Source organism: Tetrao urogallus, assembly GCF_951394365.1.
Source record: "Tetrao urogallus genome assembly, chromosome: 5".
NCBI classification, from domain to species: domain Eukaryota; kingdom Metazoa; phylum Chordata; class Aves; order Galliformes; family Phasianidae; genus Tetrao; species Tetrao urogallus.
In genome coordinates, this window is record NC_136818.1 from 57,154,910 (window position 1) to 57,273,262 (window position 118,353).

Here is a 118,353-nt window from a genome sequence, read left to right on the forward strand (position 1 = left end):
GCACCAAAAACAGGTTAATATCACCATGAACCTTAGAAGAGAATGGAATCAGCATTTTGATCTCTTGGCAATGTTGTTAACAGAAGTTTTTTTCTAAATAGTAGCAGAAGATTAACATACTCCACACAAGATTAAAAAAACCCACAAGTCTCTGAAATCATATACACAGCACCTTTCAGAGTAAGGTTGCCTATTCCTGATCACTTGGGTTAGTCAGACTTACAGTCCTTTCCTTAAAGAAGAATAACAAATATAACTTAAGTGCTATTGCTGTAAGTATTAAAAAGATATCAATATCTTTCTTCCTGAGCCCAGTGAACATAGATTAGAATCTCCTGTGCAAAGCCATGATTACTTCTCTCCATGAGGTCTCTGCAGCCACACTCCCACCCTGTGCAGGTCACTTCAGGGCAGAGATTATTTCCCAGCTGTGCATGAGCAAAAATAGTTTCTGCTCTATGAGAGAACTGCATGGCCAGTGTTGCTCTGCTTACTCATCAAATGAATTATTCCTGGCTTATTATTAGTGAAGGGTAAGGTAAGATGGAGCAGCTTTGACAGCTGGAAGGCAGTGCTGGTGGACAGGTCTGTGCTAAGCAGGAACAAAAGCAAGGTGACATGGTAGCAGCCTTGGTAAGATTCTGCAATGTCCCAATTTGCGCACAAAGCATCTTGACTCTACCCAAGAATTTGGCCCTTCGCTTACAAAGCATGACAATAACAATGGCACCTTAGACACAGAGCAAATCATCAGATCATTAATACCTTTCACACCACGGGTGAAAAAGCCAAACAGAGCTTGGGGCAAAGTTCAGTCTGGCAATAGCTGTGGGAACACTGGCCAGGAACGTCCACAGAGCTTAAACCCAAACTCCAGTGAATTCTGTTTATCTGTGTTATTACCCAAAATGGTCAGAGATAGAAAACAGCAGTAAGGCAGCACTGTGGGTTAGATCTCCCTCTATTGACTTCCTACTGCATTTGAATAAATAAACCACAGAGGACAAGTGTCCCACAAACGCAAATGGGCACTGCTCTAGGCATGCCAGGGGAGCCTCCTCCTTTTGGACAAGTATTTGGCACCATGAGGGCATGTGTGTGCATTGCAAAATGCAAACAGTAGCAACATTTAGCTCCTCATGTTCTGTTCCCTGCAAACACCATGGTAACCCTCCTGTGATGCCGCAGTCCTGCGTCCTCAAAGTACACTACAAGATGCTATAAACAGCTACAAAGAGCAAACATATAATAGATAAGTAGCTAATAGTTATAAATAGCTGACATTTTTCCTCAGCAAGGCAAGGAGACAGTTTTATGGAATTTTACTATCTGTCAAGTCACAAGCATCTGCTAACAGCGGCTAAATACTTTCCCCCACTCAAATATACAAATTAATAAAATTCTTATAAGTGCTGTGATGTTTCTGTGAAAAAGTGAATCAGGTTCTTTTAGTTAACTTATCTAAGACACTGCTTTTAAATTCAGATCACTACAAAATTGCTAAAACAAATACAGGACACTGAGAGTTGAATCCCACCCAAGAAAACTGAAGGCATCTTGAATTCCTAGGAGAGGTGCACTAGCTACTGAAGATCTACAGCCACAGCTCCATCAGCAGGGCTCTTGGCTTCTGCTGCTACTGAGCCACAGATAGCAACGTGGGCAGCCAGTGCCAGCTGGGGAGGGGTGGCTTAAGCAAACTGTCCTGGCAGGCAATGCACAGGAGGAACTCCTTATGGTGGACTCAGCAGAGTGTCAGGAGGTCTGCCAGAAACATAAATGTTTGGGGAATTCGTCTCCGTTTTGCTTAACTGTCCATGAATAACAAACCACAATAGATGGTGAAAGCTGAAATTTTTTACGTTGGCAATTCCAGCCAGAACATTCAATTTCCAGTTGGAAATGGCTCTTCGTTCCACTTTATTGGAGAAGATAGATGTTAGAACACCGTGCAATGCTCAAATCAGAAATAAAATGTTTTCTTTGCATTGAGTTCCAGAAACTTGTGGAATAGGGAGCTGAATAGATTTTTTTTTTTTTAAATAAACAAAACTATCAATCATTCAAAAGCTTTGCTTCCTGGCTCTGTCTGTGACTACTGGTGGGATTTAGGGTCTCTCAGTGCATTTACTAAGCTGTTGTGTTGCCAGCTTCACTTGGATCTGCAGCTATCCCTGTTTGCGTTCTAGAAGTGTTTCTGACCTCAGCTGGGCTCTGCTCCAGCAACTACTGCAATCCTCCTGGTAGCTGCAACACCATGCAAGAAGTTATCCTTTCCTCTTTCTATGTCACGCACCACAGATCCCCTTCTCACATTTTGTCCTTCCAAGGTCTCCAAGCTTTGTCAGCTTCCTGGCCTCCCAAAAACCATAGACAAGCCGCAGATTCGGGCTTACTTGTCCTCAGACACCACACACCTTTTACCTCATCCTTTCCTCAATTCATTGCTGCTTCTTACACAAGGCTAAACCACTCTTGGGATGATATTCCCTGCACTGATGGCTCAAGCGCTACCTCAGAGCATCGCAATTACAAGTGAGCCAGCCCTGACAGATAGCACAGAGCTGCCCCCATCCACATCTCACGATAACCAGTGCAAGATGAGCCAAGACAGATTGGTCTCAGTGACAGACTAACTTCTGCTATTCTCCAGTGCCAGCAATTACTTTAGCCAGAGTATGACCATATTCACACACAAGATTAGCCTTTTCCATGAATACCAGTACAGTTTCCCCTGTAATCCTCTCATTTCTTTCTCCATGAGAGTCCTAAGAAAACTCCTGCTGGCAGAAATTATCCTGACTCTACAGAAACCAGCAGAGTTCTGACCGTTTTTACTCCAAGTCAGGTTCTCCTTTCACTTGGCAAGGAGGCCCATTGGGCATTAGAGTAACCTGATAGGGGAACTCAGTTCCTTGTCCCTGCTATTGAGCCTGCTTTACTAAGAGGGAAAGTAAAATTAAGGGAGGGAGAGTGAAAGGGCAGTGTGTTGTTTAACAGAAATGAACGCCATCTTAATATCATCATCTGCAGTTATGGTAGATCTATCTTAACGGCAGTGAGCTTGGAGTCAGGGCTGCATTGACTCAGTTTTCATGACCTCAAGAAAATTTTCATTCAATGTCTGCTTGTTTTGAGTAAAAACAGTCAGGAAGCAAATAGAATACCACTTTATTTCATTGAGTGTTTGAGAAGTGATTGATGGCTTAGATGGATGGTGTTATTGTCTGTGCTCTCACAGAGAATCTCTGTGCATGATAGAAAAATGCTTTGCACTGCACAGAGCCTTGGCAGAGTAATAGTAAAGAGTGGCATTGAATTATTTTAAGAGCAAAATCAAGATCAGTACTGATAAAGGATAGAAATTCTTGGAAGTTATTTTCTTGATATTTGAGTATTAATCTGCCTTTTCCAGAAGCATCTGCACACATAAGAAACACTTCATTTCCCTGCAACAGTATCCAAAAGCTCATTACTGAGTATTCTTTCCTGATCACATACAAATGGGGTTTGTACGTATGCTAAAATCGTAATACCTACACTGGAACAGGAGTGCAAACAGGAAAACAAAAGGCCTGAAAGCCTTCAGCTAGCCTGTCCCTACCCTGGGCTTCTCCAATCTGCTCTAATACAACTTTGCTGAAGCTTTATTTACTGGGGACATTTAAATTCCATTAGGCATCTCTACTAGCTTTGAGTCAGGCCACAATTGTTTCTATTCCTTGATATTAATGCAGGCTACTAAAACAAGAAACAAACTCTCAACTGACAGCCCTTAAGTTTGGGAAGAGCTGGACAGCCCTTGGTTCAGCCACAGGGCTTAAGCAAAAGCAACAGATGAAACCACTAATTCTGTGCCTCTCAGGAAGTGCAGATGTCATTTATACATGTGAGTATCTGTTTATCACATCATGCTTGCTATGAATGCCTTCATTTTTCCTCTTCATCTACAGGACTCTATGATACACATACACAGGAGGGAAGCACTTGGTGTAAATCACCCCAGCCTGACTTCTAAGGAAAGAGAGCTGAACAAGATGCGCCAAAGGGTTTAACAGCTGTACCATTCCTACAGGGCATTGTTTCGTCCTTCGTATTTAGTAGGGAGACACCCAAAAGTGTTTTCCACTTTCACTGTGAAAGCAGAAAATTTTTAATTGAAATCTTTTAAATTTTTAAATTAAAAGCCTAACCTACTTTGTTTTCTCTTCATGCAGAAGAGACATCAGTTGCAGAGAGGGAGGATCCACAAGTCTTGGCACGCAAACATTCTCACCAGGCTGAGGGACAGAGCTGGACAGATTTGTGAGGATGATATCCAAGTGCCTGGGGTAGGGGAACAAATTAGGTCACGCACCAGCAAGGTAGGAAATTGGGAAGTCTCAACACTGGTAACTACACTAAGCCAGATTCTGCTGTCATTTATAGATAACGCCAGAGAATGTGGATAGCAAGAGATCTGGCCCACCTGTCTGCAGTCTTTCTCCCTGAAGAGCCAAAGCACCTTGAGGTTATGAGAGTAAGTGAGAGCAGCCCTGGGACTGGCTACTGATTTCGCGCTCCAGGATCCTCCCTGAGCCCAGCACCTGAGGCTTACTTTAAAGATTTAGATTTAAAAAAATTAGCACTGTCACTGATTTATAACCCCCAGTGGATCAGGCCGGAGAAAGGAAATTCCAGCTAATGTACCAGCCAGATACTGTGTGGCACTTCTCATTTGTTAAGGGAGGAAAGGCTTTTCAGTCCCTTTGATTAGCCAACTAGTAACATAAGTCTTCATGTTATGTTCTGGTAATGTAGAAAACTCCCCCACTACCATGATCTGCCTGGAAGGAAGTTCAGATTCTTTTCTCAGGGAAAAATTCAGCTTCCAGTTACATGTTTAAACACCTTAACATCACCAAGGGTGGTATGTTCAAGTGCTATTTTGCTATGGCACTGCAAATACTGAGAGAAGCACTAGTTCTATTAAGAGAAAAACTGCGAGAGAGGAAATTTCCAGGCAGTTAGCATAAGTAAAATCCCTGTAGTCGCCCTGGGAAACTTTGTAAGATCAAGGTAGTCTCTAAAGTATTTTAAATAATTTTTTCCATGAAATTTTTCGCCAACTCAAATGTTTTTGAAACTGAGGTACTCTTCAAATAAATCATTGTTGAGGTTCAAATATCTCTGTGGGCTCTTCTTGCAGAAGATGAGTAACCAAAGCCAATTAGAAGCAAATTAATATTTGCCATTTTCATAAGTTTCCCAGCCAGGTATTGACTTCCCAGTGAAATCTTGTGGTCAGCTTGTAAAAGCTGTAAGTGCTACCTAAAAGCCATTGGGACTGTCATATTTATTAACAGTTGTTTCTATCATTTAGATGAGGTCTTCAGCACTCAGAGGGAGAGCAGCCAGAAAATATAGCACTAGCTATGATCCCATTATCAGAAGACATATTTGTCCATTGGAATGTGATCTCTGGCTCAGACAGCACAGTAAGGTAGGCCAAAATTGCCTCCTCAGCTACAGATGGAGAAACTGAGGTTGACAGAGAAACAAATTACCCAGAAAACAGGATTCCCTCGTCCATAAAACTGTAGCATCTTGCAGCAAGAGGACAGCTGAGACAAGATAAATTGCCTAAACACACAGTCATGCTTACGCATCCAAAGTGAAAGCAGGATGGGTGGATTAGCCCTATATATCAGTGCAATGACATTAGAAACAGAAGCTGGCATAAGCTCTGGAAATAACTCAGATCAGAACAAAGATGTAAGGTACTGGGGCTCATGGAGCTGAACTACAGCAATGTTGTTTCCTCAGCTTTAGAGGCTATAAAATGGCAAGCAACAAAGCACAGATCTGTTGTCATGACAATGAGTATGTTAAAAAGAGAGGGGTTTTGCTCTTTATGGTTAATGCTTTGAGAGAAAGGTAACCAGGAAAGCAATAAACACTTGATAGATTTCACTGTGCTGGAGAGCAAAGCAGCATGGTGTTCAAAACCTAATTACAGCAGAAACAAGTTATTTGTTATCAATAAAATGATTCAGATTTTCCTATTCGTACTGATGGACACTAGTGTTCTAGTGGGCACAAGATAGAAGAACCAAGTCACAGAAAAGGCTCTGTGTGGGCAGTTTCCATGGCCCAGCTTAGTCCTCACAGACTAATCTAAAGTCCTCCTAAATTAGTAGGGTCTACCAAAAGAGAAAACCCATTCTACAGGCTCAACTATAGCCCACAGAATGTAGTATGAAGGTTATTGTGTCACCACACATAGCCCCACCCACAGATTGGATTACTGAGCTTCAGAAGAAGCTCTTGGATCAAAGTGGTGAATTGAAGTATCATCCACCTAGGCTTCAATATCAAGCAGTTATGTGTTTTCCCAGTGCTAAGAGAAGCCAGACCCAATACCTGCAAACTGACTCTTCTACAAGGCTATGGGAAGGAAAGGTACAAGAAGTCTATACATCAGTCCATACAATTCTAACATGTTAAGACTGGAAAAGAGGTGGAGAACTGAGAGAAGAGAAGAACTCAGAAACAGTGCTGAGAAACATGAGCGTGTTTCACACATTGTGAGGCTCTACACAGTAAGCCTAACGTCTCATGTAAGCCCACTGCATCATCACTGCTGAACCAGGTTTTCTTTGTAACCTCTTCTTTCTCCCTTCTGGCTGGGCAGGTTGAAATTGAAGGCAAAATGCTCAAGTCCAACCACCCCAACATTATAAGCTTAGATGCCAGCTACTGCAAGATAGCAGCGCCTACAAAAAATTCTGCACTGATTCCCCTTTTGAACTGTTTTCCCGGTTAATCAGAGAAAGGAAACACCAACAACACACCAAGCTGTCTCCAAATGGACAGTTCCCCAGATGGAGGATTCTTTTTTACAACTTTTCTTCTCTGCCCATGAACTATTTACCTCTGAACCTAAGGAAGCAGGTGATGGCTCATTTTGATCAAAGCAAAGTTGATAGCAACGGACCTCTTAGGTCAGAGGAGGGTTTTCTTTGTTTTCAAGTCAAAATCTACTTGGCTCAGCTGTCTTGAATTTCTGGATGTGGTTCTTGAGCAAGGTTTTAAAACTACATCCAGCATTGTGTAATTGATGAAGATCATGTTTTTGAGCAGTACAGGGAAGACAAACAATCAAGATTATGGAGGCCAGCTACTATATTTAATAAACTGAGTGGATCAACCTTTCCATAGGGTTTTTTTTTTTTTTTGAAAAACCAGAAAAAAAAAATCTTAGCTAACCTCCTGTGATTTCAGGGCTTTCTCTGAAAAGTAGAAAACTTGTGCTATGTTGAATTTCACAAAATAAGAATAGCCCATATCTTTTTGTCTGAGTTCTGTTCTGCTTCATAATTATAGGGATTTCTGCTGCTTCTTTGAAACTATTCCACAGCCAACTAGATAACACTAGCAGGATTTTCTGCTTGAAGAAATCCTCCTTCTTTATCTGGCCAAGATATGCTAAGGTGTCTTACTCAAATCCATTCTTCAGGATATGTCCCTTTGTGTTACCAACCACACTACACTTCAGACAACTATCAACGATCACAGTGTTTACTTGAAGAAATCAGAAGGCACTGTGTCATTTTGAAGAAGGACCTAGGAAACAAGGCTGGCTTCTGGAGGGAGAAAGCAAAGCTCATGTGTTATAAGCACCTCCCATAAATTGACCATCTCAGTTTCACTCACCACAATGTCAAAATTAGGTAACTGAGCTAGAAAACTATTGATTTATTCACGTTTCCTCTAGCAAAAAGAGATGGTGTATATCTTTGTCATTAAACTATATTGTGTCTTACTTGCTCTTACCACCAGTTTCCTGGTATTAAGGGGAAAGAACAACAAAAACAAAAGAATAAACAACCCCACAATCTTGAACTTAAAACATCCCATTTATTAGCACTGCAAAGAAAAACTACTATTTCTCCCTTCTCTAACACGCAAGTAAGGAAATCTCTGGGAAGGTCTTTTTTCATCTCTTTTAAGATGAGATGTTTCCCATTTGTCTGGTGTGTACAGAATTTTAGCAGCTCACTATTTCCAGACAGCAGGCCATGGCTCTCACATGCAACTTCACTGGTCAGAGAAGTCACACAAGGTTTAAGTGATTTGGCCAAGGCTGAGAGCATATAACCAAGCGGGAGTTGTAACTGAGGGACAACCAGGCTCCCTTCCTGTGCAGTCACACTGCTGTCTGGGCTGCAATGATTTCATTCACCAAAACACAGTCATGGACAAACAACGGGCTCTGCAAAAACAGCTCCTTATCTGCTCCCTGCCTGCCTCTCGTCCAAGTCATGTGTGATTAGTTTACTGTCACAAACACCTCTCCAGAGCCAAAGCAGCTGCAGGAAAAGGCTATGCTCTGATACAGCTCATACCTTTGCAGCAGTGTAGCAGCAGTAGCAGCTGAGTCCAGGAGCTTTGGTGTTTATAGAGTTGGCAGAAAAAAAAGAAGCGGCTCAATTATAAGGTAACAAGTAGACCTGACAGAGCTGGCAATTAAACAAAAAGTAAACCTTGATTTGTAAAGATAATTGCTGTACGAGATAAAGATCAGGGAACAAATGCTTCACTCTAATAGACCTTGAAAATCATCATCTTTAAGATCTCTTGTCCTCTATCAACTTCGGTTAAAATTTGCCAACAGGTAGAAAGACAAATATCTGCATCACAGACAGCTGAATTAATAAGTCATGCCTCCCAGGCTAACGACGTCAGCCTGCTTTGCCTTCATCCTTGTAGCATTTATTCCTGCCATTAGGAAGGACCATGGAAATGCCCTTCCTGTTGTTGGCTGCAGCATACAGCCACCCGCATCAAAGCCTCTTGTTATACCACTGACAAGTCCCACCACCCAGACAGAAGCTGGAGCAGCTTTTTCAATTCAATTTTTCTGCATTATTTTAGATTTCAAGTGCTTATTTTTTTGAAGTCTCAGATCCAGCGATGTCATATCATGCCCTCATCTTCTACTTCTTTGTGGGCATACAGCATAAGAAACAAAGCAAGCACGCCCCAAAGGCTCCAAGAAAACACCACCACCACCACAAACAACAGAGCACATTTAAAACAGACCTCAGATTTACTATATATACACACGGTTACAGGAGCTTCAGGCCAGTATGGCTCTTTTAGAAGGAAGATCTTTGCTCTGCTGCAAAACAGTGCTGTTAACTAGCATAAGACAGTTCCCCAAAATTGCCTTAGCGCAGCGATAGGGCAACAGACAAACATCCTTTTAAAATGCCACAACTCCTGATTTGGTAAGGCCATCAGACTATTAGGATACTACCATGGTGTATTTTTTTTTTTCCCCCAGACTTGCTCATGTGCAGCAATTATCCTTAAAAACTGACTAAATATATCCTTAAAAATAGACTAAAATCTATTTTCCATTTATGTGATATTTTAACACACTAGAATACGATCCATCATGTAAAACGTTATTCCTTATCAATTGTTTTAAAACAAATTATTTAGATGATGCAGCCTTCCAAATCAAATTTGTATATATAAAGACAATTCATGAAACAGTTTGATGCAGTAAACAAACCATTAACCTTCTTGAACAACAGGAAGTGTGTGTTATGCTAAGGCTGTTCAAACTTCCGTAAAGCAAAGACTCACTGCTGAACACAGCAAGTAAACTGAAAAGCAATGATGAAAGCAAGAAACTGGAGACCATGACACAGGACTCCTGGGTGTAACGATATGTAATAGAGGCCCAGATCCACCCACCTAACTTTGGCCACTGACATGAATTGACTAAAGCAGGAAAATGGGCTCCCTTACTAATCAAAGCAATGGAAAGCATTACCAGAATTGCCAACATCCTTTACTACATGTAATAGAAGCCTTGACTCTAACATTCAATAATGTTCCCGAACTGGAGAGCTTGTTTAAGTACTCAAATTTACTCCCAGGCAATCCAGTATGGAATCCAGCAGCGACTGTTGCAACCAAGATCTCTCTTCCTGCAACATATTTCCATTCCTTCTTTTCCAGCATCCAGTAGGGAACAGTTTATTCTTCTCTTCAAGAAGATTTTATGTGTCATCAATGGCCTCTTTGCAATCTCTTTGTAGTAAGTAAACCCACTTCTTTCTGTCTTTCTACTTGGGCCAGTGTCAGCACCCTGGCCATTCTCAGTATTTTCTTTTGGGATCATTCTGCTATGCTCACATTTTTAGATGTTGGCATCCAAGTCCGGACACAAACATTGCCAGCACAGTAACATCCTACATTTATTTTACAACCTGTTTGTGTTTCTGTGGTTACCACTCCTCACTGACCTTAAAGCATACAAGGCTGATTGGACTTTTTTTACCTGGAGAAAAGCAAAGTCATCACTCTCTAAGCTCTACTCCCACAGGAAAGCCTTTTCACGGTATAGTAAACAGTACCAAGAGCAACAAGCACTATAAGCAAATATAAAGAGGAAAACTTTTTTGGAATCAGCAGGCAGTACTCAACACATTAAGCTAAATAACCCTTAAGGGCCTTTCCAAGTCAAGCATATGGCAAAAAGGAGGCAATGACAGTTCCTTCTAATGAGGTACAACCATTACAGAGCAATTGCAGTAATAAAGAAGAAAAAGTAGCTCACCCTTCCAACAACCAGCAGCAGCTCAAGAGAAGTACAGCCTCTACCTAAAGAAATACTGCTTCCTCAGCTGCTAACCCTTAAAGAAGGGTGAGGAGGGGTGGATCCTGGCTTCTGGTTACTCAAGTGCATTGCTTGCACCTGAGCTCTCTGGGTTAGCTATGCTGTCTCACCTGGTGCTTAACCACTGGTTCAGGCTATGACCTGGTAATTCCAATGCATTCAGGCACAGCTGAAGCTGTGCGTCTAGTCCTACCATATAGTACCTTCTGGGTGCTAATGGGAAAGCTATTTAAGCTACCCATCCCTTTGGTTTTTCTCTAAGCTACCTAACTTGGTTTAGTCTGTAGGAGGGTGCTTGTTTTACTCCTCTCTCACTTGAACTGCTGACTTCCACTGCAATATAACCTACACTAGCAACTGAAATAAAATTGAGCAAGCAATGTCATCTGTTCTCCAAATATAGAGTCATAGAATCACCAAAGTTGGAAAAGGCCTCCAAGATCTTCCAGTACAACTGTCTACCTTCTATCAGTATTTCCTCACTAAGCCATGTTCCTTAGTACAGCATCTAAACATTTATTGAATGCTACATGATAATGAATCTGTGATTTCAGAACCAGGTGAATGAGAGCTGCAGAGACCTGGGAAATAGGAAGGTACCCAGGTGTTCATGTCAGAAGTCTTCCTGCGCCTTCCAAAAATGCCTCCCCTGGGTCTGAGTCCCATCAGCCAGAGAACAAAGCAATTCCATCTGATAGAGTTTGCAGAGACCCTTGAGTTCTGTAGGCAGTGTGTAAAGAGCAGCAAATACACAAAACAATTAGAAAGGTAACAAAATTACAGAGTGCCTGTGGCCTGAGAGATGTATGCATAAACAAACTCCATGAATCATTATGAATTATTGATGCGCAAAAAGGAACCAAAAACTCATTTCTGGATAGACATCAGAATAAAAAGTAGAATAAATCATAAGGAACAAGGTGTTTACTGAGTGAGAACACCCAAGCTAACTGTGAACTTAGCAGTTTCAGATTCTGAGGCTGTGATGAGCAGCGTGTGGTTACTCTCAAGAACAGCTAGAACAGAGGATTTTCAATACCGGTGCTGCTATGTAAAGTAGTAATATTGTTCAGTCTATAGAAGCCCATTCAGATGAGGATTACAAAGTGGTTCACAGCTACTCAGCTTCACAAAAGCCCTGTGAGGACAGAGAGGATATTAATTAGATGCAATTATGGCATTGTTACAAACACCTTACAATATTATTGGCAGATGTAAGTTTCTGCTGCTCAGATGTGAGGGAGTTATATGCATTAAGCATAATAGCTAACAAATCTTACAAAAAAAAGAGATTAATCTTCCTTATTGCCAAAAGGCACTGTATACAAACAGCAGGTGCACCAAGAATTACTTGTGGGTGTCACTTATGTCACTTGATCATAAATGAATGTAGCTTTAAGCCACAGTGAGGAATCTGAAGATTATTAAATCTCTTAGTGATTTAAGAAGAAGAAATGGGAGGTCTAGTTCATCTGACTTTAAAATTAGATCCTTACAATGAAAATGGAGATAGAATTCAGAAATGACTCCAGAATGTTTCATCAGGCTGAACAAAACTAGACTGGTTAAGGAGGCAACTGCAGCTCTCTGCTGTCAAAGAGAATGCCATCTCTAGAGAAATGCATTTTGTGCTACTCGGGATGTCTCTGTGAAGAGGCGTTGTGTTGAGGAGGTTACTAACAATAACGCTGGATGTTGTTTCTTCCTCTTTCATAACTCAACTTAAACTAATTTCAGCTGGAGGAATTTGACAAGAAGGCTTTGTAATTTTCAGGGTGGTTGTTCATTAATAGTTTAATCATGCCAGAGGCTATAGACACTTCACTACCTGCCAATTTGGGATGAGAACCTCTCCTCCGCCATCCCTCCAGTTTCAAGACCTTAAAATCACTTTGTTGGGGCTGTGGCTGGATGTAGGTACTGCTGAGGAAGAGCAGGTCTGGGAGGGGTGTGGAGAAGCCTTGAAGTCCTTGGTGATGACATCACTTTGTCAGGAAAGGTGGAATGGTGTAGGAATGGAAAGGAGCTGCCAGCACAGGGCTGACATCAGGGTCATGCTCTGCTGCTCAGGATTTTATGCAGCCCATCACAAGGAGAGAAAATCAGATCCAATCTCATAGCAGCCATATTTCAATGGCAACACAATGCAGAATTTTAAACACCTCACTGTAATTTGGCTCAAAAGAGACTTTGGGACAAGTTATGATGAAAAGAGAAACACTGAGTCCAAAGCCAGACCTAGGAGAGCTTTAGCTCTATTTCTATCTATAGCTGTGCCTTAAGATCACTATCACTTTACCAACATGATTAGTTTTATAGCTTTAAATTTTGGCCAAATATTCAGAAGGTGCACATATTTATCCACTTTATCTCCAGGAAACAGAAATGCCGAGGACTTCAATATACCAGGCCAAGTATGTGCTGCTGGATGCAGACTGAAGAGATGCTTCCCAATGGGTATCACCCAAACAGAAGATTTGCCATCAGAAGCATGCTATTACCTGCAGAGCCTAATCATCATAATATAATTTGCTATTACAAATAAACAATCAAACTAGTGAACAGTGAAATAATTTTCACTATCTCAGCATGCTTCTATGACTCTAGAAGAAAAATGTTCACGTGACAAACAATATAAGCCAAACCAACAGAATAAGGCCACCTAGAAATGGTCAGCAGAGGTGTCTCAAGCCAATGAGAAGAGAGGTTAGAAGAGGCAGGAGCATTATTTTCATCATTGGCTCTGACCCTTTTCTCAGAGCAGCATCAACAATGTGCTTTTGGAAATATTCTGTCTATTTTTATGGCCATTTCAAAAGAACATTCTGACAAACTGATTTGTCAGTGATGCTCTAACAGCTAATTTTTGACTCTGTATCCCCGTGAACAAAGACTTCATTAGGCTCTTATTAGTTGATTGAGGTGAAACTCTGAGACATCTCATCCTTCAGCTTTGGGCCAACACGTGGATAATGGAATTTTAGTGCTTTCTGAAAATCTGGTGGTTTACCTGGTCACTGCTATGGGCAGGGAGGCTGAAGACACATAGAGGGCCCTGTCACAGCTCTCATGAAAAACATGACCAGTCCTGGGGCTCTAGCAAAGAGTCCAACCCTTGCTTCAATGAGTAGAACTTAGCTGAACAGACTTGGCAGCGTGAGGCTTTAATTTTTCACTTAATCCCTGAAGGAACTAATGCCAGACCTCTTCACAAAAGTAAACATCACTCCAAGTTTACATGAGTCTGCATGGGCCAGACAGAGACAAAGTGCCTGTATTACAGCTGCGTTTTAATGACTATAAAATGATGCTGAACTATGCAAGTCCTTCTCCTCACTTCACATTCATTTCATTATCACTTGTGTATCTTGTCTGGTTGGATACGAAGTTGGCAGCTGCCATTTTAATTTTATGGCTTTTTAAACAAAGATAAGGGAAATAACAGCACAAGTCTTCTCCTGTGCATGTTTGGTAGCAACACAATAAACTAATTTGTGGAAACTGGTGAGCAACAAGCAAAACATGGGAATGGAGGGAATGGAGGGAATGGCACTGGTTCACATGCCTTAAAACACAGCACCTATATTTGACTCTCAGGGATGCTGCACAATGAAATCCAACCTGGAGAAGCCTGCATCCCATGACTGCTCTGCATCCCTCAGAAACTGAATTTCAGAAGTTTCATTTACACCTAACATCTGCCTGCTGCTGTCCTTAGGGCAGCCCCTACACACAACAATCAAAAGTGGGTGTGCCAGGATGCCAACAATTCTCTCCCACCTGCTGGAGGACTCCAGCAGTCCACAAGGCACCAGGGCCCTGCATCACTTGGGCACAGGGTACCCTGCCCACATCTGAGGTAGGAACCAGCCAGCAGTTTATTCTGTGACAAGTGGCCTGCAGGAGTTTTCATTCTATGCCGTGCATTGACTATATCTAAGATTAATATTAATGATGTCTAAACTTACATAGAAGTTTCCAGAACTGGGTATCTAACACATTTATCAGTGGTCCAAAGCAACGAGTTAGGAAAAAAAACAACACAGAATAAGATTAAAGTTGTTCCATAGGTTTCCATACATTGATTTTTCAGCTTTTGGGTTGCCCGATGTAACATAACATCAACTTTACATAGCTCCGCACGCCGGCCCTCTCACATCGATGCATCCTACTGTTTCTTTCTCTTTCAGCTAATCCTGTGATTACCTGCACCAAATAAAAGCAGTTGGAGTCCCCACGCTTTTTGGAGGGGTACATCCCTCATTGCTTTAAAACAGCTTTGATCTGTGCAAAGAGAAGTAAAGATAGCATCCACTTGAGCATGTGACAGGGCAAGTCGATATGTTCTTGAGGGCTTGCTGAGAGGATGCACAGAACTACAAATGGATGCTAACAGGGAGCAATTACTGTTTGAAAAATAAAATCTGCAACTCAGCATCCCCCAGAAGCTTCAAAATGCACTCTTAATGTCACTAAAAGGGAATAACCGTTTTTCAAATGTTATAACATAGTCTCAGCTATTCAGAGCTCTTTCCCAGGACACTGCCTTAAGTTAGCATGAACTGCAATTGACTTTTTTTGCTGAAAAAAATATTCCAGAGTATATTTTCTCCCAGTGGGAGCCCTAATCCATTTCCCTACAGGATCTGAAGCGTTGGTCCTACTTCTAGAGACATTCATCAGCAACATGGGGCTGTCCAACTTCAAAGTCACTCTGAGCCGTGCTGCTAAGTTCAGTCTTCTGCTATCTGGAACACATACAGATTTTCCAAACATCTGAAAACTCTGGTTCCACCTCACACCATCTTTTTGCATGTCCCAGCCACTAGTTTGCATGCTGGAGTCCTCCATGACTAGAAAAGGAAGGAATAGTTTTCTTGGTGCACACGTTTCACCAACACTGAACACTGTGCACTGAAATCATGATCATGCCTTTCCATTCCACCTCACATCCACACCTCAACAGGTGCTTAAAAGGATTCACTTCATGTTCCAATGACAATGTGAGATGATATTTCCTAAAGCATCTATCTTTCATTCCACAAGTGGGTAAGCTTTGATATGTGGAAGTAAATTATCTCCTTACAGAATTATAGAATGTTGGAAAAGACCTCAAAGATCATCTAGTTCAACCCCAGTCCATCCCCACCATGTCCATTAGCCATGTGTCTCAGTGCCACATCTCCACAGTTCTGGAACATTTCCAGGGACAGTGACTCCCCCACCTCCCTGGGCAGCCTGTGCCAATGCCTCACCACTCTTTCTGAGAAGAAAATTTTCCTAATATCCAACCTGGATATATATAGCCAGCATGTGTTGAAGCAGGAATAGACTGGATGGAAATCTCAGAGGACTCCCAGACATCACTCCTCCACTCTGATCTCTCAACCACATTCTCCACCTATGAACAAAGTCTCTGGCCATCACCAGTTTTCTGAACTGCTGTAAAATGTTTCACTATCACTCCCAAAGGAACTGCTGATGCTTAAAAAGGACGCACCTTTAGCCAGGCTGTTCTCACAGTGCCACTGTCTCAATGTTGGAGTCTGTGCATCAGAAGAATATACATAAATACAGAGAGAGACTTGGAAAATGAAGCAATTAAAGACAACTCTTAGTTATACTCTGGGTTAAGGACTACAATTGCTCCCAATTAATGCCAGTCTAGGTTGTAAATAAGAGAAGAATTAACTTTATGAAAATTTTATCAGTAGCAAAACTAAAATTCCTTCCATAAACACCAATTCTGGCTTGTTCTTGTACCAGAACTGGTACACCAATGAAGGGCTCAGTCAACAACAGCAGGAATCATGGAAATGCCAAAGTGTCACTGCGATAGGTGAAAAAAGAACTTCTCCAGAGTGAGATACTAACAGGCTGAGCTAAGGACCTCTAAGGACCTGCGGAGGGGGGCTGGAGGAGGGAAAGGCAGAAACTATCAGCCAGATAGGCAAGGAGCCTGCTCTTCAGCATCCTAAATTGGTACGACTCCCTTTCAATTAGGCTTATTTATGACAAATACATACAGTCCAGCATGAGCCTCAAGTTTTACTCCCAGTCCAAACATCTTTTGCTTTTACAAATCTAAATCTACCCTGTAAAAGAGGCGTAACTCCAAAGTAGTAACAGCCCCTGCCTTCATGCACCTAATGAGACATTAGTTCAGAACTCTACATTTCTTTTAAGTTGTGGATAGGATTACAAAAAAGGTCACAACCCTTCTTAAATACAAGAAAAATAGAAACCTGTCCTCAATCCTACCAAAAAAAATAGTATTCACAATTTGCATCTATGGGGAGCACTGGGAAAAAGGGTCCTGGGTCCATTCTGTGAGGACTGAGCAGAGCTGACCTCAGCAGGCAAACAGCCTTTTCAGGCAGTCTGATCAGTGAGCAGAAGAACTGCACAGATTTCAGGAGATAAGGCCATCATCTTGGCTGTTCCTCTGCAACTTTTTGCTCAGAGTATGTATGGGAGAAAGACAGAGAATCGCAGACCATTTTTAATCACCTGGAGATAATTAATGACTCAGCATTCTTGTAAGTGCTCGGCAAGGCTGGATTACTGCAGTGGGCTCTCACCATATCTGCGTGTGTTCAGACTAGTTCAGATCTCTTCAAAACACTGGTAAGCTCAGTGCTGTACACGCTGACCAACATGGGCCCACCAAGGATCAACAGGATCCCCCAGGGCATCCCAGTGTGCTCTCACTAACCCAATTCTCCCTACCACACATGTACCTCATGTCCCCATGGTGTCACAGCAATGGAATGGGGCTGGAAAGTACGTCCTATACTGGTATTAAATCCATTTGGATTACATTTTTATGTCATTGTTCAACTAAAAGCAGTTCTATACTGTGCTTAGAGCACTGTCACATGTAATCAAGAGATAATGTCAATGGAATTGCATGTTGTCACAGGAAAACAGTCTCCTGCTGCCACAGAAATGCCAAATTAAAGCTGAGGCATTTATGGAAAATAAACGTCAAGTCAAAGCCAAGATGTTTATTTTAAAAACAAGAGACATGGATCTCATGGCAATGTTCCATCGTGTCTCTGTTCCTCCAATAACAAATGTCCAATGTGAATGCAGCCAAATGACAGCTTCTTCCTGGGATGGAGCAGCGCGGGCGAAGCCTGATTGCTTCATGTGACGGCTTGTGCGGCTGTGTCTCTATTGCCTGTCTTCAGCTCAGGTTTTAGGGGAACTGTCTGGATAACCAATACAGAACGGTTTCTCTGATGTATGTTAAGTTTACAAAGGGATTTAGGAGGATAGAGAGAAGAAAAACGGGACAGCAAATGCATTCTTCCTTTGCCTTTACATGGTTCACCACAGAGGGAGGAAGGACAGTAACGTGCAACTCACTGAGATCGATGGGAGTCCTTCCAGGCATTTCTGTGGGCTTTGCTTAACGCCTTAAAAAGAACAAACAGCTGATACTTAAGCTGATATCATGTTATTAATGATGGTGCTATAATTCAATTGCAGCGAGGGTGTGACCGGACCAAGGTAGGACAAGGAAGATGCTGTCTGATCCAAAACTGAGATTTTGAGCTTTATCAAATCTAACCATAAGGGCCTAAGTGGTAAGAGTGGTAAAACTCCAGGCAACCTAATGGAGCTGACATCCTTTCAGTCATTTTTATCATTTTTGCCCTTTCATCATATTACCACTCATTAAACCTCCTTCTATTCATCCGTTCCTCTCCTTCCCTAACAATTTTCTCTTCCTCCAGCTACATTAAGAGATTGTGTGTGTCTTCAACAAGCTGAAATGGTCTCTTCACTCTCCTCCTTTGCCAACTCCATCATCCTCTAGCTCTCCCCAGCCCTCAGCCAGCTCCTCCCTCACCCACCAACCACACAGGCCACACTCTTTGCAACAGCAAACTGAGCTGTCCTAATTACTACCAATGCTTTGAGTGCTTTTTTTTTAAACGACTTCCAAGGGAAAGATAAATTAGGTGTTCATTAAAAACCGTGATCTGGAGAGCAAGTAGAAACAATTCATTTCAGTTTTTTGAAGTCCCTCCCCTGCACTGACATCCTTAAGTAACACGCAAACAAAGGTCTGTGTTAAAATCATGCTAAGGAGCAGTGTGAAATTCAAAAAAGCGAGGAAAATTTGACTTCAGGGAGATTTGCAAAAGTAATGCTCTGATAAGGGGTTAAGTCTACAGTCAGTATTTGGCTGCAGACTGGCAGTAAGGGCCAGAGGGATGTTCTGTACAGAAATCATAAATTTGCTTATTTTTCCCTTTGGAGTTGCATTGTTTCCCAAAGACATTCTGGCTCCTGCTCCAATCTGGCGTTCCACATTGACACTCGTTGAACCAACAGAGATGCTGGGAAGCAAGGCTACATTAGGCTGCTTCTGCTTCGTGGCATCCTCACTGGCAATTCGCTTTACTCCTCCAGCCCTGAAGCTTATCTGCCTGTAGGATGGGATGGGATCTCCAGGTGGCTATCTGATAAGACGGTGTGATAGCAGAGAGCAGGCACTTGTTGTGTTGTGGTGTTTAACTATATAAGGATACTGCAGCAATAAGGGATCTGAGCAGATGACGGATGATGCTCCAGGATTAACACTCGGAACAGCTGCATGGTTCTCTCACACTGCTTCCCACTGCCTGTGCGAGCTTGGGAATAGAGTGCAAGACCTTAACAGTTTACAATCTGTCTGATTTTGTGCTAAAACACAGTATTCACATTCACGAAATCCACCCAAGCTTCTCAGCACTGGGGTGCAGAAACACTGCAGAGCTCATCGTTGCTTTAGAAATTCCAGCTAGACGGAGAGGGAAAAAAAAGTGTTCCGTCCTAAATCTTCACTGTCCTAAACTGCTTTCAGATGCACTTTTTTACATCGGTGTTACAGCTGCCGGTCCTGGGCAAATACCCCCAGCCGCGGTGCTCCAGCACAAGGTCTCCCGTTGTTCTGAGGAGCGCTGCGCTCTGCCCACCGAGGAGGGCTGCGCTTCGGTCCACGGGACGCCGAGCAAAGGAGCCCCGCGCACGGCGGGCCAACGCTACGCGCGACCCGACCGGCACGGGGAGCGGCGGGCAGCGGGCGGGAAGCCGCGCCCCTCGGCGCCGATTGGCTGCGGGGCGGGGCGGGGCGGGGCGGGCCGGCGGCGCGGCGCGGGGCCATGCGGATCCCGGGGCGGCGGCGGCAGCGGCGGCGGCGCCGCCTTCCTGCCTGCCCGCGGCGCGGCGCGGCCGGAGCGCCCCGCAGCCATGGGCGATGGGTGGCTGCCGCCAGACTGCGGCCCCCACAACCGCTCCGGAGGCGGCGCGGAGACGGCGGCGCCGACCGGGAGCCGTCAGGTGTCCGCCGAGCTGCTGTCGCAGCAGTGGGAGGCGGGCATGAGCCTGCTGATGGCCCTGGTGGTGCTGCTCATCGTGGCCGGCAACGTGCTGGTGATCGCGGCCATCGGGCGCACGCAGCGGCTGCAGACGCTCACCAACCTCTTCATCACTTCGCTGGCCTGCGCCGACCTGGTGATGGGGCTGCTGGTGGTGCCTTTCGGGGCCACGCTGGTGGTGCGGGGCACCTGGCTGTGGGGCTCCTTCCTCTGCGAGTGCTGGACATCGCTGGACGTGCTCTGCGTGACGGCCAGCATCGAGACCTTGTGCGTCATCGCCATCGACCGCTACCTGGCCATCACCTCGCCTTTCCGCTACCAGAGCCTGATGACCAGGGCTCGGGCCAAGGGCATCATCTGCACCGTCTGGGCCATCTCCGCCCTGGTGTCTTTCCTGCCCATCATGATGCACTGGTGGCGGGACGAGGACCCTCAGGCGCTCAAGTGCTACCAGGACCCGGGCTGCTGCGACTTCGTCACCAATCGGGCTTACGCCATCGCCTCATCCATCATCTCCTTCTACATCCCCCTCCTCATCATGATCTTCGTGTACCTGCGGGTGTACCGGGAGGCCAAGGAGCAGATCAGGAAGATCGACCGCTGCGAGGGCCGGTTCTATGGCAGCCAGGAGCAGCCGCAGCCACCCCCGCTCCCCCACCACCAGCCCATCCTCGGCAACGGCCGCGCCAGCAAGAGGAAGACGTCCCGTGTCATGGCCATGAGGGAACACAAAGCTCTGAAGACACTGGGTATCATCATGGGGGTGTTCACCCTCTGCTGGCTCCCTTTCTTCTTGGTGAACATTGTCAACGTCTTCAACAGAGACCTGGTGCCGGACTGGCTCTTTGTTTTCTTCAACTGGTTGGGCTACGCCAACTCCGCTTTCAACCCCATCATCTACTGCCGCAGCCCGGACTTCCGTAAGGCCTTCAAGAGGCTGCTCTGCTTCCCTCGCAAAGCCGACAGGCGGCTGCACGCCGGCGGCCAACCCGCTTCGCTGCCCGGGGGCTTCATCAGCACCCTGGGCTCCCCTGAGCACAGCCCAGGGGGGACGTGGTCCGACTGCAACGGGGGCACGCGGGGCGGCAGTGAGTCCAGCCTGGAGGAGAGACATAGCAAAACATCCCGCTCGGAGTCCAAGGTATAGGGGGGTGGGTTTGTGGGGCCGGCCACGGCTGGGGACACAGGCAAGGGACGAGCGGGGAGAGAGCCCATGTTTACTGATGAATAAAAGCAGGTGAATTGTATCCGACATACCTCATCTGAACCTAAAGCAAACAGGAAGCCCACTGAGCGGAGAACGGAGCAAATAAACAGCCTGTCCCAAAGCTAACCAGGTTATATTTGGGTCGGAAGGAGGCTTAGCTGTGTCCCATCGCATGGGTGAGTTTTCCCTGGACGCTGCCAATAGCTGCTGGAGCAGCAGGAGCAGTCCTGTGATGCTATGATTCCATGAGGCTGGGCAGTGGCTGGGGCTGCACCCCGAGGGCAGCAGCAGCCCGAGTCGTGACCCCGAGGGCTCTGGCAGTGGTCCTGCACGCACACGGCAAAGCAGCTGACCTCCAACTGAGGTTGGAGCTGCAGGTGCTCTGCGCTTCAGCTGCCGAAATGCGAGAGCTGTCCGAAACCCGTGGTCGCTGTGCTCCCCTCTTCTGCTGAGCAGAAGTGATGACAAAGTTAAGAATGAGGAACACAGATCTGTTTTTAAAGGGAAAAAAACCAAACCCCGAACAACCCAAACTCTTCTGCTTTTTGTTTTGTTTTGTTGTTTTTCTTCCCCTCTGCATCAGCAACCAGTGAGTTGTTGTGCTTATCTCTTTGGCCAGACAATAGCGGTCAGGCTGGGAAACTTCTACCTCAAACTGTGCATATTGTACAGGGGAATAAATGGGCCGTGTTTATATTAAACAGCATATTTGCCTACAGTTAGGAGTATTTTAGGGGAAAGGGAGAGGGGGGAGTTAATGAGCCTTCTGCAGCTTGTTCGTTGTAATTACAGATGGAGAGGGAAAAAAACATCCTGGCAACAACAAGATTTTACTGCACATTTTTGGGAAACGGCGACAAAGCTGTTTTTTGCACAGTATTAAGGATTGTAAAGTTATTTGAAGATGCTACTTGCACATGTCCACACACAAACAAATTAAAAATGAAATGGAGGTTTAAACAACACCAAGCCTGAAAGTGATCTCTGTTTTTGTCTGATCTGTTATGGGTTTATTGAGAGAGTGACTTTTTATATTATTTTATGAAGGTACTGTAAATACATCCGTATTATAAATTAAAATATCTGAAGGGACTTCTGTTATTTTTATTTCCAAGTGCCCGCGTGAATCTGCTGTTATTTTAGCACTTGTGTGTCGTTTCCATTCTCCTCTGTGTGTGTTTTATAACCTATTTATACTCTGGTGCAATTTACTACTGTGTAAGTAATTAGTCGATGTGCAATAAATGCCATTGCAGCACAAGCAAGCGTGTCTCTATAGGTTTCGAAACAATACCTGCCTATAAAGGGAAGAGCAGTGTTGTTTTTCCCTAGAGATGGCTCAGATTACCAACAGAACTTATCTAATGGCTTTGCCTGACGCGGGATTGTAAAACCGCGTTTGAAACCCAACTGGCTTGCGTTCCTGTTGCACCAAAGTCTGCCGACTTCCCTTAGAACCAGTGCTAACAACAAGGTGTTTCCAGCCTGATAATGAGGACGCTCGCTTTCTGTAACCGTGCCGTTTGGGGTTGTATTCATGCTTTGTTAGAGGCAGAGAGTCAGGGGACTGCAACACTCAGGGCTCTGTCAGCAAGGGGGGTGTGTGTCTGGGTTGTTGGTGCAGAAGGTTGCCCGCTCTCAGTGCTCTGTGAAGGTACGCTGTATCAATGTTTCATTACTGCAATGAATGCAGAGTGCACTACTGCAGGCAGAGCAACAAAAAGGCAGCGTAGGACAGCTCACGTCAGTGCGGAATGAAAGTGAAGCCGTTTTTAGCTTTATTAGACTCTGAAGGAGAGTTAAGTTAGAAATCAGCTTCTAGGAAGAGTGCTTCCCAAGGTGAGATCTGTAGGAGAGCAGCCAACAGTTTGTTTTGGAAATCATTTGTTGCATTTTTTTAAGTTAAAGAATTTGTCTTTAGCAATTTCTAGTGATGTATTTTGAAGAGTAAAAAAAAGAGAAGTTGTATATTTAGCGCAAGAACAAAATAGCAGCACTAGGGAGAAATAATCCTTTTGAGTTGATTTAGCTGGAGTCTGACTGTGAGCTGCAGTTAGTGGTTTCTCCCTTGATAACAGTGGGGAAGGGTCTTTAAGACACTGCAGTGGCAGGTCAGGTGCTGGGCAAGTTCTGCTCTGCTACCACAAGGTACGTTGGTTTTTCACCCTGCAGACCTGGTTCTGTCTGTGATTCCAGCAAAATCAGCAGGGTGCTGCAGGTGCAGGGGACAGTGGCATAGAAAAATGGTGGCTGCTTGCATTGGAGATGGAATAGGATGGGGCAGGATGGGATGGGAGGGCATGGCAGCACTGCCTGATGCCAGCAGCACTAACCCTTTAACCCCATCACTGGGTTTGACAGGGCAGGATCTGGCCCCAGCACGTATGTACTCAGACTTCAGCAAGCAATGAGTGTTTTGGGTCAGAGGGGTCTGTAGGTGGGAAATTTAGGGCCAGAACTTACTCAGCTCATCCTGCTGAATAGCTGTGTTGGGTCATCCCTTGGGAGAGAATCACAGCAGTAAGGAGGATAAAGGCAAGGTGAGTGCTGCCCATTGACCACAATAGGACCAACTGCATGAGCACAGTGGTCAGGAGGTGTTCCCAATGAGGTCTGGCCAGTCAAGGACCTGCTGGGAAAGCCTGGAGCCTGCAAGCTGGAGTGGTAATAGGCAGTGAAGAGGACTCAACTGGTAGCAGATGGGGATCTGTCATGAGGGGGTACCAAAGGGGTGGCACGGTGACCCTGTAAGCACAGAGGGACGCTTGGCTGGCCACGTGCATGAGCATGGGAAGCTTTTGTTGACCCCAGGACATGGACTGTGCTTGGGACAGGCTGTGCTTCATGGCTGGAGAAGGAGCAAGCCCACAAAGACTAACAGGATTCCTGAAATGATCTGGAGAAAATGAGTCAAAAGCTCAATGTGTTGGGTTTTTTGAAGAAAGCCAGACGTGGATTAACAATTGGAGCTGTGTGTCGGAAAGTACAGGTGGCAGCACATGGCTGCACGTGTATGTGTGCAGAGAAGTCACCACCAAGAGCACGGGCCTCATGGAATGGAGAAAGGCAAAACAAATCCCTGCTGGGAAGGCAGCGGGTGTCTACCAGGGCCCAAATCATTTGTTGTGAGCGCCTGAGACGTGTGCATGTCAGGGCTGGATCTTCAAAGGTGCCGGTGGCTTTCTGGCAGCATTTGCGCAGCAGGATGGAGCAGCAGTCTGCAGCCCTCCAGGTGCCTGGGTGGGAATGTCAGGTAGGAAACCCGGTTTTACTTCTGGCTGTCTGCAGGGAATTGAGGAAAAGTGGAGATGGATGTTTCCAAAGTCTGAATGTACTGAAGTGCTGCTTGAAAACTCACTGCACTTCAAAACTGTGACTCCATTCGTCAACTGATTGTAGATTCACACCAAGCAATAACTGACGAACCAATGAAACAGTGCCCAAAAAATGTGGCTTAAAATTATGATCTGAGCAGCACCCACAGTACATACAGGATTTGACAGCATCAGCCGTTGGCTGGTGATGCAGCACGCTCTGCTGCTTCTGTGAGCAGCTGCTTTCCCTTCTGAGTAAGCATGTGTTTTCAAGTAAAGGGACAACTTTTTCAGCAGCTTGTTATTTTTTTCTTTGCTAAACCCTATCTGAAGTTGACTTTTATTAATAACTTTTAAATGGCTATTTTGCAAACCTTCCTTGTGCCACACGCTTTCCTCATTTATTGTAATTTCCTGTCTAGAGGAGTGCACTTAACTTCCTTTATGTAATATATCAATTGCAGGGCTGGAAATTGTGCAGCTATGAACTAAAGGAGCAGGCTTTCTTGAGGCCAAATGCGGTCAGGCATCACTGCCACTGGCAGCAGAATTTGACCTGATAATCTAATCTTTTTGGAGAGACTATCTCCACAAAAGTATTGTTTCCAGCAGTAAATGACCTCTGTTAATGAAGCTGGAGCAATTAGTCCCATTCAAAGCTGTCAAGAAAATGTTAACCGCTAACCAACAGTTAACGCTGGATAGCTGAATAATAAGTGTTTTGTTTGTCGGTGTGTGTTAGGTGATGTGTTGGGAAATAATTATCCTTTGACTAGCAGCCAGCTTTGTGCTAATCAGAAAGGAGAAGTCATGTTCTGTTTGAAGGATTATACCTAAAAATAGTTCTGCTACAGCCCCATCAACGAGGGAAGTGAAGCAAATTCACCGAGACGCACACACCTTCCTAATATTTCAGCCTGAGTCCTCAAAACCCTTTGTTCAGCTGGAACTTTCTGTTTGATCGTGTCAGGAGCGCTAATGCGATCTCCTGGGATCGCGCTCAGCACGCTCTCCCCAAGGAGCATTCCCCTATGCACCACTGACTCGCTTTCACAGCCTGCCAAATTCCTCAACGCCTGGGGAGGAAGCAAGGAGTCCTCCTCTCCGGGTAAACAGCCGCACGTAATGTAAGATCAACACTATTTGTAATCATGGGCTCACGGAAGGAATCAATATGCTTTTTGTTTGCCTGCCCACTTGGTAGGAACGGCCGCAGCAGGCGGTTCGCTCTCGCCAGGGGCTGGCAGACTGGGCTGGGAAAAGCCACAGGATGGGAAAAGGATGAGAGAGGTGGTGATGGCAAGCAAACCTGTTTGCAAAACTGGGGGCTTTGGAACCATACTGGAGGTGCTGCCTTCCTCTGGGAAAGTCTTACAACTTCTGATAGGGGGACATCAGGCTGACACGCTGCAGAAACATGATCTAAGAGGTGCCACCTGCTGCCTGGCAGCTGACACGTGCCCCAGGCACTCCTAAACATTTTTGACACTTTTTGAGCAGCCCCCAGCAGACATGCCTGTCAAACCAGTGGAGGCTGCATCTCCCCCAGCAGCTGCCCTCCTGCCGAGGCCATCGCCGCACGCCGAGCTTTGTGACCCAGAGTCCTCCCCGGCCTGGCCTCATGCCTCATCTGTGGTCCTAACAAGGGACAGTAAACAAGAGAGTTCGGATTCATTAACGGTAAACAGGCCTCAGCTTGCAGCAGGCATGCGTTCCCTCCCCTGCCCACCGCCATCTTGTCTTGCTGGCAGCTGGCTGCACGCTCCTTCATGTTGCTGGCTGCTCGCTTTGCCTTGGCGCCCAGCAGGGCTCTGCCCAGACAGGAGCTATGCCCCGTCCTGATGGGCACCGTGCTCAATGCTGTTAGTGCCAGCTGCAAACACACCAAACAAATAGAAAATACCCTGACCTCGAGGTCAGTAACCTGAAAGGGAAAGCAGAAGTGTACCCTGGATTCTGCCGCTGCTGCAGGCAGTGGTGTGTTGTGGGCACTTTGGTGTGCCTTTCCTCTCTGATCCTGTGTAACGCGCCAAATCCTGTTACCCTTAATGAGATTAAATGGGGATTTTCTCCTGGTTCTGTGCTCCAGCCATCAGCCACTCTTCTTCACCTCCAGGCAATGATGTACCTTGCCTCATGTCTCTCTCAAAGCCATGCTATTCAGACTTCTCACCAAAATGATTTTGATAATTGGTCCTAAACTCATTGGCACAGAGCTGTGAAAGGTATATTTAAGGGAATACAGCAAAGAGGCACTATGGGGCTCAAAATCTCAGCAGCTGCTGGTTGGATAAATATTGCAGGCAGAAAAAATCCATTTTTAAAGGCCCCTTAAGGGGCTGGCAGTTGTTTCCTTCAGGCGGGATTTCAGAATACCCTCTGGTTTCAATAAAATATTTCTGGCGTAACAGAGCAGCTCTTGACAAACAATTTGCAATGTGGTAAAAACTTTTAAGTACTTTGTGGTCAAAATTTCCGGACTTCTTAAGAGCAAGAGATTCAGAGAAGCCCCCGGCACACTTTCTTAGCAGGGAGTAGAGAACAACTTTCTGCCTGGAAGTTCCTCAGTGCCTCTCCAATGCCATGCTGCTCCATGCTGGTCTCCTCCATGCAGCCTGAGGGCTTGAGGCTGCTGTTCCCTCCAGGTTCCCCTCATTGCTACATTCAGTGGGGTGCTCTACCCATGGTGGAGGTGGGAACTTGGACGCTTCTTCCCCAACCCCGCTCCAGGAAGGCGAGCGCGGTGACACAAAGACCTGTGCCAACCTACGCCCCTGCTCAGGATTACCAAACCAACCATTGTGCTGGGGAGGGAGGGGTGCTTCCTCTTGGACAGGAGCAGGTAAATTGGGAGACGTCCACAAAGCTACCATTGTTTAGTGTCCCGGTTGCTCTCTGAGCCCAGCTTTCAAGGAGGGATGTGATGTTTGTCTGCTCTTCCCCTAACTACTCGCTTGGGAGCCTTCAAATAAAGCCTCAATTAGCTCGCTTACGCCACTGAAAGTAACATAGGATGAGTTCCCTGGCAGGCAGTGCCCTCACAACTGGGTAGCAGGGAGACCTGATTACAGCCCAAGCTAGAACATCATGGGCAGCCAGAAACGCTGACACAGGGCACTGACCAGCCTTACAGCGGGTGTTGGACAGGACAGGCAGCCCAACTGGCTCCAGGATGGTGGCTGCAGCACATGGAGCTAAGATGGCCACACCAAGGTCCACTTGCAGCCAATCCTCACTCTTTTCCATGGTCACCACAAACAGGAGGATTGATAGCAGCACTCTGTAGCTTACAAGAGGTAGGATAATTAAGTGCATTAAAGTGTTCTCAGCACCAACAGAGACCAATAGGATTGCATAAAATATTCAGGCTTTTTGGAACTTTAACATAATATTCAGAGTAAGACAGCTGCAGATGCAGTAATTGCCAATAACAACAGGTATTGTAACAGTGCTTCATATCATCCCAAGAGCATCCACACGAGAGCTTTTGTTTCTTTTTTGCTGCTGGTTGGTTGCCAGCAAGCTGGGAGCTGGGTGAGCACATCTGCAGTTTTCAGTGCCAATCCAACCCTATGGCATGTCCCTGCTGGCAGAGCCTCTGGAGACACACAAGCATCAGGCTCACTGGGGGGAGAACAAGGCCTTCCAGGAAAGGCTTATTTCAGCTGGTCTGCATGGATTGCAAGAACACGGATAATGGCCTGAGGGAAATGGGAAGGTGCAGAGTGACAAGGCTGAGACAATCTGTTTTGGTTGCCCTGATTTCGATCTATTGGATGAGATCACAAGCTTTGTGTCTGGTGATGCTGCAGAAGCTGAGATCCATACAAGTACCCTTTGAACTGTTATTTTGCCTTCTCAGGGTATAGTTACATCCAAGGGAAGATCATGAGACTGACTCGTCAGCCCTTGGCAGAGCCTTGGACCAAGGGGGTTGGAAGTGCAGCTCAGGTAGCTGGTGGCAGCAGTAGTTGAGAACTAAGCTTGTCCTCAGTTGCGAGGGGGTGGCATGGCACCAAGCCACAGCCAGCAGATAAATAATTCTCCAGGAGCAGCAGCTCTGTTTGCACAGTGTTCTGACACTGATGGGCCCTGTTAGTGACTTTGAGCAATTCACATTATGCGTGTCTTCTGGTGGAAGAAACGTCACTGCTTTTATTTCTGTGCACTCCACTCATGCAGGAGCGAGGAATGCAATGATAAAAAAAAAGCCTGGAATAATGTCACGGCTGGATTGTTTCCATTAATATATCTCATTATATAATGCTTTCATCACTCTAGAACATCTCAGGTGCCTTTTAGGAACATCTGTGTATCACCATAACAAAGAAGGTAACATTGCAGAGCATGCTGGGCATTGATGAGATACTTTTTAATTGCACTGAATGTGCTCACGCTTTTGCATGGTATGGATTTCTTTGCTTTTATGTTATGAGACACTTGATAAATTAAACTGTTGAGGTTGTCAAATGCATGCCATTAACACCAGGAGCAGATAATGCGGGGTCTGTCACTGTGCCTGTCTCCAGATAAAGTCCCTGGAAGGAGAACAGTGGCGCTCTGAATTCCTTCTGACCTCCACTCTTTGGTGCTGCATCTCAGAAGAGAAAAATTATCATTATTGGCGTGGCTCAACCTCCCTTTGAAATGCAGTTATTTTTTACTCATGCATTCCAAGTATTTTTTGTATGATATCAGTGAGGAACTTGAAACCCCCTTTGAGGAGCAAAAGATTTCCTGCAGCACTACTATTAAAGAAAATGGATAGATCAAGTAGTAAAGTTCAATGACTTACTTAGCATTAAATAAGAAAGAGAATAATGAATAGGATTTTGTGTGCATGTTTTTCCTCTGCAGGGAGCAGTCAGGATAATGGGTTTGTATTGCCTTCTGCTGCTGTTCACCCATTTAGGTGAGTTCAAAACACTGTTGCCTTTTAATTTTTCTCTCATTTCCCTGCAAACCTGATACAACTTTTAGTACACAGAGCCTTGCACACAAATGGGTTTGCTACCATCCATTCCAACTAGTGAGGAAGACACCTCTACATCCCATGAGGTCTCATGGCTTGCTGCATGACATCTGTATTTTACACTAGGTAGTTGTAAGTAGGCAATTCGTCGCTTAGGGTGGACACTTATTTCCTACTATTATGAGCTCAGTCTTTAGTGTCCCTCAGGAGAGACGTTATTTCCTACTGGGTTCACCAGAAAGTGTTTGGGTTTTCAGCCCCCCACCTTTATTCATGGGCCTTGCCAAGCATGCCGTTTTGATTTTATTGGGGAAGGAAGGGAGGGGGGTGTAGGAGGAAACTATCACAAAACTATATAACATAAACAACTTTCTAATGTAAACTGCAAGCACTGCTTAGCAAGGAAGAAGTTAACACTTGGGGGAGGATGGAGGACTCATTAGGGCAAAGATATAAATAGCAACCCAGGAAGCTTGGGGAGGAACACAGGGAAGCTATGAGCCCTGAACACAGATGGGTGAAGGTCTCCCTGAAAGCACTCTGCTGCATTACCCTTGAGGCTGGGATCTGGTCCTCCTTGCAGCATCCCAAGACTAGGCATGCTCCAACAGGATCCCCACATAACTGACTGGTTGGTTAACGGTGAAGTCAAAATGCATTTAGGTCACCCAAAAACTTCCTATGGAGACACAAGCCTCACTGCTCCTACCTACCCCTACCTACCCCAAACCTTCCTGGGTCCCAAGCTGGGAGCTGCTCCGTGCCTGCTCCAATGCTAAGAGCAGGATTTCCATTTTCCCACCCGCCTTGATGCCTCAGGCCTTCTGGTTTGTTTTTCATCTGAATGGGAAATGTGTAATGAGAAACTGTTTAAACAACTTATGGTACAAGGAAACTCGCGGGGGTAGAGCATATTATAATTAATTTCCAAGGAAATGATGCACTCTCCAAAAGCGTTCCTCTCAAGCACTGCAATTTGAAGTTTCAGGATACCTACTGGTCCCTTCAGAGCTTCCTGCAGCCCTGGACCACAATGACAAAGCACAGAGTGCCCAAGCACACTGTGCTCTGACCTGCAGTTACTTGCATGGGTGGGTCCGAGCATGCTGGTGCTGGTGAAGGAAAGCCCTTGAACGATGAAGTGCCAGAGGAAATATCTTGTGCTATTTCCAGCCCTGCATTTTTACATACAAAGAGTTTCTAATCAGATGCATTTCTGAAGCTTATCTGTGTGAATATTTGACTGCTTACCCAAGAAGAACAAAAGCCTTCAAACCTTCTGAGGTCCATCCATCATGAGCCTTATCTCCCCATGTCACCACATGGCTCCCGGCCACTGAGAGCCTCCTGCTACCAATGTCCTCCCACCATCTCTTCTCTCTGAGTGGATTCACAGCATTATTCATGATCTCCTGCTTGGCTCCCTGCTACTCCAGCGATAGCTCTGTGTGCAGCCAGCCAGCATCCCATCTAGATGCATCCATGATCCACTGCTGCCCACTGCTTCCATCCCCAGCATATATCCTGATGGAGCCAGCAGGTGGGATGCTTAAGATCTTCACACCCCAAAACATCCTGGTACCACTCAGTAGCTGAGCTCAGTGCCTGAGCCTCCAGGATGCACAATGAGGGCTGAGCAAGTACTTGGGGATGATGTTGGTGCTGGTGGCCCCATTGGTGTTCCTGGCCATATAAGACAGCAGAGTGGATGGTGTTAGGCTGAATTTACACACTGCATTACTCAGGCTTGTCAGAGGAACCTGCACAGTGTGTTGTATTGCACTCACAGAGCATTTCTTACTTTGAAGTTGAGCTGGCACAAGAATTTTCCTGCAGTCTGCATTCCAGTCAAAGCCATGGCCAAGAACAACAGAGTGAAGACATTGAAAAGAGCCACCCATCCACAGTGCATCCCAGCAGGCTGGCTCAGGGCAGGGATCAGCATCTGAGCAGACTGTAGCTTCAAAGCTGGTGCACAGTGGCAGGGATCAGAAGCTTTGGTGCTGGCTTGCTTCTACACAACCTTCAGCATCAGGGTGGCCCGTTCTGGTGGGCACTGCTTTCTCGTGCCCCTTTTCACAACACGGTCTGTCCTGTGGGCTGCTGTTGCTCTCCTCTCCATAGTTTTAATTTTTTTTTCTCTGTTTTGTTGGCAAGGAAGGTAAAACTAATTTCCCCTCATATATGACAATGGCAAGAATATTGTTGACTCAATATTGACTCAATAGTATGAGGCTAAATGTATTTTTATACTGTGTATGTTAAGCTATTTATAAATATTATATCACTTCTGGGTCATCTTCGGGGTTTAAAATAAAGTCCTAATTTAAACATAATTTTCCAGTGTTGACAGATGTGATAAATACATTTTTGTTCCAGTAAAACCTAATTTCAACAATGTTTTGCAAAATTCACTGCAAGCTAAGGATTATTCCCCGATTTTTTTGTTTTGTTTGTCTTCATCTCCGGTGTTTAGTTTAATGCTACGTTCCATTATAGAAAAATAATTTGTGACTGCAGTAATTTGTTCACCAAATCTCTGCTTAAGCAATGGGAGAATGCTCATGAGAAGAACTCGAGAGAGGAGTTAGCTCATGTCATGGAAATTTTGGGGCAGTTACAGCATTTTTCTGCACCGCAGAAGACTAAAAGACAGTTGCCACCCCTCCTTGAAGGGGCCCAGGGCACTTGGCCTTCTGCTAACGCAACTGGAACACATGTGCTCGGTCACAGCCTAAGGCATGGCAGAACTTCATTAACACTGCTACAGGAAATTGCACATCTGTGCAGTGGCTGAAGACAGAAAACCTGTCCCTAGAGCCCCAGTGGCACATGTGACTTATACGCTCAAACCTCCCCTCTTAAATCATGCTCCTCAGTACTAAGATGACGGCCACCTCCCTCACTCCAGAGCATCCTTCTTCTTACAAACGTTGCTTCTGAAGCTTTGCAGCTAGTCACAGAACCAGCCCTCATGGCATTGCTACAACACTCGGAGGCAAATTTTTGGCCATTGAACTAAGCTTGATATTCAAGGTGATGCCAAAAGAAAGACAGAAAGAATGGGAAGAGTGGGAGAGATTTCACGTCCAGAAAGTGAGGTCAAACAGAAGATCTCCATCTATGAGAGGGTTGCATTTCTGTTGCTGAGCTTTCCATGAAAGTTCTAAGTCTCTCCAGAATTTCTCTGGACCCTCTCTACTTTTCCTGCTTTCCTGTGTAAACAGCTATGAGGAAGATCTCTTTTTCTGGAAAGAAGCATTTTCATTCTCCAGTAAAATATCATCCTCTTGCATCAGTTACTATTGATCGTGGATGTAATTGCAGCAAAACAGAGCCTTTATATGTTGTGAGGTGAGGCAGATCCTATACTTACACAGGAAAAGTACAAGGAACAATGAGCAGGAAAAACAATTTGTTTTGAAGTGTTTTGGAGCTGTTGTCTATCTTCTGAGCTCCGCATCATCCAACCCATACTGCCCACTCCTCCTCCCCCTTGGACAATCAAGAGACAATGCTATTTGGAGAGCAGCCATGTGTGCTGGAGATGTGCAAGTACTGACACTTGTGTCCGTGTGTACTGCCCTCCATCTGCTCAGAGCCTCCAGGTGCTGAGCTGAAATTACCTGGGAAAGGGGCAGGCAGAAAGGGAGAGATGTCTTCTGGTGGGTTGCTAAGGAGGTGGCTGAGGATGCTTTGATGGAGACACGAAAAGGACATCATCCAGTGTCACCTGCTGTGATAATCTTTTCAGTGGGAGCAGGTGCTGGAGGGTAATCTTTCTGTTTTTTTCTTGGCTGTGGTTCACTTTAGTCACTAAGACTGAGCAAAGAGGATTATTAGAGCAGCGGCTTGGGAGGTGAGCTTACTGGAGCTGTGTCCATAGTTTTGCAGGCTTCAGTTGGTTCTGAAGGAAGACACCAGCCTTGCTGAGCAGCCAGCCCCAACCAAGGCAGTGGCTGAACTGCCTGCACCAGAGGGTTTCAATGGTCAACTCCTTCCTCACATCCCCTGGGGACGAAGTCTGGATCAAAGATGCAAAGCCCTGCTCACATGGAGAAATGCCTCCGACAGCCCCTGCCCTTCCTATGTGGGAATAGAGTGATAGGCAGGGCAGGTTTATAGTGAACCAGTCCTTCCTGGCTCGGTGAAAATGCAGTGTCTGTCCTTGTGTGCACAGAGGCTCATGCCTAGAGCAGACGGCAGCATATCATTGGGTTTGGTTTTAAATCCCCAGTGTGTTGCACTAGTTGACTCCCCGCCAGTCCTCCTCCGCTGCCCTCAGTGACCAGCACGCACTCTGGTGACACTCCTTGCCACACAAAACCAAGAGCCTGAGGAACTGAGGTTCCTGTTTTGCCCTCTTGCTTCTACTGATACCCCCCGGCCCCTAGCCACTCCTTTTCCACCAGTGAAAGAGGAAGCATAAGGTTTGCGGCACCACTTTTTGTGCCATCCCTGGGTGCTCCTTTGCTTCAGGACCCATTTGACACCTAATTTCAGAAATAGCAAAACTACTGAGCTTGGCTTTCTACTTTGTGGCAATCTTAGCTAGAAGCTATGTTAAATAACGTACTGCAAAATAAAACGTGTACAGAGCTGTAGGAATAGGAACAAGCAACACACAGCTCAGCAAGGCTTGGAGCCGTGCTGATAAGACAATTTCCAAGAAAATGCCCAACCCTTAAATTCTATAAACTCTCTCTTCCCAGGTCAATAACCTTTTATGGGCTGAATTTTGCTGTCATCCTATGTAAAAACACGGTCAAGGCAGAACTTTCTGCGAGTGATAGCAGAAGGAGGAGAAACTGTGTTATTACAAAGGGCTCAAAAAACTTTCTGGCATAGAAAACCCAAACACACAAGGAAGGGGAGGTTTGGTAAGAGCTCCACTGCTCTTCGGTCAGGTCTCTCTTTGCTGGGGTCACATGGCTGGGCTCAGAGCCCCTCCAGGAGTTCACCCCACAGCACCCCAAATTCAGAGAAAGCCTGGTCTCCTTGCAGAGGTTTTGCATAACAACCTGCAGTTCTGATAGGAAAAATGTTGTGTGGCTCTAGTCAAAGCACCAAGAGGGGGCTAGTTAGACTCACTCGATTGCTTGGCTCCCTTGTTTCGTAGGGATTTTTTAACATATATGCAGGTGTGAGAGTTGACACAACACAGCATGCAGCACTTTGGAGTCCATCCAGCTTGTGTATAAACACTTTTGATCCCTTCTTAAAACTCTTTGGAGATGTTTCATAAACATTAAACGCGTCTGATTTCTAAGTCATGAGCTGTTGGCCTGGCAGTCATCCTGCAATTGGACAATCCTGTTGTTCACCAGAGCCTGGAGACTGAGGGACTTTAGCATCTGCTCCAGGTGGGTCAATTAGGGGATCTTGCAGGGCTGAAGCCAATTGCTGCAGCTTGCCCAGGGGAGGCTGGTGATGCTGTAAGTGTAATTTCCCAATCCAGGAATTGTTGGTGGACCCTGAGCTGCCTTGAGCCTTGCAGGTCTTGCTAGCTCTGCGCATCAGGCCTCAGCTGCCCCGTGAGCCAGGTCTCAGGGAGGTCACTGGAAGGACTCCAGTTGGCCTGAAATAGGAGTTGACTCATGCCCCGAGAGCTCAAAATAAAGTGTCTCTGCATATTAAAAAATATTATGGAAACTGTATCATTCATGCACAAAAGCCACACTACAAACTTTATCATATAAAGTGCATAATATTATAAATGGAAAGGAAAATTGCAAAAGGCCTGGTGCGCATTAACATTGTTGGCCTGTGAAAACGTCCTTTCCCATAAACACAGCTGTGACCTTGGGTCTAGCACATGTAGGTATCTGAGGCTAGAAAATTGAGCCCCTGTCTGCATTCCCTCAAGGTGCCCATTTTCCTGTTGCAGTAGCTCATTCCGAGGCTCATCCCTTGCATTGCTGGGAACAACCTTGAGCTGATGCATTTGACAGAGCTGTAACCATAGGCTGTGCTGTATGGCCTCTCAAACAGCGCAGCAGTGCCAGCTGCCACAAGGACAGGGCTCAGAGCATCAGCCTGCAGGATGTAGCACTTGGTTTGGTCTTTGTGTGACCTTTGAGTCTGAGGTCAAATCCAGCCCCACAGATGGCGGCCAGGATTTGGCTGTGGTGCTCAGCAGTGCATCAGGAGCTGACTGGGGGCAATGCAGAAGCATGGGTCTGTCACCTCACAGCACTGCTCAGCAGGCTGAACCCAAGGCCCTTTCCATTTGTCCCTCTGCTTTGCCTCAACACTAGCCCAGGACACTACTGCGGCAGAGGTGTCCCAGTGCACATCCACCAGCCAAAAAAAAACCGAGTGCAAACACATTTCAGCTTCCAGCCAAGCAGAAACAGATTAAAAAGCTGCGATTGCTATAAGATTGTCTAATTTTTCTCCCAAAATGTTCAGTTCATTGGTCTAAACAAGGCTCAGGCCTGTTGATGATGCTGTGCAGGCTCTACACAAACACAGAACATGGTAGTTGTATCTGTGACAGGACCCTCCTGCCCCAGTGTTACGGCTTAGGATGTGGGTCAGCTAACTGGGCTATACTGGTTCCTCGTGGAGCGTGTTCTCCCAGCTGGCACCATGAGACACCATCTGCAATGACTGAACTCTTCTTGTATTTTGGAAATTTAACAAATAAATACTTGTTCAAAATAAACTGGTGTTTTTTGGTGGGAGAAACAAGAGTGAACCATCAGCCTTGGTGATTTTGTGTATGGGGCAGAGCTCCACAAGCACTAGGCAATGCCCCAGCATCTTGCCTGCCCTGTCCAGCTCGCTTCTCCTCCTGCAATGGGCTTGGATTGAATGCAGGGGTCTGACTGCAGAGAGTAATAGGGTGCGAACACTCACTTTCATTTTTCACTCTACTTTTTTGGAAGGTGGAACATTTTACAGTTGACAGCGCCATGCTAAACCCGTATGAGGCAAGCAACTATTTTTAACCAGACAGAGACTATCTGAGAGTCTATTGCTGAATCATTTTAAACAAGAAAGAAATCATGGGATCCAAAAGCAGAGTGGGTAGGAGGGAGTAGGAAAGCTATCATCCGCTTGTTCCAGCAACCACTGAGCTACTTCAAGATCGTGATGACGACAGTCTTGAAGATACAGTGCCTGCAGGGTCATCTCCAGTAGCGGCTGCTTTTTATGAAAAGCCTGTGCTTCCAGAGGGAGATGGGTGTTCAAGTTATTGCAGCATGAGCTCATTAAACCCTTTTGCAGCCAGGTACACCTTCAGATCTGGGGAAAGATGGGATCTGTGAAGTAAATCTTAGGCAAGGTTTGGGTTATGCCAGGGTACAGCAGCAGCCAGAACCCTGTGGATATCTGGCAGCCTGCGATCTCTCTCCAGACTCTGCTTTGCTTTGATCTCACCCAAAGACAACTAACAGCACCATCAATTTGTTAATTACGGGGCTTTGCAAGGGGACATTCCTGTTGCTATTCACCTTCCTTGAAGGACAGGAGACCTTGTGCAGGGTTTGGTGCTCCAGCAAGAGCTGACCTTTTTGCTGGAGGAAGGGCATGCTTGCAGGCCACACATGGCTCGATCTGTCCCCAGTTCAGTTGCCCTGAGTAACGGGGCCTGACACACGTGTTTTTCCAGAACGCAACCTCTTCAGATCAAATTAATACTGTGATTTCCATCTGCTTCCTCCTCAACACAAACGATGAAGACTTCCTGCAGGTAACAGCCAAACTTGCTCAAAGCTAGGACATTAAAATCAGTCTTTTGTTCTTGAGCACCTTCTGTAGTCTGATTACTGTATCAGTTCTCCCTTCTGACCTACAGATCTGTAGGTCCCAAAGCAGCAGAAAGGGGCAGAACAGGGCAGGCAGGGATGGAGTGGTTCCTCTGTGGGTCTGGAGGCTCATGTAGGGAGGTTCTTACCTCTGGGTCTCCCATTGCTTGTGGGATGAAGACACTTAAGAGGCCTCAGATCGTGATCCTGGGCCTGGTGTCATCACACACCAATCTCAGCCCTGCATCCCTGCTTTGTGGTCTCCCAGGCATCTCTGAAGTGGCAGCTGAGGTCTGTGGTTACACCACCAGATTAACTGCCTCCCCATTTGAGGCGTGCATAAGAATAGTTGAGCTCTAGTCATTCTGTGCCCATAGGTCCTCTTGGTGCTAAGAGGAACCGAGACTTCAGTGGGAACATCTTGCATCATGCATGCTCTTCCCTTCTCCTGCTTATCAGGGGGGTTACACCCGGTTGATTACATTAAAGCCTAAGTTACACATGAAGCTGTGAAGCACGAGTAAAAAACGCTGCTCATGAGAGCAGCTTCATCCTATCATGCTTCACCCCTGAAGAACAGCCTGTTAATAAAGGATGAACAGAATGCCTTTTACTCAACATCGAGACATTTTTGTTCCCTGCTTTTTAGCAAAGTATAAGGTTGAGACTGAGCCAGGATGTTCCTATCTTTGTGCAGTTCCACATTTGCACTTTGTCACATCTAGCTCTATCACCTGAGTGCATTGCAAGCATAAGCAGTGCTGGCACATCTAAATGGGCACAGCCTTCAGAAGGCAGGGAACAAACATCTGGAGAACATAAATCACACCTCTTTCCCGAATGTGTTGCAATTGCCAGTACTTACCTTACAAGTGGGACCTCGCCTGGTCAGAGATCTCAAAGCCCACACAAAGCGTATTCCTTCTTTTCTCAAAAGGACAAAGTGCTAAGCACATCCTTACAGAATATCTTGGTTGCTCAAGATGCAGTGTGCTGAACTGCAGCTTTCTTAGCTTACTCTGATCACCAGGTGTCTGTTCTAGTGGGAGCTTCAGGTGTGGTGGATTTAAATCAGTGAAAAATTCACAGACCTGAGCATGCAGCCCCCATGCTTAGGTCTGCATCACCACTAGAGAAAAGGCTGGCTGATGCCTTCAGCAGGGTTCAAGTCCCTCATCCAGGGGAAGTGCTGCTGTGGCTTGAGTCTGCTCCTGTGTCTACAGCTCTGCAGGTTCCCCCTTTGCCTGTGGGTTGTGAGGTCTATATCCCTGTTGCACTAACTGATGCTGTTGGTGTTTTCCTTCTTGTTTGTTCAGCATGTAATTACAACTCTACTAGCAGCAGTAGGGCTATGTCATTGTATCTTTCTAACTATGTTTTTCTTGGCTGCAGTTTTGATTTTCTTGGCACTGCAAATAGGGCATCTTTGCAGATGTGCACACTTGCTAGCTGCATACTCCATTTCCCCTTCTGTGCACCTTGTGTTTGCCTCTAAATATTCAAACTTTGCAAAGCACTTATTTTGCAATTCTTCCCTTGCTTGTGCACAAAGGCTAATGCAATTTCTGTTCCTCTGTAATTTTCACACGTCATTACTTATCTTGGATTAAAGTTGTCCTTAATTACATGCGTGAGATCTTTAAACTTTCTTTTTTGATAGCAGTTCTGAGCTGATCCAGGCAAGGATCAGGAACAATTTGTGCTGGTTCTGCACAAGCACACGCAGCCCTCCCAGCCCCCAAGTGCCGCTGATCTAACCTTCACACAGGACAACAGATGGATACGGGCAGGAAAACAGGAGCACCAGGAAACGATGATGCAGCATTACCCAGCATGATAGGTGTACGTGCTTGGCATGCAAACCATCTTCAGACCTTTGTCAGTGGCAGTGCAAATGGATTTCAGAACTGCAAAGGGTAAATAAGTACTTTTGAGGCGATCTTTCTGTTGCTTTCTTTCTTTACTGCATCCACAGACAGCGTCATGATTTGTTCTTCCTGCCCTGGCTGTGCGCCTTCCTAACAGAGGCAGTTTGGGGTTGCGTTGTTCCCTCAGCAATTCAGCAAAGTCCGGTCCTTGCTTGTGGCAGTTCTGCCTCCAGCCTCCCACAGCACCACCATGGGCTCTCGCGGGATTCACATCCAAATCCTCCAGCATTCCATCCCCAGTGCTCCTGGAACGTAACCCAGCCTTTCTGGTAAGAGCTGACAGTCAACTTGGACACGTATAGTTTGGCAGTATGGAGTTGTCCATTTTCCTCTATTATCAATTACATTTCTTAACAGTGCCTTTTGCAACGCTAAAACAAAACCGAAACATGCACACACCCCAGTGCTTTTTCCTGCTTTAAACTCATCACAAACCCTGTGCCACACTGCCAAAAGCAGCCAGACCCTTCTGTTTCTTTTTCATATATATATATCCACTTAGTCGTGGATGTTTGGGATGCCCGGGGTTCAGTGGCTCAGATGGTGCTGCCGGCCATATGCCAGGCGTGGGCAGGCAAGGCCCCTGCCGTTGTGCTGGGACTGCCTTTGTGAAAAATAGGCCAAGAGATGGGGAAAAACAGGGCTTTCTCCAGCAAGCCTCACCCCAGCCCCTCTGCACTGTGCTTTGCTGTTAAGCCTTTCTGTGCTTATCCAAGACGAGCAGCTTCTCCTCACCCAGCACAGATACAAAGCCCGGTTTGGGGGCAGCTCGCACAATTTCTGGCCAGTGCTCCTGCACATCTGACCAGCCAGTTTTGCAGAAGCCACAAGCTTGCTGTCCCCTGGAACATTTTCAGAGCACAAAACTAAGCCGAAGGGAGGAATTTTGTTTGTAACTATGAGGCGTTCAGAAGCAGTCTTTGTTGAGGCCAAGCTTCCATATGTCGCAGCCGGGCCCGACTCCTCTCACAGGCAGCCCCACAGACAGAGGCCCTGCCCCATCACCTCAGTGCAAGATGGGATTTTGCACTTCCCAAGGAAACCCACAAGGCCAGATCTTTGTGACCTGGGCATGGCTTTGCACTGGAGCCCTTCTGAAGCCCCATAGCTGGAAGCCTGTGGCTCAGGTGACTCAGAGCCGGTGGAAGCACCTCACTTCCTCGCCCGCCAGCCCCAGCCTCCCCTTCCAGAAACTTCCCCTGGTGCTCAGCTGGCTGCTTCCCGGTGTGAGGGTTGTTTGGTGGGTTTTTTCCAGTGTGTGCTATGTACACAATTAAACAAAACTCCCTCCTTTTTTTTTTTTTTTATTGTCCTCTGGAGAAACTGTGCTGGCATGCATGCCTCAACCTTTGGGGATGGTTCTATTGTTTTAGCTGCTATCAAAGTCAAGGAAAAATTAATCACACTTTCCTTCGGTGCAGTGGAAGTGAGCTTGCTTGCCAACATGCCTCAGTAGAGTTTGCAGTTGCCCAAAGTTTCTCTTTAGTGAGATACACTTGGTTTGGCGTTACAAGGTGACCGCTGCCAGCACAGTATTGGCTCTGCCACCAATCTGAGTAAGGTCAAATCAGTCTGAAGTAGTTGAACAGTCTTTCACTGTCAACAAGTAGCCTTGGAAGACTGCAAGGAAAGTCCAGAGGAGGGAAGTTTTTTGACGTAATTCAAGTAACAAAAAGTAAACTGGCAGCCTCATGCTACAGGATTATCGCCAAATCCATCATCTCGTTTCCAAGGACTACACCTGCCCTAGAAGCATGTCAGGTTGTGGTGCAGAGGTGTACCTGCTTTTCTGAAGTGCCAGCACAGTAGCCATTCACAACCAGCAGCTTGCCTCAATGCATTTGGTGTCAGGATTGCAAGGTCTGAGCTGCATGATTTCAGGAAGACCACAGGGGAGTCAGAGCATCCCCAGGGCTGTGGACATTCAGAGCAGTTGCTATTTATTTCACCAGCTTGGTCTACGAAGCTGAAGCTTCCCTCTGCCTGTCCTTGATGGAGAACACCTGTTGAGCTCCAGCTGAGTCTGTTTGAGCACCCAGTAATGCCTGAATAAAGCCAGGGGAAAAGTGGGGCTGCAGGGTGGGTGTTGCTTGCAGCCATGCAGTGGATTTGCTGCCAGCTGTCCCACCTTGCTCAATGCACTCCTGTCCCTGCAGTGTGAGGACCAGGGCTGCGTGACTGACCAAACACGCTGCATGTAGCACAGGGATGTTCACTTCTCAATTTACCACCAAACACTGAGCAGTGACCTGCAGCAGGTAGGAGACACTTCAACAGGTAGAGAGCTGCAGGTAATATCCTCGTTGCCTTCTGCATGAGCCCTGGGCCTATCCTGTCTCTGTCCCCAAAGCAGTGGAGTCCTGTCCTCTTGTAAGTATTTTCCAGAGTCCATCTAATCAACATTTCTCTGATAATCCAACGACTACAGCATTGGTAGGCTACAACTCAGAGCAAAAACTCAGTGCTTTCACCTCTGACTTGTTGAAGTTTCCAGGGGATTTGCAGACCCACAGAGCAGGTTTGGGCTGGACAGTACTAGGCTTGCTCTTCTTCACCCAAAGCTTTGCCATACGCTGCTTCCACACACAGTGTTGATGTGAGAGATTTTCACTGTCTCCTTCTCCTGTGTGCCAGGCACTGACTGGAGTTAAAGCAACTTCAGTTTTAATAATTTTCTTTGAGAGTAATTTTAACCAGCTGCTTTTACAGTTCACAAACACTGCTGCCGCTGCGTAGGCTGCTCCTTCCAGCAGTGATGTGAGAACCATCAAGCAGCCAGGCATGAAGCCACTCTGAAATCAGATCAGCTGCCTCTTACAGATCGCAGCTTGAAAAACATTGCCCTAAATTCACACCTTGCTTCAAGCCATCTCCATCTTCAAAGGCAGCTCCTGTTCTTGAACGCCTGCTGTTAGACAGCCCAGGGCGGTACTGAAGGAAGTACCAGCGAACCCAAAGGGAAAGGCTGTGCCTTCAAGGCTGTGCTCACCTTTCTTGTGTCAAAACACCAGCATTTTGTTAGAAGTCACACACTTTTCAGGGCTTTCACGTGCTGCTTTTCCTCATTCCACACCCAGAGGATTATTTTTTAAATAGAAACTTCTTAGGTAGCCCACAGGCATTCAGACCAGTATTAGTTCAGCCTGTCAGCCAGAGCAGTGCTTCACTTAGGCATTACGGCAGCCCTGAGATCAGTGGGTAACACCTGAAGGCCAGAGTTCTCCTGCTCACAGAGCATTCACCAGAGCAGAACAGCCATAAACAAATCCAATGGCAAATTTATACGCAGCAGTTGAGAACTTGTTCATCGGTGCTCACTCTGATGGGGGTTACTTCACACATGCAAAAATCTTGCAAAATCTGGCACAGATCCACTGTGGTTTAATGCAAAATAGCCTAAAAAAAATATCCACAACAAAACCCCAATCATGCCTATTAAAAAAAAAAAGCCCTTAAAATAAGGCAGGGAGAAAAAAAAGAGAAGCATTGATTTCCTCTTTCACAGTTGGCTAGAGAAGCAGACTGCCAGCATTGGGTTGTGGATTTATCACCCAATAGCTCCAGTATCAGACTGTCATCCTTGAGGGCTTCAGTACCTAAGGCGGCTGTGCCATGGGAAACCTTCTTGTGCAAATACAGTTGTGCTGGTCTGAAATAGAAGTGAGAAGACACTTTGCTAACAAACTTACAAATACTTACAAATACCACCAAGCCCAAGACTTGTATAGGAGGAGGTTTTGCTTCAGGCTGTTTCCAAATAGCACTGTTAAGTATTTGGGAGTACAAATAAATCCTGAGTTTTGGTCCCATCTGTCAGCTAGAACTGCTCCCAATGAAAGAAGGTAGAAAATGAGACAGAAAATCACAAAATAATTCTAGCAAAGGGCAATACAAATAACAGCAACCAGAAATTATAAGGGAACCCTTAGCCTACTCCTGAGAAGTCAGTGGTAATTTGCCATTAAATTTTAACTGAAAAGACCTCGTCTCACTTAATGTTCCACATGAAGTATTAGAATAAACTCTGTAAACTATCCCCTTCTTGGTCTTCCTTTTTCTCAGTCTTCATGCAACCAGTTTGCAAAGGCAGGACAGACTATACAAATCTGATTCTTGGGCTTATATTTTAATATAAGCATGGCCACAATGAACAGCCCCTAGTCTCAAAGCATTGTTTTAAAAACAGCAATGACTAAAATACATGTTCCATCTGTGTAACTGAATAATACAGAGCAGCAAACATGGTACTTCAGATGTAGAGCTGTTACAGAGGGAATTGTCCTTTGATGCTAAGACTATAGTGCCACAGTCTTAGCCATAGTACCATGTTTGCTGCTCTGTATTATTCAGGGAGGTGGTGGAGTCTCCTTCTCTGGAGATGTTCAAGACCTGCCTGGATGCCTACCTGTGTGACCTGCTGTAGGGAACCTGCTTTGGCAGGGGGTTGGACTCGATGATCTCTGGAGGTCCCTTCCAACCCCTACAATTCTGTGATTCTGTTGTTCTGTGAATTTGCATTACACAAGGAAAAAAGAAGATCCAGCACTACGATCAGTTACTGGAATTGATAACTCAAGCAGTATAGCTACAGCACGCCTTTCACCTGCCTTCAGGATGGAAAAGTCCCAGTTCAGCTTCCTAGAGATGAAGCACGATGTGTGAGAGGTGTGCAGCTCTACTCCTGGCCTCACTGTTAGCCTGGCTGGCAGTACCTGAGACATAGAGCAACGAGGCACTGCCACCTCTTGTTCAGGCAGTGCAATAGAGAAGTCCAGCAGGAACCTGCACAGCCCAGAGGTGGGCAGCAGCACGTAGGCAATGGCACAAACCACAGATTCAAAGTCAACTTTCACGCGTGTGTATGTTTATTATTTCAAAGTACAGTATATACAGAATATATAGTGATATTTTCAAAAACTTTATACAGAAGCAAGTATCTACAAAATTTAATCAATAGACACTCTGTATGCTCAGACAACATACGTATACATATTGGAAGATTTAACATAGTTTGTTAGAACATGAAAATGGGAAAGAAACGCCATCCATCTTAGAACAGCTTTCAATGCCACCCAACTCCCTCCTCTGCAGCTCAGCTGCCTGCCCTCTGACAGGTTCCAGGTGGCTGTGGAGACGCGGTAAATCTGATTTCTAGTGCCACCTACCGTTGGCATTTCCCATCACAGTTGCTCAGCCAGAAGGACCCAAGTCCGTACATTCCTATAGGATGTGTCAGGCTTTGAGCTCTGAACCGTTCCCTGCAGCATACGGGCTCACCTTACACTCAGTTCGGTGGAAGCCAGAAATCTGCTACTGCTTAATTTGCAGCTAAGAACTAAAATCTTGTAATGAAAACTATTTCAGAAGTGTACATTTTTGTTTCAGTAGCTGGAGTTAGCAATGGTGTTGCCAGCAAAAAGTGAAGATTTTTTAAGTGAAGAGCTTATCTGAGGAAGAAATTGATCTCCATTGCATTCTGGAGACTGAAATGATTTCTACAGCACAAAATGGTGTTGTCCAGTATATAGGATGTAGCTTTAGACAACAGTGCGGGATTTTAGAGGGTAGAAAGCATCAGCAGCTCTCCTGTAGGGCCTCTAAGAACATCTGGATGTGTGATGTTTCAATTAAAGGAGCACCCTGAGTATTTAGGAAAAGCTGTTTCAACCAGTAGGATACAAAAAGCCACCAGCTTGGAACTTTCAGATGAAGCCTGTGGCAATCACACATCTAATGGACGCTGAATTTCAGTGACAGATATGTAAGCTAACTGCTCCAGGCTGTCTTCAAAATTGGCTCATTGGTTCATCAGCAAAATTTATTTAAGCTGAGGACAGTTTTCTATGTCTGGCTCATGATATAAATAGCATCCCAAAAAGTACAAGTGAAACGTAATGAAACAAGCCTTGCACCCACTGCTGTTCACCTGTGTGAACCACAGAAACACACCCTTTCAGACATGTTCTTGTGATGTGTGTTGAGCAATATTACACTGCTGGTAATTTACCCCACCAAAATAAAAGGCCTGACAACATCCACGTGGATTAACACACCACTGGCTCTCAGGAATGAGCAACATCATTTAGCAAAGTTGCTGGCTGACTCCATCATGTATTCATCATATTCTGGACTTACTGTATATAGAATCACTTGCCAATGTGTGAAGTTGATGAAATTTCTATCTCTAACAGGTATGTTTAAAATAAAGCTTCTAGAAGATGCCTTTGGTCCATGTGAATACCGTACTCAACACAGTACATGGAGTGAAATTTAGGCTGCTCTGTGTCTCCACGACAAAGGGAAAAAAACTCTGGAAAGTTACTAGTGCTACAGAAAGAAAGCAGCATTTAGAAGGACAACTAGCTAGGCTTCTCAAATAACTTAAAAGGAGAAACAACCATGCCGAAAAGAAATAAAAATTTCCACAATGTCATTGCACTTGTTCCATCTGCACCACACCTCTCCTTCATTCACATTTTACACCTGAAGAACACACATTAAATGATTACAGTATTAACACGGTATCTAAAATACTGGAGTCATTCAGCTGAAGACCTGAAAATATCCAGAGATCTGGTACATTAGAGCACAAAAATGCAAATATATGAGAGCTAAGCTATGTCTTGACATGCAGGTTAATCTTTCAAGATCCTTTCCTTCAGCAGAAGGTCTAGTTCAGCTGAGACCAACTGCATAATGTTTGCTCAGGATTAGATGTCAGCTTCCCAGAAGTTGGTGACAAGCCTCTCCCAGCAGAGCCAGGAATTTTCCTCTCCACATCACTTAAGCAACGGTAAAGCAGAGGTAGTCCCATGACTGTGCTGGTAAAAATTCCCTAGCACTTTGCACAACCATTGCTCTCAGGAGTTTAAAAAAATATATATGTATGCATAAAAACCCACCCAGATTAACGGGTCACAGTTTTTCCAAAGCTCATGAGAATCTAAATCATTGGTTTCCACTCCCTCATTTCTAAATGAAATCCACTGACAGTGAAAGGACCAGCTATCCAAAGACCCTTGAAGCTCTCTGGACCACAAAGTGGGTCTTGAACCTGCAAGCACTTTCAGAAATGCCTATCTTTGAAATGAACAGGAAGCCTCACTATCCTGTACCATCTACTCACACTAAACATGACCCTTCTGCTCAATTTGGCTCATTACAACAACACTCAAGTGACTCAGTGGCACATGAGATGCTTTCATAAGCTCCCCTCCCTGTACGCTGCAGGATTCAAGCCCTTGTTTTGTATATGATGTAAACTGTACATAGAGTAAGACAGATTTCCCCCCCTCCAAAGTGCCCTAATTCAAATAGCTAGAGCATTTGAATGCTGTAGCATGTAAGTGTACACAACCTTTTTTCCATAATAGGAAGTTCAAGTAATTAAGAAAAAAAAAAACAAAATATGTATTTACAGCGTGAACTGGTCAATATGTTTTGGTCAAAAGGCAGTAAGTGCACCAATAGTGCATCCACTGCTGGAATAGACACTTCAGATTCTGTAGATTACTTACCCTGGAATTAAAATGTGAATATGTTGTTGTGAAACTAGAACCTTGTCACCTTGTTCCTCTTCTACTATCACCATCTCAAACACCAACAATTAAACCATTCTCAGTTCATGCCACACTGACCACCTAATTCTTCACAACAGTAAAATTAAGGAGTCACATCATTTCTATGCCATTTTTACAGTTCAATCAACAGACAAAAATCCCACAAGTTCTAGGTTCCACTTCTTACCATCACTTTCACTGGCTGGTCTATCCATATGTAATGAGAAAACTCAGTAAGCTTCTATTTGAAAAAAAGCTTTTTTTCTTGGTCTGAAAACAGATGCAATCACAATGTAACAGTGGGCAGCTGAACTCTTTTAAAATGCTGTTAAATACACAGAATGCTGGAGAACTTTTGACAATTATCTGAGAACTTCTTTAGATCTATATATCTAAAGATCAGGGGTTACAGGATTTATTGAATTGATGTTTACGTTACACACACTCAACAACTGCATCAAGAAGTCTTTCGAACCCTTAATTTTACTGTTGTTTCACTTCCTTTCAATAAAGAAATCTATTAGCTGAATGTTAATCCAATACAGAAAATAAACAATATCATGATCATCACTCAAAAAAACAATTTGTGACAAAGCATTTTTCCATGCATTTGTCAAAAGCTCTTCATCAACCTAAACATCAGAATTAATATGCAAGAAATAACGTCTGAAAGCCCTTAAAGCTCAGTAACATTGGATATGTTCGACAGCATTTAAAACATAATTGGTTTATTTTTTCAAGCTCCATCATTAAGAGACTGATTAATTACACAGCAGAAATGAAAGTCTCACTGCAACTCACTCAAAACACAGTATGCACTGCAAAGCGTCTGTATGTCATTCCAAATGGAAGTTTTAGATCAACATAGTGTCAGTAAAACTCAGCAACACCTCAGGCTGGTACTGAGTAGACAGAACTACACAGATGCCTGCAGATCTCTCAAAGTAAGGACAGCCTGCATGACTAAAGGCTGTGTACACAAAATACTGCTTGTGCTGGCAGGCAATCAAATTTCAGGAAAAACGTTAAAAAATAGTGGTCTGTAGCACCTGCCTTTTCTGCATCTTCACGCCAGTTATTCCACAGAAGCTTTAGTTATGTCTGTTTGATTTTCTGTTCCAGTTCATGCTTGTGTTTAATAAGCCGTTCTATTTCTGTTCCTAGGGTTTGAAGGTTTTCCTTAGGGGAAAAAAAAGAGTAGGTTAACTTACAGAGAGAAAACAAGTAATATCAGCACATACACTAACAAGTTAAAATAATTATGTCAGCAGATTGACACTTGAATCACACAGAACTGTAGGGGTTGGAAGGGACCTCCTGAGATCATCGAGTCCAACCCCCAACACTTACAAGTACTCAGAACAAATGCAAATGATTAGAAAGGTAGAGAAAACCAAACGCATTTCAATTAAAGATGCAAACCTCTGAGCAAGCCTTTGTTATGGTTACTAAGATTCTACAGGCTGCCTCTAAAATGTACAGTGTTCAAGAATGACAATTACTGAAAGAGATCTCCAGCTTCTACAGAACACTGCAGTTCACCTGGCAGCCTACACAACTCTTTTCAGCCTCCCATCCCTTCACAGCAGACGTGCTGCCCCAGCTCAGTGTGGTACCCAGTGCCTGGCACACAGCCTGGCAGGTGGAGCCCACGCCACAAGCTCTGCACAGCTGGGGAGAACATGCACAACCCCTTCTCCACAGAACGCACACGCAGCCAACATTTACTGCTGAGAACCAGCTCACCAGTGCAGCATGACAGGAGTCACAGGGAGGTAGCAGTACTTCAAGTTACAGCGCTCTTAGATTAACCCAGTGCTATCAGTGTCACAATTCACACCGATCTGACATCCAAAAAGCCTCCTCCTTCAATAGCACGCATCTCTTCAAAGAGATTACTTCAGAACCACAAGAACTCGCAAAACAAAAGAGACAGATACTCACTTTTAGTGTAATATTCTTCAGTAATGTATCTTCTAACACAGCTTGCAGCTTTCTGTTTATCTCTAAGGAAAGTTCTAACGTGAGACCACTATCTGCAGGATGAGATGTATACAGAGATGCCATAATTCCTCCCCGCCTACTCAAGTGTACTTTGTTGAAGTCAGATGCCTCTGAGGACAGTGCGCCAGCTTCTTCCCGCAAAATGTAACTCTGAATAATTCTGAGCAAAAAATAAAGAAGACATCATGGCATTAGAAGGTAGAGAAAAGGCAGACACCAAACTAACTTCAGAATCCTGACATACAATAATTTTCAATCAGAACTGTATTACTGAAAAGGCAATCAAGTCCTGCAACTCCTATGGCAGCAGAAAATCTATCACCTGTGGTATATAGTCATGTCACTACAGTGTGCAAGTTATACGTACTTAGAAGTACTTTGAGAAAATAATATACTACTGCAGCCAAAAATAAAAGGACTAAAAGATGCCCCATCTACTTTTCTTTGATTCTGAAAGATAGAATGACCTGTTAGAAAACACCACTTATCCTGAAAGATGAGCAACTGAACTTGTCTCATGAAACATGACAACAGTCTTCAATTTTAAGATGATTTCATGATCCCACAGAAACCATCTCCCTCAGCTCACAGGAAAGATATATTTCATTAGTGTAGCAACACATGCTGAAACTCAAATAAGTAAGCCTTGAGAGCTAGAGGAAGGACAGTAGAACATTAATGACCTGTACACAAAACTGCTCAGAGATCTCATACATGAAAGAGTTGTTTAAACCAACTTTTCTAGCAACAACTCCAACCACATACTTTATTTCTGCCTGACTCAAGTTTCTGGAGAACGATTTGCAGCACTACTGTCAGTTCTCAGTTGCTACTGAGAGCTACATGACATTAATCCATAAGAGAACAAAGTACAAGACAGCCTGGGGAGCAACCTTTTCTTCTTTTCATTTTTCAGCCAGCACCCACAGTTGGACTCATTTGTTGGAACAGCCATTGAAGCATCACTGTTCGTTCAAGTCATGACTTCCCACATCATTTCAACAAAAGCTGACAATACCAAAACTACACTAAGAACTCTTAAAGAAAAAAAGAGTCTCACATACACAACAGTTTATGCATACTCAATACTGAAAACTTTATAAACCAAACTCAGAACATACTTGGTTTTTTTCCTGATTTCCTCCACTAGGTGTTTAATGTGATCCTCCATAAACTCCATCTTCTCATTTTTTCGAGCATGTGCTTTCTGTAGCCTCAGAATTCTTTCGACCAAGACAGACTTGTCCACCTCTGGGAAGCTATCCACAGCCACTGAAGATCCAGTATTCTCCGGAGACCGATCCTCATTGCCGCTGCGTGCATTAAGGGACCCTGCCAACACATCCCAATTTTAGAAGCTCTTTTTATTTCTAACCTAGGTAAAACAGAACTTCACCAGTGCAATGCATTCATTACGTTTCAATAGCCTGTTTTCTTCAGAATGCTGGTTTCCCTTCCATGTGAGCAGGTTTTTATGTAAGTAGTATTTATACCATTTAAATGCAAGCTGAAACAGCAGCGTAGTCCCCTAATATAGGCACAGTCCCATCAGTGTAACTGAGTTTATTTTGGTAACACTTTTGTAGAAGTACCTTCATATTCATTAATACTGCTTTACACAAGATTGAACTGATGTTAAACAGATTTCCTCTAGAGCCCACTAAACTTACAACCATGAGAACTGTCTACAGAACGACCAGAGACGTACATTACAAATAGTCTGCAGCACTGATCACTTAGAGACTGAAATATTTTTTGCTTTCTGTTCAACTCTCTAAGTATCTCTCTCTTATACAGCAAGATCACACAATAATTCGGCAGACATAACTCAACTTAAAACCCTCATCTATTGAGGAAGAAAACAGATGTTGTTTTCAGCACTAAAGATAACTGTTTCACTGCTAACTGGATAGAAAGTCATGAATTTTACACAAATACGCTGACGCTTCTAAACATGCTAATTGATTTTATCATTTACACAGTTACAACTGTCAACAGGGCAGTTAAACACTGCTGAAAGCTGCTGCAAATTTTTGTTTTGTCCCTGGCTGCACTTAATAGGGTCCTCTACAAACTGGAGAGCTCTGAGCTTCCTCCAAACATAAAAGCAAAGTCAGGTGCTTAAGAAGATCCAAAACATATAAACATCAAGCTTCATGAAATAAGAACCCTTAACTGCATTCAGCCACGTGCATTTTGGTGTTTGAAGGCTATTTTGTCAGCTCTAGTGGGAGATTGCCCACACATCACATATGCACAAACCACAGAAAGAACAAAAGCTCATGGCAGCACACCATGGCAACCTTATTAAGATGAAAGGATTGCTGTGGCAGCCCCGTTATTTGTCGTATTACCTGATGAACTGGAACGGCTCCCCATGCTGCTGACTTCTTTGTCATAATTACCATTTTCAATCTGATCCAATTTCCTCCGTGCTAAAAGTATAATGAAATTATGGTTACCAACAGGAGATTAAAAATCAAGAACCACAGTATGATACAACAAACACTCTAATCCTTTGTAACCTGCAATAATTTCACTTGGCTTGACCACTTAAAGGTAGCAACTAAAAGCTACGTGGGGGCATGGGAGAACCACCACCTGCAAAACAACTGCCCTCCTTCTCTCCCTTCCCCTAGGCATGAAGTACCTGAATGCAACATCCACTAAGATCCCCAATACACCACAGCAGTTTGTAGACACAGGGGAATGTCACAGAAAATTAATTCAGACCAAGATGACTTAGATTTGATTTTACCTCTTTCATAATTGCTGAATGACAGAATGGCAGCTCTGTTTTAGGATCTCATGACTATCACTACTGGGAGCTGAAAGTAGTGCTTGTGCCAGAAGCACCACTCATTCAATAGGGATGAAAAGGGAAAGTGCACAGCTGTTCATATTCATACAAAAAAAGAGACAAATAACTTCTCTTGCAAAACGCCAGTAGGAGGTTTTTCCCTTTCAAACAGATTTGAATGTATTCAAAGCTATCTGCATTCAGAGCTTACCAACTATCAAGTAATTATTTCCGTTTATTGGAAAAAAAAAAACAACAACTGGGCTTTCTACATCCTTCTTTATCAACTGAAGTGCTCTGTTTAATACACTACACATTACCCCTCGGCAGTAATTCCTGATACAGCCAGGAGAAGACTTCTAGCAATTTCTGAATATGCTCATCCAATGATGAGGATCCTTATGCACCCCACAGTGACATTCAGCTAGTGACACACAGGGTAACAAAGAGCAAACTCTCTTGAGATAAAATTTTCATTTTATGAATAAGCCCATTATGAATAAGCCGAAGTTATTAGTTTTAACTAATAAGACTGACAACTGACACTAAGTGCTGTTCACTCCAAATGCACTTTCCCCCAAATCTAACTTGCTCACTCATTCTCATCCTCTTTAGAGACAGGAAGATCTTAAAGGAGTGCACTCAATACAAATACTGACATGACTCTAATCTCCACAAGACCCTGCAAAGGGGCTTACAGACTAGGCTGGCTCATTGTATCTGAAAATAATTTTAACCTAGCTGAAGCTGTTTTGTGAGATCTTTCAGATTTGCTGCATGCTTGCGCTTCTGTGTAGTCAATTCATCTTTCAGTTCATCCACATGGGTCTTCAGTGCTGTGAGTTCTTTCTGCTCTGAAGCTAGCTGAGCCTGTAGCATCTCAACTTCTAGCTTTCGTTGATCCTCCTCCTTCTGCAACTTGGTGGTCTGAAATTATAGGTCACAAGCAAAAAAAAAAAAAAAAAAAAAAGCACTTTTTACCTCATAATCTCTTGCATTTAAAATTTACTAAACACTAACTCTGCAAATGAATACACAACAGTGCAATGCTGCAGTAAGAGAATCCTGAACTCTAAAACATGTATACAATGCAGCACAGAACTATGTAGAGCTGTACAGTGCAGTTACATTAATTTCTTTTTGAAAACGTTCATTATAAGTGATGTTCACCTCACATTTTTCAAAGATGACCTAAAAAACAGTTTGCAGTAATAAATTTCACACGTGAATTACAAGCTTTTGATTGTTCCAATGACAGCTGCACAGAGATCTCTGCCCTCCAAGACAAATTGAGCAACACAGAAACACCCTCACCTCATTTAAGCCCAGTGTACTTTGGCATTTCTTTCCTCTCCAGATTGGCAAACTCAAGAACTTGAGTTTGGGAAAGGAAAGGTGGAATTCATGTCCTCCAGACATCTCAGTAGGGCAGAAAACAAGCTGCATGCTATACTCACCAAATCATCTTTAGCCTGCTGAACACATTCCAGCTGATTCTGCAGCTCTCTTTCGCTGTAAGAAAGCTTATCCAATTGGCTCTGTAAGGAATTGTTTTCAGACTGAAGCTGTGCATTCTTACTGGTTAATTTTTCAGTGAATATCAATAGCTCAGATTCTCTTTTCCGACTACCTTCAATGTCCTTCTGGAGATCAGCAATAAGAGAATTGAGACCATCTACTTCTTCCTTTAAAGCACTGATATCTTGTTCATCTCTGTCAAAACAATTGCATTTTATTAGGGAAAACTGAGCTTGAAGTCATCAGATATGAAACCTTACTGAAATAAAAGCATTTGAGACCAAGTAAGGGAAAAAAACAATGAATGACCCTGGCATATCACTGGGTGCTTTTAAATACCAAAAGAGTTCACGGATTCCACATTTCATGATGTGATGCAATGATGAAGTAACACAGAAAACTGTATCTCATGTTAAGGCTGTAGCCAGTGGCATCCTCAAGGAAGGCAACCTCTCTGCTCACTGTGCCCTGTACAGCATGTCTAAACAAAATCCTCAGAAGCAGTACTGCAGGTAAGAGAAAGGCCTGCAAATCCAATATGCTCATGCTTTGCTTTTCAAAATACATTCTTTCATTATGATGAGAGGCATTTCTACACCTACCAGTCAGGGTTGAAATAAAAAATTAAATGTTTACATATCTCAGGATGGTCTAAGGGACTCCTAAAATAATCTTTCCTGCAAAACTCCAAATATTTTAATACTTCCTGCAATGCACAAAAAATAGCTGAACATCCACTTTATGCTATCTTTTTACACAAGTCTCCTTTCAGTTTTCTCTAAAAGAAGGAAACCTGCTCTGACAATCCTTTTCTCATTAGAAAAAAAGAGATGAGAGTTTACATGAATTAAGACAAAGCTCCTTCCAGACGATGACAGGTAGTTATTTATTCTAAGCAACAGTAAGAAAAACTAAGCTCCAGATTCCAGGATTTCCGTTTCAGAAATAACAGGCATTTACTGACTGAAGTTTTCAATCTCTTGTTGAGATTCCACAACTTTATTAAACATTCTAGAGAATAACGAAAACATGTTTAGCTCATTTTAAGAGAGAAATAAAAGATTGGATAAAAATTATATAGCAGCAATGAGCACTGCAGACATTGGATCAAAAGTTTGCTTTTAAATATCCTAACTTAACAGAAAAAGAGTCATTTACAAGGACATCTGAATTACTGAGAAAAGATAACTGGAAAAAAACGTTTGCAGTTTTCTCACTGATCACCAAGCTTATTTTGATTCTTTCTGCACTTCTGATTGAAGTGTAAGGTTCAGCTGTCTCTAATGGAATGCATTCTACCTTAGAAAGGAAGGCTGATGAGCGTGCTAGCACAGCTGACCAGCACAGAGCAAATGGAAAATGCTTCATTCTCTAAACCTGAGGAGAACATATATTGCTGAAGGACTTTTCAATGACAAGTAAGAACTCCTTAGAAGTACTGGAGGGACATGTGAGTGGTTCTGTTTATCCAACAGCTATTTTACTTACTGAGAATCAATGAAGCAGAAAGCATTTCCGCATTCTAGTTAACACGACTCATACAGAAACACACATGCACACAGAAACTCCCCAACTGTCCATGAACTCTTTGTTTCTTATACTTTTAAGTGAGCAAACTTCTACACAGCACAACTAATACTAACCCACCATAAACACAAATGCTCCTTACTGTCTGCAAAGTATCTGCCAGGCATGAAGCTGTTAAATACTTTAATTCACCCAGCACATTTTTGAAGCAATGGATCTTTCCAGTTTAGTTCTTACTTTCCCTAGTCTTCCAAAAAAGCAAGCACTAAGCATGCTCCTACATGACAGAACTTCCTAGACAGCATACTGAAACAAAAGCTTCCAAGGGATGAGTCTAAACTCACCTGTCTTCTAAAGAGACTACAGATGTTCTATTACTAGCAATATTGATTACATTAAACAAACATTTAAGATGATATTCCACATCATGGATGCTTCAAAACGCATCATCATTTCAATAAGTAACTTCCCATTTCCCAAAAAATCAGTCCCATCATTCCTAGAAGTTCATATCTGTACCTCTGATGCTGATCCTGCAGACGATCTACAGTTTTAACTCTGTCCAGTAAACTCTGAATTTCAGTTTTCTGTCTATTAATGATTTCTTTATACTTGGATAATTCATCTTCTGTTCTTAAACGCTCATCCTCTAGACACTTCACCTAAACAGAAAAAAACAAAATTTTCCCAAGCTTTGAAGCTGAATTATTTTGATCAGATGTCTGGGTTTTTGTACAAAACTCCCACATTACTTTTCATGATTCCAGGCAGATCAGAACAACAATACCTTTTTTTTTTTAAATACAAAATACAGATAGAAAAATACACAAAATTTGATGCAAACAACATCAAATTAAACAAGTGAGACTAACATTAGTCTTATTCAGAAGCTCAAACTTACAAGACTAGTGCATTCAAAGACAGCATTCCCCAATTACAAATCCAAACCCCCTCTTTCTAAGGCCCCTCTGATCTCTAGTTTGAGGGACCAGCAAGACAACTCACAGACCACCTTCAGGAGATCTCAATTAAATGTTTCTTGTACCTTCTCAGTCTAATGAGGTGCATACCATGAAACAAAACTTACTGTGGGCCAGCAGCCACCAATAAAGGCCACACAGCCACAGTTATGTACTTCTGGTTTCATGCCAGTCAGTACCTAATCACATCTATTCAAAGAACTAAAAATACAATTAACAAATCGAACACAGTCTTGTTTCAAAAGCCAGCATTTTCCCTCTTGCTCCCCTATGATCCCACACACTACCTTTGTTCTCAGAGTTCGAAGCTCATCCATGCCTTCTTTAAACGTTCTCTTCAAGTCTTCCAGTTCTTTTATTTTTGCATGAGGCACCTTTTAAAAAAAAAAAAGAGTGAGATGTTGCCTAAGAAATCGAAACTGACAATGACATTTCCTGGGATGTCAAAGAAAATCTAGCTCAATGCAGGTCAACACAACAGCTCAGATGGTTTAAGAAAGAACAAGTACTCTAAAGGTTTCCTGATTCTTAGGAAGAACTGAGAACAAAAATAGGATTCCACATTTTGGTTTCAGCTGTACAAGATTAACAGCTCAACAACTCCTGGCAAATGTTGACAGCAAAGAGACAGTTGTTTAACTGAATGTGACATACGCACATGTGATCAGGTATTAAATCATTAGAGAATTTAGCTTCTGGGACAGCAAGCTGCCACAGAGAAAAGAAGCTACTCTTAGCAAAACACTCAGAGAAAGACAATCCTGCCTGCGAATTTGTGCTCCAAATTATAGCAAAATTCATGTTTATAAATGAAAAAGCACTTATTTTGTTCTCATTATACCATACTTTTTCTATAGCTTTGTCTTTAGAAAGTTCATCTGGGACAACATCTAAAAAACATCCTCCAGAAATGGGGGCTGGAGACAGACACCTGGAATAGAGTACTAGGCCAAGAAGGGGATGCCTGGCATCCCTTAGATGCAAGAATCTTAGAAACTCGCAGCTTTCTTAACTACCAAGTTAGCAATTGTGCTATGTCCACATTTGTCTCCACAAATCACATATTTACCTCCAAGTGGTCAGATTTCTCCTGCACTTGTTTCTCTAGTTCTCCTTTAGTTACTCTGAATTTTGCATCCAATTCATTCGATCTAATTTCTTCTGATTCCTAAAAGGATAGAAGATACAAGGACAGTTTTATGGTTTTACATTCCCCTTTCCTGCTTTATGAGCAGAGACAGCTTCTCACATCACTGAACATGCTTCTGTAGGTAGGTATCTAAACAGTTCTGAACATGTGAAGGAAGGCCTTCACGTAGACTGGATGCCAAGCATGACAAACTTTTTCCCTTTGCTTTACTTGGAAAGTTGATAAATAAATCAGTGATTGGTCATCTCAGCATTGCAGCTCCCATGGAGCTCCCATTCTTTCTTGCTACAACTTAAGGCAGAGATGGAAGAAAAAAACAAAACAGATCCTAAACAGTAATTTCACCTCCTAAGGAAAGATACCTACTTGATAAGTTTTTATCATTTCTTGACAATTTTTCCTTATCTGATCTGCTTCTTCTTTTGCTTGAGTCAACTTTGTTGTTGCATCTTTGAGGCGCTCTTTGGATTCCTATGCAAACAGGAATGAAAAAGGTTAAGCTTACTTATCTGTTCTTAATTTAGAAAAAGCATTTCTCATAATAAAAGTTATCTACTTCAGTTTGAAATGAATCAAAACAGGAAGTCCAGCTCCCCCCGGCTCACCAACACACACACACACACACCCTTTGCTTTTATTCAGGTATTGCTTTAATTTTGCCTGTTCCAGCACTGAAAGCACACAAAAATGGCCTGCATGCATTTTCTGATGACAAACACATTAAATCTATCACATAACTAATAAAGCAAAAAGAGTTAAACCTATCATACAAAGTCAAAATTAAAAAATGATCTTTTGAAAAGAATGATCAGATTGAAGCGATTCCCCCCAGCACAGACCCCTCACACCCTTCCAACATTTCATCTTCAATATCAATAAACTCAAGAGCACTACTGCAACTTGTTGCAGGTGTTCAAATAGAAAATATTCTAAAGCAGATTTTAGTACTAAAGAGTAAACCATATAGTAACTACACTGCTCTGACTGCAGTTTCATGTCATGATAGTACTTCACCAACCTTATGAGAATCCATTTCTGTTTTTAATTTGTTCTGAGCCCATTTTACTTTGATAACATGAGAATTGACTTCCTCTTTCAATTTTTCAATGTCTTTGTTGAGTCGAGTGACTTCAGCATCCTAAAAAAAATTCATCAATTTTATTTTACATATTTCAATCATCCAGTACTTCCACAACAAGACTCCTGCTGAAGGTAAATTGCACAGTTAACAATGTCTGGACTTTGTAAAGCCGTGCACAGAATTCAATATGCTCGTGATACCTTAGTGCACAAAAAAAACATAACACATCAGTGTTCTAGTCTGAGTAGTAAGGTAACACTGCATTGCTGTTAATACACGCTAATGCCACAATTCTGTTTAAAGACAAAGCACAAAATAAATATCTCCTTAAGCTGGCTTTTTGTTGCTTTTTTGGCAACAGGATGAGGAAACAGGCACAAAGCTATATATTACACAAGGCCACAGATAGAAAATGAATGACATTACAACCATCAGGGTGCAGAGCAGTGTGAGCACTGTATGTGAATGCAGGTCAAACCATCATCATTAAGTCAGTGTCAAGTAAGACCTTAGCAGAAGCACATCACTGGCCCACACTATTACAGACTTATCCACAGATCTGCCATTAAGTCAAACTTTCAAACTGTTTCTGAAGTGACAGGTTCACCTACCAAAAAAAGGTTTACAGAAGCACCATGTGAGGGCAGCACAATTCCTGTAAGGCTGCAGAGTAATTACGAGGGATTATCAACATACTTATTGTTTTATAACCTGAAGCCATGCCCTCATTTCCTACTTGTGAGAAAGGATAAATGAATTTTTGCTTCACAAATGTATTTTTATGGCTTTTATTACACTGCATTCTTCAGATCCTTCTTTGCTCAACAATTGTGCTTAGTAAAACTGCTCAAAAAGGACCCAAAATCAGCATGAACTCTACTGATTTATCAATGTGAGGGACTTCCACATGCAACAGAGTTGTGACACCCAATACAGAAAGATCTGGAAAATTCAGGAGGCTGATGGGAATCTTACTGGCTTCTAAAAAAGGAATGTCAATATTCTGGAATCAGGACTGAGAAATCCTACTGCTGTATCACCAATTTTTAGTAGTGTAAAAAATATAAAGTCCAGACAGAAAAACTTCAGTAGAGACTGCAATAATTTAATATCATTACAGCCTTTAAAAAGATACAAACGAGCAAAAAGACGACAGTAAGAAATCAGTTACTGCTCCCTTTCCTACAGCAGAAAGTGGTTTTCACAGTAAAATCAAATGAAAACAGGCTTGTTTTACCAGGCATAATAGCAAACTAGTGTTGATAAGGTTGTTTGATAGTACTTTTAATCATTCACTCAAGTCACACAGCAACACTTGGAGCACCTTAGTTTCAAAGAGCTGGTGCAATCTTCCTTTTTCCTGAGAAAGCTGCTTAATCTTATTAGTGTGCTTTTCAATTTCTTTGTTTGCATCTCTCACTCTTCTCTCAAGTATCTCCTTTTCCTTTCGGAGGTCAAGTGACTCCTTTTCCCCTCGGACGTATTTCATCACCATTGTTTCCTTCTCATGGCGTGCTTCTTCACATTTCTTATTTGCCTTGAAAAATATTTAAATATGAAACAAGGTTGATTCATTTTATTTTCCTTTTATAAGACACTACTGCAATACCTAAAATATCCAATAGACGAGCATAACAAAGTAGCTCAACAGCTCCAATTCTGCAAAGATTAACATTAGATCCCCACTTAAGCATGACAAGAGTTCAACCAATTCAACTGGAATTACTCCTAACAGTCAATACCTACCTAAGCAGCTGCAGCTTCATAGCTGAACACCTCAAGCAAAGTACCTCTATTTTAGTAATTTTGAATTCAGTTGGTTATTTCAGAAGTAGTGTATCTGACAAGCTTTAGTAATAAAAACAATACTTCTGTAAAAACACAGTTCCAGTCCTGTCTTCTTGCCAGATGTCAACAATTCAGTGGCTTTTTTTTCAGATGGATTCACTTCTGCCTCAGCATTAATAAATTCTGCTTCATATTAAAGAAACAAAATCAGGAACTGAGCTTTAGAACATACAATAAATACATGGCATAATATTAAGAAGGGAAAAATTCCAAGCTCTCAGTAAATCATGAGACAAAAAATAAGAGCTTTTCACCACAAAGCTGAAAAACACTTCATGATAACTTATGTGATAAAAAAGAGCCACTAGGAGCTTTTACCATCTCTTGAACTGAGATCAGCTTTCGGGCAAGGAAAATGAGATGCCCTGCAGGGCTGAACTGCATACACCTAGCTGTGTGCATTTGTAAGAAAGCATCAGTCACTCCATAACATTAACAGCTATTTAGAAATGTATATGTATATAATATATAGAAAATATAGAGAAAGAAATATAAAGAAAATATACGTATATATACATATATATATATATATATGTACACATATTACATATATACATATGTAACTGCATGGTAGTAGTGCCTATTTTGATTTTTTTTTACTTAACTACTTGATTTAACAATCAAGGCTGCAAGTTTCCTACAAAGATCAAGGTCACCCATGAGATGTTCAGTAATTAAAAGTTATTACCTGCTCCATTCGAAAGGCCATCTCTTTATGCAACTGCTGAATAGCATTTTTGGCTGCTGCATCTTGAGCTACAAGTTTGTCTTTATTAGCTTTCACTTCTTTATTAAGCTCTTCTATTCTTGCTTCTAGCTAAAAGACAATAGTATGATACAATTATAGGGAAAATAAGACTTTGATCATGTTGTGTACAGGCAGGACCAGTCACAGAAAATTATATGCTACAACAGATCTTCAGCAGTGCTTTAAGCTGCAAGTTACCATACTAGCATCTAGCTTTGTATTGAAGTACAAGCATGAACGTTGTAGATTTTCATCTTATGTGAGACAAACAGCACCAAATGAAGTAAAACGAGAGGCACAGTGATTTACTACAGAAAAAAATAAGATTGACAGCAGATGCAGCAGAGATGGCTGCTGTACAGAGTTACTTTGTCTTCCATTCTTTGGTTGATATCCCTGTGCCATAACCCTGTGCCAGCAGAGACGTCATGCATCCAAACTGAACCAGCAATTAATTCATTGAAAAATAACTCAGCAAATACAAAGGTGGCACTTAGTCATTGTGCTGGCACGTATTTTTAGCCACCCAGCAAACTAGATCAGAATCCTGATCCAGCTGCAGAATAATTACTGACAGCCAACTGGAACACTTCCCAAAGCACATCCACTGCACAGCCACACAAGTGCAGTACAACAGGAAGCAGTGCAGCACGGGCACAAGGGTAAGTGCTACATAAACTGCAATGCTGTCCAAAGGTTGCTCCAATTGTTCCTTAATGATTACTCTCTTGTTCCAGGCAGGACCATTCACTGAAGTCTGCCTTTTTTATTTTATTGTGGGAAAGGGTGTAAAAAAGTAGAGCTGTCAGGGCTAGTACTGCATTTTTGTGCAATTCCAAGCTATGACAAAAGACAAGAACAAACTACAATATTTGTTACCACACAATGAATGTGATCACATGCTCTACAATTTTGCAAGTGGATCATTCCGTAGCACAAGAAAACATTTCACATCTACAAGTGTACACATTTTGCTTGCAGTTGTGAGTACGGACAAACTTTCGTTTACTTGAAAGCTACCAGGAAACACTTAAGTCAGGAAATATCACATTAAAAACACAATTCATAAATAAGAAAAACCTCAAGTGAATCTTACTCCAATACATCACACAGCTCCAGTCACTATTCAGATACGATATAAAAGTATCACACTCCAAACCATTATTTTGTGACATCACCTCCAAGCAAGCAGTGTCACACATCTTACTTATCTGACTCCAAACAGAAGTTTAACTCCTTCATAAATTTTGTTATAAGAAAGCAGTGACACCTGTTGCAGTATTTTTGATACTTCCTGCACTAAAGCCAGCCACAAAAATGCAAAACCCATTTTGTTCTTTGGTCTGTCATGGTCCTGAACCACTCACTCACCAAATATCTGTATGCATTAACGGCTAATACCAAAATGATGATCATAGTTAATATGCTCTAGTCTTCATAGATATTCCACATATTATTAGCATTTACTACAGACAATACACTCACTCACTTCCATTAGCAGATGCAGTACTTAAGATTACCATGAAGAAATCAGGCATGATAAAACACTTGCATAAGATCCCCTTATGTTTACATGCAAGAAATAAATCACCTTATTAGGATAAGGGATTGAATTTGCCATTCTGCCAAAATGCACAAGATGCCTTTAGCAAACATACACTGACTTTAGCAGACAGCCAAGGTATGCACAACTTACTTAAACTGGGACTCTCTTGACTCCAAAAGACTTCCAGATACTGAACATGTAACCTGAGGTTTTGAACTCAAACCATTTAAAGATGCAAAGCATTTTTAGCCAGTAAATACTCAATGGGTGGAAGAATGGCTTCACCCTCGTAAAACATTCAGGATGCCTGAGCATGGGCATTCCCACTTCATCCCTGTGCTACCAATACATCCTATTAAATGCTGGCACCATATAGGATACAATCTGCCACTTCTCTTTTGTTATCTGTACCTGTTTAATTATGTTAAGGTGCTGCTTTTCTGTTTCTGTCCGTTTTTTCAATTCGTCCTTCAAGTTGTCCTTCTCTGAGCAGATTTCCAAAATCAGTTCTTGATGTTTTTTATTTTCTTTAATCAGTCTGTAAAGAAAAAAAAAGAAATAAAATATGCTACTTCCTTTGTTTGTCTTAATTTTAAGATGCATGTTTTTTCTTCCTGATTTGGAAATGCATTGCAACTACAGCCAGAAACATTAACTAAATCCACCAAACTCTTACAAAATGAAAAGACTAAAGTAAGACTAAAAGGTGAATCTTAAACCAGCACCTTGTGAGAAAACTGCTTGCTTCCAGCATTTTGGGGCTGCTAATGTCCATGATGAAGCGAGACATTTGATGCCTCCACACAACTAACAGAAACAGCAGCAAGCTGTGTAAAGGTTAATATTTTAAGGTACTCACAGACACCAACTTCCAACCACGCAGCCCCCCCCAGTCAAAGGTCTGAAAACACAGGTACTGTATTCCTTTGTGAGCTGGCATGAACTGTTCAGTGACCCTCAAAGCTCAGAAGCTGGTAAGAAATGGAACTCTGTTCCATATACAACAGTGATGGTGTCCATGCTCATATTCCTAAAGTGTTTATTCTTTTAGCTACAATTTGTTTCCTTGCAGCTGTTTGAAGCCTGAGTTTAAGCTAACACCTCAACAGTAACATGCTTAGCTTGAGCTTCTAGCACTGCAACATAAGGCAGTCATACACAAAACTCAGAAGTAGGACTGTCAGAATTGCTGAAGTCTGAAATGAATTTAAGTGTCTGAAGATGCAGGTGAATAGTGGATATCTGCAAAAGGACCTAAGCAAATTAATTGCATGAATTTGCGAGAGGCGTACATTTACCCAAACAAGATAATGAAATATCCCTTTAGATACAAACTTTCATCTTTAAGCTTTTAGCTTCCCTTTCAGGAAATATCTTTGAACAAACAAGGCCTTAATATTACAAAGACTTCAAAACCACCAGCAGTGAAAGAAAGCTTTGATTAAAAAGCAGTTCAGAAGTAATGACTACTCCAAGATCACAGATCCTAAAAGCAGACTGGGATTCACACAACTATTGCTCACTTATGTACTACTTCTGATCATAAAAGACAGCTGGGCTATTTCCAAAACAAGGTTAAAGGAACTTCTGCTGATCGTAAGTGAAGGGACAAAAATCAACCACTCAGAATGCCCTCTGAACCAAATATATTAAGTGCTCCACAGCAGCTCTGCACCCTTGAAGCAAGTCCCTAAAAGTCACTACTCCAGGGATAACAGCTGGCAAAGAAAGAGAAACTGAAGATAACTGTATGTATGCAATAATTACATCTATCTGCACAGAAATTTGTCTGTAAGTAAGTGATCCACTGCTGTGAAAAATTCTGGCCTGCCTTTGAGTTTACTGTAAACAAATACATTAAACCTAACTTGTTCACTTACCATCTTCTGGAGTTAAAACCATCTACACATCCAACAGTTCAGATTCCCACTCCTCCCCAACAGTTAATGACCACCTAACCACACATATCCAAGCCTTCCTGTCATCAACTTGCTCACTCGCATTCTTTGCCAGAGGTTAACTGGGAAGGTACAAGAGAACACTGTCTCTACTTTTTGGGAGTCTCTGCACCTGTTTTTCAGTCCCTTTGCTGTCCTCCCCTACTATGCTACAAGAACGTCTCTTTTGAGGAACATTACACTCATTTCCAGTTCCGTAAGCAGGCGTAAAAGTTTGATCTAAGCACATATTTTTCCTTACAAGTACATAACACAATAGGTAAAAATAAGTCCTCGTTTAAAGAAAATTCTTAAAAGTCACTAACTGTACTTTGAACTCACAGAACACTAGCTGTTTCCTAACACAATGTCACATTCACACAACTGAAATTGTTTGGTATACACCTCCCTATTTCTGATGAGTACTGAAACACTCACTTTTTTATAGTTTGCTCCTGCTGCAGGTATTTATCTTGCACGCATTTATCAAACACAGCCAAGGCATGTTCACCCTTCCTCACACCATTTGGGCATTTGCATTCTTTGGAAAACTCCGTAGATAAGAGTTCAGATTCTATTTCCTTCAGCAAATCCTCCTGTGAAGAAGTCTGTTGTATTGTGGAAATAAGCTTCTTTGTGCAGTCTGTGTCATAAGGGCTTTCCGAATAGATTTTATCACTAGATTTTCTCACAAAGTCCGACTCCTCCCTCAGCTCCTGCAGTAGTTCTATTAATGATTGTTCTGTCTGATTAGTTTTTGGATTTCGTCCAAATTCTTCACTAGAAAAGGACCCTGTTTCCATGGAGCCTTCCACCCTTCTTTCAGAGCAGGTATTGGCACTACAGGCTTGCCCTTCTCTGTGGTCAAGAGCAGCACACTGCTGCTCCTGCCTTTCCGTCGGGCCTCCACCACCACTCGTGTCAGCAGCTGCTGAATCTTGGTCTGAGGACAACAACCTCGGTTCTGCTCCCAAAACACCAGCATCATCTCCAGTGCAACTGATGCTTGAGCAGCCCTTCATTCCAGCTGTGTCACCCGACTTCTTGCTACCTGACGACTGGTAAGAGGCCTCCTCTGACAGACCGAGTGGCTCCAGCGTGCTCTGCATTCCTGGTGAATACTCCTCCATCGTATTCCTGCAGAATCTGGAAGAACAACTCACATTAGACAACATATTATGATCCAAATCAAAATGAAAACTGAGAAAGGAGAGAGAAAGGCTACCGAAAGGAAAAATGCAACGGGCAAAAATATTTAGACACAGGTGATTTTAGCATTAGTAATTATTCTAATCCAGAAAGAATCCAAGTAATCACTCCTGAAAAAAAAAAAAAAAAATCAAACATTAAAAGAACAAAAAAATTCCAGAAACCATGCTTTCATTTTCTATGTGTGATTTGAAAGCAGTAATATGCCCTCACTCTTTGTTTTAAACAAAACAGGGTGACTCCCTCATTCAGGTCACAATACACTTCCTTATTGTCACATCCCCACCTACTCATTCACACAGCCAAACGTATCTGTACCCAACAGCTCAGAAGAAACAGGCTCAGGGTGACATTCTCTTTTCCCCTTCCACTCGCAAGCAACAGAAACCCCACTGGATGAGCACAGATGGTCTGCAGCAGATTTGTGCTCTCAAAAAATAGCTTGCAGAGCAAAAACTTGAGGAGTTGAAAAGCTACATATGAAGGGCTCTTTTATAAGGACACCATACCGTGATCCAGATAGCCAGATTTTTGGAAGAGCCTGGGTATAATGCTGCATCTTTTTCAGTATCCCAGATGGTCAGGTGTCTGGAAAGACTGCTGGCATTTTTAGCAAGCACACAAAGCTCTTAACATACTATTTCCATCAGCAGAAATTCATTACAGCAGTCATAACTTTCAGATGCAATCTCATCTTGCTATTACTGGATAAATTAGCCTATGTATAAACAGAAGCATTTTTTCTTTAATTTACAAATTCAGCTTTGCTTTTCCAACAATTACATCAAAAGCAACTTTGCCATCTTGCAACAAGAGGCATTTTTATACTTGCTTTCTCTCTCGTGCTTCACACAAAGCCGTTCAGCTACATGCTGCAGAATGCATTTGGACTCAACCTGAAAGGAAACCCTTTGTAGCACTTGCCTTCTCCAGAGCCTCTGCCTTATTAACCAACGTTAAGTACTGAGCCTTGTACCACTAAGACAGTGGGACACACAAATTCCATCATAACTGTGACTTATTGCCACCACTGTCATCTTTCTCTATTAGAAAGAAAATCAGATAAGGAAAAAAGCTGCAGCCTCAGCTGAGCTGTTTCTACCTGGAAATCCTAGCAAATGAGTCCCACTCCTACTCCCCAAACCCAGCATCCATTCATCAACAAGAGGAAGCTATAGATTGAACGTAGGGCTGAGAGTAAGAAAGGGAACACGCTGTGTTTCCAGACAACTTCTCTTTGGTTTATAAAACAAATCTGAATGATGCATCCTGTCCATGATGTCCACCCAACAGGACAAATCAACAGGAACAACAATGAAGCAACAAATGAAAACAGAGGTGGGAACGTGGGTGTTTTCAATATAACAAACCATGTGAAACTTGTGAAAGTTTCCCAAGCTTTACAAGGATATTAGCAAAATCCATCACCCCACCCCTTTGCTTCCAAATATTTACACATCAGTCAGTCCTGGAGCCAACAAATCCATCCACTTTGTTTGCACAGCCCAAACAACTGCTCTTTGGGTATCTCTACTTTTTGATAGCTTCTCCCAGTAACAAAACGGCAGCGTGCTGTTGTTGCTCTAAAAACAAACCAAACCCACAGACAGCCTGTATCAGCAAAGAAAATGAATGCAGCTAAAAGAAAAATTATTCAGCTTGATAGTAGCCAAACAGAACTTGCTCCTACTTCATTAAAAAGCTGTTAAAAATAATGATTTGAGACCAGCGGATTTAAGAGTCAATAACCATGAAATAATGTGCAAATGATGCAGTTGTTCACATTCCTGTCACAGACAGCTTGCAGTCCCCACACTCAGCAGACCTGGCCATAGAAAACTGCAGTATTAGCATAAAGCCAAAGCACAATTTTTTTCAATGGCAGTCAATGTTGTCTAAGTTCTTGCTGGCACTTTCTCTGCAATGATCAGAGAGAATCTTTGGCTTATTTTAAGCCCTTTCTGATGTACTTCCTGAAGCATTATCAAATCCCCCAAATGCGTCGCTGTTAGATGTGTCACTGCCTCAAAGCTGCTCCCTGCTGCCCAGTGCAGTTAACTCCCACAAGAAGTGGTAAGATGAGGCATGGGAACTTGCAGGTTGCTTGTCATATCTAAAATTTCCAGTCCAGTCAGCAAACCAGATGATATTTCTCGTCATTAGACAGCAACAGGTGAAAAATAGAAACCGTATTAGCAAGAACATTCATTTTTCATCTTATTTCCTTCAGCAAATATAATTGTGAATTAATATTAGAGACTAAGACAAATGTCTCTGGAAGCAGAAATAAAATTATTTGCATAATCCAAGTAATTACAGAGCAATAACACACCACTGACTCCACGTATGATGGGCTATCATCAAGTGTGAACAAAGTTTAGGTTCTGAATTAACTCAAGGGGAATTCAAACAGTGACTGCACTGATCTGTTAAAGCATGAAGAGTAAATTAAGAGCGAGTCTAGAAACACTGAATGCTTAACATTTCAGTGCTGCCCAGAATACAAGTTACTACATTAAAAGCGTTCCCAGCCTTTCCAATGCTAAATACTGGACTTTACAGTTATCTACTCACATCTATATGAAGCTGTTCATGCCCTACACAATTCTCCTCTCCTACCATCACTAAATAGGACAAGTTTTCATGTTTGAACTACTAACTTTGAAATAGAAATAAAACTTCATCAATTTATCTTCATATTGGAGTAACTGCCAATTCCAGCCCACCCTGACCATCAAATAGGTCTCCTGCATATCCCAAGTTTGCCACCATCCACGTCAGGCACCAAAATAGAGTAGATAAGACCAGACAAAAAACTGCAATAACGACTGTCAAGAAAAGGCTCCCACTTCGTACACAAAACTCTTCATGCTAAAGTAACTTAACAGCATCAACACCATGAAGCTAGCTGCAGCCAGCAGAAATGAAATGCTACCCATTCACATCAAACATGCAAATATAGCAGATCCCAAGCCAGGTACCTAATTAGACAGTAGCTGGTGGCTTTTCTATGTTTTGTATCCACCTTCTACTATCTAACATATTGCTATAAATGACTCTTCCAAAATCTAGGGTTTCACTTTCTTACCCAATACTGCATGGAGAAAAGAAGATACCTTGGTGCTCTTAGCACTATCTTCAGAAGGTGCCTGCAGGCCTGCACCTAGAAATCAGTGAAAGCCAAGTGCTGCCAGGCACACACTGCATTCTCCAGCTTCAAGCAGCTGCCCTGCTCCTCCTTCCTCAGTGACTGAAGCCGAGCAGCACAGAAGTACCTGCTCTACCATCACTTCCCCATGAGACCTGACACCAGCACACCGCCCCTCTGCTGCCCGCAGCCGGATGTAACCACCACCGAGTCTCTATGGAACACCCGAGGAGGAAACGTCTCCAATTACCATTTCAAGACAGACCCAGCCCCAGCATGCCTGCATACATGCCTGGAATACCCAGTCATCTCCGGAGAGCGCAGCACGTTTGGTGCAACACGTGCCAAGTTGCGCTGGCCCTCAGGTTTCCTGCCAGGCCTGGCACTCATACAGAGGGTCTGAGCAGCCCTCCTCCCAGCCTGTCTCACATCTCCCTACCTGCACACATCTGGAACAGGATCCTGTCCTAATGCACAATGCCAAGAAGGCAGCTGTCTGCGTCTTCCCACAGCAGAAACAGAAAGCAAAGCAAGAGGTAATGCCTGATTCAAAAGATAGGAGAATGAGGAGGAGAAGGAGGAACGGCCACCCAGCCAGCCTCTCCTGCAGCCCCACTGGGCCCAGGAACAGAGCACAATCCACCCAATGCCTCACTGCACTGTTACACTGCAATACTGTCACGTTCACAAAACCCAAAACTTGGGTTGGTTGGTTTTTCTTCTTTTGTAGAGACTGTTTTGATTCTCACTGATGTGTTCTTCAAAGAAGCATGCAATCCTCCACCATTATCTCACAGGATTTGCAGTAATTAAATTTAAATCTGCATCAGCACATGTCCAGTCTAGCTATTACATTGGTACTTGGAGAAGTAGCTTAACTTCTGCCACAGCACACACAACATTCATGGTTGTCGCTGGAAGGCTTCCAACTCTCTCATGCTACTGTAACTGAGATGTGCTTGTCTGCCAAATTGCTGATAGCAAAACTGACTGGGATTAAAATCAGGAAGATTTTGATAGCCTGCAGATACAGTGAATGAACAACACAGCAACTCCTAAAGGAAGTCATGTCTCACATCCATATGTGAAAGCAAGCAGAGACTCAGGAAATGAGCAGTATTTTTTTCACTCACTGTCTTTAGAACAGAGAAACATCTCTATACACTGCTGATCAAGTGATAAGAAACCCTGATGCGACAGACATTCAAGCTCTTCAGTTAAGCATCTGCTACAAGACAGGTATTGAAGATCTAGAGTGAACACTGAATACCCTGACACACAATCCTGTAAAGTGACAGAGACAAAAATTCTTCTAGGTCTTCTTCAGCAGCAGGCGCTGTAAGAGACTATTAAGCCCTGACCTCAGATAAGGTCTGAATGTACAAAAATGCTTGCAAAACTACTGCATGTAAGAAGTCAAAACTTACAGTCTAGTGGAATTCATTTGGATTATGTTCATTTACATTCCACTGTCTGCAAGCAATCTATCTCAAGGTTTAAAATGACTTAAAAGTCAAGTCAAATAATGTTTAATATTTAGCTACTTCAGCAGTACAGTCCTGATCTGTAAACTAACCAGCTAGTAAGATAAAGGTCTTAACTTGTCCCACTAAATCCAGCTGCTAAGCAGACAAGTCAAGCAGCTCTTTTCCTTAGACAAGATTTGCTCTCACTTCTGCAACCTGAGCGCATAAGGTGCTACACCATGTCAGTGTGATCTCAGAAATAACGTGCATAGATAACTACAGTACTGTATCCTTGCTATGATGATGTATTATGTCAGTTAGGTACTTGCTCATAATTCTATTTTTACAGGGAAAGAGAAAGAATTAGCAGAGCCAGCGATGGTATCTCTGAACATTTATTTGCCTGTTTACTAATCCAAGATTTATCAGTATATATAGAACAAATGTGTAACATGTGATCAGACATTCCTATCAATAAATGCATAGGTGTCAGAATACATGCTAGCAATGGGGAGCTTCTTGCAGGTACAACTCTATTAACAAGATTATGAATAAAAAACATTTCAGATGATACCTACATTGAACCACCATTCTAATTCCTCTATCCAACTTAACTAGAAGAACGCTGTTTGGAAATTTAAGAATTCTGCATTTCCTCTGTATTAACAGAGAGTTAAGATCTATCTTTTTAACTTCCAAGTTAAAGCATTTTCTCCTTCCTGCTCTCCTCTTCTGTTTCATTCTGCTTATTATCAATCATAAAGCGAAAACAAATTCTCAATTCAGAGTCCATTCACCGACCATGGGGAAAAAACAGTTGTTTCTATAACATGCAATCCTGCCTTTTCCTCTGCTGACAAGTACATACACACTACTGATTAAAGATGTTCAGGACACATTCTGCCTTGGGCTGTCCATCAGGCAATCCACTATACCATTAAAAATCTTCACTCTCTGCTGCGTATTTCCCAGCCACTGAAAGATAACTGACAATGAAAAATAACTCACAATGAAAGTAATTCCCCATGTGCTTCCCACTGTTTGCACAACCCTAAGGGGAACACAACCTTCTACAGCCTGCTGGCCTAATATTACAGACATGCACTGACAACTTGGTACACTTGATTCAATGCCATGCCATTTCCAACTGCCTGTCTTTTCGGTCTCCTTAAGAAACACAAACACAACTCTTTTAAATCCTGGACCACAAGGAACTTCCTAAGCAGATGCACTATTAATGTTACACTGCATAAAACACACAGTTTGAGCCAGGCCATGCCATTCTTACCTTCTAAAATGGAGAACAAAGAGGCTTTATTTCGGCCAAATTCAGGACATTTCTAAAGGAAACTAAATGACAGAACGACAGGAAGTATTTTTGAAGTTTGGCTGTAGAGGAAATTTACTGTCAATAAGGGAAAAAAAAGAACTGTATCTTGTCATCTGGGAACTGCCACATTTGGACTTTTACCAGAAATAGAGCAAAGAAGGACAGAAGTGTGTGCCTAGGGTGGTATTGTAAGCAAACAGACTGGCTGTGAAGGTCCCACAAGATAAAAATCACTGCTGGAACAGAAAAAGAACATATTCAGGCCGCAAAGCAGAGCTACACAGTCAAGAAAGGGGGACAAGAAAGGGAGGGAAGGAGCAATGCTTCTGGAGTGCACATATTTAACAAAGATTTGTTCAAAGCAGAGTGGATTTTAAAAGAGTGAAAAGTATTGAGGTAGGTGACACCGAGGCATATAAGCTTCTGAACGAGGAGTAAACATTCTGTTAGCAAGAAGTTAATATGATAAATGTCGTTTACTGAACAGCAGACATACTCAACCACCCATCAGACAATATAACGGTCAGCTACAATCAATTACATCAGTTCCTTTCGACAATAAAGGGTCTGCATCATGTTTGGATAGATGCTTTCCCCCATAGCTGTGCTATGAGACCCTGTAGCAGAGCCACTTGCAAAGACAGCATCACCTCCTCTCCACCAAATGAGCATGCACATAATTTTAAAAAATAAATCACAAAGCCACAGTTCTCACATCATTAGCCATGACCACATGGGCTCTCCACTTCTGGAAACCTGAAGAGCATTCAAAGTCCCATAATATTAGAAAAAAGCTTATTTTTAAGCAGAAGCATAACCTGAATTTACAAAACTATCTTCATTTCATATCTGTCACAACAGAGCACTCAGACTTCCTTTAAGCAATGGACTGAAGACTAATGACCCAAAGCTGCAGTGGTACATTTCAGAGTGTAGGTGGGGAACAAGGGGAGAAGTGATTAAGCATTCCATGGCTCATGAGCAGATGATACCAAGAGTCAGCAGGGTATGAAGTACCATGATCAGGCCTGGCAAATGGATAAGCAACAGAAAAGTCTGGTGCCACTGAAACAAGAAGCTCATATTGCCAAAGGTAGGAATCTCAGGATGGATGTCACCTCAGCATGAATATAGTCACAGTGCCACTGTAGCTTCTACTGTAAACCAAATAAACAATGACACCTCTAAACAAAGTCAGTATATTTAAAGGAAAACACCTATCTGTAGAACTGTTCCCCCCCCCCCCCCCCCCCCCCAACTTGCTTCACAGCAATTATCTCTACATTGTAATTTGAAATCATTATTTCTCAGTCCTTTCTCAAGCTCTGCACTGGACCAATTGCTGCTGTTATTTATTTTGCTTTTCTAGATGTTATCACACCGAAGTAATCTCCGCTGGAGATTCACCATAAAAATCTGGGTAAACACCCTTAAACATTTAGTCTCCTCAAATGGCCTGTAAAACTCACTAACCTTCCCTATCTGTACTGGTTTCTGAACTCGTGGCAAACTGAAGTAAGAGAAACTTACCTCCTTCACTATGCAATTCAGCTAAATCAAAAGGGACAGGGATGGAAAGGTGCACAAGGCCAGACATTTCACAAACTAGCAACTGACATAAACTCAAAGCCAAAAAAAAGCCACCTGTTCTCTTAGTTACATAAGCAAAACGGCATGCCACCCAGTTTTAGAAGTGATGAAATAGCAGAATAAGGAATAGAGTTGAAAAAACAACAAAATATTTAAGAGAAAGCCAGAAACTGAACAGCTTTAGAAGAGATGATGTTCACCAACACCGCCTGCTTACCACACAGAACTGACAGAGGATTGCCATGACATCCTGTGCAACCAAAACACAGGAAGGCCAACAGTGTACCATGTAGCAAACAGAAGAAAACACCTGAGTCCCACCTGTACTGGACTCCCTCACCATTAATTTACTTTCACCCTAGACCTAATGCAAGATACTGGTTCTAAATTGAGCAAAATACACAGGACTTAATGAGGTATCAGCCAATAGTGCTGAGAGGGAAGATGTAACAACGGTCCCATCTACATTGAAAAGCTAGAGGACTCCAGTGCAGACAGGATTTGTGTGATTCACTGTAGAAGCAGCAAAGCTGACTGTGTGCTGGAACACCAAGTAACTTTACACAGCTCCCTGCTGCAGCTCACACAAAGACTTGCTTTGATTTACATTCCTGGAGAGAGAGAGAGAAGCAGATGTGTGTGTATACACAGAGGATACTCTCTAGATTTCGCTGCTTTTATCAGTGTAATACTTAAGCTCAATTATGTTTCTTCAAATCTTTATATAAATGCTGATCGTGTGGCCCCAAGGCAGTGTCAAAGTACAAAGCTCAGTATCACCACCAATTCTTTTGGCATGAGTCAAGTACAAAGATTACTCATATTTCAACTTTGCTTAAGTCACCAGTTAAGTAGTTGAGCATTGAATGAATTCCTTCAAGGTATTGCTAGGTTTTTCTCTTGATCTCTTTCAAGTGGTTAATATCATGGTCACATTAACTCCATATTCAGAACCAAGTAACAGCACAACTCTAAAATAAAGTTTACCTGTTAAGCTTTAACAAGCGGGACTGGATTTGTTCCCCATTGTAACACAAGTCATTGGGTATGCTGCGAGGCTGAGGTTTTTGGTTGTTTCACATACTAGACACAAGGTTAGAAGCCCGTGTCTCATGGAAAAACATTTACTAACAGGCTCCTTCTACCTGAAACTACAAATAAAACTTCAATAATTAAGGGATTACGCACAGACTTGTATCTTCTGTCACTTGTTTTTCAGTACATAACTCTTCCAAGCCAACTAGTCTCACCTACAACACTCAGCAACAAAGGCAGTACCAGACACAGCGCCTCGATAACCTTGCAGGAGGTTTAGCACCACGCTTTCAACTCTGTTCAGAACAAGGCTAAGTTAGCAGCCAGCTAGTTATTATCGCTGTCATGTCTGCATTCACATTCTGACACTGATATCATCATTTATGCAACACAGAGTGCATTAAGGGAAGGAAAGAAATGCAAATTATGACTGAGATCACAACATAGACAAAGCACACGTTCTATGACAGGGCTTCTCCTTTGTACACTGAGTAATAAGCCTTTTCTGTAAGGTACAAATTAGACACTGGCACACCTTAAAAAACTGTAGTGTCACACAAGATACTGGTCTTAGCTTGCTGGGCACCAAAGGTGCCAGTACATTTGCAATCCATGGCTATTTTCAAAGGGCATCTCCAGAACACAACCAACCACAGCATTACCATCTGCATGACCTCTGCATACTGAAAAACACCACTCATGAGGATGGTAAGGCACTACTGTTTCCAAATCTGATCTCATTGCAGAGTTTCTCCAGCATCCCTGAGGGAAAAACAAACAGACAAACTGAAATAAGGAAGTCTTCAAAAATCTGAATGAATCAACCATTTGCTCTAGAAAGAATGAACTTCTGATAATTAATATGAGAGGAACTATTATCTACAATACTTCATACACTTCCTGAATTCAGGACTGTGATTTCTCCTGCATTTCCAATCTTCAGAGGCTGGTTTGTTTTAAGGAGACTTTTTGCTTTCATTCGAGGCAGCAGAGTCTCAGTCTACGGTTTGAAGATAAATTATCCAGTAGGCTTTCCAATATTGTTTTTTGCAGAGAAAAATACATTCTGAAGAAGCCAAAACAGAACAAAGTATAGGATGTCACCTACTGTTGGAGCCCAGATATTAACAAAAATTGCAGACTAGTCATTCAGCATATTGCATTTTGCCTAACAGCAATCGGGTATCCATAAAAAAAGTTTACTATTTTTTCACAGCTCTTTAAAAAGTCAGCTTGAGGAAGTTCAATATTAGCCTAAGGCAGTGATAAGCAACATAGCTATCACGACAAAAGAAACCATCCTCTGTATTCTTTGATTTCTCAGTCCTCTTCTCAATGCTTTGAAAGAGCAAATCTCACCATACCAATAAATATCTGTCAACAATTCCAAATCAAGTAAGCCTTTCAAAACAATAGAAAATATTGTTTTAAAGCCAAGAAAGAACAACTGAAGGATTTCAGAAAGAGAAGAACTCAAAGGCAATACAGTCCAAGTTTACTTTTTTTTCAAATGAAATAGATGGTATTATAAATACCATTATAAATACCGCCTCTTGGGTTGGACCGCCTTTTGAAGCACCCTCAGAATTCCAGTTTCTTATGCTTTCAGAGCTCAACAACCTCTAAAGTGAACAGCAACATAAGCACTCCCAGGAGTTGGTGATTAGAGTGATTACCTTTCCTTTTCAGTATAAAAATACAGCTGCCTTTCATGCTGTTTCAGCTGTAAGCTTACACAGCAAGCCACAGCAGTCACGTGGATTTCTCAATGCTCCGACTATCACATTTTAAGTCCTGAAAACCAACTTTACAACACACAGTCAACCTACAATAGAGGCACACTATTACATTTCCCACCTTACATACAGATCTCAGTCTTACATGAGATCCTGTCCTGCTCTGCACAACCTCTATCAGACCCACCCCGGCAGGTTGTTAGGCAGGACGTAAGCCCAATCCCACATTCCAACACCGTGACCATCTCGAAGTCACAGCAAAGCTTCCAGATTCCAAACCCAGAAGGACAAGCAGCTCCCGCAAATGCCACCTGCAGAAACAACGACAGTACCGCAGCGCTGCAGCGGCTCTGGAACACGACCTTCCTGCTAACGCACCAGCCGCTGATCTTCGTAACCGCACAGCGAAATCACAGAACACCGCAGAACCAGACGGCACGACCTAATTAGCAGCACGAAGAAAGCTGTCAAGAGACAAAGCGGCTCCCGGCCCGCTCAGCAGGCGGACAGGGAAGCCCCGGCTCAGCGGGCGCAGCGCTGACCGCCTCGCACCTGTGTCGCCTCCCCGGCCTCCCTCAGTGCCCCGCCTGCCTCCAGGAAGCCGCCGCGAGACCCGCGGGCACCGGCGGCCCCCGAGCGCTGAGCCGCGCCGCCTCACCCGGCCCGCTCTACAGCCTCTCAGAACGCAGCGGGGCCGAGAGCCGGCGGCACGCGGGCACCCCATTCCCAACTCACCCGCCTCTCCGCCGCGGCCCGCCCCGCGCAGGGCGCTCACCGTTCGCTACGAGGCGGACAGAGAACGCGCCAACCGCCCCATGGCCGCGCAGCCCGGCCGCCTGACACATCAACAAAGATGGCGGCGGGCGACGCGACGGAGGGACCCGAGGGGGGCGGGGCCACGGGGGGGTGGGGCCGCGGGGGCGCGCAGGGGTGCGCGGGTGGCAGGTGAGGGCTGGGCGGGAGCTGGAGAGGTGGGGGCGCTCAAGCGTGCGCGAGCGTCGCACGGAGTAGTGAAAAGTTAAAACGAACATCGCTTTGCCCGCAGCCCCACCGGCGCTCCTTATGTGGCTCCTCGGCGGAGCTCTCCCTCAGGCAGACGAGAAGGGCTCTTCCTCCTCGGCTCCCCGCAGCCCCAGCGCTGTGCCTCAGGCCGTTCTGCCTCTCTCAGAATACCAAACTTGTGCCAAATTTCCGTCTCAACGCTGCCGTACCCCCAGGAGCAGCTGCAGATACTCAGCAAAGATAACGGCAGCGGCACAGGGAGCCTTCCCTGAAGTGCTGCAAATTAAATGGGCATGATTGAATTAGCTTTGCTCTTGGTGAGCCAGCAGCAGCTCCTATTCGGCAAGCACAGATGGGACGGAAGGCAATTTCTGAGTGAGGGAACTCACCTAAAGCACTGTCATACACCTCAGCCTGCGCTGCAGGCATCAGCTCTGCATTGCAGAGGAAGCAGCAGAATGTGCCCTGGTTTTCCAAAAGGTTGCAGGTGGGGCTTTAGGCTCTTTTGTCTAAGAAAATAAAAGTGTTGATGTAATTTTTCAGTTTCTAGCTGGAATTTGTTAATTATACACAGCATCTTCATAGCTCTGTCCACCACAGAGGCTTGCAATCCTTCCTATGTTCTCAGCTTCAGGTGTGGCAAGTGGCAGCATCCCCACTTTGAGGGCTTACACGAACAAACAGGCGGCAATAAAATGTGCTGCAGGCTCAGCTGGAGGGATATAGCTGGGAGCAGGGGCAGCACTGCCTGGCTCCCCTGCTCTGCATCTATCAGCAGGACAGCCTGTTGTAATGTCATTACTTCAAGCTGATGCAATTCCATATAATGGCAAGGTTGCATAAAGAGTTATTATTTTGTTCATTAAGAATTGCTTTCATTAAGTAACTATTTTATTCTCGGGTTGCTGCGAGTCTTGGGGCACATCAGGAAGTGGGCATGGTGCTGGTGCTGCAGCCTGGCTCCTCCTGGTGTGTCTGATTTGCACAGGATATCATTCACTCCTGTAATTACACAACTGCTCTGAGTAACTCGTACCAGGAAAAAGCTATTTCCATGACATGTTGTTTAGACTGTCCTTTGTTCAGCATGCGGCATAGCGGTGCTCCAGCTACTTCCAAAGCACTTGGATACCATACATTAGAGCTAATTACACCTGCTACCATATTACAAAACCTTCACGCAGGCCCTGACGAGTTGTAGGCAAAGCTGCATTGACCTCCTGCAGCTCCCGATCAGCCTTCTTCCCATTTACCTTTTCCCACTGCAGAAGCCAGGCCTGATGTTTCTCCATTTAAAAATAGTTTCTACTGCTGCCAGTTCCTGCCCTTTCTGGTCTGCTGAGGCTCAATCATTCTTTGAAACTTTTCGCAGCAAGAAAGCTTCATGCCAGCTCACATGCTGCTGAAGTTCTGTTCCCAGCAGGACACTCCATCCTCCTTTGGTTGCACCCTTTCCTGCCAATATTCTGTATCATTAATTAGCGTTGTTCCCGAAGGCTGGATGTGGCAGCCTGGTCTGGTGGTTGGAGACCCTGCACAGCAGGGGGAATGAAACTAGATGGTCACCGTGGTCCTTTTCAACCCAGGCCATTCTATAATTCCACAATGCGATTACATGGCAGTGCACACTGGCGGAACTGTTTTGATTCACCCTCGGGGATGGAAGTGATCAGCCAACAAAAACGGAGACGTTTTAAGTCACAGAGATCTCCAGCCTTTGCTGCGATCCCTTTACCCAAAACTCAAACGCCTGATAACAGATACTTATTGACCCCCTGCACCGAGTTTCTTCGCACACCTCGCAGCCACCTCCCGCACACGCACTGCGCACGCCAGCCGGCCCGGCCCGAGCCTGGCGGGCAGTGCGCGCGTCCCGCCCCGCGGAGCGCCCTTACTTCCGGGGGCGGGGTGCTGCGCGGCGCTCAGCGGTGCGGACGGAGGGAGCGGAGCGGCGAGGTTTGCGAGGCCCTGAGAGCTGGTCTGTGTATAGCGGCTGTGGCTGGTTGGAGTGAGCTCCTCCAGAGAGAGCTTCTGCAGTTCCATAGGCTTCAGGTCCCATCTTCAGGTTGTCCTTTCTAAAGTGATGTTTAGTCTTAACTTTAGAATGTGTCGTGCCTGAATTTATTTATTTGTTTATTTAAATTTGTGCTCCTGCAGCTGCAGCCCGCTTGTCCTGCGTCGAGGGGATCATCGGCAGCATGGCCCAGGCACTGCCTGTGAAGGGTGCAGGTAATGAGGTGTTGGTGAGGATTGAGAATGTTAGCTTTCTGAGGAGCTCCTCTCTCAGCTGGGAGGCTGACCCTGTGAAATATCTAACAAAAATCAGTGTTTTGTTTGCAAATAATACTTTTTCCCACTGATGGCAGTCATAGAGTTGTAAGGGATGGAAGGGAGCTCTGAAGATCAAGTCCAACTCCTCTGCTAAAGTAGGTTCCCTACTTCAGCTTGAGAGCAGGAAAGTGACCAAGGGGGAGTCATGAATATCTCCAGACAAGGAGACTTCACCGCCCCTCTGAGCTTGCTCTGTCACTCTTGCAGTAAAGAATTTGATGTGTTCCAAGTTTCTTCCCACTGCCTTTTGTCCTATTGCTGCACATCACTGAAAAGAGCCCAGCCTCACCGATTTCACTTCTATGCTTTAGATATGTGTTGATGAGGTCTCCTCTGAGTCTTCTCCAGGCTGAACAGTCCCAGGTCCCTCAGCCTTTCCACGTGGGAGATTCTTAATCATCTTTGGCCCTTAATCATCTTTGTTACCTTATATTGCAGCGTGGGAATGAATAACTGCAATAAAAAATAGATTTTATCCATATGTATTTTAATTTTGTTCTTCTGTAGTTTTGTATAGGCTTGATCATTATGCAGACTACCAATATGAATGTGGCTGGTAAACACAACTAACTCCTAAGTTACTGTGAGAATGACAGAGCACTGAAAAAACAAGCTGCCTAGAGGCATTATTGAGTCTTGTTCTCCAGAGATATTTGAGACCTGTCTGAATGCCTTCCTGTGCCACCATCTGTAGGGAACCTGCTTTGGCAAAAGGGTTTGGACTCTATAATCTCTAGAGGTTCCTTCCAACCCCTACAATTCTGTGATTCTGTGAATTGTTGTGAATTGTTCTAGACTTGGGTCACTGGGGATGCTTTAAATTACTAGGAAAAAAAATACCAACAGTATTTGGAGTACTGGTGACTATACTCTGCATGCAGTGGAGTTGGAATTTTTTCAGTAGTACTCTTTTTTTTGTTTGTTTGTTTGCCTTCACCACCCTCTGATCAATACTCTCAGTTATTCCAAGTGGCAGAGTAAAATTAATTCTGGGAGATCTGAGCTAGCTTGGTAAGCAGCCCTCTGGAGACTGTTATATATGGTTCCACATTAGGCAAGAGTGATTAATTTGCTTCAGGATGGAAAGAGGGCCAAGTAAGCTTTATGTTGGCTTGATGGAGGATTAGCAGTGAAGCTGTTGCTCTAACTATACCACTGATGATCGTATTTGCAGTAGCAAGAAAAATGACTTCAGAGTGGGTGATGTTCCTGTAGTATCTCCACTGAATGCACTAGCAGAATAGTAAGAACAGAGAATGGTTTTGTTTTTCTGTAAATAGTCCATAACACAGGCAGGCATTTACGTTGTCAGATCACTTTGCAAATGCTTCTGTTCCTAGGAAGTTCCATGGAAAGCGCAGCCATTAGAAGAAAGTTGCCATTGGCAGATGCAACTGATAATGGAGAAATGGTGAGTTACTGCTCTTCGTAATTGCCTTAAGTATTCTGAGCATTTCTAGACAGCATGAACGGTCAGCATGAGTGATCAGAAGTGATGTCTTTTTCTAAAACTTTGAAATTTTTTCTGTTGTCAAATTTTGATACGTTAGAATACTTACATCCAACTGGGCTGCTTTTTCTGATAAGAATCACTTGAGATTTACTTATTTGGTTTTATTTTTTTGTAGGTACTACACTCTAATTCAGTTGAGAAGCCAAAGAAGTTGCAGTATTCTTCTAAGAATGTTTTTTCTATTGACTATGATAAGAGTCTCTTTAATACGCTCACCCCACCTCCTCAGATGAGAACTTGCCATCATTGTGGTCTGTCTGGTAAGTTCTGCTATTCTCTACTCTGTGACCATTTGCTGTGGAATAATCCTCCAATATAGTCCATTTGCTGTGGAATTGGAGGATTATTCAAAAGGATTATTCAGAAATGCCTTAAAATGGATGTGTATTTTGTGTCAGATGCAAATGTAGTGACTTCTGAACACAGTTGGTGTTGTGGAACTGACAAAACTGAAGACAGCATCTCTTTCTTAATCAAAAATGTTTTGTTTTTTTCTTCTTAAGTACAGAAGGAATCTGGAGCTATGGGCTGATTCCTCTGAGGAATACAGAGGAATAAAAACAACTATTTGTATCTGCTTCAACTGCTCATAGAGCAGTTACTAAGTGCTATATGGAGTTTGTGTGTAACAGCTGCTATCTCTTCCTGTGTTGGTGTTTCTCTGTGACTTAATTTTTCTTTTTTTTTCAGGATCCCTCAGATGTTCACAATGTAAACAAATATACTATTGCTCTGTGGATTGCCAGAAGAGAGACTGGTCAGTACACAGCGTTGTGTGTGAGCCAGTTAAGCAGAAGTAAGTTTCTTAAAACTCTGCTTAATAGTCTTTAAAGAATGACAAGACCACTCTTTGTGCCCTTGCATGGTAAATTAAGTTATGCTATTACAGAAAAATATGTTCTTTTTAATCTAGTATTGTATTGTCTTAGGAAGGTTTGGAAGATATCTATGAGTCCTTAATTGCAAATTAAGTAAACGAAAATGCTTTGTGTTAGTACTGGAGTTATATGAGCTGTATGTATGAATTAATGCCTGCATGTCATCTCTGCTGATGAGGTAGAGAAAGGAAGACAAACAAGACTGTAGTTTGCAGCAGTGGTACAATTAAATGGATTGTATTTCTCACACTCTGTAGAGGCACACTTTAAATATTTAAACTGTTGCTTCAGTGAACTTAATGGGTATTTTATTTTTGATTACAAGTTGTTTCAGCCAAACCATTCTCTGTCAGCTCATTATCTCTTTGACTTGCCAGTTGAGATGCTCAGGAGATCGCTAATCTGTTTCGTCTAAAGTAAGTTTCATTAGGTTATAACACTACAAATTAGCTGGATTTGGAAAAGTTTAGGGGAGTGATCTGAGCATTTAAGCTGACCTCTCCATGAAGGGCTGATGATAGCAATTGATCACTGCAATCAGATATCCATCATCAGAGATTACAAGGAGTGTGTTTTCTCACAAAGTTTGCTACGCTGAATTGGGATTGTAGGATGAGGCTGCCAGGCATGTCACTTGAATTCTACCTAACTGTTCAACTGAAGCACCAACACTTACCTTTTTTTTGTGTTACCATTTTTGACATTAGTGGCATCAATTCAGCATTTTCTTGGGGGAGGCATAAGGAAGTTTGACACAGATCTTGTATTATGAACACAGCTTTCCTGTTTTGTTTGCAATTGGATGTTACAAGTGTTATTTGTCTGGTTCTTTAAAATTAACCTTTTTTTTTTTTTTCTGATTACAGTTTAAGTAATAGCAGTGGAGGGAAGTTACCTGCTAAAACCAAGACAGGATTTTACGTTAAGGTATTTGTTTTTTACTGTGTCTTGAGTGGGCTTAGTGTAAGCTAGTTACAATATCTGTAACTTCGTCTGTACAGGAGATGAGCAAATTCCAAGATAATCGTTGTAGATCAGTGCTTCTAAATAAAAGTTACTGGAGAAGCATTCAGAAGAGTGTTACTTTTAGAGCTATTAGCAAGACTGTCAGTAAATTTGATTTTTTTGTTTTTGGGGAAAAAAAAACACTTTTGTGATAAATAAAAAAAAAAAAAAAAACTGAGAAATGTGATGTTGCTGGAGAAGTATTTTAGGACACAGGTGTAGCTGTCAAGTTTAGAAGAAAGTCTGGTGTTTTTTTTTTCCTTCCTAGAGCAATACTGGGAGCCTTGTAACTTACTTGAGAAATGCATTTAACGTAGCATTTTATATTAACAGATGCAGGTCTTGCTTCCTTGCTGTAACAGGAATTAAATGTGATGCAGTTCTCCTCTGCAGCATTTTGATCCTGTTTTTACCCAAATGTTTCTTCTTGTAGACTTCCTATGAACAGTTCTGCTGGAGATGGTTTTGCTATGTTCTTGGTTTTCTTGGGATGATATTTATAGAAGCAAGTAAATATGCATACCTCCAATTAGATCCATGTCTGCACAGCACAAGAAAACTACCTTGTCTTACACTTTTAGAAGCAGTTAATTCATCTGTTTAACTTCTTGAAGCGGTTTAGAAAGAAGGTTTCACTTTTGGTCATGAATTCTATTTAGTTTGGATTCCTATTAGTTTGGATAGCTTTCTGTTGTGTGTGTGCTTGTGAGTATTGTGGTAAAAACTGATCAGCTGATAGTGAGGGACCTAAACCAAGAGGTTGTAACAATTTCTAAAAACTTATTTTGAAATAACGAAGACTTTATATTTCCTGGTTCATCTTAGAATTTCTGGTGAACCAAGACAGATCACATTAAAAGGTTGTTCAATATGTAATGTATTCCACTACTGTACTGTGAAATGTGCTTTTATGGGAAATGCTCAGAAATATCTGTGTTGAAAATAAACAATTTGGCATTTGCTGCAGTATTTTGTCATCATACTTGTCTGAAGTATGCTGTTCCAAATATAAGAGGTATTCCTTCAGAATGCATATGAGATTGTTTAAATGTTTTTAGGGTGGTAGTACATGGATGATATGCATTTAGGCAAATTAGATTAAACTGCTTGTGTAATGTTACTTTGAAAAGGAAAACCAAGATGCATGTTGTTAAAGCAGTAGCTGTAATCTACGTTGGTGTTAAAGCTACAAGGAAGCAGGTGAAATTCAATTCCTCTTGGGAAAGCATCATTAGCAGAAGGTATGGCTGAGTTGGTGCTGTAAAAGCGGGTGTGAAAGCAGCAGGCCAACCCATGGCTGCTGCCATGCTCTCAGGCTGCTTTGGTGCTTGTTTTTTGTTGTCTGTTCGGTCCATCTCCAAATGTGATCTGTTATTTTCAAAAGTAATACAAAATCTGTAAGGCTTAATTGTTGAAACTCAACAAAAGCACTCGGAAGATATTGCTTGAGATGATACAGTGTTCTTTTTGTGTTTGTTAATATAAGCAGACACAGCAGAACAACTGGAGTCTAAACGTAACTTGTGGCTCTTTTAATTAGGATAATTTAACGGCTGAGGATTCCTTCAAGACAAAAGAGCGTATCAAGAAGATCATGTTTTCGGATCTCCAGACTCTAGGAATTAAAAAATCTATGGAAGTACAGGTACTTTAGTTTAGGAATAATGCAAGTTATTTTCTAGGTTGTATTTGAAGCTCGGTTAAGCATGTATAGCTACTTGTTACTTCAGCTCCATCTTGTTTTGCTTGCCTGTAAAATTTGTTTTATAAAGATAAGTAAATGCAAGGTGAGGAGATGGGGAATAATAGAGAAAGATTCATTTCTGTGACGGTGAGCATAATGGTCTTTCTTCTCAGCAGATACCACTGCTAGATCCAAAACAAAAGAGCAGTGTCAGGTACAGGGTGAAATGCACTTACTGGAAAGCACGCTGGTACTGCCTGTGGGTTGTGGTTGCATAATCCTTAACTACTGTGGCTTTTCTATTCAGGGTACGGTAACAGAATTCAAGAGTCCAAGTGAATTTTATATACAGATGAATTCTTCTAGAGTTTTAGAGCAGATGAGCAAACTTTCTGTAAAGCTGCAAGACTGTTATGCTAACACAGTTATTCAAGAGCAGTACATTGCAATCAGAGGGGAAGTCTGTGTGGCAAGGAATTCTGTGGACCAGGTAAGGTCTGATTGGCCCTAAAATAAGTTTTATGTTGAGTTGATCATGCTTTTGCATGTTTGCTTTTATGTCTCTACCAGTTGAGGTTGCTAGTTTTAGAGATTCAATTACTGTGGTAACAACTAACTTTGTAAAATCTGGAACTCAAAGTACTGATTTTTTTTTTTATTCCTCCTCTAAAAAAAGCATTTACTTCTAGGAATTTATATGCACTCAAACCTGACAGGAGCAGTTTGTCTTTGTCTTTATTGAATGGTGTAGGAATTAATAGCAAATCTGAATTGCTGTTGTTAGTTTGGAGTGTGACTTATTTAATTTATTGCTCATTTCTTACCTGACTTTTCTGATTGCTTTTCTGTAGTCTCCCCTTGTTCCTGTTTCCAATCCCATCCTTCTGTTTGTTAAATCCCACTTTTTTCTCTTTCGTTGTTAACAAATCCTTATTTTACTGTAGGTAAGCCAATTTTGATAGGAGTTTAACTATGTTAAGTCAGCACTGCAGTGAATGTGATTTGCTTCAAAATCCTCAGTTGCCTTTGTTTAAAAACAAATCTATTAAATTAGAAGTTGAAGTGTGCGTGTTTTAGTGAGGAGTACAGTAAATGCAGTTGCTTATTATGGTGTGCTCTTACTAAGAATATTATTTCTTGGATACAGACGTGGAGAAGAGCATTGGTTAAAGATGTGGATGTATTGCAAAAGAAAGCACAAGTGTTCTACATAGATTGTGGAAAGGAAGAAAATATTCCATTCTCCTGGATTAAAGCTCTGTACAAAGACATTGAACTGTTTCCTCCATGTGTGAGTTCTATTTTCCTACCAGTAGTGTGGTATTTTAAATGAATAGCTCTGAAATAGATGTAACTCTTATCTCAGTATAACTGTCCTTATCACAGTATTTTGCATTCAGTGAAAGCGATGCATAAAAATCGCTTTGCTACACTTAAAGTTTAACTTCCTGTTGAAGTATTTCAATATGGTCTAATGTAGTGGTGAAAAATCACTTAGCGTGGGTGAATCTCATTGGTCTGAGTTGCAGGACTGTTCTGGTAGTTGTTTATTGTGGTCTAGCTTTAATCTGCAGGTCAAAGTTGTTTGTTTGACCTGATGCAAATAGAGAACCATTCCTTCAACTGCTGACTTCTCTAAGTAGCAACTGTTGCTATTGTTTTTCATAATATGTTCAAGTGGTTCTCTGGATTCCTAAAACATTTGATGGCCTTGTGATCCTTATCTCAAAATCTCCAGTGTCTACTGAGGACTGATTACAGTGTGTACTTGTATTCAGACATGGTGTGATGCAGCCACACCTTGTCTAATGCTCCTGTACAGTGTTCAGCTTGAACAAAATTTCATATTTTAATTGTTTTGTAAAGATGCTAGTTGAATTGGTAGTGCTTCAGATCTCAACAGCAGCTTTTACTCTTATATACCTGATAAGAAGCCCTCAAAAATTGACTTACTTTTCTTAGAGGGCAGACAGTCCGCAATCTCCCGTGTTCTGATGGTAATTCTTTCCAGGCAATTAAGTGTTCTTTCGCCAATTATGATCCTGAACAAGCATGCAATGAAGACACTGCTATCTTTTCTTCCAAGCTGATGGGAAAGACCTGTTCAGTAATTGTTGTTGATGTACTGCAAGAGGAAATGATGTCAAGTTTTGCTGTAGATGTTGTTCTTCCAGATTGTAAGTATATCTGGTGTGGGTATGGAAGGGGGAGGGAAAAGGTTGGGGAAGAGGTAAGGAACGAAACTGGTGAGTCTTCATGTTCACTTTCTCCAGTCTTTTCCAAGACTCTTAGAATGCGGTTTTGTCTTTTGCTTCCTTCCCTCTCTACCTTCAATAATTTTTTTATGGAAGTGTCTTGTTTATTTTTATTATTGTTTTAACAGATGTACACAGATGTGATAACACTTTTTTTTTTCCTTTTCTTTTGTCCCCTCCATTTTAAACCCTTTAGAAATGACAGCATTAGTTTCTAGTTCCACTCTGAAGATTTGACAAGTTCTTGTTCCATTTTGTACACGTTTACTAAACAAGTATCCCAAAGAAGGTGCACCAATGGATATAGTTTAGAGAATTCTAAGCTCTAGCGACAATAGTACTTATTCTTTTTAATAGTATAAAATGCTTCTTGTGTGATGATTGTGTCCATTAACTTAAGGGATGAAATGGCAGGAGCCTACAAAGTTCAAAAGGTCTGGCAAAAAAGAATGTTCAACATATTTAATTTTGTAGCTTAATTTAGTGTAATTTTTAAAAGTGCCTCTGACTCCTGCCTGGTGAAATTGCACACTTAAAAGTCATCTAGCTTTTACTCAGTAACCACTTTCTATCTTTTTCTACTTTCTATGTGCAGTGCCAGAAAACAATTCTAAGGGAAGTAAAGAAAAAATACCTGAAGATAAAGAACAGCATTGCTGTGGAAATATAACTGCACAGTCTGTCTCTATATGTATTGGAGACACGCTTTCTGTTGTGGTTTCCCATGTTCAAAATCCAGAAGACTTTTTCTGTCAGCAGATACACATTGGCCGTAAGTGACTTGATTGAAAGTAAGCAGTGAGCTATTGCAGCACCTTCTTCTTCAGTAGTGAGTATCTAGGGGAAGATATTGCTAGTTGATCTTGTACTGGAGAATCTTTGTGGCATTATGCTGTGCATCATTTAAAAGCCTTGGTACTTTAGAGAATCTTTTTGGCATCATAATCTGTTAGTGCTGCTTAGTAACTTGTAAGGTGATGGTTTGTGGGCTTTCTGAATAACCTTAAGAAGAAGGATGATGTGCTGTGGATTTTTAGCAGTCTTCTCAAGTCAGTTTGTATATTTACATTGTAAATATGTTCTGTTAGATGTTAAACATTCTCTAAAGTGTTCCAGAAATGTGTGTCAGTACGTAATTATTGTTTGTTGGTAGAATCATAGAGTCCTTGGAGTTGGGAAGGGACCTGTGAAGACCATCTAGTCCAGCTCCCCTGCAATTAACAGGAACACCACAGCTAGAGCAGGTTGCCCAGGACCTGGTCCAGCCTTGCCTTGAAAGTCTCCAGGGACAGGGCATCAACCACATCTCTGGGCAACCTGTTCCAGTGCCTCACCACCCTCACTGTAGAAGACATTTTCCTTTTATCTGACCTTTCAGCTTGAAACCATTTCCACTTTTTCTATCACAACAAACGCTGCTAAAGGCCTCTAAGGCTTTTATCACTGGGAAGAAGTTTCTTTATAGGCTGGGTGTATGTAGACTTTTTTGTTGTTGTTGTATTGTATGGGGAGAATATCTGAGTCTTGAGGAGAGAGAAGGCTGGATAAATAGTGCCCAAGCCTTGCTTTGTTGTCTTCTGCTGGGGTAGAATATAAGAGCAATTATAGTGGGTCAGAATGCTAGGTGAGAGAGGCTTTTGCTGCACAATGTTAGCAGACAGATGTTTTGAGGAGAAAGACAGCAGAATGAGTTTGTGGCACGTGCCTTCTAGCACTGTCTGGGTATATAGTTATTTTCAGCTAAAAGGGATTTTGCAGCTGGCTGTCTGGTGTACTTAGTAAGTGAATTTCTCACTACTCATCCTTTGAATTCTGAGAGCTTACAGCATGTAGTTGTTCTGGCAAGAAGTTGTGCTAATCAGATATCTCTGCTTTAAAGAGCAATCTTCCTTTTGTTTTTTTCCAGCATGGTTCATTAGTCATGTTTCAGTTCTTAGTGGATTCACCTATGTTATGGTATTGAAAGAATCTGTGACTGGTTTTTCTGTCTGTACTGTTAAGCACAGCAAATTCTCCCACTCATGCAAGGACTCTATTGAGTGATAGAGGTTGAAGGGTCTCAGTTTCACCACTATCTTAATATTACTTTGAACGTTAGGTGAAACACCTCTAATGTTGCAACAAGTTCATTCAGGTTTTGAACTTCAGATCTGTGCACTTCCTTAAAACCTGTGTTTTTTTTTTCATGTCAGGTCGTCTTGCTGAGCTTCAGGCGCATCTTTGCCAATATTGCAACAAACTTCCAAGTAATCCAAATTTCCGACCAGTTTCTGGAGAGCTGTGCTGTGCCCAGTTCACAGGTAAAGGTGAACATCTATCTAAAGGAGGAATCTATAAAATATAGACTTTTTTTTTTAAAGACCGTAAAACAGCCCCTTTATTAAGCAAACACAGAGCACTTGATTCCTTTTTGTATGAAGGAGCTTTTTAAAGAATGGATTTTATGTTGGTAAGCCCCATTTCCTGTGACTGGAAATAAATATAGGCTAGAAATTTCAAACATTTTGTGCTAGGAATTGATATTTCTGTATGAAGTAAGTAACTTTTATTGAAAGGATATGAAGTCCTGCTTGCCTGAGCACAGTAGAATAAAGATCATTCTTCTGTTCATCCAGCTATTAGCAAGGAAAATTTAAAAAAAAAAAAAAAGCCTGAAACCAACATATTGCTGTTTTTGTACCTTTTTTTGTTCTGGTCAGAAGTGGCTACAGCTAAAATTTGCTGATCTATGAACATTCTCTTCATTTCTTACCTCATATGTGTTTTTTCTGTTTTAAGTAAACTAGCTGTGGAACTGAACAGAAGCTGAAATAACTTTTTTTTTTCTGCACATTCAGAAAAAGGTATTACTGTCAGTAAGCTGCCTTCGTGTTTTAATAATTAGTTTCAGGTACTTAGCAAGAAAAAAAAAATCATTACATTAGTTGCTTTGATAGATTTGAGAGTAAGCTTGTATTTCTATCTGAAATCTTTTAATTGAATTAGAAAACTTGTATTAGACTCATAATTTGAGTCAGCTGAGATCCTGCTTTTTTAAAATATATTGAACTTAACTTTGTTATGTGGGGATACTTAAATTTTTCTTGCAATATACATTTGTGGGTGGGGGATTCTTTATGGAAAGAATGAGTTTGCAATGCTTATGAGGGGTGCAATGGTACGAGGGGTGATGGTGGTAGATGCCTTCCATAGGGTTTTGTCGAGGTTTGTGTGAGCTGTAGAGCTGATGTTTCAACTCTTATGCTGAGGTTGCCAACACATTGATCTGCCCAAAAGAATCGTGCTGTTTGCAAAGGCTAAAATCAAATGTAATGAATGTGTTTATCTTCCTTTCTAGAAGACAATGTCTGGTATCGTGCTGCTGTTATAGCACATGCTTCTGAAGATAACATTGTGGTGGGTTATATAGATTATGGTAACTTTGAAGTTCTGCAGCCAACTAGACTTCGTCCTATGATTCCAAAATTAATGGATTTGCCAGCTCAAGCCATAAGATGTACTTTGGCAGGTATGAAATAAATTGAGTCTCTTTGGTTAAAGGGAAAGTAAGTGGGCTTGTCCAGTTAAGACATGTGCAGTATCATGGATCACAGGGTAGAGATACCAGTAGGTGTTATTTTCAGAATTCTAAATTAACTGTTGTAGCATGCTTACAAAGCATGACAAATCTTTCCTCATGTACTTAGTGATGAGAATACTCAAAAAAACCCTGCTTTATGTTAACATGCTTGTTCTTAGGTTTTGCACATACCTTTGTTCTAAGCAAAATTCAGATGCCTGCTGGAGGAGGAGTGGAGTTCTTAAATCTATTGTGGAACTGGAATCAGTCCCCCTAGGGACCAACCTAGTGAAACTACTGGTATACTCATCTTATAGCCTTACCTGTGTATGAGAAATCTGTGAGGTTGGAAGTTGCCTTGACAATTCCCACTTCATCCTCTTTTCTGAAGCCAGTCATTGCCTGTTGTTTTTGACATTTGTTTAACGTGCTGTTGGAAATTATTTGCTGTTATTCACTTCACCGTGCAAGATAGTCCATACTTTTGCTTCAGTATCCTTGCTTTAGAATATTTGATCTTTGTACTTTCTTTAAAATGCTTTATAAAATCATCTGATGTTTCAGGTTTTATTTGGTGAAGTTCAGGGAGGTATCACTAGGTTGGATAACATAAAGCAGTGGTTCCCTCATACTCAGAGTGGGAACCATTGTATATGGAATACGAGCTAAAGAAATCACTGTGATGATGCCTGTAGCTGCTAATGTATATTCTGGAACTGAAGGAAGTTCCTAAATTCAGGGATGCTAGAAGGCAATTGGATGAGTTGTTTCCTCATGGAGGCAGGGATTACTGCTGTGTCAAATATCTTCAAGGAAGCAACTGTCTTCTCTTAACATATTGCTATAATGCTCTGGTTGTAACTTGCATTTTTTTGAAAGAAATTTAGCAGTATGAAGTTTTAGGAAGAAGCTCACAGTAGCAGATACACTGGCTGAAAGCGGTAACATTGTTCCAAACGTATGCTCAAGAGTATAGTTGTATTCTGGAGACTGAAAAGCAGGTGGTTCTTAGACCTTTATACCAAATGAGTATTAAATCTGAATCCACATTGTAGTACTACTAGTTATAGACTATCTGGGCAGATTTTTATTAAATCAAAATACAGCACATTTAGAATCTGAATAATTGGTTTTAGAATCTTGTTGTGTGCCTCTGTAGTGGGAGAGTTCCTTGGCATATCTGCTGCTTGATCTGTTACTTCAAAGAGTGTTGCTGTACTCCTCCATGTATTGTTGAGATCTGAGCTGTCTCAGAATTCTTCCATACTATTTGACCTTTTTTAGGTATCAAGCCATTGTTGGGAGCCTGGACTTCAGAAGCTATTTCTCTTATGAAACAATTAGTAAAAGACAAAGTGTTCACAGTGAAAGTAGTGGATAAAGAGAGTTACAGATGTGTGGTGGAGCTCACAGATGCATCAGTAATTCCAGAAATAAATATATCGAGATGTCTCATAGAGAAAGGCTGTGCAGATGAAGCATCAAGAATGGCCTTGCAAGCAATTGAAACGGGTGATGTTAAGCAAGCAAATCGTGAGTACAAGCACATCCTGATAAAGTGGTAATGTTTAACCTCCTGTAATGAAGTTGCATGCTTCTTAGAAGTCTATACAAGAATTTACTCTGGTTGGAAGTCTTAACATGTCTAATTGAAATACGATATGACTAGTTATTACCTGTCTGTTTCTACACTCTTGTCCTTAAGCTCACTTTTGTTGTCTTTATTTTGCACATGAAACCATTTATTCAGTCCTTTAAAAGCTGTTCAACTGAAGTAGCCTGTGTAACTTCAAGGCTTAAAGGGATTTGTTGCCTAAGCTGCCTTTTTTGCATTTACTGAAGCTTTAATTTGAGAGTTTTATAACTCCTATGTCACGTTTCTGTGTATTTCTGGGAAGATTCCTAGCTCCAACATGAGGCATGTTAGGAAGTTATTTTCAATTCTGTCTCTGATAAAACTGTGTTTCATTTTATCAGTATTATTCATGTATAGATGCAAATAATTGGATTATTTATAATGAGAAATGGTATTACACAAAGTATGAGTATACAGTATGGATTATCTTCTCTTCCTTTCCACTATCCCTCCTCTTCTCCCCCCCTCCCCCCCAAAAAAAGGGGGGGGGAGAGAGTGGGTATAATTTTCCTTCTTCTACTTCTCTTTTTCTTCTCTAGCAGACACACCAAACAAACAAAAATGCAAGTGGAGTACATTCTCTAATAAACAAGCAGTAGATGTGATAGTGTGTACATTGTACAGTCCTGGAGAATTCTACTGTCAGATTGCAAATAGCAATGGTAAGTTTCTTCAGCTTCTGTTTTTCAGCGTAGTTTCTTTGCCTTCTGATTTTATCATTGTTTCAAGTGAGTTTATAGCACCAAGTCTTATTTCTGAATTCTGTCCTTATATCAGTGACTTTGTCTTAAATTCTTTTTCAGAGTTACGTGCTCTAAACTCACTTAACAAATCATTGTTTGAATGTTGCCAGAAAACTCCTCCAAATGTTTTCAAGCCTGAGAAAGGAGAACCTTGCTGTGCTTTGTTCTCTGGTAAGTAACAGACTGAAATATTTCAGTTCTTTGGGGAGAACATGAAACAAACAAATAAAACAAAAACAAGAAAACAAAACAAAACAAAAAAAACACACACCAAAAAAGATATAGTGAATATTTTATGTTGGTAGAGGATAGCAGAGATTAGTTTTATTGCTAAATGTGATTTTATTTTATTTTTAAATCAGATGATGGTAACTGGTACCGTGCTTTGGTGGAAGACATTATTTCAGATAGAGTTGTTCGGGTTCACTTTGTGGACTATGGAAATGTTGAAGAAGTACCAGTGGATAACATACGGCACATTTCATCCTCATTCCTGGAGCTGCCATTTCAAGGAATTAAATGCTGGCTTTCAGGTGGGTCCTCTCATGAATTCTCTCCTTAAAAGCACTGTTGCTCTTAGGAGCTAGAAACTTGCTGCTTGTGGAGAAGGAGATGATGATACTGTATACTTTACAGAACTATGCTTTATAATAACATCTGTATTGCTTCCAGACTCGAGAAATTATGGAAGCCACTGGTTGAGCCTTACAACACTGCCTGCTGGTGTTTAACTGGCAGATGTTCTTTGCTGAGCTCCTGCCAGTGTTGTGGAGTGATCTGCCTGAGGGTCATTTATTGATTTACTGGTCAAAGGGAACTTGTAATTTTGCTTCATCTGTAGTGCTTGCTAGCTTTTAGTTGCTGCTTACTGTAAGAATAAATGTGCTTTTGTGAACCTTAGCTTTTTCTCTATATTTTTTTCCATAGGCTAAAGGAGCGAATGTGTTCTAAACTGGCATTTCAGGCCCCTGTGGGAATGTTTCATATGATTTCTCTTAACTTGGCACTGTACTGATGTTCCCAAACATCAAACTGTCTTTTCCCAAACCCTTGCCTTTTCCTTTCACACCAAATCACTCAGTACTGCAGACCTGTTGTTCCCTGCTAACAAAGTCCACACAGTTTAGGAATTAAAAAATAAATAAATAAAATGTGGAAAAGCTCAAAACCACATTTTCTCCAGGCATATTCTTCTCTTTTTATCTCTTAAAGCACTATGGTTTTCTGCTCCCTTTTTCAAAAGGCTATATTAAACTGTTCTTAACCAGTCTGCACAGTGTTGTTTGTGCTAAGATATGGGACTTACTGGGTAGAATACCTTAAAATGTAGTAAAAAAAAAAAAAACAAGTCCTGGCGAAAGGAAGGGAAGGTATGAAGTACAGTGTGTATCCCTGAGGCAGTCAAAACAGCTTTGGTAGTGATTTTTAGAAAAGATTTTTTGGATAAAATCAAGTAATTGGAGGTATCTTGAGCACATCTTCTACTTCCTAGGTATAAAGCCTGCTGGTAGCAAATGGAGCCCAGAAGCTACAAAAAGATTTCATAAGTGCACTGCAGGAATGAAGCTTCAAGCCAAAATAATTTCATTTTCCAGAGATGGGGCAGGTGTAGAACTTATTGACAATTCCACAGGTCATCCAAAAGTGATCACTGAGATGCTAATTTCTGAGAAATTGGCTGAGAAGGAAGATCTGCAAGATAATACTTTTCCAAGTAAGTCTGAAGATAAAGGTAACTAAATGAATGTTAGCTTTTAGATTTGAAAAGAATTTTCAGCGTTCTAGCTGTGAACTATCTTCCTTTTGTTTAATTATAGATGATATCAATAGTAAACGTGCTTAATTTTGAGTATATCATGATGTTTTTGCAACTAAACAGAAGTGCCCCTGTGGGCATTGCAGACAGAAAAAATCATTAGATTTGTCTGAAATGAATTCAAGGGGAATATTTGACAGTGGAGAGTTGAAAGTCTGCTGCGTGGCTGAAACTTTTTTCGTATTTACTTCCCACTATCTTATTTTTAAGTGTTTTTTAGTTCTTTCTTACACTAACAGCTATTCACTCTTACTTAATGTGCTGTTTGTGTTGTTTTATGTTTCTCCGCTTGAAATATAGAAATTGTCTGTAAAATTCAAAATAACAAAATATTTACAGATTACAAATTAGCAGGTGTTTACATCATGTATGTACTTAGAGAAAAGCATCATGCAGCATTTTCATGCTCTTTCTTACAGAAACCTCACTTGGGCACTGGGAGTCAATAGAATTGGCAGTGGATCAAACCGTATCTGTCTGCGTGACAGAAGTTAGAAGCCCAGACTTGTTTTATGTTGTACCAGCTTATAGCAGAGGTAAGAAGGAGTTCTGTTCTCTGTTCCTGATATTGATAAAGTTATTGTTGTGAGTTAGTTGGTAAGATGAATGCTTATAGTGAACCAAACTTGGAAGCATAGCTTAGACAGCAGAAAAATATAGATTAAAATAATTAAAAAAAAAAAGGCAAGAGTAGAGGAGATGAAGAGTTTAAGTACACTCTTCATTACCTGCAAACGTGGTTAATCATCAAATTTTTTTTTTTCTGCAGATGGAGATAAACTGCATAAGCTGTTGACTGAACTACAGGACTACTGTAAGTCTTGTAAGAAGCAGCCTTTCAGACCAACACTAGGTGAAGCCTGTTGTGCCAGGTTTTCAGGTGAGGGAATCTTTCATTCTTACACTTCCTTAACAAGCATGTTTTTCACTTTCAAAAAAGGAGGAAAACCTACTAACTGTTCAGTTTTCTTTGTTTGTTTGCCAAGTACAGTTTGGTTGTATTTTCAGAGCAAAAAGTGTGATAGTCCAGAAGAGAAAAGGGTAAATATATTGTGCACTGCAAAACGTATGGAAGAGGACATATTCTGCTGATATAGTACTTACAAGGTTAAAAAATAAATAGTGTTGACTAACAAATATTAAATGTTGACTGTGTCTGCCTTGCTACAGGAGATCTAGTTAGGTGTTGATCAGCCTTAACTTAGTAAATACTGTAAAACAAAGTGCTTGTTGAGATAAGAATTTATGGAAACAGGGTTGATGAATTAAAAATAATGCTACATGGAACATAAGCATTGTCTGTTAATTGTTTGTTGGTTCTTTCTGTTGTCCAATTTCTTTTCTTGTTTACAGCAATCTGTGTTTATGAATGTAGCTTTCATGTGTGATTCTTCTTGTTTCAATCTTTCCAGGTGATGGGCGTTGGTACAGAGCTGTTGTTCTGAAAGTTTCTCTGTCCGCAGTTGAAGTACTGTATGCAGACTATGGGAACACAGAAAATGTACCACTTTCAAATGTGCTGCCCATCACTGATGTCTTCTTAAAGATTCCTTTTCAGACAATTACATGTTCACTTGCAGGTAAGAACAAAACAAATGAGAACGTGACGTTTTAAATTGAAAGTTATTTTAAGTCTACATCTCTTCTGATGATGGTGTTCATTCCTGAGTAATGATAAACATGATCCATTGAAATAGCTATCACAGTATTAACCAGTACACTATTTCAGAAAAAATTCTTAATTAGTGGTAGGATTTTGGCTGTTTATTATGGAAATTTAGCGTCACGTTTTCAAAAACTGTGATGTTATTTGTGAGGTGAGGTGAATAAAAAGGAACTCTTAACAAATTTGACTTTTTTTTTTTTTTTTAGGAATAAAGAAAGTTGAGTGGTCTCCATTGGTTCTTGACACACTGAAGGAAATGTTGCTGAATAAATATGTCACAATCACAGTGAAAGGACTTAGTGGAAATATTAAATTGGTAGAAATGGAGAAAGAGAGTGAAAATGGTAGCCTGAATGTGGCAGACAAATTAGTAACGGAGGGTTTGGTGAGATACTGCAAAGCTGCAAACTCTGATGTTGCACATCAAGGTAATAATCTTCACAGGCTTCTCAATTTAAACATAATTTGAAGAACTGTGAGTGCTTTAGGAAATGCCACATACCAGCTCACACGTGAACACTGCTTCCCTTATCTTACTCCTTCCTTCATTTACTTGGTGTGTTTCATTTGTTTTGTAGGCAGCGGAAGTGAGACCAAATGCTGCTGTGCAGAATTAAAAATGCAGGTAGGTAAGAAACAGTGCTAACAGTCCTCACTTTGTGTGTTTCCAGAATTTCTGAAACCCTAAGTGGGAAGCATGTGGGAGCAGGAAGGTAATAGCTAACTGAAACACTGAAGATAAGAGAAAGGAATATGCCAGTTGTTTTCTAGGGTTTTCTAAGGGATTACAGCCATATTGGAACAGCCTGAAACTGAGAAGACAGCATACAGATCACACAGGTTCCATTAGCCTATGCTTTGCCACACATCCAACTCCGTTTTTTTTGTTTGTTTGTTTTGGGGATGAGGTTGCAGAGTTTTGTTTTGTTTTCTCTTCTGGAGCATAAGGGCTCAGGATGTTAGCTTTTATGTCTGCTGTGTGAGGGTAGTTGCTGTGTTTGCATAAACTGCAGCATGCAGGCAGTGGCAACTGGATATTTCAGTAACAAAGCTGTGTTTTGCTGTGGATTCAGCTTGACAGCTGTATGTGTAAGGAAGCTTGAGATAGATGTGTATTTCAGGTGGCACGGATGAATATTAATGCATGCCACATTCTGTCATGGAGCAAGGGGTGAGAATTTGTGTTCAGAATATTGGAACTTGTAGCTGTTTGATAGTTTCAAGAGCTTTACCTCTTGGTAAATAATTAACATCCTCAGTCTTAAGAGTATTCCATTACTGTGGTCATAGAATTATCTTTAAAAGGAAAAAAGTCAGAATTCAGGTGTGTTCTTTAAAGATTTCATCATAGAAAAGAACTGCAATTCAATGAACTGATGTGGAATTTGGCTGAATTTTGTAGTTTTAGGAACTGCCTTAATCTGAAAGCACACAAATTGTTTTATTGCTATTTCTAATACTTTTTCTCCCACAGCTTAAAAAACATGAACAGGTTCTCCTCTTCCTGTTAAACAAACACCACAATCCAGACAGATACAAAGAAATGAAAAAGATGTTGGAAAGCTGAGTCTGAAGTTCTGTTCAGTTTATATGGAATCATGGAATCACAAGGTTGGAAAGGACCTACAAGATCATCTTCTTTGGAAGAGCAGTTTTATTCGTTGTACTAAAAATGAGTTGCTTCCTCTGTTGCTTAAATAACTGTATCACTATGTATATTTGGTTATCAAATGTATAACGTTAACGATTTCAAAGCTGCAAGCTGAATTTTTTGTTCTGTTTTTGTTTGGTAGCTCGCTGTTGATAAGCTTTTTTTGTTTTTATTTTGCTGTTGAACGCACATAAGTTTATGGAATTGTCACAGCATCTTGAAAATACCCTGTTAAATTAAAAATGATTGTAATCATAAAGTTCAACTTTGGTACGATTGAAACTCAACTCTTTGGAAGGGTTGGGTAACTGCAGGACAGGGGGAAATGGTTTTAAGTTGAGGGAGGGAAGATTTAGGTTGGATGTCAGGGGGAAGTTCTTTACAGAGAGAGTGGTGAGGTGCTGGAACAGCTGCCCACAGAGGCTGTGGATGCCCCGTCCCTGGAGGTGTTCAAGGCCAGGTTGGATGGGGCCCTGGGCAGCCAGGTCTGGTATTAAATGGGGAGGTTGATGGCCCTGCATGTGGTGGGGGTTGGAGATTCGTGTCCTTGAGGTCCCTTCCAACCCTGGCTGTTCTGTGATTCTGTGATTGATTTTACTTAAACAACTCTATCTTAGCCTTACTAGTCTTTCAACTTAATTTTAGGCCTCTGTAAAGTTAGACAGCATCGTTAAAGGCTGCCTTCTTGGTTTCCACCACTTTCACACTAATAGAGCAGTCCTCAGCTGATTGATTCAAGTTTCTCTATTGCAGCTGACCCTTGCTATTCTGCCGTCATTGCTGTGCTTTCCATTGCATTACACACCTCTAGGTGATACACCCACTGTGTAATATAAATGCTGTGATAGAAACTACCATTAAAGTACTTTTAAGTAGAAGAGCATCAGTGGCAGCGGCCCTAAACCCTCCAGGTGTGCCCTCACCATGCAACATAAGGCCACAACGCCCCTTTTTACATCACATCCTCGGAGTATTTAAAGACCACCTTTCTCCCAGCTCTAAAAGACGGCTGAGCGCACAGCGCCGATGTGCCGCACGGCTGTATCCCACCACGACCTGCGGGGCGGGCCGGGCAGAGGCAGGGCTCCGTTCCCGGCTCCTCCTCCTCCCCGCGGAGCCGCCGAGGGTCGCGCAGAGCCCGGCGTGGAAGCGCCGCCGGTGAGCCCCGCTCCGGGGATGGGTACGGGGAGCCGGGGGGCCGCACATGGGGAACCGCAGGCGGGCGTTAGTTAGGGGATGAAGGAGCATCGCCCCGAAGCCATGTGTTTATGGGGCAGCAGACAGCCAGACTTTGCCGTGCTTTGCTGCTCTCGGGTGAGTCGTTTCTGTGGGGTGCGGTAGGGGAGAGGTGCTGAGCGTGCCGGGGCAGCTCCCAGACGGGCTGTGCCTCGCGTCTTGAGTTTAGACTGTCTGCAGAAGACGCAAAGACTGGAGGAGCCCAAGCGATGTCTGCAGCGCGCCTAGGCGAAGAGCTGAGAACGCTTTCAGCCTTCGGCTGTATGCAGCGGGGCTTTTCCTGGCGTGGCGCGATGGCTGCAGGTACAACTGGGTGAAATAAGTGAAGAAAAAAAAAATCTCCTGCTCCTATCCTGGTTCTGTAGAAAAATTGACTGTGGAAGATTCCTGCATTGTGAGGCTCCTTTAGGAAGGCTTTGCCCTGCAGTGCATGCAGGTAGCAGCCTGTGCACATCTGCAGGAGTGGTGCCATGGCAAAGGCTGGCCCTGCAGCTTACAGGGCTCCTCATTGCACGTTGCTCTGTCAGAAGGGTCAAACAGGAGTGAGGCATGGTGTGCTGAGGTGGAGACGGTCCGTCTCATAGCCATGAGACAAGAGGGAATGGCCTCAGTGCAGCAGGGGAGGTTCAGGTTGGATATTAGGGAAAAATTACAAGAGCATTGAGACAATTGGCACAGGCTGCCGAGGGAGGTGGGGGAGTCACTGTTCCTGCAGTGTTCAAGAAACAGAGATGTGGAGACATGGTCAGTGGGCACGGTGGGGATGGACTGATGGTTGGACTGCATGGTCTTAGAAGTCTTTTCTAACCCTAATGATTCTACATCCTGAGAGCTGAATTGAATAACATTGATGATAGCAGTCCAGCCTGTGCTGTAGGTAGTCAATACAATTTTAGGCTTGAAAAGCTACAGTTCGCCCTTTTCAGTTTTGGATGTATGGGGAAGGACAAAGCAGAGCTCTTTCCTCAAGAGGAAGGTTTGCTGAGGCACAGGGTGCTGATCCTCACCCATCTGCTTAGCAACTGCTTGCACCTGCCCATGGTGCAGGTCCATCACTCGCTGATCTGCCTCAGCTGTGGCTGCTCCTGGCTGGGACTTGCTGAGTGGGCACCTCTGCAGCTGTTCAGAGCTGCAGAAGATGATTGTAGGATTCACACCTGTGCCCAGTGCCTTGAATTAGCTCCCAACCTGGTACACTACCACGTCCTCTGCGTTTTTTGATGACCTTGGTGTAGTTATATTTGTGTCTTTCTTTACCTTATGCTGTGGCTGATTTATCTCAAGATACCGGGTTCACACAGGTTCTCTCCTCCCCAGCCATCCCACAAAGCATTTCCTCCTATATTCACGCTCAGTACCCACTGCTGGAAGCAAGCACTCCATGCCTGGACTGCTCGGGAGGGCTCTGGCTCCCTGGGATGCCCTTGGACGGGGCATCCAGCAGAGGATCAAGAAGAGATGTTCATGGAGTGCACTTTCTCTGGGCAGGGGAAAAGCCCGTTGAAGCTGTTACTTAATGCAAAGCCAGGTGTTCTGGATAAAGTAGCTTGGTTTTGTAGAGCATCTTATGACAATTTTAATCTAATTTCTCACTTGTAGAAGAACATCAATGGAAGCTGTAGAGTGATGTTTTGGTGTGTATTTGAGCACTAGTTAAACGTTTCCTCATCCTCTTCTTCCTCCTCCCTGCAGCTCTGCCTGCTGTTCCCCCCTTAGCTATCCCTAGCCAGGGCAGAGTGGGTGCCTGGGGCTCCCCATAGATGTGTCCCACCTACCTCTTAGCTGCCTACTGAGGAGATGAAGCATCCCGAACTGTGTGTGTTCCAACCTGTGCCTTACTTAGGAAACCAAAGAAACCTCTCAAGCCCTCACTGTTTTGCATGAAAACATCCCCAGATCCCCCACAGCTGTCCCCTCTGGCTGCAGGTCGAGGCTTGCCATTCCTCTGGTGTTGTCTGCTCTGGGATTAGCTCCTAAAAAGGTGTCCTGGGGTTATGGCAGGAGCATGACCTTCCATCCTAGGCACATGCTGGAGCTACTGAGGGGCACAGGGGCTGCCTTGATGGAGGTGTGGTTTGTGTTCTCCTCCCTTCACTTGAGCAAACCTGAGATCTGTTAATTTGGCCAGGTGATGCTTGTGAAACACTGGAAACTGGAAGCTGCAGGCCATGAAGTCTGGGCCATGACCAGGACACTGGGGTGGGTGCCAGAATGCTCTAGAGAGTACACACAGCCCTCTTCATCTGGAGAAAAAATAAATACATGTATTGCAAATTGAAATCCATTGCACACTGGATCTAAATCTGGGCCTGCTTGGGAGTGCTGCTGCAGTCCACCAACAAAGCAATGGCAGCCGTTCTGATTTTGGAGGAACAAAATGAGCAGAAAACTGACCTTTACACATAAAAGCGTCTCCACAGCAAGCCAGTCCTCAGAAAATAGAAGGCTGGAAGAGCCTGTGGCTGGGTGTTGTTGGGGATGGGCAGTCCTTCCTTCCTTGCAAAACTGCTTTCTGTTGTGGGACGAGCACATGGGAGGAACTTTTTCCTCTATCATTCCTTCTATTTGGATGCTTTTCCACCTATTTCCTACCCTTCTCCCCATTGCTTTTGCCCTGAGCACGTGTTTCATAACTCTTCACGTGAGACAGTCAGCAAAGAGATGTTAGCTGTAGGTAAAGAAACCTACTTTAGGAATTGGGTTAATTGGGTTCCTTTCCTTTTATTCTTTATTTCAGATTTGTCACCATGAACCTCTTGCCATTCGAGTCCCTCTGTGTTTTCCTGCTTCCCCAAGGTATTGAAAGCCATCTTTTTGCATCAGGAGTTTCTGTGGCAAATGTTTCCCTACTTCCAGATGGAGTTCTTTGTGGGAGGGATGAGCTGAACCAGGAGAGTTTGGGTAAAGCTCTGAAATGAGGGAAAAAGCAATACCTTTAGAAATAGCTTTTCAAACATGTGACAGATTGGTATGTGAAGAGTCTGTTCCAAACAAAAGCTGATTATTTTGATACTCACAGTTCATAGATGTCTCCAGTTGCAGCTGCGTGGTGTGTATGTGCCTCTGATTGTGATCTCTAGAGCCAAACCTGCCCCAGCTCTCATTCTTGGAGTTCTCTCATTTTTTTAAAGGCAGTTTCTAGTGTTGATGGGTGATTATCTGATTGGTCCCACAGTTTGGTTGGCATCGGGCACGCAGGAAATCTATGCTGACCAGGAAACGATTGGCAAGATCTCAGCTGCTGGCCAATGTAAGTTTGTTTTTATAGAGCGAGTCCTCTACCTTCTGAATTCTATGTCAATGCCTTGAAAAGGTCTCTGCGGAGTGGGCAGGCTGCCAACGAGCTCTGTCAAAGATGCTGGGGAGCTGGTCTGTTTCTGCAAGCAGGGGTGACACAAGGGCAAGTCTCTGAAGGTGGGATAATGGGCAGATCTTTGGGAGACGTCTCTTCAGTGCCTTGCAACTGCTCTGAGAGTTTGTTTAGAAAACCAGAGTGTGCTTTGGAAAGCGTGCTGTAGATGAAGGAAAGTGTGCTGTAGATGAAGCACATCTGGCTCAGCGGGATGTGGTGCATACTGTATATGCCTTGCAATTCTCTCCTGTGCCTCAGGCTGGAGATGGGGCTCCCCCTGTGCTTGTGGTCTCTCTACATCCACCTATCAGAGCTGCTGGCTCAGTTGCTTTGCTTGGGTTCACAGCACCATGCTTGGAACCTGAAATCTGAAATGTCAGGGGAAAGTCTTGTGAACTATGAGCACTGAACAGAACAGGAAGGGGGGAGCATGCAGGGCTTGGTCTGGGAGCGTGGAACTGCTCCAGTGTGTTCTGTAGGGCCAACTATCTGCATTTTTTCCATTTGCTTCTAAAAGGTAAGACAAATTCAGGTGATTTTATTTCTTTTTCTTTTTTTCATTGTTTTTTACAACATCTGCCTACCCACATTCTGCAGTCACCTGTGACCCAAGCGTGTATCTTGTTCTTTCCTAGTGATGTGGTGCTCAGCTTCTGTTGATATCCTTTTCCTCTTGGATGGCTCCTACAGCATTGGCAGAGGCAGCTTTGAAAGATCGAAGCACTTTGCTGGCAAGCTCTGTGATGCCCTGGACATCCATCCGGGCAGGGTGAGTGTTGGGAACGATTCCTTTTGCTTTCAAGCAGCTTGATGAAGTGTGAGAGGGCCAGTGGAAACTTATTGAGTGAAATGGCAAAATTCAACCTAGCAGCTGCATGAGTAACAGCAGGTCTTGGCCAGATGCCCTGTTGTTTTATCCCTGCAGATATATCTGCAGAATCTGCAGAATACCTGCAGATTCTGGGGGCTGCTTTCTTAAATGCTATACTTTTCCTAGTCTTTCTGTTAATCCTTAAATAGGACTGAAAATCAGTAGCCTTTTTAGCTTTGAAGATGTCACATTCCACTAAACTTCTTCTAAGGCTTCAGTGCAATATTCTGGGCAATATAAATGTTTTTGCCAGTTTATGTTTTTGGGCATTTTCAACTATAGTGAATGGTTTTAGGGCAGGCAATGGAAAAATAATTGCCTGCTGTGCTCAGTGCAAGAAGGGGCTGCTGTTCGTAATAGAAACGCTGCCCCCAGCACATTAAATTGGTTTGGTATAAAAGATGTTGTGTATAAACTTACTATGTTTTTGAGGCTCTAAGCTGCTCTGAGAGGATAAATACAGATCTTGCAGCTGTAGCAGAGGCTTCCATGTTGTTTGCAGCTGAGCTTTTTTTGCCTTGTTTATAATCTGTACAGATATTACTGTGCTCTTTTCTGAAGTTCATTTAGAGTGCCAGGAGTTTGACATGCAAAACAGTGTTTGTTGTGATAGGATTTAGTGTTCTCCAATCTGTAAATTGTTCAAAAGAGTGACACCCACACAGACACTTTTCTTTCATACTCTAACCTTTCCTTTTAGGTCCGCGTAGGAATGGTACAGTTTAGTTCTGCTCCCCACCTTGAGTTCTCATTGGATTCCTACCTAACCAAACAACAAGTGAAAGAGAGGATCAAGAGGACAGTGTTCAGGTCAGCTTATTCTGAAGGTCTTCTCTTTTTCTGGGCTGTGAATGATTTCTGGACTGAGAATTTCCTGAAGTGTAGACGTTGGCACCTCAGCTGTATGTATACCAGTGTGGTGCACTCAGGAAAGGGGATGAATGTCCAGTGCCTGTGATCTTTGATGCATGGGCTGTCTTTGTCACTGCAGGCTGATAGGGATGAAGGCTTTCAGCATCCCTCTGTAAGGTGGTCAATAGAAGAGCGTGAGCGTTTCTGTGCTGGGCAGTGGGTTACGTCCTTCCTCAGGCAGGAGGTGCTGGGTTGGTGCACCCTGCCATCGTTTGCAGGGCTGCTGCAGGGATGTGCTCACATATCCACAGCCATGGCTTATAGAAGCAGCAGCAAGCATTGTCTTCCCATCCATCTAAGCATTGGCAGGGCAGTGTGCAGCTTGCATTTCTGGTGATTACAATTTCCTTTGTCCTCGGAGGTAGTGATGAATTGCTAGTCCCTTGAAATCTGTGCATGTGTTCCTGCTGAATTCAAGAGGATCTGGTTTTCAGACAGAAGCCTTTTTCTTCCTGAATGTTAAGACTTGGATGTGTTCCCATGACCTCAGGAAATGGAGCAAGAAGCCCAGAAACTCTCAGAGGCTCTCAAAACCCAAACTTTTAATCTCTGAGTAATATTTTCAGATTTAGAAAGGATCTGACATCTACCCCAAATAACTCTTGTTCTGATGAAAGGAGTGTTGATACAGCCTGCAGGTGCCTGCTCCTTCTTTTGTCCATCTGCACCAGTGCTGCAGATTGGCTGGGCATTTCTCAGGGATGTCTGCTGCTCTCAGCATACTGCAAGCATACTGATCAGTTTTGACTTCCAGACAAGATCAGTTGGCTGGGTTTTGTTGCACTACTTTTGATAAGCTTATAAAATCTTGTATAATGTTACAGAGAAAGCTTTGCAGAAAGCAAGACGCATTTCCTTTCCTTGGCTGTGGCTTAGGGGTGTGTGAGAGCAGCAAAAGAGCAGCAGTGTTCAGTGCCTGGCAGTGAAATTCCTTGATGACAACAGAAGGATGCTGACAGATCAAACAGAAATAATGATCTTGCGCTTGGCCATTTCATCTAGTTTAAATGAAAACCTGACATTTCAAAGTAGATAAAATAGTTACAGACAGATTCCAGTTGGCTTCTGAAGAAGGAGGGTGTTTGGTGTCTTGGTTGAAAGCCTTCCTGATGCGCTCCTGATGAGCCTTTGGCCAGCAAGGCATTTCCCAGCCTCATCCCCTGCTCCTGATGCAGTGCTGAGAGAAGCAGCCCCAGGCTGTGGAGAGGCAGTTGTTGATTTATTCCGAGACAGACGGTCTCTTTCTGTGAATTTCATCCAAATAGCTTTTGAATGCAAGATTCAAAAGGCCAGATTAACTAAATTTGGCAGTGATCTCAGAAGCAAAATCTCTTATAAATTTGTTTCATGCAAGTTCGGTCACAGTAGAGAAACCTTAGTGCTCTTTCTGAGGAAAGGTAGCAGGTGAAGTCTGCATCAACTTTGGCTTCAAAAAGTCCTTATTGGATGTGTGTTTAAGGCCTTCATCCACTGTGCCACAAGCCAGTGAAACTCCAATTGCAGATCAAAAAGAAAGCGAGTTTAACGAGCTTTGATGCATGGAGACTCTTTATTAAGTTTTTCTAATCCTTGGTGCTCCTGAAAGCACAGTTTGCTGTGTCCATCAAGATGTTGTCACCAAACTGTGCACGGTATATTTTCCCTCATGCCCTGCACTTATCACTGAAGCATCTGACAGTTGCTGACATCTGGTGAGAAAAAAGGCTGATGTGGACAGACCATGAGCACACAGTCGCTGTGCATGCTCTGAGATGGTGGAGAGCAGAAAGAATTTTGAACTGAAATGGCCTGGCAGGTACTGGGTTAGAAAGTCTGTGTGAAAATCAGAGAGTAGACAGAAAAGCATGAACATGGGGGACTGGAACTTGGTGATCCTTGAGGTCCCTTCCATCCCAAGCAATTCTATGATTCTGTGAACTTGGGTATGATCACATGCTTTTCTAGAACAAGCAAACCAGATAGTAAAGCAAAAGAAGAATGTTCAGAAAGGAAATGGGAGTGTGAGTGTCTCAGCACAGTTGGAGGAGGTGCCTCCGAGAAGCTGCTGACACTTTTTTGTTTTGGCTCCCCTTGCTTGCTCTGGCTGGAAATAAAAGCAAGCCTGTAAGGCTGTCACGGGAAGAGATTTATAGCACAGCTTCGTGGGCAGAATTAGGTGACAGATGGAATGTCTCCTCTCATCTAGCAGCTTAGTTATCAGCAGGTCTGGAGCGTGTTCCTAGAGAGATGGGCTCTGTCTGATATTGCAAGTCCAGTCAGGGACGGCATACTACAGAGCTGTTGTGTTGTGCCAGTGGAGAACTACCAAGAAAGGTGAGACTTTCTCCTGCCTTTCTTTGCCCAGAGAGGTGGTGGATGCCCCATCCCTGGAGACATTCAAGATCAGGTTCTAAGCACTTGATCAAGCTGTAGGTGTCTCTGTTCATTGCAGGGGAGTTGGAGCACATGACCCTTAAAGGTCTCTTCCAACTCTAAGGATTTTATGGATCTAAGAGCCATCCTCTGCCTCATCTTCAAGGTCCCTGTTAGGTTACCCATAGCTTTTGCTGAAGTAAGTCTTTGTTGTTTTTGTTGTGTATATTCCTGCTAGAGATTGTCATGTCATGTATCATTTTTATGACATTTAATGGTATGTGGAACGTGGAGCTCACCCTTGAGTAGGCATCTGAAACAGTCTTTTCAAGTTAAGTCTTGTAAGCATAGAACAGTCTGTGCCCCACAGAGCTCGCTGTCAAGTACTACTATGTAAAACTATGTAAAAGTGCAGCATATAAAGACAGCCACATCTTGTATTCTCTCTTGTGTATGCACAGCAGTCCTCTTCTTCTTGTCCTCTATAGCAGCAGAGCACAATAGCAATTAAATCGCACCTTTGGGGGGAAAAAAAAAGAAAGGATTCTTTGGCAAGCTGTACCTTGTTTTCTGAAGTGGCTTTTAAGGTTGCTTTGCTTGCGAGTTATTTCGCAGCTGCGAGGCTTGAGGTCTGCCATTCCCCAACACTTAGCAACAACCTATTTTACCAAGTTGGTATGTATCACTGCTGGAATGTTGTGCCTTGGCACCTGGGTCTTGGTGCTTTGTTACGGTGAGGATCAACAAGTATTGAGCTAATTACTTCCTACCCAGAAGCATTCCCTTCTCCTGGGCTGAATTCAAGGGCTGCCAAAATACTGAGATGGCTGGCATGCATCCACAAACTGCTTCTGTGGGGCCGGGCAAGAGGGAGAAAATGGTTTATCACAGGATACAAGTGAGTTGAAAAGGATAACTCATTGTGTTTAAAATGACCTGATGCCTGTTTCACATGATCCCATCTTGAGAAGTGCTGTGTGCAGCCTGTATGAATGCCAGTGGCTGATGCAGCTTCTCTGTTGTACCAGTGCTGCTGGCATAAAACGAGGTGAAGGTATTGCTTTCAATTGAGTTTAGTGGTGGTGTAGACAGCTAGAGCATCAGGTGGCTTTTCTTTATGCTTACTTTGCTAAGGGGGTACTGGCGAAGCCCTGAAGAAAACATGCTTTGTATTTGTTCCTTCTGAGTTTCTGGGGACACGCTAAGAAGCTTTCAGCATTTGTATTTTCAGAAGCTTTCCTACAGGATGGATAAGTTAACCCCTAGATTAGCACAGGAGAAAAAGGCACAGACTTCCTGCACACTGCTGGACTGCAGGCTTTTGGTCACAGTCTGCAGTGCATAGCTCTCCTGCTGTAGGTCATGGTCTCAGAACTGCAGAAGATCCACCGGAGGAAAAGGGATGACATATAGCAAGAGTGCAGAGCTCTCCTATGCATCAGGAGAAAACAAACACCAACATCACAGAAGTTTTCCATGTTCTGCCCTGCGGTGCTATGTTTCTGACTGGAATTTAAGAGGTTATTGTTAAACAGTGTTTTCAGATGGCTCTTAAAGGAACTTCAGGTGGAAAAACAGAAGTAATTGAGGTGTCTATCACAGCTGGAAATAATGTAAGTATCCTATAGGTCTGGTTACTGCTCTGGTTGCAGGAGTGCTCTGCTGTGCTAAGTCTTCTGGAGACAGCTCTAGATTGAAAAGGAGAGAGGCAAGGATAGATAGGTAGGGCCTATGGAAAGGTGACAAAAAATGACAGGATTAGACATCTCTCTGGATGCCCTGTATGGCAACAGACAAAAATATGCAAAGCTCATCATTACTGAGGGATGGAAATTTGAAAATCAACAGGCAAATTCAGTAGCAATAGAAGAAGTTTGATTTCTGGTTTTCCCATGTTTTCTCCCTTGTCTCTAGAGGTGGCAGCACAGAGACTGGTCAGGCTCTGAAATACATTCTCCATAAGGGATTCCCTGGTGGCAGGAACTTCACTGTCCCCAAGATCCTGATCATCATTTCGGATGGGAAGTCCCAGGGCAGTACCGCAATGCCTGCCATGCAGGTGAAGGAGAGCGGGACAACAGTTTTTGCAGTGGGAATCAAGTTTCCAAGGTAGGAAACCTTCCACACATTTGGAAATGAAGGCCCAGTTCCCCAAAAGCCAAGTGTGGGGTTTTGTATTCAGTTCTTTGGGGGTGACGTAGGGCCTGGTTATACCAGCGGCTGAACCCTTTGCTCCGCAGGTGGGAGGAGCTGCATGCTCTGGCCAGTGAGCCCACTGAGCAGCACGTGCTGTTTGCCGGCGATGTCAGCGATGCAGCCAATGGTCTGTACAGTGCCCTGAGCAGCTCCATCTGCAGCGTCACCACAACAGGTAACCCCAGGCCTGGCCCTTCCTTACACCTTGCCTTTGAATTTTGTTTGAGTCACTGAGTGAGGAAAGATGAGGTGGTGTCAGAAATGGTACCTACAGCCAGGGTGTCTGAGGTCCGTGTCTTGGAGCAGTCACACTGAGCATCAGTCGCTTTGAGATAACCTGTTTCTGGTGACCAGACTTGTCAGATGCCTCTCCAGATAGCTGTAGGTTGCAGGATCCTAAGTCTTTCTGTGGCATTCACCTCAGGAAATGGGAATGCTGCTCGTTGCTCATGTCATGGGTAAAAGAGAGATTATTCCTTCTAGAGACTGTCACTTCACAGTTCATTTTTTATGACATTTCGTGGTACATAGAGCACAGAACCACTTCTTGCATAGGCACACAGCTGTGCTAAATCTTCTTTTAGACTTGGCTATGTGGTAAGTCAGGCAGTGCTCGCAAGAGATGGAAGAGACAGCCATGTGGAGACTAGAGTGGTCCATAGGTAAAAGCAAATCAAATACGTGAGTAATGAGGGCACCGGAGCACTGAAAAGTGCTGCTGAAGTCAGCAGTGCCAGTTGTGTAACAGAGCCAAGGAGGCAGAAGAGTGTGTACAAAGCTGGAATATGCTGAGATTGACCACAGAGAATTTCTCTTCTGGGGTCTCACAGAGGCACTTTTGACAGGTAGATGAAGAAAGCTAATTTGTTTCAAAGTGGGTGCTCTGTGCATGCACAGGCTCTGTATTTTTAGGCAGTTGGTTTGCTCTTTGCTACAGGTTGCAAAGTTGAATCCTTTCCCTGTGAACGCAGAACTCTGGAGACTGAGAAAGAACTGGCTGGAAGCTATGTCTGCTGGAAAGGCTCAAAGCAGCAGAATGCAGTGCATGCTTCACTGTGCCCTTTTTACAGGTGAGTCTGACACCCACATCTGACCACGGCTTTCCTGGGATGAAGACAATGCCTTCTTCAGTATGGCAAATACAAACTTGTGCTCAAGGCTTTTATTTTGTAGAATCATTTAGTTTGAAATGTCCTCTAAAATCATTGAGTCCAAAAGTCACGTCTTCTTCGATTAAGGAAATGGTGGAGAGAGTTGAAAAATCCTATGGGGAGGCATGGTTGAGGGCTGAGGTTTCCCAGTCTAAACCTTGTCTTTCTGGTTCCTATTGCAGTTGGATAAGCTAGAAGCCTGAATTAATGTTGAATAAGAAATTCACACTGCTATAAAATTTTAATTCCAATTTAGAACAAAAAAGTTAACATATTTTCTGTAGCAACTTAAAAAAATATATATCATTTGAAGCCTTAAAGATATGTCTATCATCCTTAATTCTAGAGTGGTGGAAGCATAGACTATCCTGAATTGGAAGGAACTTAAAAGGATCATCGAATCCAAATTCTGACTCCACACAGGACCACTGGAAAATCAAACCATATGTTTGAGAGCATTGTCCAAATGCTTTTTGAACTCCAGCAGTGTTATGGTAGAGTTCAAAAGCAAAAGAGCAGACTTGATAAAATGAAGTGTTTTAGTTTTGCTGCTTTACTTAGAATAGATGTTTTCTTTCAAAATATTTGTTTTGAAAAATTGCCTTTTCAAAGGAAAATTTGTTCCATTGAAAACAAATTATTACCAGCCTTGAGATTGCCTTGTTAATCTTTAAAGCCACTATAGATTTGATTGTCCTGTTCAATAATAAACTTCCCATTTCAGATTGAAAAGAGTCTCAATAAAACACCCATCCAGATGCTTCCGAACCACATGTACAGGTGGGACTATTATCTTTTTTGAATCTTATTTACAGAGCAGAAAAGGTAACAAAGAGGAGTTTTTACCCTCACTGCTAAAACTTTTGTTCTGACTGAGAGTTTGAGACACTGAGTCTGGTTGGAGGCCTGTAGGTAGTGGTGTGCCCCAGGGCTCTATACTGATTCCAGTCTCATTCAACATATTCATCAGTGACCTGGATGAAGGCACAGAGTGCATTCAGCAGGGTTATTGGTACCAAATTGGGTGGAGTGGCATATATATGCTTGAGGACTGCACTGCCATTCAGAGAGACCTTGACAGACTGGAGATGTGGGCAGAGAAGAACATAATGAAGAATGTGTTTACACAGACATAATTTCAGTGGCATTATTGCAAAGCAAAAGCAGTGAGGTTACAATCTGCTTTGCTGTCTTCACTGCTGGCAGCTGTTCCATCTGAGTGAAGATGCACACGGCCCTGCATCAGTTCATGCTGCAGGAAGATGGGCTGAAGTTTGGCCCCTTTTCCACAGTAATGGTTGTGTTTGTGTTGTCACAGGATGGGAAGGTGCATGTTCCCTGCTGACTTTACGTCTTCTCCTTCTTTGGTTCCATTTAGACCCTTGTGACTCCCAGCCTTGCCAGAATGGGGGTACGTGTGTCCCAGAGGGACTGGACAAGTACCACTGCCTGTGCCCTGTGGGATATGGAGGAGGCATACACTGTGGTAGGTGTCAACCTGACTTCTCCCTCCTTCCTTCTCAACTTGTCTTGCTGTGGTAAGTGGCCGTGGCATGGCCGTGGGAATGGCTGGACTTAGGCTGCAGCCTTTGGGCTGTACTCCAGGGGATCAGCTGAATTTTCTCTTATGCCATTTCAGTATACTGAATCAGGCCTAGTGACTGGGTCTCACCAATACTGATAATGTCACCCTGATACAACTACCTTAAATGAAGGTAGAACATGAGTAGGAGAACAGAAAAATTGGGAGGGACATAGAAGCGTTTGTCCCTGCACACATGGGCCCAGGAGGGACTCCCAGTTTGTGGAGTTCAGTATAAGCCTTTAGAGGCTTGTGTGGCATCCACCCAAAACAAAATCACTCTTGGCAGAGCTGCCCTGCAACTCAGGCCATGTCTGGCAAACCATTTAGGCTGCTGGACACAACAGACCTTTCTACACCACCAAGCTTCCATCAAGAACCAGCAGAGGCGCTCAGCATGCTTGTTTCTGCCATGCATACAAGAAACTGCTGTCTCTCTTTTCAGCGCCAAAGCTGAGCCTTGATTGTGGTGTGGATCTCCTTTTCCTGATGGACAGCTCAGCAGGGGTCACACTGGAGGGATTCCTGCGTTACAAGGCGTTCCTCAAGAGGTTCCTTCAAGCAGCAATGGGCCGGGACTCGCCTGCAAATGTGGGGGTCGCTCAGTACGATACCAACGTCAGGATACCCGTTGAAGTGGGACAACACAAGGATGTGTTTGGTCTCATGAAGAGCATTGATGCTTTGAATTTCAGCGGGGGAGGAACCCTGACGGGCAGAGCCCTGCGGTACATTGCACAGCATGGTTTTAGGAGCGCCCCAGTCTTTGCAGATGTGCTGGATGACCTCCCACGTGTGGTGGTCTTGCTCACTGACTCCAAGTCCCAAGACCCAGTGGCAGAAGCTGCCAAGTATGCAAGGGACAGAGGTCTCTTGTTGATTGGTGTAGGCAGCAGCTTTGTGAAGGCAGAGCTGGCTGAAGTGACTGGCAACCCAAAGCAGACCATTGTCTACTCAGACCCCCAGGATTTGTTCAATAGGATCCCAGAGCTGCAGAGAAGAATTTGCAGTGTGAACAATCCTGAAGGTAAGGAAGTGATGCAAGGGATGCAGGAGAAGTTTGTCAAACCAAGAGGTCTTCTGACCTCTGTTGGGGTGTAGGGGAGGTAGTAGGATGAATGTCCTCGTTTTGCTTGTGTCAGTCACAGGTGAGGCACTAAGCTTCCATCGTTGCTCTTATGATGGAGCTGTATCTGTTGATGTTAAAAGGCCTTATATCACCCTTCACAGTCAGTGATCGGCAGTAATGAAATTGGCCCACAATTTATTCCCACTGCTTTTTTTGGAATACATCTACATACTGAAAAATACAGTGTTTGCACTCTTACCCAGGCTGCCAGGTGCAGTCTCTTGATTTGGTATATGCAGTGGATGCCTCAGCTGGAGTTGGCTTGGTGAATTTTCTGCAGCTGAGGGACTTTGTCAGGAGCAGCTCTTGGCACTTCACTATCAACCGGGATGTCACCCAAATTGCCCTTGTGGCCTATGGCAGCAGAGCTTATACTGTGTTCACATTGGACACCCACACAAACAATTCAGCTCTCCTCCAAGCCATCAACCAGATGCCTTTCCTTGGAGACATTGCCTCTGCCAGCAGTGCCTTACTCCACATTAACAGAGACATGATGACAGTGCAGAAGGGAGCAAGGCCTGGTGTCAGCAAGGTGGTAGTGGTGCTCACAGATGGAGGTGGCATGGAGGATGCAGCTTCCCCAGCTCAGCAGCTGAGAGACAACGGTGTCATGGTGTTTGTGGGAACGCAGAGAGGGACACCCTGCTGAGGGTTGCTGGGTTTGCCAGTTACCTGGTGCGCATCTATTTCTATGAATACATGCAGCATTACCAAGACCTCATCATTGAAAGAATCTGTGAAGGTGAGAGCATCCTAAACTTGCTATTTATGATGCAGCAGCTTGTGGTAAACTGTAAAACAAGCACAGAGGGGACTTTCTTCTGTAGCCTGTGTTATTGTAGGCTTTATGATGTGTTAAGGAGTGATCTTGTTGTCACTTCCACTTAACAGGTGGGGAGGCCATGGTATTGAGATCTGGTGGTTGTCCAAAGCATTCCTAATGGGAATAGGAGGCAGCTTTCCCAAGGTTCAGTGCAGGCGGTGAGATGAGGCTTCATGTGACTGCTCTTTCTATCCCTGTCATGTCTATGTTCTGCCTTCACTGAAAAAAAAAAATATTGCTCTTTGTTTTTGTTTTTTGACATTGCTTTTAAATCTGTAGAATTCACTGTGCATTGCTGTAAGCTCTGTGGTGTAGCTGAGACTGAAGGGAATGCATTTCTGCAGCCACCAGTGTTGGTCCTTCAGTGAGTTCTCTGCTGGCTCCTTCAGCAGCTTTGTGCACGTGTTCCTCTCAGTGTCCCACTGTGAGACACTTAAGATTTTGTTGGCGTTGCACAGCATTTAATCCTAAATCAGGATCTGTCTGGTTTTGAAGCTTGCATGCTAGAAAACGGAGGTCTTCAGACAACTTCTGCTTAATTTTGTTTGCAGGACCAAAATCCTTGGCTCTGAGGCATTCAGGGGGGCATAATTTTCAAATATTCATGTAAAAGATTGTGCAAAACAAAAAACTGTACTTTCTTCACAATCTTGAGGACCAGTCCCCAGCTGGGAAAAAAATGAACTCTGAAGTCAAGTTTGAAACACTGATGTACTGAGTGTGAGTGCTTCCGTTTGATTGAAATGAGCTTTTCAGGGAGGAAAGCAACCTGGGTTTTTAGGCATTAGTGGTAGAGAAATGTTTTTAGTTCCTTGCTGCTCCAGCTAATCCACATCATTTCACGTTCAGAATAGTCTAACATCTGTCTTTGTGGTCTGGTGTTTTAACCCCTATGTAAGATCAGATGAAGATGCAATTAGAGCAGTGCTGTGATTAACGGCACAATCAAAGCCTGTCTTAATGTATTGGCATGCTGTGTCTCTTTTGGGGTTAGAAAAGACAGCAGAGCTATCTCTGTGGTCCGAGCAGCCTGTCTCCTGGCAGGCTTCTGCAGGCAGTTTGTACCTGGAGCTTTTCAGTCTGCATCTACTGCAATGGTATTTTCAGCTGTGTTACTATCAAAACAATCTACTGTACCATGAAATTAACCACAAGGCCACAGGTGAAGGGGAAGAGACAGCAAGGTTCAGTGATTCTGGGTAATAACGTATAATTTCCTGAGACTGAATTGTTGCTTTCATTTCATGTGCAGGTAATCACTGTTTGTACATATAGGCTGGGGCCAAGGCTGATGGAAAGATAAGCCCTTCATTCAGTCTTCTGCTCCAAGTCCAAGGCTTAATAACAGAAGCTCTGTCTGTGAAAGGACTAAAAAAAAAAAAAAAAAAAGACTTGTCATAAAAGCATATGAAAAACAGCCCCTGCCTCTGGACACCTGGAGTATTGTGTTCTGAGGCACGGCTGAAAAGAGGCTGGGAAAAATGTCTCGGGCTCTGGGAGAAAAGATCCAAAGCAATAACTATATGTAATATCTGCCTAATGAAAACACAACCTCCTGGGGTCGCTGTGGGGTGAAGTGAAAGATGCTTATTTAGGGTGATGCAGTGTTAATGGTAGGCTTGAGTGCAGGGTTAATGGTGTCTGGGCAGAACAGCATGCTTCCCCCAGCAGGGACCCCTGGGTCACACACAGCGGGCACGTGTTCAGCAGAGCAGAGACCAGGAGGGCTCTCTGGGCAGCAGGAAGGGCACGGAAGATGTGTTTGGGTATGAGGTCCCTCTGACTGTGCTGTTGTGGCTCTGCCATCAGTGCTAAATGCGAAGGCGTTCCCTTAGGGGTGCGTTGTGAGGCAGAACCCCATCTGGGATCTGTGACAAAAGGGTTGTTTGAGTCCACGTAACGTCAGCAGGAACTGAAGACTGAAATTGTTCAGATCTCAGTAAGTAGATAACTGCCAGTCGTAGGTATGTGTTTGAGTACTGATGTGTACCAGCACACCTATACAGGGAGAACGGCTATTATGTGCTATAATGTGTAGTAAGCATTCTGATGGATAGGGGGTGGAGTTTGTATTCTTTCCTTCTCCCACCTTATTCCCATTGTCTGTTTTTTCCTACTGTGGAGCAAAGGACAAGGCTGCAGGTCCAGACTGCACCATGCAGTGGTTTGGTAAAGGAATTTCACACCCTTCCCAGCTCTGCTGCAGGGATGCCAGAAGGCTGCAAGCAAATTCCTCTGGGATGCTGCTACTTAGCCCAGTGCATTCACAGCATGGAGCCCTGCCAGCCCTGCTGACAGCTGAGCTCTGTTCTCTTAAGGGGGCTGGGAAATCTGTCACATACTTCAAAAGAACAGAGCTAATAACAGCTTAGGCTTGTGGGCTTTTCTCTCTAATCTCCAAGAAAAAAAAAAAAAAGCCCTGAAATATTTCTTTTGTTTTTTTCACTCATTTGTGAATGATTTCTTGTTCTTGCTTCCCTCACATATAACCTCAGCTCCTCTCCAGAGCACAGCAGGGTTTGAACTCCAGAGGTATTTGGGGTTGTAAACTGCTTGGGGCGTGTGTCCTGCTCTGCATTGGCAATGTCTGGACCTGGGGGCTTAAATGTGCTTGTGCGTTCAGCACACGGCTCTGAAGATGCTCCATTTTAGAATCATGTAGCAAAGCCAGCCTTTCTCTTCCATAGTTTAAACACAAAGGAGTTTGTTGCAGGCTTACACTCTCTGCCAAATTTGTGTGTATCACGTTCTGCTTTCCCCAGATGATGTTTTCTGGGGGTTGGGTTATTTAATTGCTGTCATTGTTCTCTGAAGCATTGCTAATGGATGTGCATTTAACAGTTAATACTCCATCAATATGCCTGACCCCACTGTTCTGTCTGTGTTTGTTGCAGAAGCAAAAAGCCCTGTGAACCTGTGCAAACCCAACCCGTGCATGAACCAGGGCGTGTGCATCCCCAGGCCGGGAAGCTACTGGTGTGAATGTCATGGCTGGGAAGGACTCCACTGCGAGAGCAGTAAGGCTCAGGGGATGACAGCTGCAACACCTGCCCAGCCCCACTCAACCCATCCCAAATCTCCACCTCTTCCTTAGCAGAGAGCTGGCTGTAGTTCCCTGTCAGCTGTTTGGTGGCTGGGTCTTGGTGCTGGGGGGACGTGAGTGACATGGAGAGTAGAGATATTTGGGATGCTGAGCTGCACTGTTTTACACGTTCACTAAGCGAGTTAAAGATTGAGAAGGTCTAATAATTTTGGTAGTCCTCCCCTCCATTTGTTTCCCTTTCCCTGGGCTGTGCTAGAAGAAACCCTTATCATGGCTTCTAATGTCTGTGAGATGTTAGACATCAGGCCCAGCAGGTTTGCTTCTAACATCTGTGAGCTAAGGCTCAGAAGGTGTTTGCTAGGCTGTAAGGGACTGAGCATGTTCCTAGAGCGCTTACCCACATTTGTTTCTCTTCCTCTACAACAGGAGTTCCCTGAGGTGATTCTCCAACATCTCCAGTCCTCCCTACAGACTCCCATATGCAGCAGGTTCCAGGCAGTTTTCAGCGCTTCTCTGGGGACCACCGGCACCTGAAAAGGTCCTGAGATGCTGACCCAGAAGTGCTGTGAGCTCCAGTTCTGACCCAGCAAGACATTGCTGCCCTTGGTTGAGTGACTGGGCCATTCCCAGTTCCTGCACTGCACAAACTGGGCTTTCTGGTGCTCTCTTTCTTTTGGAATCGAGTAAATATTTGATATTAAGTATTTATTTTTGGCATTTTTATGTGTAATTGTTATATTTTGAACAGACTCCTTGAGAGGTCTTAGAGTTAGACTGAAAACATGTAGACATCTGAACAATTCTGGAGCTCCCACTGATGGCAGATTATGGAGATGGCAGCTCTGGTTCCCAGAGCATAGGGGTTTTTAAGAAAGTGTTGAAGCAATAGGCTGGGTCAGACTCTGAGTCAGCTGACGTCTTGGTGTTAGCTTTTGCCTCATTCTGAAGATTTGATTGTCTTTCTAAGCTGATACTTGATCTTGGCCAGAAGTGATAATTTCAGTGCAATAACTGCAGAATGAAATCAAATACAGTCCATGGTGAGCAGGTTAGGCAGCAAGTTATGGAGTGAATGGTGTGCTGGACAGGTAAGAGGAAGAGGAGCTGGTTATGAGCCTCTGTTCTTAAGTTATCTGTGCTGCTTTTTTCTCTGAGTTCATTTGGGCCAGTCTAATAAGGTTTATCTTCATAGGCATTTTTACAGCTGCCTGTTTTGTTAAGGTTTGAAAATGGTTGGTTTTGCAAAACGTTCAATGGATTGTGTGACCCCAAAGGAGTTGCTGTGTGATTCTGCCTCCCCTTGGTGTTTCAAGCTGACCTGGTCCCCAGCACAGCAGCAGCCACTGCAGCCAGAGCTCAGCCTCTCCTGGGCTCTGATAATATTTGCATCTCCAGAGACAGTTCGGCCTCATGCTTATATCCTCCAGAGCAGCACTGGATCACCAGGTCAGTTTGCTCATAAGGCTATGAACTGTGCTCCCAAGGGTGGCAAGTCAGACTGTCACGTTGTTCTCTGCTGCTTTTCCCATGGCATCTGTCCCTGGGCACAGCCAGGGCAGCCCTAAGCAGGGACACGAGCAGTGGCTGCCGGTCCCAGTGAGAGTAGCAACTGTTGTTCAGAGGAGGAGAAAAACCCCTTCACTCAGTTGTCCTGGTCTGAATAGTAAGATCAGATGTATAAAAAGAGAGACAAATTATTCTGCAGGTTCACTGTCAGACTGACAATTATATGAGGCTCTCCTGAGACTGAAAGCTGGCCCCAAGACAATATAATGCTGTTACATCTTGTAGGAGAAGCAAGAATTTCCTCTTTTCAGTACGTGGTCTTTGTCCTTTGGTGCCTAAGGCACAGCAGAACAGGCTTACCTGGAGGAAGGGCTGACATTTTGGTAGAAAGAGAAATGATTCTACCAAGATCGTTCATATAGGCAGCGCTGCATAAGCACTGTCTCCACTGCGTAAGTGTTATCTGAAGGGAGAATGGGTGATACCAGGTTCACAGATAACCTCAGAAGCCATGGTTTGTGTTTGTGGAGATGGCTGGATTCCAGCTGAGCTGCACAGGAGCCTCTTTCCAATCTCTCTGTGCATCCCCTGCTGGGTGCTGGGTCCAAGATCATGACTTCTTCCCCTCACTGCCCTGTTTGCAGTCCTCCCTTTCTGCAGGGCTTTACCAAAGGAGAGCACAAACCCATCAGCACAGCCCAGTGGCCCTGCTCGTAGGGGGCAAAGCACTCTGTGAGGTAAGGATGTGTCAGGACAGCGGGAGGAGAGGGAACAGCCAACCTGGTAACTTGGGTTGGGGAATGCTGGATGTGCACTGATCCCACAGCTCAGCAGGACATGGCTGAGCAGTTGTTGGAGTTGTTCCTGGCTAATTTCTTGGTCCTTTCTCCTGCAAATCTTAATTAAAAAAGGGTAAGTGGCTCAGGGCTCTGACATAACTCCTTATTAAATTCATCCCCGCAGACTCGCTTTGAATTCCATCAGAAATGTTTAATGAGAATGTGTCTGAAGGGAGCTCATGCCCT

The 118,353-nt window shown here is 43.2% G+C and overlaps 4 protein-coding genes across 4 annotated transcripts; 3 read left to right on the forward strand and 1 right to left on the reverse strand.

Moving 5' to 3' along the window:
- Positions 1 to 19,918: 19,918 nt before the first annotated feature.
- ADRB1 (adrenoceptor beta 1) lies at positions 19,919 to 22,228 on the forward strand (the record flags this gene model as incomplete). Its single annotated transcript, XM_079535208.1, has 2 exons — positions 19,919 to 21,187; positions 22,046 to 22,228. 2 exons carry the CDS (start codon positions 19,919 to 19,921, stop codon positions 22,226 to 22,228), a joined length of 1,452 nt encoding a protein of 483 aa, XP_079391334.1.
- A 25,647-nt stretch (positions 22,229 to 47,875) lies between these two features.
- CCDC186 (coiled-coil domain containing 186) lies at positions 47,876 to 65,049 on the reverse strand (the record flags this gene model as incomplete). The annotated part of the gene is made up of 15 exons (XM_079536124.1): positions 47,876 to 47,959; positions 48,725 to 48,944; positions 49,906 to 50,116; positions 51,139 to 51,219; positions 52,322 to 52,511; positions 53,042 to 53,297; positions 55,149 to 55,291; positions 55,897 to 55,983; positions 56,679 to 56,777; positions 57,126 to 57,230; positions 57,778 to 57,897; positions 59,165 to 59,377; positions 60,377 to 60,505; positions 62,394 to 62,520; positions 64,358 to 65,049. 15 exons carry the CDS (start codon positions 65,047 to 65,049, stop codon positions 47,876 to 47,878), a joined length of 2,757 nt encoding a protein of 918 aa, XP_079392250.1.
- A 12,991-nt stretch (positions 65,050 to 78,040) lies between these two features.
- Positions 78,041 to 96,209, forward strand: TDRD1 (tudor domain containing 1; the record flags this gene model as incomplete). Its single annotated transcript, XM_079535937.1, has 23 exons — positions 78,041 to 78,413; positions 78,593 to 78,664; positions 80,107 to 80,177; positions 80,395 to 80,539; positions 80,970 to 81,075; positions 82,024 to 82,084; positions 83,703 to 83,807; positions 84,154 to 84,336; positions 84,994 to 85,137; positions 85,858 to 86,023; positions 86,697 to 86,873; positions 88,294 to 88,401; positions 89,439 to 89,609; positions 90,945 to 91,221; positions 91,870 to 91,958; positions 92,100 to 92,210; positions 92,402 to 92,572; positions 93,532 to 93,771; positions 94,275 to 94,391; positions 94,625 to 94,735; positions 95,268 to 95,435; positions 95,728 to 95,949; positions 96,193 to 96,209. The coding sequence occupies 23 exons, from the start codon at positions 78,041 to 78,043 to the stop codon at positions 96,207 to 96,209; spliced, it is 3,405 nt and encodes a 1,134-aa protein (XP_079392063.1).
- A 9-nt stretch (positions 96,210 to 96,218) lies between these two features.
- VWA2 (von Willebrand factor A domain containing 2) lies at positions 96,219 to 116,367 on the forward strand (the record flags this gene model as incomplete). The annotated part of the gene is given in 17 exon segments (XM_079535938.1): positions 96,219 to 96,234; positions 98,084 to 98,330; positions 101,146 to 101,204; positions 101,584 to 101,658; positions 102,396 to 102,529; positions 103,332 to 103,441; positions 107,810 to 108,004; positions 108,136 to 108,266; positions 109,029 to 109,161; positions 109,967 to 110,022; positions 110,621 to 110,728; positions 111,270 to 111,851; positions 112,157 to 112,579; positions 112,582 to 112,698; positions 115,674 to 115,796; positions 116,249 to 116,256; positions 116,260 to 116,367. Coding segments are annotated over 17 exon segments (2,625 nt in total).
- Between the last annotated feature and the right edge of the window lie 1,986 nt (positions 116,368 to 118,353).